Raw genomic sequence first — 144179 nt, 5'->3', positions numbered from 1 at the left:
TCAATAATCATGTGGTCCTTATATGTTTTTGGTACAGTGGTTGCTGGGTCATATGCATATGATCCTTTCGCACCATCTGATCGTACATTTGTTGTGGAGGCTCATAAGTAGGAAAGTTGCGAGGTCATGGTGTGTGATAAGGTTCCTTGTGAACAAGTGCAATAGATAAAGTTGGGCATTTTGGTTAACTCGACTCTCATCTATTATCAGCTATAACTGCTCAATAAGCCTATAAGTCTATTAATTTCATATCAAAAATTGTAAATAAAATTTTAACATCATTATAAATATATGCAAAAATTATAAATTATATAAATACTTATTCCTTTCCAACGTTAAGAAACTTGTCGCATTGCTCTGCTTTAAACTCGTAACCTTCGACGATGCAACATCTCAAGGGATCACATTCGGTTGTTAGGTACCAAACCAAGTGCTCACTAAAACTCTAAATAATTCATATCTTAAGGAATCATGTATCCAAATATTAACAAACAAAAACTTTATAGGGATAGTAATCTATTTTACCTTAAAAACATATGAAAATCCACTAAGGTTGTAAATCAATATTTGAGGTTGTGTATTTTTTTTCTTTCACGAGATGTATATGGTTCTCAACCCTATCGAATATAGTGATTAGTTGGTGGTACCATTTATCACAAATTGTCTCCCCCACGGATATCTATAACATGAAAATTTTCACAATTAATTTCGTAAAAAATATGAGTAATCATAATGATAAAGTAAAGACATGATACATGCTGAATTCATCAAGGTTGGATGCCAATGCAAAAAACAAAAAAAAAAAAAAAAAAAAAAAAAAAAAAAAAAAAAAAAAACTCATCTTCTACAGGCTTACGAACATTGAAACCGCACTCCAACAAACCATTGTAGTTAACTTGGGAGGCTTTCTTGATCCACTATAAGAGGAGGTTCCGTTCAGACGAGAACATGATGGAGTTAAGAGGAGGTTCTACACTCCAACATTCACTTAATTTCTTTTTCTCTCTCTACCTTAATATGAATTTAGCCTCAAATGTTGAATTTTATATGGTACAAAGTATAAAACAATTATTAATAATCAATTTATACAATACAAAACATGTAAATCTTATTTGGTGGCAAAGTCAAAAATCTTTTATCGTTTGAGTGAGCCCGTTTACAAACTTTCAAGATAAATATACAATGCGTCCTTCTTTCTTGGGGGTTTTTGACCCAGTCCTTTGATCCCCAAGTCCTCTTTGAAGCCTTAGATCCTGGCAAAAATCTATTTATAGCAAGGCACTTCTTCTTCGCTGCAATCATTTCCCATTTTCCTCCATCAGTTGAAAAGCATTAAGACCCATCACCAACATAATTCAACACTATCACACCACAACTAAACCACCATCTTTGCCCTTTCCCCTCCTTGTATCTCTAAAAAAGGCCCTAAACCCCATATCTCCCACTTTCTCGACTGGTCCAAATAAACGAGATGTGTCTGCCTCTTTCCGCTTTGGCATCTACCTTGTCAAGCATGTCCAAAAGAGATGTCCTCACTCATTTCACACCCACCCTAACTTTATAAACCACCTTTCTACAATATGTCGTTGAAGTCGAGTATTTGATACCCGAGAAGGTAGGCGAACTTAAAGTCTACAAGCTACGATAATCATATTTTGAAATATTGTGATATTAGCATTAATGTTCGATTATGAGTTTTTAGTTTACGAAACATATCCTCTATTTCCTTTTGCTACTATCAACGATTGTGCGAAGAGATATTGAACAGGTTCTTCGATTTTGAACGATTTTTATGCTTTAATCACCTTGTTTTGATTTTTTGTAACACTAGGCATTTAATTTTGTGATATGCAGGGTTTTTTGAACGACATGCTGGACATTTGCAGGCTTTTTCTGCATCTAGGTACCCTTAAATTTTCATTTTAAGCATTAAATGTTGTGTTCTTATGCACTTACGTATGTCGATGAAATTTCTATTGGTTTAGACTTCAAATCCTTCGTTTGTTCATATTTACAATAATCTATTCAATTTCTTTAACACTTACAAATCGGCTTTATTTTGAAGCTTTTGATATGTCTTTTTCAAGCTAGTCAATCTTGATTTGATGAAGGTGGCTTATATTTTCCATCTTTCTTTGTTGTTGAAATATTATTTGAAGGTGTCTCCCTACAGTTTGTAACTGAGTTTATTTGTATATGAAGAAAAAATGACAATATTTTTAGCCATCTAATTAGGATTATATGGTTTATCCATTGTGTTTTTTTGTTTTGTTTTAAAGCACAAACATATAATCCTGGTTTTGTAGTAATATCATTAAAGATTCTTCACAAGATTAAATCCTAAGAGTGCTATCTATGAAGTATCAGTTTTTGTATTTGAAGTCTTTGCTTGTATTTGACTCTCTTACTTCATATGGAGATTGATTATGAAACTCTCAAGGGGAACATAACAATAGATTTGGTAGACCAACAGTTGATACCCAATATAAGTTTATGGATACAGGCTTGCATAAATTTAAACCGTGAGATAGAGTTCGAAAAAAGGTCGTCGGTCAAGTAATTATCATATATAGTCATCATGATTGTCTAAAATCTAGCACTCTTAAAATGATTCCATGTTCGATATCTTGATAAAGATATATAACTTGAGAAAAGGTTGGACATAAATTAATTGTTATACAACATTTTCTTATAAGTGTTTATTACTCATGTAATGTACTTGAACGACAGGCATATCGTATCACACGCAAACCAACCTAGGTAAATGAATCCATCAAATATTTTACTCCATTCATATGCATCTGTGCTGAGGTTTTTTAGCACAAATATCCACTAAGCATCATCGAGCTGACGCTCTATCAAAAAGCAAATCCATATCATGATGTGATGTCAATCAAAACAAATATACAATAAAGTTAGTAGCCTTACTAAACGTGTACTATGTAATGATCACATACGTATATAAGCGCATCCTAAACTACATCGTCAGTATATAAGTGAGAAAACGATAGGAAACATTAGTGAAGTATCATGTTGTTCATATATGTTTTGCTCGTTATGGAGGCTTAAGAGGTAGCAATGACATTTTGTAATCTTCTCGGGGAAATCACTTTTAGATTTGATGTGTCTACATCGGAAGGCATAGCTACACTGTTGATGCGTATAGAAGATATATTCACATATCAGTTACGACGATAGTAGGGGCGCTGCAAGTCTCATATGTTCCTTTAAAGTAAACGTCATTTGCAGTATCACGGTCCTTTACGATAAGTTGTTTTACGGTTCCATACTATTAAATTATCAATGATTATATAACGAGTATACCATAAATTTATATAACAATATATGTTAGTAAAATAATTATTAACGTATGTCCAACCTAGTAAGGTATCATCCTCATCTCCAGCACCCCTTTGAGATACACGTATGGATATCGCATCTTCAATTTCTAAAATATGCATATCATGCTCCGTCAAGTTCTTGCGACATTGAAGGAGATCCTTTTGCAACTCAATAATCATGCGGTCCTTATAGGTTATCGGTATAGTGGTTGGTGGGTTATATGCGTGTGATCCTTTCGCACCATACGATCCTACCTTGTGTTGTGGAGGCTCATAAGTAGGAAAGTTGCGAGGTCATGGTTTGTGATAAGGTTCCTTGTGAACAATTTCCATAGAAAAAAGTTGAGCATTCAATCTATTTGGAGCTAAAAAGGCCACCGGTCAACTCGACTCTCATCTGTTATCGGCTACAGCTGCTGTATATGCCTATAAGTCTATTAATTTTATATCAAAATTGTAAATAAATTGTTAAAATAATTATCAATATATGTGAAAATTATAAGTTATATAAATACTCATTCCTCACCAACGTTAAGAAACTTGTCGCATTGCTCCGCCTTTAAACTCATAAACTTCGACGCTACAACAACCCAAGGGATCTCATTTGGTTGTCGGGTACCAAACAAAGTGCTCACTATAAAACTCTAAAGAATCCATATCTTAAAGAATCATGTATCCAAATATTAACAAACAAAAACTTTATAGGGATAGAAATGTATTTTACCTTAAAAGCGTATGAAAATCTACTAAGGTTGTATATCAATTTTTGAGGTTGTGTATTTTTTTGTTCTTTCACGAGATGTATATGGTTCTCAACCTTGTCAAATATAGTGATTAATTGGTTGTACCATTAATCCCAAATTGTCCTCCCCCACGGATATCTACGACATAAAAAATTTCACAATCAATTTCATAAAAAACATGAGTAATAATAATGATAAATTAACGACGTGATATATGTTGAATTCGTCAACATTGGATACCAATGCAAAAAAACTCATCTTTTACAGGCTTATGACCTTTGAAACCCCACTCAAAAAAATATAAAAGACATGTACGAACCGCATCCTCTTCCAATAACTGATGAACCATTCATCAAACACAACAATGACATCTTTTGGTTACACTGACTCTATCTTCTTCATCATAGGAAAGACATGTGATCGAAAGGAGCGACACCAAAATATTCACCAAACTGGAAGCTAGTGACAAGACAAATTCTTTCTTATCGATCGTTAGCTCGTACTCCTCGATGTCAAAAAACCAGTTCCTTTACTTTGATTCGAGGGACTGCCATAAATTCTTTGCAAAACAAGTAATATAAAAGAAAAAGATTCTTGTCTACCCTGACGACAATATCCACCCACTACAAAAACTTGTATTTTTGAACATAGCCTCGTATGGCGTTCGTGTTGGATTAGTGTCTAAGTCCATAACTATTTTGGTATGTACTTGACCCGATGGTGCATGGTCCTTTTGGGTTGCCTTCACCAAAGCAACTTGATAGGATGAATTATGGAGAGTAAGGATTAAATATGATTTATTAATATATTATGGGAATATAATATATTAAAGGAGAAATCATATTGTTTAATTAATATTAGTCAATAATTAATTGGTAATTAGTTTTGTGACTAAAAGAGATTAATTAAACTTAAGAGACTGGAATTGTAATTATAGGATAATTGCAATTTGGCCCATGGATTGCCTTGTATTAAGGGATGGACGAATTCTAATGGGAAACCCATAAGGAAATCGTCCATGGGCTTGATAAAAGGAGTCTATGGGTTGCTTAGGGCTTAAGCATCCAAATTAGGGTTTCCTTGTTAGATAACCCTAATAGCCCAACTAAATAAAGACCCCTTAAGGCTCAAAAATGTGGCTAATGTTCTTGTAAGGGTTTACACACGTTTTTTGGCAGCCTCCAACCTCTCTCCTCTTCATCCTCTTGCTTATGGTGTGTGTGAACCATTAGAGGAGTGACACTTGTGACTCTAAGCATTCCAAAGTCAATACAAGGAGATTTGGGATTGTTATTGCTACATAACAATCAAGGTAACACTATAAACTTATTCTCATGTTAATATGATTATATGTATGCTAGAATTAGGGTTTATAGTCTTGGATTCAAAGCATGTACAATAGAGAAACCTAGATCCAAGCATTAGGGTTTGTATGAGAATATAGGATGTCTTATGACCAAAACCCATCAGTTCGGTCGTTGAACCTTGAAAGAATATCCGCAATAATAGTGAGTTTACAAGATAGTGTAATAGAAGCATCAAAAACCTTACCATGCAACAAAAAAAGCCAAAATAATAATAATAAAAATAATAATAATACTTTATACTATTTTGAAGTGTAAAGTGTGCTCCGATACAAAAAAGTGATGAGTATTCCAAAAAATTTATACACATTATTCACGAGTTCTTCATGTTCCAGAATGGTTCTTCGCATTCTGATCATTCCAAAAATGTTCGGGATTGCTTTTGTGTGTATCGAATAGGGATGCAAACAGGAGAATATATTAGTGGGGTCTGTAGTACTCGTCCTCGTACCCGATCTCGGATCGCCAAATCCATCCCCACCCTGCCCTACCAATTCCCTAAAAGGCTCGGGTGAAAAAATATCCTCCTGATATGAAGAATCCGATGGATACTCATTTAATAAATAAAGTATTAAAACAATCCTTTTTATTTTTCAAATTCTAACCAAGTTTTGTGATTTAATTTAATGATGTTATTATATGTATCCATCTCTCGTCTATAATTAGTCATAAATTATAATTCTTAAAGTTTATAATCATAGTTAATATCTATATCTATCTATATCTATATCTATATCATACATACTTATAAAGCTAGCATTTTTTCTTGAATCTCATGCATTTGAAACCCTCTTTTTTAACTTTCTCAAACCACATTCATTTGAAACCTTATTTTTTAACTAATGCAACTCAAAAGTTTTCTTAATTATGATTTAGCACTCAAAAGTTTTATAACTTATATTATGTTTAATTAACATTTAATGAAAAGTTTACTATAAAAAGGCCAATCTTTTGTGTCTTTTGTGTTATATAAAACCTTACATGTAAGAAGGATTTGAAGATATCGTTATTTAAAAGTTTTCATATAGTTGAGACATTCACGATCCAAATATGATTGATTTGAAGAAATGAGTTATGTCGCATCAATGGTAATTGTAATATGATTTTTTCTTTCAACCAACACAAATGAATGTTTTCTATTCTTTCTTTATATTCACTTTCTCAGTTAATCTTTATATGTGATTTGTGTGTATTACTCAATCTTGAATGTGACTCTCCAAACATCAATGTTTTGCTTGGAATATCTTTCTGATTCTTTTGTTTTTTTTTGAAGAAAAATATTTTGATTGCAGGTTAGTGAAGAATTGTCATCAAGTTTCTATGGTTGAATGGTGTTAAATGAAGAAAGAAGATTAAAAAAATGGATATATGTTTTTTTGTTTGAGCAAATTTGACGAATGTTAGTTTTTTCTTATATATATATATATATATATATATATATATATATATATATATATATATATATATATATATATATATATATATATATATATATATTCAACCATCCAATGCTCTTATTTATTTGATTGTAGTTTTTCTATTTTGATTATGTTTATTTTCTATTATTTTTTTATTGGGTTATCCTACACAACATATTTAAAAGACAATATTTAAAAGATAACATAATTTTTAACATTTGATATGTAATTATGATAGGCTTATCATGATATGTTCTTCATATAAAAGTAATTTATCCATATTACTATGACAAGAATTACATATGATATTTACGAAAATATATATATATATTACATGTGATTTGTTTAACATGTATATGCACCTATGTATGTTATAAATTTATAATTAAATATATTTATGTTTAATAATTGAAGGGATTAAAATGATGCATCAAAACCAATTATTTAGACGAATATAATAATAATAATAATAATAATAATAATAATAATAATAATAATAATAACAATAATAATAAATATACATTTCCAAAGTACTGTTAATCATTTGCAACTCACACTACAACTCAAGAGTTTTCTAATTTATGTATATTTATTATTTACAACTCAAGAGTTTTTAACTTATGATTATTAATTAGTAATCACTAATAACTTTCTATTTTCCTTTCTTTTATAAGGTTGTAACGTTTTGCTGATTAAAAACATTATTGTATTTGAAGAGATTTGTGATTTAAATATGAAGAGTTAATATAAATGTTATAATATCTTTTTTAATACAAATGTTATAATAGATGTTTTCTATTTTTATGTAACTAAAAGTTGCAGTTCATATTTTTGTTCATATGTTTTTTTACACGTTATATAATCATTCATTTGATATATAATTTACACAATTTTAAACGGTTTATAAAATTATCAATTAATTGTATATATTATAATGACTTAAAATTAAAGTATAATGTTTAATAAAACTAGTATGTTAACTATATGTTTGTTTTACTACTAATATTTTATTTCAAAGTAAAAATATTAAATAATAATTTGGTAAAAGTTATTATTTTAACTATATAATTCTACTCTCGCGCAACGAGCGGGAATTCGATTAGTATCTTATATAAGAAACATTTTTCCTTGATTCTTATGCATTTGAAACCCCTAAATTAATTTTCTTGATTCTTATGCATTTGAAACCCTCTAATTTGACTAATACCACTCAAAAGACTTTTTAATAATGATTATTAATTGGTTGTTCAATGTAAAAATAACATGAACAACATCAAACACATCAAGACCAAGTATAAATAGGTGAATAATATGCACATATATGTCATATTTTTAAAGGATTAAAGACCTTTAAAGAAGGGAAAAAGACTTTACATCTTTTTCATATAAATTTCAATAATTTTTTTTACCAACTGTTCAATATGTGGTTGCTTCCGATATGTCACATCTTATATTCGGGGTAGAAACTTTTGCTTAACGATGCATCTAATTCCATTCACTACATGTACTACATTAATATTTGCTCATGCATACACAAACAAATCTTGCTGATCATTTTAAATTCTTTGAATAGATTCAGTTTTTATCATCGTTCCTTCAACAATGGAAATTATCTCTACCTTCAATATTTGACACTTCATATGTATCCATGCGTGTAAGAATTTTTATTTTTCTTAAGATTTTTTGTTAAAACCAGTTTAATACTTAAGAATATAAAAAACAAAGAGGAAACTGTGAAATATTCATCATTGGCATCACAAGGTAGATTTATTGAACCCTAGAAGATATCGGAAAATTTGAAGTCATATTAGCAAATGTATTGCTACATATAAATTGTTTTACATGTCAATTAGTCTTAGTTTCTATTAAAGTCATGATTTCCTGTTTGATTCTATAAAATATCACATGTGAGCTAAAGGCAAGCTATGCATATTTTAATGTTGTACTGGTACAACCGATACCAATGAGTTGTCATGCTTATTTTCAAGTCATGAGAAAATAATAATTTTAGCTTTCATTTTATTGTATATATACATTTAGTCTCAGCCAAGCATTTTTGCGATAGGGGTGTTTGTATTAGTCTCTAATAAAAATTAGACGTTGGTATCCAAACTATGCCTATATTGTTTTAGTTTGCCGATATTGGAATATAAAATAATATGATGCATCGATATGCATTTAACAAATAATAAGTACATCACATTTTTTTTGGAAAGAGAACTTCCCTAACGAGGGTTTCCAGACCAGCTTTCACGCACCGACTAATCCCCCGCTGCAAACATAAAGCTTTGCCTCATGCCTTGGAGTCACTGCACACGAACCTCCACGGCCACAAGGGCTGAGTGGTGCTAGGATTTGAACATGGGTCAATAGGTTATCCACCATATCTTCCACATGCCTTACCAAGTCACCACAACCCAAGTGGTTTACATCACATTATTTACTTAGCAAATATTAATGGATATAAATGTCACTTTGTGCATTTGCAGTTGCGTAATCTGGATTGAAGCAGAGCAGTAGAGGTATGTGGTGATAAACAAATATAAGTTTCATAGTATTTGTTCGATGTTTTGGTTTTGATAGAAAAGAACTCATCAAATACAAAAAACAAACATTAGTATATTTCTAAAAATGAAAACGTTGTATTTTAAATAACATGTAATATTAGGGTAAAATATGAAAGATATTATGATATAAATATCAATAACATATATTATTTTTAATATTTATTTGTCAAAAATTCAAGTACATAATTTTACGTTGCGCAACGTGCGGCTATTCGTCTAGTTATTACATAGAGTGTTGGGCACTCTCGTGGTGTCTTGTTTTAAATCTTATTGAATCTAAAATACAAGTTTTCCCTCTTTAAGATCGATGGTTCAAGTCTCGTCGTTAACATAGGTGGAATATGTGTTGTTAGCTTAGGAGTATATTAGATTTATCAGCTCAAAAAAAAAATACTTAGAAGAGCACCACCCTTTTCTCTCTTGTTTGACACCATCAAATTTAAAATGTCAATTAATAAAAAATTAGGAAAATATAGTTTTCTCGTGAGTTTTATCCTACTCAACAACTACATAAGATCATGACTCTTTTCTTTCTTGTTTGACACCATCCGATATAAAATGCGAATTCGTAGAAAATTAGGAAAATAGAATTGTCTCGTTTGTTCTATCCTATTCAACAAAATATCTAATTTCATTATTTGACTTCTTAACGGTCAATCGAGAAAAGTAGAAAACATTTTTTTTGCTATAAGAATTTCCAACCAAAACACGAGTCTGTCTTATACACATCGATGAGATTGCCAATCAAAAAAAAAAAAAAAAAAAAAAAAAAAAAAAAAGTAAAAAAAAAAAGGAAAAAAGAAAAAAAAGAAACGGATAAGAAATGTAATTTTGTTCATATATATATATATATATATATATATATATATATATATATATATATATATATATATATATATATATATATATATATATATATATGGAAAACGGAATATAAGGCTGTAACGGATGTATGCTTGGGTATAGAACCCTTCAAAACTACAAAACGATGACGCTGTCGGATCCCATTCCCTTGTTATACGGTTTCTTTAAAACCACATATTTTGTAATTATAAATACCTTATTTGATTCCATGTTGTTCAATTTCCATAAAAAAACTACCTGCTGAGAATTTGATTACGCTGTTCTTTTCTTTCGTTCTTCCCTACCTGCTAACTTTCCCTCTTTTCTTATACCTTTCGTCAAGGCTTGTTGATTATTGTGTTTTATATGACCTGCTATTCGGTGCCCCTACCTTTTGATTTCAACGAAGTAACCACCTAATTCCATAAATTAGTTTCTGGAGACAATTCATATTATTGAACAATTCAATATAGTTAAAAATATATAATACAAGTTCAAAGCTAAAAATACATAAATTTGATTATAATGTCCCTAGTTTGTAACGGGAGCACATGCAAATTCTTTCAAAGAAAATAATACATATATTTTAAGCATTCAAAGTGTAAGAACGCATGAAATACGATGGCACAGTCAATGTCTAAAGATAATACACATTCCAGGTCACCATATTTGAGTTTACATTTCAACTTTGCAAATCTAGACTTTGAGCCCAATGTCGACCTTTTTGGACATTTTCCATCAGTGGGGTGTAGAAGGTGATGGATTTTAGGACCATCGGCTCCAGGGTGGTGATGGTGATGGACATAGTGATTAGTGGGGTGTAGATCATGGTGGTGGTTGCGGAAGTCTATGATATTGGAGGTGAGTGCTGGTAGTGGAGGTGAGTATAGGGGAGCGTATTTTAGGGTTGTTTTAAGGCGGGTGGTTGAGAGATGGTGAGAGCGAGTGGAAATGCTTTATAACGTGTACATGGTATTAGACGATTCAATTGGATATGATGAATACTTGGTCAAATTTTGATGCGTTCAAAATCTTAACATTTTTATGACTTTTTCAGAAATATTGCCCAGATAAGATTCAATATTAGAGCGACTCAGTTGGATATGATGAATACTTGGTCAAACTTTGATGCATTCAAAATCTTATAATCTTATGACTTTTTTATAAATATTCACCGGATAAGATTTAATATTAAACCGATTCAATTGGATATGATGAATACTTGGTCAAACTTTGACGCATTCAAAATATTATCATCTTATGACTTTTTCATAAATATTGATCGGATAAGATTCTATATTAGATCGTTTTAATTTGATATTATGAATACTTGGTCAAACTTTGACGCGTTCAAAATCTTATCATGTAACTTATAATAACTCAATTAAAAATATTCTAGCTAAGTACGTATATTATATGTGACATACATAAATTATATGTATTATTGAAAAGATAAATAAAAAAATCATAATAAAAAAATTTAATACAACTTTTATAACGGATATCATTGGGTGTGTTCGACACGCAACTTTTGAGAACTTCTAGCTTCTAGCTTTTAAGAAAACGCTAGTTAAAAAGAAAAAGTCACGTTCGGTGACAAGAGCGTTTAGCTTTTAATCTAAAAAACGCTCCAAAATCAAAAACTACATGGAGTAGCTTTCAACTAAACGCTCCAAAATCAAAAGTTACCAGCTACCCGCTACAAATTAGTTTTGCCGAACACGCCCATTGTGTTTTTCTGCAACGACCCAAAATACGACCCAAAATTTTTTGTTTAAATAATACTAAGTTTATCAACGATTTATAATATATCATGAAATCGTACGTCATAAATCCCAAAAAGTTATAATAGATGTGTCATAACAAAAGAACTATAACAACATAACATAGTATCTAAAATAAACTCCCAGGACAAAAGCTGAAGCTGTGGTGTTTGCAATGTCATCATCCCGAGCTCCTCCCTTTGCTTGCGGAAGTACCTGAAACCAAAACTGAAACTGCAAGCACAAAGCTTAATGAGCTCCCCCAAACTACCACATACCATACAATAACATATGAAACGCATACCGAGCCTTGCCCACTGCATCGGACCGAAGTCCAGAAACTGCATCAGACCAATGTCCGGAACTAACTGGGACATTGTCCCCAGCATCGGACCGAAGTCCGGAACTAACTGCATCGGACCGAAGTCCGGAACTAACTGCATCGGACCAAAGTCTGGAACTGACTGATCATGGCATAGCATAAACACATATCAGCTAGCATAAACACATATACTACATACTGCATCGGACCAAATTCCGTAACATATAACATAAAGACATGCTTGAATCACAAAGAAATCAAGCAATCTAACTACTATATTGGACCGAGGTTCGAAACTACTGCTAACTAAACGCATAGACGTTGTGGTTGTAGACCCGTTCTGAAACGACCCAAAAACACGACCCAAAAATTTTCGTTTTTCAATATAATCAAAACCATAATATAAGTATCATAACATAAAACATACGCGATGTATCCCCAAAACATAATAAAATATTGTGCGGAAAACTGTATCATACTACATCAATCCAAAACATCAAGAGACATCCCCAGGATAAAAGCTATGCTGTGGTGTGTGCGATGCTGTCACCCCGAGCTCTTCCCTTTGCTTGCGGAAGTACCTGAAACCAAACTGAAACTGTAAGCACGAAGCTTAGTGACCTCCCCCAACTACCACATACCATACAATAACATATAAACACATATTGGGCCTTGCCCACTGCATCGGGCCGAAGCCCGGAAACTGCATCGGACCGAAGTCCGGAACTGACTGTGACCTTGTCCCCTGCATTGGACCGAAGTCCGGAACTAACTGCATCGGACCGAAGTCCGGAACTGACTGGGACCTTGTCCCCTGCATCGGACCGAAGTCCGGAACTAACTGCATCGGACCGAAGTCCGGAACTGACTGGGACCTTGTCCCCTGCATCGGACCGAAGTCCAGAACTAACTGCATCGGACCGAAGTCCGGAACTGACTGACTGAACATGGCATAGCGTAACACATCAACTAGCATAACACATATACGACATGCTACATCGGGCCGTAGCCCGGAACACATAATACTTAACGCATAAAACATAGCACACAAATCCTGTTCGAGCCACGAAGGCATCGAACATACTAACTACTGCATCGGACCTAAATCCGGAAACTACTGCTAACTGAACGGGCCGGCATTGTGGCCTTAGACCCGTTCCTACTGGAAGGAAACTCACCTCGTAAGCTGGCTGCTGAGTGTGTGGCTCGGGAAGCTAACGGCAGCTGCTCCTGAATCTCCTCGGCTACAAGTCCATAAACACACTCAATCAAATACTAAACACTGCGCTTGGGGTAAAATGACTCTTTTACCCTCGGTCAAAGTCAATTCTCTTTTGGGCTGACTCGCCGAGTTGGGCCACCCAACTCGCCGAGTCCCACGCTCACTTTTCACTCTTACTCACTGCTACTCGTCGAGTCTGGCATCGACTCGACGAGTACCCTCTTGATCCAAGAACTCAGACAATCTTCATCCGACTCGCCGATCCGGATGAACAAACTCGACGAGTTGTTCTTGATCTTTAAGAAGATTGCCTTGGACTCGCCGAGTCGATGAACAACTCGTCGAGTCCCTCCATCACTGAGTTCACCCTCAACTCGCTGAGTCCACTCTCTAGCTCACTGGGTTCACTCGACACTGGTAAAAATGAAGGAATCGGGAACTCGCGACCCAACTCGCCGAGTCGTTCTTCCCGACTCGCCGAGTTGCCGCCATGCAACTGATTTTTACTCGATTTTGTTTGAATCCAACGCATACAATTGATAGATCTGGGTCCAATAAGCTGATTTACCACGTAAAGTTTCCAACTTTACGTGCACAACCTCACGAATAAGGGAAATAAGGCTAAAAGATGTATAAAATGGGTAGATCTATGGTTAACATGCAATTTAACTCCAAAAAGACAGTAGATCCGGGCTCTACAACACCCCAACATTCAGATCCATAGATATTTCGACTCAATAAGACGTTCATGTAAGTGTAAGGCTTGGAACAAGCATCAACTAGCTCTTAGGAGAGCTCTAATGGAAGTTTAAAGCATATAACAAGATGGAACTCCGAAAATACCTCAATTGACTCTGATTTGGCCTTGGATCTTTGCACTACAACACTTCTCCTTGCTTCTTTCTTCTTCTCCTTCTTCACACCTTCACAAAATGGCACCAAAACACATATAAGCTCTTCAAGGGAGGATTAGGGTTCTATCACTACGTTCTCAGGGTGAGGGAGGCGAGAATGGGGGCTATAAGGTGGTTTAAATAGTGGGCAACCCGGGGAATTTAGGGTTTCACCCAGACGGATGGACTCGCCGAGTCAGGGATATGGACTCGCCGAGTCCCCGGCTTACGCGTGCTCGAAGACGCGACCCTACTCGGCGAGTCAGGCTAGAACTCGCCGAGTCCCTCTTGAAAAACTCACTATAATTACCAATAAATCAACATACCGGGAACGGGTCGTTACACGTTCCTACTTGAAGGAGACTCACCTCGTAGTGTTGGCTGCTAAGATGCTAACTTTAAAAGTGGCTGACTACTGTTCCGGAACTATCCGGCTACAAATTCCAAAAATATTAGATCAGTTACTGGTAAATCCTCTTAGGGTAAAATGGCTATTTTACCCCTAGTCAAAGCCAACTCCCTGGTTAAAGTCAACTTCCACTTGACCGGACTTGCCGGGTCAGGGCGCAGACTCGTCGAGTCCCTTCTTTTCTGTGACAACTGTCAAAATTCGATTCGGTTCTAGATTTGACTAGACTTAGTTACACATAAAGGCACTACACATATTAGACTTAGTAACTAGAAGCTAAGTTATAACCTACTAGAAACTTGGAAACAATGGATAATGTGCTTAGATTTCACATTAATATGTGAATTCTACTACTACTTAACTTTAGTGACTATCTATATTAGGGTCACTCTTTGACTTGAACACCATTTCATGAATCATATACACACATCATGCACTTGACCTAGTGGTAGAAATTAGGTCAAAGTCACATAGAAACTTAAGTCAAAGTTGAAGAGTAGGGATAGTATACTTGATTCCTCAATTTCGCTTGAATCTCGGAATCACTACATAGAATGCCAATAAACCGATAAAAAAATATTACAAACATTATTTCTAACTTGAATAAGAGTTATGAAACTCTAAAATAGTTTGAAGTCTCAAAAATTTAATTAATTTTGATATCCAAAGACTTACTAACTCTCAAAAACCCTAAATGCCCTAAAAACTCAAATTTATAAACTTTAACACCTAAAAATCCATAAATTTGGTATGGATTATAAAATATCAATTTAAAATAACTCAATAAACCAAGGGAAAAAAATTTAAGTCATTAGTATTTAACCTTATTTTCTAATCCAAAAATCAAGGTTTTGTGAAGGAAAATTTAGACTAAGGAGCATGTTTTATAAAAACTTGATATTTTTATAAAATAAAGTTATACTTTATAAAATTTAAGAGAGGGAGACTGTCTCTCCACTCCAAACTCGGACTCCCCTCTCCCAATACCCTCCTCCTCTTCCCAATACACCATTTTCCCAAGTCATTAATCAATTTCACTCACCCACTCCATCTATTTCTCTCTCTCACACTCCCTCACTTCATTTTCTCTCTATTCTCTCTTCCTCTCTCCCTCAACCACAAAATTCTCCAGAAAATAGGTCATAGAACACACCATGAACTCTAAATCTTAACCATCTTGAGGTGTTCTTAAAGGAATCAGTAGTGGCACACGTGGAACATAGTCAAGGCACCATTTGCATCATCTCAATGTATTGTGAGTATTCACGCACTCCCCTATTTTCAGTTTTTTTAAATGTTTTGGGGTGGAAAAGCATGTCCTAAACTATTTTTATGTTTGTTGTATATATTTTGACTTATATGAAACTTGGTTGCTATATTTCGTATGTATGTGTATGTTACCTTAATTCATGAGGACTGTATCACGGTTAAGTCCCTGGAATCTCTAGACACAACTCATTAACTCTTTTGAGCCTATGTTACTTTAATTCTCTCTATTCTCTCTTCCTCTCTTCCTCACTCGCACGATTCGCTTGAGTGCATTTTACCATTATATACACTATCTTTGCGATACACATAGTAGTCAATAGGGCACGATTCGGTCATTAGGCTTGGGTTGTGAACTCATGAATGGAAACTTGATGCACATACTATTCTTTATGCACATACGAAACTTGTATTCCCATGTTAGCAACGACACTTATATACTTATTTTAGCAACAAAACTCATTTCTCGTTATAGCAATAAACTTGTACTCATTAATAGCAATCAACTTTGTTTCTCATTATAGCAATAAACTCTATTTCTCATTACAACAACAAACTTTTACTAGTGGAAACTTGTATACATGTTTTAGCAATAAAATTGTTTGCTCCTTGTAGCAACGAAATTGACAGCTCATTTTAGCAATGAAACTTGTTTACTCTTTTGAGTAACCAACTTTATCTTCCATGAGAATATGAATGTTGCATTTTATTCGGGCAATATACTTTATCTCTCATGATGACAAAAGAACTTTGCTTTTACAAACTTATTTACTCATTTTAACAATATACTTGTATTATTGGAAACTTTTATCAAAACTTTGATTTCAACCCATGGAACCAAGATTATTTTGTTTATTTGTGAGTACTCACCAACTATTTTTATAGTTGACGCTCGTTTTACATGCTTTTTCAGGAATTATCGAGTAATTGGCACTTAGGGACACTTCACTTTTAGGAGCATTCGCATGTGTTGTATTTCTATTTTCATTGTAATTTCTTGTAAAAGTTGTTCAAACCCATTGTAAATTTGTAATGATTTTTAATACTATGGTTGGTGTTGTCTTTTAACTTTTGCTATGAAACCCTTTATACTGCCACGCCTCGTGTTTCCGCTTTAGCGGGGTGTGACAGGAAATGGTATCAGAGCCGAAGGTTATAGAGAATACCGGTTTTCCTTTGGAAAACCACAACTATAGCCAAAAAAATTTAAAACGTTTTTAAAATACTGAACATACTAATGATATAACTAATTCGAGTACGCATTATTGGACTTTAATTAAGTATAGCTTGGCCAACTATGCTTAATTAAGGAACGTTAACGCGAGGCTGGAAACGGTTATAGTAGAATTATGTTCTAAACAATTTTCAACTTAAACTTTTGAAAAACAAAAATTTTCAGTGTGCGTATGGGCATTGCATATTATAGGCATTCATCTACGTACACTTAGAAACTAAGTGCACTTTTACCATAATGCCTTTATTTAGAAATATTCCTATCCCTTATCATGTGCTAGGTTAACCACTTAGGTTATATCACTAGCCACTCTAGGAGCAATGCACTTAGTGTTGAGAATGGGTATTCCTTGGTAGCTATTGACTTTAGATGTAAGGTTAGTAGCTAGATATACACTAGTAATAATCATAAGTCAAAACCCATACCAATTATTCCTCAATACCTCTTCATCGTCCTTGTACTAGAGTTACAACTATGAAAAAGTGTTTCGATATCGACACAAATGATAATTGGAGCATCACGTAAGGAGGTAGATGAGTCTCCACTAAATAATCACTTGGATACCATTGGCGGGCATTCCGAATTCAACTCACGAGGAAATACGGAGGTTTAACCCATACGTGAGACCTTATTACTACGCTACGATTTAGCTCTAGGTTGTTTCCACCTTGAGCTTAAAACTTAACATAGGATATCCCTTTGACCTTTATAAATGGTCATAGACTGCATTGGCACCATAAAACGTTTTACTAACAATTTTTCTTGTCCTTTATCTTGGGGAAAAAGACATTGGTACTCGCCTTATACTCGCCTGGTACTCGCCTTAGTATTTAGGTACGATTAGCTACACTAACATACCTATTCATTACCTCTTAATCTTCCATCAAAAAGTTATTTCGCTTCATAGGTTTTATTTATCATTGATAAAATATTTTATAACCACTTCATTCAACTTATTAGATTTTTCCTAACAATGTAAGCCATATTCTCGCTAAAAATCTTTTGACAACTTGCTTTAACTTAAAACTTTTATTCAAAACTCAATTTAACCAATATTGTTTTTAATCATGCTATTACAATCTCATTTCAAATCCATTTCAATGGATAGATGTGCTTTTGAGGGCACATAAACCATTTTAAACATTGCTTACCATTTTGACTTGTTTTCAAAAATCTAGAAACATTTTCTTTTATAATCGTGTTTAAAATCTTTGCTACAAAACATAGACCTATGACATTAAAGTTCATTTTATGTGTAAAAGCTTCATTGAATCTTCAAAACACTTTTGTTTGACATATTTAACAGTTTTCTCATTTGGACATTGTAATTTACTTTAATGTGTTTCTCGAAACCCAACGTGATGTTTATGCAAATTTCTACTTCAAACATATTTATAAGACATCTCTAATGCTTGTATTTCAAAACACACATTATTTGTGTACTTTTCTTCAATATAGTTTTATAATGTATGAAGTTTTTAAAAATTATAGCATTTGAAAACTTAGTGTTCACTTTTAAATTCCCAGTGATGCACTTTCGACAACGCGAAATTATTGTTTTTAATATACTGATTTTTACCTTATCTATTTTAACCATTGTTGGACTCAAGCCTAAAAGGGTCAAGACTGTCAGATTTTCAATTACCAGTTGTAGTGTTTCTTTTTTTTTATATAATTGGAGTTTAACTTAATAGATAACTTGTGAATTTTTAGCAATCCTTAGCAAACACTTTAAAAATCGCATATGTTCATTTAACCATCAATATACATCAAATATTGAAGTTTGAAATATATCTCAACCTGGTTTAAATCTACCTATAGGTATTGTTCTTATAATTTTAACGATAACAATCATTGTCACTACTACCGTCCTTTTTCTTTTCCCTAAACTTGTTTTCTCGCTCTCCTTTTGATTTTAGATATTGCACGCCATAATACTAACATAATACATTGTCTGACTCTGTTTCTCTGTATTTTGCTTCTCTTGGTACCATGTCCGTGCACATATAGACTAGAAGTCTACCCTTTCGTTTTGAGCGATTAATACGTGTAGTCTTGAAAAATAATTTTAATTTAGTCAGCTTTGACATATTCAAATACGTCATTTATCATATACTTTTTATTTATATTTTGAAATCTACTCTTAAACAAGTAATCCTTATTTACATTTGCTCTTTCGTTTTAAAGTCGGAAACTTGATTTAAAATGCAATTTTCATTGAATTTTTCATTATAATTAATGCACAAGATGAATACTCTTATGCTTATCATTTTTCTATATTCGGAAATTATATGTGAAGGATATGTTTCCTTATGATTTTCTTTTCTTTCAATACATCAAAAGTTTTGAATTTTACGATTACCTATTCTCTAAATGATTGTTTTAGAACCACTAAACTAAGAATGCACTATTTCCAAAGATCAACATTTTTACACATTTCTTAAAATAGCATTTTACTTTGCAATTTTCAGTGAGTTCCTAAACTCTCAAACTTGTTTTCATAAGTATTCGGACTCCTCGTAAACTTGAATTTGTCCTGACTTAGACAATTGGATAATTTCTCAAAAGTTTAATCTGAATATTTCTATATAAATTCCATCGTTGATGACTTAAACCTTTAACCTTAATTAATCTTTATAGTATTTCACTACTTTGTTGGATCGCCACACATGTATCTTCATTATCTTAGAATTATTACATATTTTGATAATAGTGAGATTAATTATCATTTCTAAAAACACATTTTGATAATAGTGAAAAATTTTATCACTTCTAAGCATTTAAAATGCTATATACACAATGTGATTAATTTATCATAAACTTTCACCGCCTTCATTAGAAACAGTGACTCACTAGTTATATATACTCTTCGAATATAGTTCTATTATTGTAAGAGTAACCGTAGTAGTAATTACAGCCTCGGAGATCCTCAATGATTTCGTAATTTATTTTGTAGACGACACTTAAATGGCCTTTACATTTGAGATGTACTAAAACTTCGTTGCCTACCTTACTACGTATTTTTAGGAACTTACCCTCGATCGCTTCCCTTTCATTTGTGCTACCCCTTCTTATTTCAAAATATATATTTTCCAGAGGTAATAGCTAACTCATAAGTGAACAAATTGTTCCTAATGTCTTCTTTATTAGGTGGTGAATTTACACTTAGTGCTAATTTAGAATGCGGATTTAACACTCAGTGCAGTTGGTGATTCAGCAAAACTTATACCGCTCTCTTAATTCAGATAATATCTAACTAGATGATCTTTTTCAACTAGGTCACCATGGTTGGATCATGATTTCCATGATCCTAATTTCTCGCAATCTAGACTGTAGAACCCGAATTAGGGAAACATTAATTTGATTATAGCTAAAGAGTTGGGCACTTCCCTAAAGGAATTAACCCAAAATAATCAAAGATCCCTTCAAGTCACCACCTCTCCAATTATACAATTGTATTCGGCTGAGTTCTAATAGAATGTGTCACGAATTGAATTTCGGGATGAAATTCTTTCAATCGGGGGAGACTGTGACAACCGTCAAAATTCGAGTCTGTTCTAGATTTGACTAGACTTAGTTTCACATAAAGGCACTACACATATTAGACTTAGTATCTAGAAGCTAAGTTATAACCTACTAGAAACTTGGAAACAATTAGAAACAATGGATAATGTGCTTAGATTTCACATTGATATGTGAATTCTACTACTACTTAACTTTAGTGACTATCTATATTAGGGTCACTCTTTGACTTGAACACCATTTCATGAATCATATACACACATCATGCACTTGACCTAGTGGTAGAAATTAGGTCAAAGTCACATAGAAACTTAAGTCAAAGTTGAAGAGTAGGGATAGTATACTTGATTCCTCAATTTCGCTTGAATCTCGGAATCACTACATAGAATGCCAATAAACCGATAAAAAAATATTACAAACATTATTTCTAACTTGAATAAGAGTTATGAAACTCTAAAATAGTTTGAAGTCTCAAAAATTTAATTAATTTTGATATCCAAAGACTTACTAACTCTCAAAAACCCTAAATGCCCTAAAAACTCAAATTTATAAACTTTAACACCTAAAAATCCATAAATTTGGTATGGATTATAAAATATCAATTTAAAATAACTCAATTTAGTAAAGTATAACGAAGGAAAAAAAAAATTAAGTCATTAGTATTTAACCTTATTTTCTCAGCCAAAAATCAAGGTTTTGTGAAGGAAAATCTAGAATAAGGAGACTGTTTTATAAAAACTTGATATTTTTATAAAATAAAGTTATATTTTATAAAATTTAAGAGAGGGAGACCCTCTCTCCACTCCAAAGTCGGACTCCCCTCTCCCAATACCCTCCTCCTCTTCCCAATACACCATTTTCCCAAGTCATTAATCAATTTCACTCACCCACTCCATCTATTTCTCTCTCTCACACTCCCTCACTTCATTTTCTCTCTATTCTCTCTTCCTCTCTCCCTCAACCATGAAAATTCTCCTGAAAATAGGTCATAGAACACACCATGAACTCTAAATCTTAACCATCTTAAGGTGTTCTTAAAGGAATCAGTAGTGGTACACGTGGAACAAAGTCAAGGCACCATTTGCATCATCTCAATGTATTGTGAGTATTCACGCACTCCCCTATTTTTTAGTTTTTTTTAAATGTTTTGGGGTGGAAAAGCATGTCCTAATCTATTTTTATGTTTATTGTATATATTTTGACTTGTATGAAACTTGGTTGCTATATTTCGTATGTATGTGTATGTTACTTTAATTCATGAGGACTGTATCGCGGTTAAGTCCCTGTAATCTCTAGACACAACTCATTAACTCTTTTGAGCCTATGGTTATTATGGATAACGCTATCAGGAGGTAGACAACTCCTCACTCGCACGATTCGCTTTAGTGCATTTTACCATTATATACACTATGTTTGCGATACACATAGTAGTCAATAGGGCACGATTCGGTCATTAGGCTTGGGTTGTGAACTCATGAATGGAAACTTGATGCACATACTATTCTTTATGCACATACGAAAATTGTATTCCCATGTTAGCAACGACACTTATATACTTATTTTAGCAACAAAACTCATTTCTCGTTATAGCAATAAACTTGTATTCATTAATAGCAATCAACTTTGTTTCTCATTATAGCAATGAACTCTATTTCTCATTACAACAACGAACTTTTACAGTGGAAACTTGTATACATGTTTTAGCAATGAAATTGTTTGCTCCTTGTAGCAACGAAATTGACAGCTCATTTTAGCAATGAAACTTGTTTACTCATTTGAGTAACGAACTTTATCTTCCATGAGAATATAAATGTTGCATTTTATTCGGGCAATATACTTTATCTCTCTTGATGACAAAAGAACTTTGCTTTTACAAACTTATTTACTCATTTTAACAATATACTTGTATTATTGGAAACTTTTATCAAAACTTTGATTTCAACCCATGGAACCAAGATTATTTTGTTTATTTGTGAGCACTCACCAACTATTTTTATAGTTGACGCTCGTTTTACATGCTTTTTCAGGAATTATCGAGTATGTGGCACTTAGGGACACTTCACTTTTAGTAGCATTCGCATGTGTTGTATTTCTATTTTCATTGTTATTTCTTGTGAAAGTTGTTCAAACCCATTGTAACTTTGTAATGATTTTTAATACTATGGTTGGTGTTGTCTTTTAACTTTTGCTATTAAACCCTTTATACTGCCACGCCTCGTGTTTCCGCTTTAGCGGGGTGTGACATTTTCTAACTCTGACTTTACTTATCGATTCCTCTTTCCCACTAACTGATTCACCTTGAACTCACAAAGCGAAGAAAAACGGGGACTCGCATCTCGACTCGTCGAGTCCGAAGAACAACTCACCGAGTCCTATCGTGCAGATTCCATGCAATCGAATTCTAATCCACTCCAAAGCATCTAACTCGTAGATTTGAGCCCCTAGAACCATCTGAACTTGTAAAGTTTCTAACTTTACGTGTAACTAAGAAGGAATGAAGCTATTTCACTCAAACACTACTTTTCTTGGGAAAACTCATCTGATTCGTCGAGTTGTTCAAACAACTCGTCGAGTCTAAGGTAATATTCATTGGACTCGCCGAGTTGCTCATCCAACTCGTCGAGTCCACGACTATCTTCATATGACTCGTCGAGTCCATTCAGTCTCTTTTCCATATAGACCTGATTTGAACTATGCAACGACTCCAAATCACAGATCCAAGCTTCTAGGGCATGCTTATCACATAAAGTTGCAAACTTTATGTGCATGCATGGCTTTAAAGGCTTCAAATTTCGAAACAAAGCTCTTAATGGGGTTCTAAGCTAAAGAGGGACCTTAATCATGATTTTGACTGAAACTTTACTCTTCTAGAATACAATTAGGGTCCAGATCTGAAGTTTCCATAAAAAGGGGAGTCCATATCTCAAGTTTGAATCATAAGAGGCTCCAAAGAAGGCATAAAAAGCATTTTAATGGAGGAATGCACAAGGTCAAATCTTCATTACCTGAATGAGAAACAGATGGAAGCTAACTCCTAGATCTCCCTTCTCTTCTATGGACATTATTTCCTTCTTTCTCTTCCCAAGGCTTCCAAGCTAGCACAAACACACTCAAACTCAACAATGGGGCTAGGGTTTACAGCGGAAATGTTCTGAGAGTGATAGAGGCGAGGTTGGGGTGTATAAGTGTGTTTAAATAGGGTGCAAACCCTTAAAATTAGGGCTTCATCCAGACAGGTGGACTCGCCGACTCCCAGCGTATGGACTCGTCGAGTAGCCAACTCAATTTGCGTGATCATCCTGTCTCTACTCGATGAGTCGAGCTACAGAATCATCGAGTAACCCCTTAAGAATGAAATTACTTTATTTAAATCACATACCAGAAATGAGGCGTTACAACTCTCCGCCACTTATTTCAGACTTCATCCTCAAAGTCTGCTGCTGATGCCGTATCTGAAAATAATTCTGGATAATGCTCCCTCATCTCCCCCTCGGACTCCCATGTCCACTCTGAACCCTTTCGGTGTTTCCACTGCACCTTTACTAACGGAACCACCTTGTTCCTCAAGGTCTTCGTCTTTCGATCTAAGATCACCACTGGTCTCTCGATATAATTCAGGATGCTATCAACCTGAATATCCTCCAAGGGTACAACTGCGGACTCATCCACCAACACTTTCTCAACTGAGAAACATGGAAAGTGTTGTGGATCTGGCTATGCTCTGCCGGAAGATCCAACCGATAAGCAACCCGACCCACCCGGGCCAAAACCTTAAAAGGACCAATGAACCTGGGGCCCAGCTTGCCCTGCGTGGTCCTGGTAAGCTTAGTGATAAAATCCAGGGTAATTTCCTCCCATTTCCATACGGGAATATCTATCAGCTGCATCTTGCTGTGGGGTCTCTGGTGCTTTGCCTTGACCTTCTTTCAGGTCAGGCATCTCTCTGTTGGATAAGGTGTCTAAGTCCATAACTTATTTGGTATATACTTGACCCGACCGACATGGTCCATTTGGGTTGCATCTCATCCAAACTATTATGGATAATTTTATGAGAGTTATACACATATGTTTATTAATATATTATGAGTTATAATATATTAATATGAAGTTACGTTATTTAATTAGTTTTAGTCTTAAATTAATTATGAATTAATTTAGAGATTAAAAGGAAGACTAATTAAATTATGGGCTATTTGTTTTATATAGTGTGGGCTAATACTCATTTGTTAATGGGCTAGGCTTATGTGGAAGTCCATAGATGATCCATGGAGCTTTTAAGCCATGGATCCTTGGAAAAGGAAAAGACATGGGTTATTAGGGTTTCACCCTAACCATGCACACTATATAGGCATGCTTATGGAGCATGAATTGGAGCCTAAGAGAAAACTAGTGAACTAGTGTGTGTGTGCATGTGTGTGGCCGATTTTATACAAGGTGTATACTCTCTCAAAGTTTTCCAAGAGTTTGTGGTGTTTGTGATTCCATTTGAGGCATTCACACTATTGGTGCTTGGCCCTCAAACTCCTTAGAACCAAACTCACCAAAAGGTATGTAATCTCTTCTAACTCTTTTATGTTGAAATGTTCCCCATGCCATGTTAGATAGGTTATAAACCTTGGAAAATTATTATTTTGCATGTATTTAGACAAACATAGATCCAAGGTTTATTAGGGTTGCATGCACACTTAGGAAGTGTTAGATTGCTCAAAACCCAACAGTGGTATCAGAGCCTAGGCTTGCTTGTTTGATACTTGATGCAAAATAGTGAAAAAAGTCGAAATCGTTGCTGTCTGCATGGTGGACTCACCGAGTCCATTAGGGGGACTCGACGAGTCCAAGGCAAACTTCAACCTACTCGACGAGTCAGTTCATGCACTCGACGAGTAGGATCGAAAGAGTGCAGATTCTCGACTTTTGCTGCTGGAAATGGACTAGAAACATTACCCTAAATTGTTTTTTTGTTATAAAACTTATTTTAGTTGGTGTAATGGTTGTTCTAATCCATTTACAATAGCATATATCAAAATTCCATGATTTTATGTGTTCATATAATTCTTGAATTTTTGTTGATCACGTTCATGTTCTTATGAATTTCGAAAATGATAGGAATTATTTGCTGAATTGTTTAGGATTAATTCTTTATCATTTATGTGTTTTAATGGAGTCCATAATTTGTCCTCAAGCTATGGATTACCAAAGGTCACTTTCATTTAACACACACTTAAAACACATAAGTTACATGAAAATGAAGAGTCTTCATTTTTATGAACATTTAATTCATAAGTTATGAAATGAAGAGTTTTGCAAAGTTACAAAACTTGCCCTCAAGTTTTGGAATTTGTAAAGTTTCACACACTTTAATAAACTTTAATTCCAAACCTTAGAGTTTTAATAGTTAAAATTCAACCCTTATACTATTTATAACATTAATGGTTAATTATTATATATATGTATAAGAATAAGTCGTTTTACCGTTAGTAGGCCTCATTCACGAAGCCGGTCTATAAGGTGGGAATAAGGTTGTTGCCTATAAAATGACGACTTAATGGGTGTATACTCTCACCCACCGCTTGCTTGATCGGTGGAGGGTCGTTAGCCGAACGGGTAGAACAATGACTTTAAATCCTCATTAAAAGTATAATGAATATTATAAAATAACTAAACTCTTTTAATTCCCAATCTTAGTTATTTTAGGAAAATTTGAACATGGTGCTAGTCCATGGAATTCACACTTTGTACCTTACCAAGTCGTTGGTGGAGCGTGTGTGGTTAACCGGCACACTAACTAGGACTAGTAAGGATCACGAAGGGTGACTTAATGTTTGTCATAGATCAATGGAGCGTGTGTGGTTAACTGGCACATTGATTAGGTGATAATATTAAGAGTACCAAGTGAATTAGCAAGGTTATTCACACCTTGTTTTGTGATCCTCGGCATCCCAGTCACAAAACTTGAAGGGCACAATCGAGATTGAAACATGCCATTGAAAAGTTCAATGAATCTCAAAAGAATCTAGGAATTTCAAATCCAATTAAACCTAATAAATCATTTCGTTTTCATGGTGGAAATTGGTGAATCGTCATTCACCTACCTTTCAAATATATTATTACTTAGATTACGGCATCCCTCTTCTAAGTGTAATATATATTGTGATTGGATCCTAGCCTTAATATTACATTTGGGTGTCTTATTAAGGATCCTAAATATCTAATCTAAACTTACTTTCTTCTTTCAGATGTCTTCCAACACTAATGCTTCAGGCTCTAACCCAATTGGTTCTTTCTCTCTCATGAATCTTTGTGGGAGGGTCATCTTTGATGGTTCCAACTTCATGGATTGGATTAGGAACATCAGGATGGTTACTCGTTACGAGGACAAGGAATATGTCCTCGATAAGGAGTTAAAAGAACTTGATGAGTCTACTGCTACTCCTGAGGAGATCGCTGAATTCAGGACTCCTGAGAGAGATGCTACTAAGGTGGCATGTATCATGATGGCCACGATGACAGCCGAGCTCCAAAAGTCGTATGAAGATTTCTACCCTTTTGAGACGCACCAAGACCTGATGGAAAGGTACCATCAGAGTGCTCGTCAGGAGCGGTATGAAATAATCTCCTCCATAATAACTACCCGCATGAAGGATGGTGAATCTGTCACGGGCCACATGCAAAAGATGCAAAGGTATGTGGACCGTTTGCTAAAGCTGAATGTTAACATCCCCGAGGAGTTGGCAATTGACATCATTTTGCACTCCTTGCCTTCTTGTTATGATCATTTTCGAATGACATATCATATGAACAAGGAGGAAGTTACCCTCAGCAAGCTTCAAGGACTCTTGAAGACCGCTGAAACCGGTCTTAAGGGTAAAGTGGTTGTTACCTCTACTACTCCTACTCCAACATCTACCCCTGTTTTAGCTATTGGGCAAGGCAAAGGGAGGAAGAGGAAGCACCCTTCGAAGGGTACCAAGGGAAAGTCTCTTGAAGGCTCCTCATCAGAGACCAAGAACGGTTCTGCCACTCCTTCTGCCATTCCTAAGGATGCTGAATGCTTTTATTTCCATGAAAAGGCACACTGGAAGCGAAACTGCCCTAAGTACTTGCAGGATCTAAAGGATGGGAAAGTGAAACCCACCTATGCAGGTATTTACACTATATTGTCTAATTACTCAACATACTCTAACTCTTGGGTGCTTGATACAGGATGTGGTATTCACATATGTTCTGATTTGCAGGGCCTAAGAAGAAGTGAGGATGTGGAGCACGGGAAGATAAACTTAATCATGGGGAATAGGAAGGCTTCACATGTTTCCAAGATTGGAGTTTATACTTTGTTGCTTAATAATGGGTTAAAATTATATTTGAATAAATGTGTGTACTCGTCTGAAATGGCGAGGAATATTATTTCTTTTCATGCTTTGTACAAACAAGGTTTTACCTTTTCGTTTGATAATGAATGTGGTGGTATTAATGCTTTCTTTAATAATGTGTTTTATTTTAAAGCATTACCTTGTGATGGTGTGTATGAAACTGTGTCGATTGTAGACATCTTAGGAAATAATGTGTTGTATATTGATTCTTCTACTAGCCTAGATAAAGCATCATTGTGGCATTGTCGTCTTGGACATGTAAACAAGAAACGCATAGGCCAACTCCAAAAGAGTGGAGTCTTGGAATCATTTGACCTTAAATCAGATGATAATTGTGAATCTTGTCTACTTGGAAAGATGACAAAATCACCCTTCACTGGAACTTGTGAGAGGGGTGAGGGTTTGTTGGACCTAATACATACTGATGTATGTGGGCCATTCAAAACCGCCACAAGGGATGCTAATCGGTATTATGTGACTTTTATTGATGATTTTAGTAGATATGGGTATGTCTACTTAATCAAACATAAGTCTGAAACCTTTGAAAGGTTTAAGGAATTCAAACAGGAAGTAGAAAATCAATTGGGCAGGAACATTAAGATGCTTCGATCCGATCGAGGTGGTGAGTATCTTAGTACCGAGTTCCTTGACTATCTTAAGGAGTGTGGGATTGTCTCACAATTGACTCCTCCCAGGACACCACAGCTGAATGGTGTAGCTGAGAGGCGTAATCGAACCTTGTTGGACATGGTTCGCTCTATGATGAGTCGAGTTTCGTTACCAATCTCTTTTTGGGGGTATGCCTTAGAGACTGCCGCCCATATCCTTAATCTAGTCCCTACAAAGAAGGTTACCAAAACACCTCATGAGATTTGGACTGGGAAGGTTCCCAATTTGGACCACATCAAAATTTGGGGTTGCGAAGTCTTCGTGAGGCGTGAAACTCATGATAAGCTTGAACCCCGAAGTGAAAGGTGTATTTTCATCGGCTACCCACAGAAATCCTTCGGTTACCTCTTCTACAGACCCAGTGAGAATGTGGTCTTTGTAGCACGAAGAGGGATCTTTCGCGAGAAAGAATTTATAAGCCAAGGAGACAGTGGGAGGCAGATTGATCTTGAAGAAATTCAAGAATCAATTGGTGAAGGAACCTCAGACACTAGCAATCAACCTGAGGAGGAAACTCCTGTTGATCCAGCTGACGAGTCTGTACCTCCGAGGCGTTCCACACGGGTTAGGAACACACCTTCATTTTATTATGGTTTTCATATTACTACGGAAGGTGATACGTTTATTAGTGATAGTACACTAGTAAATTTGGATGAACCTAGCAGTGTTAAGGAAGCCATGGCAGGCCCGGAATCTGCTAAATGGAAGGAGGCTATGGACAGCGAGATACAGTCCATGTATGACAATCAAGTTTGGAACTTGGTTGACCATGTACCAGGATGTAAAACAGTCGGGTGCAAATGGATCTTCAAGAAGAAGACAGACATGGAAGGAAAAGTGCATACTTATAAGGCTCGACTGGTTGCGAAGGGTTTTACTCAAACTCAAGGTATTGATTATGATGAAACCTTCTCGCCGGTAGCAAAGATTAAGTCTATTAGGATTATGATAGCCATTGCAGCATTTCATGATTATGAAATATGGCAAATGGATGTCAAAACCGCTTTCCTTAATGGAAAGTTGGCTGAGGATGTGTACATGAATCAGCCAGAGGGTTTTGTCAATGCAGAGTACCCTAATAGAGTATGCAAGCTTGAGAAATCCATTTATGGATTAAAACAAGCATCTCATAGCTGGAATCTTTGTTTTGATGAGAAGGTAAAAGAGTTTGGCTTCTTGAGAAGCGAAGATGAGTCTTGCGTGTATGTCAGAGCCAGTGGGAGTATAGTTAGCTTCTTGGTACTGTATGTGGATGACATACTACTCATAGGAAATGACATCCCAACCTTGCAGGAGGTTAAGTCCTGGCTTGGGAAGTGCTTTTCTATGAAGGACCTAGGGGAGGCTACCTATATCCTAGGGATAAGGATATTAAGAGAAAGGAGTAGAAGACTAATTGGACTTAGTCAGAGTACCTACTTGGATAAGGTGTTGAAAAGGTTCAACATGGAGAATTCCAAGAAAGGAGATTTACTGATCCAAAGCAATACCAAACTGAGTAAGGCTCAGAGTCCGAGTACAGAAGCAGAGATAGCTGAGATGAGCCAATTACCATATGCTTCCGCAGTTGGCTCAATCATGTATACTATGACTTGTACCCGCCCTGATGTGGAATTTGCTTTGAGCATGGTCAGCAGGTTTCAGGGGAACCCTGGCAAGGCTCATTGGACCGCGGTAAAGAACATTCTCAAGTACCTACGGAGGACTAAGGATTGGATCCTTACCCTTGGTGGCAGTGATGACTTGAAAGTATTAGGGTATAGTGATGCTGGTTTTCAGACTGATAGGGATAATTTCCGCTCTCATTCGGGCTGGATCTTTACCTTAAATGGAGGGGCAATTTCTTGGAAGAGTTCCAAGCAGGAGACAGTGGCTGATTCGACTTGTGAATCAGAGTATATAGCAGCGAGTGAAGCAGCGAAGGAGGCGATATGGCTAAAGAACTTCATCGGAGACCTTGGAGTTGTACCAGCTATTAAGGAACCTATAAAGATTTTCTATGACAACAATGGTGCGGTTATCTTAGCCAAGGAACCAAGAGATCATGGCAGATCCCGACACATTGACAGAAAATATCACTTCATAAGACACAAGATTAAAGAAGGACTCCTTGTGACAAGGAGGATATCGTCGGATGAGAATCCTGCAGATCCCCTTACGAAGGGACTGACGAGGGTTAAGCATTTTCAGCATGCGAGACGCATCGGGCTGAGGGACGATATTAGTTTTACAGATTAGATAGTTTTTCTGAAACTTGTAAAATGTAATTGACGTTTGATGATGAATAAAATTTGTGATTTATTTATGAGTAAAGTGTTACTATCATTGTCAATTATTTACTATTGTTTCAGTTTTGCATGTTTTGACTTCCAGAATAATTAATTTATTCAAACCTCCACAATCGATCATACGTCGGAAGTAGGTATGAATCAAGATTGTCATGAATTGGGTTTGTAGATGCCTTAAAGGTGTTTAGACATGGCAATGGTTGCTGCAACATTCATGAGTACTCATAAGTTATGAGTATTGGTATAAACCCACGCTCACTTGTATCACTTCATGGAATTTATCTCGAGTGATCGTGAGACGATAACATCATATAAATCTTTAAACCTATAGATATGAGTTGTTACCTATGAGTTGGTTGTGCATTGATTGCACGTAAACGCATCAGTAACTTGATGTTATAAAACGTGCCTTTGTGTACAATTCAATAAGTAGTAGAACAAGCATATCAGTCGAAGTTTATCTGTTCCTTCTAGAAATACAAGCGATATCTGGGCCCCTCGATGATTTTGTGTTGACCCATGTACCAGGCCTGGTCAGAACTAAACCGATGTGTTCAGTGAAGTTCTTCATCAAACAAATCAGAAAATCGAGAAACAACTGCTAGACAATAAGCAAGACATAGTTCCATGTGTTTGTCCGGCTGATATCATGAGAACAGAGGATTATGTGATCACTTATCTAAAATGGCGCTTCATAGTTCGACAGAGTCTTCATTGTTCGAGGGAGTTTTCGAGATCTACAATTGTTGGTTGGTTCCTGAAGTTATAGGCAAATATAGTTATTAGACTTATCCAAGTGGGAGTCTGTTGGATAAGGTGTCTAAGTCCATAACTTATTTGGTATATACTTGACCCGACCGGCATGGTCCATTTGGGTTGCATCTCATCCAAACTATTATGGATAATTTTATGAGAGTTATACACATATGTTTATTAATATATTATGAGTTATAATATATTAATATGAAGTTACGTTATTTAATTAGTTTTAGTCTTAAATTAATTATGAATTAATTTAGAGATTAAAAGGAAGACTAATTAAATTATGGGCTATTTGTTTTATATAGTGTGGGCTAATACTCATTTGTTAATGGGCTAGGCTTATGTGGAAGTCCATGGATGATCCATGGAGCTTTTAACCCATGGATCCTTGGAAAAGGAAAAGACATGGGTTATTAGGGTTTCACCCTAACCATGCACACTATATAAGCATGCTTATGGAGCATGAATTGGAGCCTAAGAGAACACTAGTGAGCTAGTGTGTGTGTGTGTGTGAATGTGTGTGGCCGATTTTATACAAGGTGTATACTCTCTCAAAGTTTTCCAAGAGTTTGTGGTGTTTGTGATTCCATTTGAGGCATTCACACTATTGGTGCTTGGCCCTCAAACTCCTTAGAACCAAACTCACCAAAAGGTATGTAATCTCTTCTAACTCTTTTATGTTGAAATGTTCCCCATGCCATGTTAGATAGGTTATAAACCTTGGAAAATTATTATTTTGCATGTATTTAGACAAACATAGATCTAAGGTTTATTAGGGTTGCATGCACACTTAGGAAGTGTTAGATTGCTCAAAACCCAACACTCTCCACATAGCAGGCGACATCCCATTTCATGCATGACCACCAATAGTCGGATCAAAGATCTCTGTACATCTTCGTCGCCCATGAGTGGATGGAAAATTGAGACTTATGGGCCTCGTCCATCAACACCTTCCGTACTCCGCCCCAGTACGGCACCCAAACTCTCCCATGAAGGGTCAACAATCCCCGAATGTCATAATCAAAAGAAGCTACTCGGCCCACAATCCTCTCACACTTCTGCCTCTCCACCTTGAGGCCCTCGACCTGTGCCTCCTTGATCTGCTCCAACAATGGAGTAATAACTGTCATCCTCAGGCATATATCCTTGAGGCCCTCCAACGCGGCTGGAGTGTTGGTGAGCCCAAACAACATCACCACAAACTCATAATGACCATAACGGGTCCTAAAAGCTGTCTTCTTAACATCCTCACTCTTGACCCGCATTTGATGATAACCGGAGCGCAGATCAATCTTGGAAAACCAAGATTCTCCCTGAATCTGATTGAACAAGTCATCTATCCTCAGAAGTGGGTAACGGTTCTTCACCGTTACCTTGTTCAACTCCTGATAGTCTATGCACATATGGTGCGACCCATCCTTCTTTTTCACGAATAGGATCGGGGCTCCCCAAGGTGAACTACTCGGTCGTAGACAACTCTGGAGAAGCCAACCGATACGATGCCTTGGCTATCGGAGCCGCACCAGGAACCATATCAATTCTGAACTCAACCTGTCTCTCCGGAGGTATCCAAGGAAATTCCTCTGGGAATACGTCTGGGTACTCTCGCACCACTGCTACATCAGCTACTGTCGTCTTACCCTTATCCCGGGTGTCCATCATATGCGACATAACCTATGCAACCCTACTGGAAGTAGCACCTCGCTCTCGCTGCTGAACAAAGAATTGGTTCGCGCTGTGGCCTATCGCACTAAATCACTAACTCTCCCCCACTTGGAGTGTGAATCCTCACTAGCTGCAACTCGCAATCAATCACCGCCCCATTGGGGCTCAGCCAATCCATGCCTACTATGACCTTGTTCCCTTGTAAAGGAATAGGGACCAGGTCTACAGAAAACTGCTCATCGAATAACTGCAGCGAGCATTCCTTATGCACTCTCGCGACCCTGACGGTCCTATCATCGGCTATCTCCACCTCGAGTGGACAATCCAGCTCCCCTGAAGCTCTACTAAACCTCTTGTTAAGAGCAAGAGAGACAAACGATCGGGTAGCCCCCGAATCAAATTAAACTGTAGTTGAAATGTCGTTCACTAAGAACGACCCTATACACAAACATATCACATTAGAAACAATCAATAATAAATGCAGAGATAAAAGGAAAATACATACTCGCCACCACGTCAAGAGTCGCTCGCACCTCCTCTGCTGTCATCTGAAAAGCTCTACTCTTCGCCACTTGCGCCTCGACCCGGCCCTGACGACCGTCCGTAATCCTCAATATATATCTTTATAATTTTAAAAAGACATATATGTATATCCTTATAATTTTACAAAGACAAAAACTGAAAATTAAGAAATCAAAGTGTCTTGAAATTTCGACATAAATTAAAAGAGATTAACAAATCAGATCATACTTATATTTGGCATACATGTTTTTATTTACTAAGTTTTATTTTACAACCCTTTTTCTTTGAACTTTTGATTATATCAAGTTTAATTTTCCATATCATTAAATTTATTATACGTAAATTAATATTAAAAAATAATAGAGTAAAGTACATGAATGGTCCCTATGGTTTGGGGTAATTTGCGCGTTTGATCCCTAACTTATTTTTTTAACTCGGAAGGTCCCTACTGTTTGTTTTTGTTACGTACTTGGTCTCTACTGTTTTGTTACGCGTTTGGTCCCTGTTTTACCTAAAAATTGTATTATTTAAATAGATAAAATGATGAGGTATGTAAGATAAGATGAGAGTGGTGGAGTTAGGGGTGTGTTTATTTAAAAAAATAAATACATCAAGGGAAAATAATCTTTTTAGGTAAGATAGGGACCAAGTGTGTAACAAAAACAAAAATTAGGGACCTTCTAAGTTAAAAAAATAAGTTAGGGACCAAACGTGCAAATTACCCTAAACCATAGGGACCATTCGTTTAATTTACTCAAAATAATATAAAGAATACATCAATTACTGTTCATTTGACACATTTCTAGAAAAACCAAAGCAAATGAATTATCATTAAAAAACAACAAAAATAAAAAGAATGATTTTTTTCATAACAGAAAAAGATGTCTACTATACCCATCTATATAACACTAAAGCTCCAAGACACCTAAAGAACACATGTTCAGTCAGTAAATAAGTTTGAATCGTATTCAAAATATTACCATACACCTCGAAAGAAAACGTAATCTTCACACGTGTGTTTTGCTGAAAACAAATGAACTACAATTAGTTACTCACATAAAACGTATTACAAAACATAAAGGATATACAAATGAAGGATCATTAAGATCTTAACATTTCTAGGAAAAAAACAGATATGTTCCATAGGGAGTGAGAAGGAATACGCATTGATGCAGTGAACATTGTTGGCCCATTTCGTTTCTTGTGTCTTTATGTCACTTACCTTCGCATTTTCTCAAAATTTAATGAGACAGAGATGAATGTGATAAGAGAGATGGCTAAGCTTGTTTTGATGATGGTGAAAGTTGTCACACCCCAAACTAGAACGGTGGAATCGTTCGAGGGTGGATGACTTCATGTAGTATCGTAACAGTTGAACACATAGTAAAGAAAGTAAACACAACCATCATATATATAATTTAAGAGTTACATTGTTGGATGATACGTGTTTCAAAAACAAATTACAATATGATGACAAAATAAGTTTAAAACTGACGCCTTAGCATCACTTCTCCAAAAGCTGAAGTTTACCTGTACAACTAAATCCCTGAGAAATACAAGTAGATTTGAAAGAGTAGATCAGCATTTAAGTTGGTGAGTTCATAAGTATTTAAAGTCAATGTTTATATAAATTTAAATGAATTTGTTTGTAGATGTTTGAAAACTCCTAGAAAATCCCATATTTCCTACTAGTATAAAAGTAGTCTTCTACTAAGACCCGACTGTTTCAAATGTTGTTTCTAAAATTTCCAATATTTTTTCATAAGTGTAAAGTAGTTAAAAAGTTCCAAAAATTATTATGCATTAGTGTTTTTCATGCCTAGAGTAGAAGATTTATGTATGTAAAAGAATCTCTAAGGCATTAGATAACCCTGTAAATCAACGTGTTTTTAATACTCCATGTGAGTTTTATAACCATACTATTGACCCTGACTATCTGTAACAACGTTCTTCAAGCGTTGGAATGTTATGATGTTTGTCACCCTAGACCTACCGGTCTAACTGTAGCTAACAGTTTAGGTGCGGGATTGTCAATCCCGTATAGATGTGTACACAAGTATCACGTTCTCCCTACAAGAGATTATCGTATATAATACAGGACTTTAACTACATACTCGAAAGTATGTGAAGCTGAACGTCTCACAAAACTTAGTATCAAATAGATTTACATATGAAAAGTTAATTTGTTCTTGTATATGAAAGTAGTTCCTTGAGATAGTACTTATAGTATGTAAAATCTCTTGAATATTTAGTAAACTATACCTATTATAGTTTTTCTCAAATGTATGATTCATTGTATGATAAACCCTAGTGTAGTACCAGCTTGGTATGTAAGTACAACATTTGTAACAACACTATTGAACATTTATACACCAACATATAAATAAAGTGTTTGATATTTGTATAACGACATGTTTTTACTCTTAAAGGACAAAATGTTATTGAATAGGTGTTGCGTGCGACGTTTTCATATGATAGTTATGAATCACATATGATGTGTTATATAAAGGTTAGTGTAGTAAGAGTTTAATGTTTTCCATACGAGAGTAACTGTGTGTTCACTTGTATTCCCCCCCCCCCCCGCCCCTTGAAAGTGTATAAAAGCATTTATAAAGTATTTGAAAACGTAGTTGTAGGGGTATGAACTCACTTGATAGACAGAAGAAGGTGAAATGAAAACTGAGAAGAACTTCGACTAGGGAAATTTCAATTTCTTGGGATTCTCGGGAATCTCGGGAGTGAAAAACCTTCCTTCGGAACTTGGATATGAAGACCGGGGCACGGGATGGCTTCAGGGGATTTAAACGCAGAGCTGCAGGATGAGAGAGAGAAGAAATGAGCAATGGAACCCAACACCTTCGGCTGCTATTTATAGCCCTATTTTGGGCACCACATCATGGTACACGTCACCACATTATGGTGAGGGATTCTATCCTCTTCCATTGATGAGAAGTTTGCTGATGCACCTGGCACCCATCAATCACAATACAACATCGTGGCTTCTTCACCACGTCGTGGTGGGCCTGCAGACTCGGATTTTGTGCCGAAAACTTTTAAAATTCGTAACTTCTGCGTATGAGCTCCGTTTTTAATGTTTTTATAACCCCGCGTAGGTGAGATTATGATTTACAACTCTCGTTTAGACTCCGTCGGCAAATTTTGATTTTATATTTTATTATTTTTTTATTTTTAACAGGCCGAGACACGAAAAGTCCGTTAAAATCCATAACTTCTTCATGTGATGTCCGTTCTCGTCAGACTTTATACCGTTGTGCTACTATTGTTGAGATCTTCGATTCTCATTTAGGTTGTATCGGCTAAAAATCTCTCGATCTATATTTCAAGTATTTTAGTTGTCTGCTGCTATATTTGGAACTTGGAAAAATCATAACTTTCTCATACGAAGTCAGATTTGGACGTTCTTTTATATGCGCATACGGTCTAATGATATCTACAACTTTCATTTAGATACCTAAGGCTAAATATAATTGTATTGAAACTTTGCGGTTTACGTTTATCAGTATTGCTGGTTTTTACTGTGACTCTTAAATTGGTCATAATTTCTTTGTTATAACTCGGTTTTTAGTGTTCTTTCTATTTCTGAAATCATAGATACAATGTTTATCATTTTATGTAACCCAATAGAGAGTCTTGAACATTCAAAATTTTGATGCAAATTTCATTACATTAAAAGAGATTACAAATCCTTGACTTTTTAGGTCATTACACCGATTCGAAAATATCGGGTTGTCACATTATCCCCCCCGTTGGAGGGAATTTCATTCCGAAATTAAATATAAAGTTAACAATTGTGGATTAGGGAAAGAGATGTCGGTACTTTTGTTTCATTTGATCTTCGCGTTCCCAAGTAAATTCAGGTCCCTGCTTTGCATTCCAGCGGACCTTCACAATGGGTATGCGACTTTGTTTTGTTCTTTTAATTTCCCTATCCATGATCTCAATTGGTTCCTCTACAAAGTGAAGACTCTTGTTGATTTCGATTTTGTCTAGAGGGACGATGAGGGTCTCATCCGACAAACATTTCTTCAAGTTTGACACATGAAAGGTAGGATCTACGTTATTGAGTTCCTGCAGCAGGCGAAGTTTGTATGCTATCGGGCCGATCCTTGCTAGGATCTCGAATGGTCCGATATATCTTGGGTTTAGTTTCCTACATTTTTCGAAACATATTAACCCCTTCAGCCCAACACAGTAGTGATCTGCACTTACGGCTATTGAGGGATTCAAATGGAGCAACTTTAATGCTGGAGTGATAGCTATTGTTGTATGAGAATTCAACTAGTGGTAAATGGGTATCCCAAGCTTTACCAAAATTGATTACACAAGCTCTTAGCATATCTTCCAAGGTTTGTATAGTCCTCTCACTTTGACCGTCGGTTTGTGGATGGTAAGCGGTACTCATGTCTAGTTTCGTTCCAAGAGATTTTTGCAGCGACTGTCAGAATTGCGAGGTGAACCTACTGTCTCTGTCGGAGATAATGGATATTGGTACACCATGTAGTCATACAATCTCTCAGATGTATGTTCGTGCTAGCTCTCCATGTTGTCGGTTTCATTTATGGGTAAGAAGTGCGCGGATTTTGTTAACCTATCGACGATCACCCAGATGGTGTCTAGCCCACCTGCTGTCTTGGGTAATTTGGTTATGAACTCCATGGTTATCCACTCCCACTTCCACTTGGGTATTTCAGGTTGTTGTAGTAATCCTAAGGCTTTGGTACTCTATCTTGACTTTGGCACAAGTCAGATACTTGCCTATATAGGTAGCGATCTCTGTTTTCATGTTCGACCACAAATACAATCTGTTGAGGTCCAGATACATCTTGTCTTAACCTGGGTGCAATGAGTATCGTGTCTTATGAGCCTCATTCATGACCACTCCTCTGAACCCACCAAACTTTAGTGTCCAGATCCGATCCACGAAGTAATGAACTCCGTCACCCTTGAGTTCAAGATTCTTATCCATTCCCCTTAGAGCCTCACCCATCACGTTCTCTGTCTTTAAGGCTTCCCACTAAGCCTCCTTGATTTGTGTGGATAGGTGGGAATGGATCGTTATGGTTAAGGATTTCACTCGGTGGCCCGAGTATTCCTTTCAACTAAGGGCTTCAGCTACCACATTCGCTTTTTCCTGGGTGATAACGAATTTTACATTCGTAGTCATTTGACAGTTCAACCCATCGTCTTTGCCTCATGTTGAGTTCCTTTTGATTGAGGATGTGTTGAAGGCTTTTGTGATCGGTAAAGATTGTGCATTTTGTGCCATAGAGATAGTGTCTCCAAATCTTTAAGGCGAAAATGACTGCTCCCAGTTCTAGTTCGTGTGTAGTCTAGTTGACCTTGTGCGTCTTGAGTTGTTTCGAGGCGTACGCGATGACTTTTTCTCGTTGCATTAGAACACATCCAAGACCTTGATTAGATGCATCATAATAGACCACGAAGTCTTCAGTTCCTTCTGGTAAGGACAATATAAGTGCGTTGCATAGGGTTTTCTTCAGTTTTTGGAATGTAGCATCTTGTCTTTCTTCCCAATTAAAAATTACACCCTTTTGGGTCAAGGTGGTAAGTGGTTTGGCAATCTTCGCGAAGTCCTGAATAAACCTTCGATAGTAGCCAGCAAGGCCAAAGAACTGTCGGATTTCCGTTGGGGTACTTGGGGCTGGCCAATTCTCGATTGCCTTGATTTTGGAAGGGTCCACATCTATCCCGTCCTTGCTAACCACGTGACCCAGGAAATCTACTTTCCGAATCCAAAATTCGCACTTTGAGAACTTTGCGTATAGCTTTTCTTTTCTTAGAGTTTCCAAGATTTGTCGGAGGTGTTGACCATGTTCTTCTTTATTCTTTGAATAAATGAGTATATCGTCTATGAACACGATAACAAATTTGTTCAGGAATGAACGACACACTCAGTTCATTAAGTCCATGAACACAGCCGGTGAATTTGTTAATCCAAAGGGTATCACTACAAACTCGTAGTGACCATAACGAGTTCGAAAGGTTGTTTTGGGAACATCTATTCCCAAGACTCGCAGCTGATGATACCCGGATCTCAAATCGATCTTTGAGAAATAACTCGCTCCTTGGAGTTGGTCGAACAAGTCGTCAATGCGTCGTAAGAGATATCAGTTCTTGATAGTGAGCTTGTTGAGTTCCCGGTAGTTGATGCACATGCGGAAAGATCCATCCTTGTTATTTAGGAACAGAACTGGTGCTCCCCAAGGTGAGAAACTCGGTCTGATGAATCCTTTGTTGAGTAGTTTGTTTAATTGGCTAGATAATTCTTGCATCTCAGCTGGTGCTAAATGATACAGCAACTTAGCTACTGGGGTAACTCCAGGAATTAAATTGATTCTGAACTCGACTTGTCGTGCTGGTGGGACTCCTGGAAGATCTTCAGGGAAGACATCGGGAAAATCACAGATCTCTGGAATGTCTTTGAGGTCTTTCCCTTCTTTTTCCTTATCTACTACGTGGGCTAAGAAGGCATGGTACTCCTTACGCAGGTATTTTTGGGCTTTGACGCAAGAGATGATAGTAAATTGGTACTGGGTTTGTCATCATAAATGACAAGAGTTTCACCGTTTGGCAGATTTAGGCGAGCAACCCTTTCTTGACAGAGTATATTGTCATGGTGTAGGCTTAACCAATCCATACCGATGATGACATCAAATCTCTTTATAGTGATCGACATTAGATCGAGTTAAAATGAATGTTCTTTTAGAGTTACCGTGCAGCCTATGTACATATCGTTTGCACATCTGTTCTACCGTTTTCCATTTCTACTGTAATATCTTATTGAGTGATTACGGATTCTGTTTTAGTATGTGTTTGAATTTATGACTCACGAAACTCCTCTCTGCATCATAATCAAAGACTATGCATGCATAAGCGTTATTGAGGAGAAACGTACCCGTAACCACTATGGGATCAACTATTGCTTCGTTCTTCCCTATTGCCAGCACTCTTCCCATGCCTCCAGCATTCATTGCCTTAGGTCAGCCCCTCTTGTAGTGTTCAGTCTCCCCACACCCATAACACACCTGACCCACACCCAGTGGCGAATCTAGGATTCAAACGTGTGTCCCATAAATGAAATGATAAAATAAATGGGTCAAAAAAATGGTTATCGGGTCGGTTTGTCGGTAATACCATCTTAGGAAAATATTTATTAACTTGAATACCAAATATCAAACTAATTAAAAAAAATCATAAATTTCTTACAATTGTTCACGACGAGTTTTCATATCCCTAAAAAAATCTATAAGTATGTCGTTGCTAATACCATCTAACACATCTTTCTCAATATAAGAAACTAGAAAATCATTCATAAATTGATCACCCATTTTATTACGCAAATCGTTCTTTATCAACTTCATTGCAGAAAAAGCACGTTCCACTGTGGATGTTGCAACGGGCAATATCAATGCTAATTTTAGTAGAAGATACACCATTGGATATATCGTATGTTTGTTCGTTTCAACCATCATTTTTGCCAAGTTTCCAATTCCCTTCAAGTTATTAAACCTTGCATCTCCACGTACATCCACAATATAATTTTGAAGACTTGCTCTAAGTGTTCCAATGTCATGTTCTGGGAACTCGTTTGGATAAAAGGTTGCCATCTGAAGTAGTTCTTCCACATTAAATGCTTGAAAAGACTTACTTGGACAAAAAGAAGCCATAGAAACAAGTAATGATGTGTTTACTTCATTAAATCGATAGTTGAGCTCTTGAGATTGCATATCTATGACCCCAATAAATACATCAATTTTATAGTGATGTAAGTGGTTAATCTGCAAATTAAATAGAACAACGGGTTAATGATTAATTTAGAAAATTGAAGAAATAGATCAACTTTATAGTTGCTAACCTATGAACCTTTACGACGACTTGTTCCATTGTAATATGGATCTTCCATATTCAAAATTTCAATATCACATTTTTCGCAAAACAAAGTAACATCATTTAAGAGTGGTTCCCATCCTTCATCTCGCATTTGTTTAAGTCTGGTCTTAGAGGATCTCACTTGATGCATTGCATTTACAATATCTTGATCTTTTTTTTGCAACGTGATGTTCAAATCATTTGTGACCCCTAAGATATCAACCATCAAGTGTAAGCAAAAAATAAAATCAAACGTTTGTAATGACTTCAAGAGACGACGTGCTTCTGCTCTATGATCTTGACAATAACTATCCACTTTAATGTCTTCAAGTACTTCACAAATTGAAGAATACGTTTTCTTGATATTTAAGAGTGAACCAAAATGAGAACTCCAACGAGTATCACATGGTCGTTTGATACCAACTTCTTGATTCAAACCTGTACCACTTTGAATGTCACCTAAAATTAACATAAAAAATAAATTAGCAAAAATATATATATAAACCACCAAAAAATTATAAGAAAATAAAATAAAAGAAACCTGTGGCCAATGCTTCCACCACTTTTGTTGCTTGTTTCTCTCTTAATTTGTCTCGACGTTTATAAGAAGAACCAATCATGTTTAACAAACGAGAAGTCAAATCAAAAAAGTCATAGATGTCAGGGTGATTCTTTGCAACAAATACAAGTGCTAATTGTAACTGGTGAGCAAAACAATGAATAAAATGTGCAGATTTCACTTCTTTCATAATAAGTGTCTTCAATCCATTAAATGCACCACTCATATTACTAGCTCCATCATAACCTTGTCCTCGGATCCTATGTGGACTTAATCCACATTCTGTCAGAAATGAATAAATAATTGCCTTCAATGACAAAGCTGAAGTGTCACTGACATGCTTTATGCCAATAAAGCTCTCCACAATAACCCCTTGGCTATTCACAAACCGCAAAACCAATGCCATTTGCTCTTTACAAGACACGTCACGTGATTCGTCTACTAAAATGGCAAAGAATTCATCCCCAATACCTTTCACAATAGTCTTAATAGTTTCTTTTGCTGCAGCATGTACAATATCCCTTTGAATTGAACTACATGTCATTTGTGAATTTTTAGGAGCATTCTTTAAAACAACACCACCCACTTTATCATTTCGATCAGCATAGAACTGAAGAAGTTCAAGAAAGTTGCCTCTATTAGTTGAGTCTTCACTTTCATCATGACCCCGAAAAGCTAACCCTTGTCGCAGTAAGAATCTAATACAATCTATATAAGCATTTAATCTGATGCGTTGGTTGGTCTTCATCAAATCAGTTTGCTTATCAAAAGCAATAGCTATGGATTGTCTTTGGTTCATCAGATTTTGACACTTTTGGATTGCCATATTATGTGGACTTCCATCTTCGTGATGATTTAGACTCGTTCTCTTGTTCCAAGTATTAAATCCATTTTTTACAAAATGATCTGAACCACCTTGGTTTTTAATCTCAGATTTAAATAGATAACAACATAAACAAAATGCGGCTTCAAGTTTAATACTGTACTCTAGCCAGTATTTGTGATCATCAAACCAAGAGGGAACAAATCTACGATGTTTTCCTCCAATCTCTCTTTGTTGGAAAGAATGAGTTCGCGGTTGATAAGGCCCTTTTTGTAAGTAGGATCTTCTAATCTCATCTCGTTGATTTACATGATAAATTTCCATGCTTGGCCTTTCTCCGGGATCCGCAGGAAGTGTGTTTAAATCAACTTTCATATATTTTGAAGAAGGTGTTTGATGTTCATCGTTTTGTTGTGAATTGCCATGATCATGAGATAAAGAGCTTGTTTCACCCTTTTTTTTATAATACCTAAACATTATGCCTAAAATGATAAAATAAATAATTACTCATCTAAATAAATAATAATTACAACTGCTACAAATAAATATATAGATCTAATGAAAATATATTAGAGAACATGTTATAGAAATGAAATAAGCTATATAAATATATCTTATGTAAATGACCTTCTTTCATCTTTTTTATAAAACATCAACATTATGCCTAAAATGATAAAATAAATATTTACTCATATAAATAATTAAACAAAACAACCACTACATATGAAATATGTAAAAGTTATATAAATAAAACAAACTATATAAATGAAATATGTAAAAGTAATTTGATATGCCTAGCCTATTAGTCTAATTCTTTATTAAACAAATAAAGACAATTTTCCTGACATACACAATAACAAAAGCAAGAGCAGGTAAAGCAAGAGCAGGTGAACAGACTATAACTTTTCCATAGAGGCATAGACAATGACTTCTCATATATACAATGACCTATACCCACTTTATTGTTTCTAGTTTCTACACCATATATCAATTCTAAATAAAACGAGATATAAAAGAGTAAAGGGTTTACCCAAAAGTAAATGGATTGCTGAGAAGAAGTCGACGGTTGCAGGTTCTTCAATTCCGTCCTTTTCGTTAATTGGCCGGCGACGGAGATCGTATGGATGCAACCGGAGATAATGATTTTAAAGACGATCAGAAGTCCAAACCTTTGACACCAAGAACTGTTCAAGATAGTTTGCGGCCACTAAAGAACAGAGGCGACCAAAACGTGATTATCGGCAACACTAAAGAAGTCGGCGGTCGGTGGCACTCCAAAGTTGAGAAAGACGAAGGAACTTTGACAGCGGATAATCCACAAAATCGTAATTTTTTTTAGGTTTTTTTTGTTTTTCTATTTCTATATTTTTCTACATTTAAATTAGATTAGTTTTGGGTTTGAAAGAATATCTGTTATTATATTTTCGTAAAATATTTTGTTGCTTAATCAATCCCTATTTTTTTGCTCTTAAGTTTTTTAAAAGTTGTAAAGATTGAAAATAGATTATGATTGACAAATATCGTTTATTTTTTTTCTTTGTTACTATCAAGGGTGTCCAATTTGTTTTGTCAACAGGTGTCCCAGAAAAATTATGCTATATCTAGTAAATAAAATTTTGAACTAAGGGGTGTCCTAGGACACCCTTTAGATACATGTAGACTCGCCACTGCCCACACCGACTCCACGGACGTGGGTGATTGGTTGTGCCGGTGCCTTACAGAAACGAGCGGTGTACCCTTTCCTGTTTCAGTTGTTGCAGTGCATCTCCCGACAATTTCCGTTGTGATGGAAATTGCATTTGATGTACTTCGATAGGTTCCCAACGTATTGCCTTGCTGGTGTAGAGGTAACAGGAGTAGCAGTGGGGGTAGTAGCGGCATGGACTGCCACTATTTGTTACTTTTTGGAAGGTTTCTATGAAAACTGACTCTTCCTCTTGTTCCAAAACTTCTTCTTGTTGTTGTTGGTGGTACTCATGTTGTTGTTGTTGTTTCCTATGGTTTGCTCTAGGGCAGCAGTTGCAAAGCCTTGACAGATTCCATTGTCAACAAGGGCTTGTGCCAACTGTTTGGCACTATCGAAAGTGACTGGTTTGGAAGCTAGTACACTTCCTCGAATCTGGGGTGACAGTCCCCAAATGTATCTTTCGATCTTATTGCTCTCTAGAGCAACCATGTCTGGGCAAAGGATTTCCAAATCACTAAACCTATTAGTATAGGTTGTGATGTCCGAGCCTACCATAGTAAGGCCCCAAAGTTCCTGCTCTAGCTTTTTTACTTCGCCCCTTGGACAGTACTCTTGCATTAACATTTGCTTTAGATTATCCCAACCCATAGAATTTGCCACTACCAGAGTTAGTGACTTGATGTGGCCATTCCACCACGTCAGAGCTCTCTCGGAGAATGTACAAGTAACAAATTTTACCTTGCTCACTTCCAAACATGCGCAGATCTCAAAAACCGCTTCTGTTTTCTCTATACATTGTGATAGAGCCATTATCACTCTGAATCCGTTTAAAGTTATGGGCTTGCTATTGGTGAATTCCTTGAATGTGCAATCCCCTGAACGACCCTGGTGTTGGCCATTCATAGAGCCATTCACTCCACTTCCGGACCCATTATTACTCATATGTGCCATTGTTGTTGTTACTGCAGCTGTTATAGCAGCTATCAATGCGTCATTATCCGTTGATGGAGGTGGTGGTGTTGGTGTTGTGTTGTGTTGTTGACATGGCAAGTAGATCTACGGGGCGGCATTGTGCTGCTAAGGAAATAGAATGAAGAACATAAGTTTTTAATGATTTGGAGTTGTGTGTAAATAAATTTTTTATTTTTATCAATTTATAAATTCATCTGACCTACCCAAGGTTTAGAGCTTGACTCATTATAAAAGTTTGCATAGTGATATATAAACTTATGAATCTGAGTGGTAGTCAAAGAATTTACACACAAAGGAATTTCTTCATATATATTAAACACATGTCGAGTTACATTTGAAGTTAAGAAAAGTTCGACCCTTCTAAGGATCTCCGATACAGAAGTTAAAGAAAAGTAAGACTTTTAGCCGAGTTCCTATTCTATAAGAAATTTTTGGTATTCGGCACGTACTACTTGCGACGTAAGTTGCGCTTGGAGCTTGACTCCATGTCTGATTGCTTTGCTTCCATACGACACCTATTGAAGGTGGCTTGTTGGTCCCTTATCTCAGAGAGGGTTGTAATCAGTTGTGCTTGGAATGTGTCGGTTTGGAGTTGTGCATTATCCTGTGCCCTGTCGAGTCGACGGATGTCGGAAGTGTGAACATGTACCTCCACGTTGACTTCACGAATCCGGTCAGCTTGAACCCCGGATTGATTGGACTGATTGGCTTGTTTTTCCACCATGACTGGGAGTTCTCAGTCGGCTGAACCTCCATCCCTGACGTCATAGAAGTCCCGACACATACCGTAGGGAGGACGTAACCATTGTTGTTGGCTCCAATGGTGAAGGTGACTTCCGTAGGTAGGAGTTGGTTCCTGAAAGTTTTTCCTAACTACAAGAGGTTGAGCGAATGGTGGGTTGATTATTTCTGGTTCTGACTCTATCCCAGATTCATCCCCTTCCTCCAAATCTATAGGTTCTTCATCCTCTTCGGGGTCCTCCTCTACCCATCCTCCATTGCCCTTATTCAGGTAGTAGGGATCCCGTGGTGGGTGGAATCCAGCCATTGCGTCTGTGCGAGAATAGAGATATGAGAATTGTCTAGAAATTAGTACATGTAAATCTAGACACGTAAGTTAAACTATTGTATTTACAAATACTCCTATAGTATTTAAGTTTATATGTTTGATACCAGTGTAATTTTGGTAAGTTTTGACTTTTGGTCTCTACGACCATCCCTCAACATACATTAGTTTGATTTCGGATAAATATAGTTGATCAGGCTATACTCGTCCCAAATCAGATTACATATTCCGAGACCTAGTCGTAGTGTCCCACTTGTCTTAATACTTCTTGTATAGTTCTAACTATGAAAATGACTCGTTGTATACATGTATTTGTGCTTATACGACCCAAATAACTTAACCTAAATGAAATGCGGTTTAGGTGTAAAAATGTTTTGTCAGAGAGTTTTAGTCCCTATCCATTTATAGTTTGTATATATTATGTTGTTCGATATACTTAGTTCACTATAAACAACGCTCTAATACCAATCTGTCACACCCCCAAACCAAAACGACAGAATCGTTTGAGGGTGGATGACTTCATGTAGTATCGTAACAGTTGAACACATAGTAAAGAAAGAAAACACAACCATCATATATATAATTTAAGAGTTACATTGTTGGATGATACTTGTTTCAAAAACATATTACAATATGATGACAAAATGAGTTTAAAACTGACGCCTTAGCATCATTTCTCCAAAAGCTGAAGTTTACCTGTATGACTGAATCCCTGAGAAATACAAGTAGATTTGAAAGAGTAAATCAGTATTTAAGCTGGTGAGTTCATAAGTATTTAATGTTAATGTTTGTATATATTTAAATGATTTTTTTGTAGATGTTTAAACACTCCTAGAAAATCCCATATTTTCTACTAGTATAAAAGTAGTCTTCTACTAAGACTCGACTGTTTCGAATGTTGTTTCTAAAATTTCCAATATTTTTCCATAAGTGTAAGGTAGTTAAAAAGTTCCAAAATTTATTATGCAATAGTGTTTTTCATGCCTATAATAGAAGATTTATGTATGTAAAAGAATCTCTAAAGCATTAGATAACCCTGTAAATCAACGTGTTTTTATGACAACCTGAAATTATTCCGTCACTGTAACCCGTTTTTCCGTTAATAGAACTCGTTCTTATTAAACTTTCCCATTAGCATTAGGATCAAAAAAAATTGAACTTTTATTATGAATTCATAAGGATCGGAATATATTAGGAATGCGGGAAACACCCTAAATACCCTTTTAAGAAGCTTTAGTTGCAAACAAGTTAAAATACGACCATTTAATCAGGTACGACCATAAGCCCCGTTTAACGTCGGTATCGAGTAAAATTCCACCTGGCCAAAAACTCAACCCCCATATAAGGGTTGAGTGGTCACCAAGTTAGAACTTTACCACTCTAGTCTCTCTCTCTACTCTCTCTCTCTCTCTCTCTCTCTTCAAGGCCCGATTCTTCCAAAATCCGCAAGTTTCCACTTCCAAACTGTAACTACTCTTACCCTAGATTGTTCTACATGTCATTATAGCTCGAAAATCATTCAAGAAGGTCAAGAGTAAGGAGTTTATGGCCCAAGAACACTCTAGGGCCGTAAACCCCTAAAAGCGTGCCAAAATGCCCCCAAATCTCTTCCTTAGGCTTAGAGGCTAACTTAGAACATACCCTAGAAGTGTTTTAGACATTAAATCTTTTGTTTAGAGGCTTAAAATAGGGTTTACGGCCCAAGAAAATCGTTAGGCCGTAAACTCCCTTAAACTATGCAAATTGAGCCTTTAACCCCCTATTTAGCCTTGGACCTTCAAATAGAAACTTGTAGGAGTAAGCTAAGGACCTCAAAAACGAAGTATAAGGGGTGTCCAAGAGTTCACGGCCATAAAACATGGGGTTCACGATTGTAAACTCCCAAGGAGTGGTCCTAGGACCGCAAAATCCACGGGAGTGTCCCTTTTGAACCCTAAACACCCCTCAAGCATTGGAATTTTCCTTGGAACCCTTCCTAGACACACAAGAGACTTGAAAACACAAAAATACACTCCTCCCATGAGTTTACAACTGTAAACTCATGGGGGTGGTCCCTCAGCTGTAAACTCACCTAAGGTGAGTATGTGAAGAGTAAACTCCATAGTGAGGCCTAAAACTCCTTCCTTGCAACCCAATAGCCTTCTAACACTTACCCATAGAGCTTTTCGTCACATTAGTATGTTTATATGTGTTTAATTAGTGTCTTAATCACTAATTACTTGTAAACATATGTCTTCGTATGTTACTAGGGTCGTAGAGTGTGTGCAAGTCTTTACTTGACACCAAACGCTCATCCGACACTTCCACTCGATCTACTCGCTACATGTGAGTTCATACCCGTTAATCAACCTTTTTAAATGTTCGTACATGTTTTAGGGGGGATAAAAGTAAATGCAACAAGTTCTAGTTCCTAATCATATGTGATTTATAACTTACAACTAAAAAGGATTTTTTATACTTTTAGCTATTTGTCAATAAAACTGTTTCAGATATTTATCAAACGCATTTTCTAAGTTAAATTTTTGTTAAACTATTTTCAAATTGTGTTTAAACTATTTTTATTTTAAACTATGTCGACATCAATATATTTATATAAATAAGAGTTGAAGGACTTAGGACCGCTAGCTCACCTTATTTCATGTTCTTGTTTGATTGTGGTCTTAGGGTATATTGTTATTCGTACGACTGTTGGTGATTTCTTAGTTATATATCATATATATTGTGTTAGATATGAAAGTCTCATCTTATTCAATACCTTTGTATATCAAAGGCATGCGACTCCACACTCTATTTAACTATAATAGGTATAGTTAATACTACTGCTCGTTACCTCTATCACTATGATACCTGCTATAATTACTACTATCACGAGTTAAGACACGCTTAAGAGAATACTCTCTATACTATACTAAAGTTACTATACTATAATACAAGAGAATACACTTATCCAAAATATATCACACTATCCCTCTATACGGCACTCTACTGCGTAAATACCATGTAACCAGGGCTTCCCGGAAGGAAAGCAACACTACATGTATAGATCTATACAGGACAGACACTATTACATCCCGACTGTTAATTACAGTCCGAGCCGACTAGGCCCAGGGGTGGCACTACATCACTACACTACGGATGATCGGGAAGGTCATCGGGCCCTCTATAATCACTTAGTTTGGTTACATGAGAAATCACATCCATATCCAAATTAACACACTAAGACTTAAAGTCTAAGCTAATTTCCCAAATTAATAAATATATATTGAAGAATGCAACACTACTACAGTCAACCAGCAATACTTTTACTCATTTACGTTACTTGTGTGAAATTTAGTACCTTATTTTTAATACTAAAAGTTTCAATGAAAATACTTTTACACACTCAAAGGATTTAACTTACAAATATACAGTTATGGAAAATATAGGATTTTCTAAGGATTTCTACTACTCTCAACACTTATTTCAGCTTTTATATTACATGTTTGTAAACACTTTTATACAAGCAATGACACTAAAATCTTATGAACTCACTAGCTTTATGCTGATACTCGTTTTCAAAATAACTTGTATCCTCAAGTCAAAGATAGATAGGTACTGGTGCAACTTTTGAGAAGTTGGAGCATATACAAGACCCATCTTTTATTTTTGTTATACTTTTGGTGTCTATTAACTGTACAGAACACGTTTGTATTTACAATTACTATATTAATGCAATGGTTGTTGTAGCTTGTTTTTACTATTATGCAATTGTTATCATACTGTACATGACGTCCTCCACCCCATAACGTATTCCACCGTTCATGGTTTTGGGGTGTGATAGTTTTTAATACTCCATGTGAGTTTTATAACCATACTATTGACCCTGACTGCCTATAACAACGTTCTTCAGTGTTGGAATGTTATGATGTTTTTCATCCCAGATCTTCCGGTCAAACTGTAGCTAACAGTTTTGGTGCGGGATTATCAATCATGTATAGATCTATACACAAGTATCACGTTCTCCCTACAAGAGATTATCATATATAATACACGACTTTAACAACATACTCGAAAGTACGTGAAGCTGAACGTCTCACAAAACTTAGTTTCAAATAGATTTACATATGAAAAGTTAATTTGTTCTTGTATATGAAAGTATTTCCTTGATATAGTACTTATAGTATGTAAAATCTCTTGAATATCTTGTAAACTATACCTATTATAGTTTCTCTCAAATGTATGATTCGTTGTATGATAAACCCTAGTGCAGTACCAGCTTGGTATGTAAGTAGAACATTTGTAATAACACTATTGAGCATTTGTACACCAACATATAAATAAAGTGTTTGATATTTGTATAACAACATGTTTTTACTCTTAAAGGAAAAAATGCTATTGAATAGGTTTTCATGCGACGTTTTCATATGATATTTATGAATCACATACGATTTGTTATATAAAGATAAGTGTAATAAGAGTTTAATGTTTTCCACACGAGAGTAGCCGTCTGTTTACTTGTATTCTCCCTTTGAAAGTGTATAAAAGCATTTATAAAGTATTTGAAAACGTAGTTGTAGGGGTATGAACTCACTTGCTAGACAGAAAAAGGTGAAATGAAAACTGAGCAGAACTTCGACTAGGAAAAGTTGAATTTCTCAGGATTCTCGAGAATCTCGGGAGTGAAAAACCTTCCTTCAGAACTTGGATATGAAGACCAGGGCTTCGGGATGGCTTCGAGGGTTTAAACCTAGAGCTTCGGCACGAGAGAGAGAGAGAGAAGAAATGAGTAATGGAACCTAACACCTTCGGCTGCTATTTATAGCCCTATTTTGGGCACCACGTCATGGTGAGGGATTCTATCCTCTTCCGTTGACGAGACGTTTGCTGACGCACCTGACACCCATCAATCACAATACAGCGTCGTGGCTTCTTCACCACGTCATGGTGGGCCTGACAGCCTCGAATTTTGTGCCGAAAATTTGTAACATTCTTTATATCCACGCGTAGGTGAGATTATGCTCTACAACTCTTGTTTAGACTCCGTTGGCAAATTTTGACTTTATTTTTTCTTTTTATTTCTTTTTATTTATTTTTAACGTGCCGAGACACGAAAAGTCCATTAAAAATCCATAATTTCTCTATGTGATATCCGTTCTCGTCAGACTTTTATACCGTTGTGCTACTATTGTTGAGATCTTCAATTCTCATTTAGGTTGTATCGGCTAAAAATCTCTCGAACTCTATTTCAAGTATTTTAGTTGTTTGTTGCTGTTTTCGGAAGTTGGAAAAATCATAACTTTCCCAGACGAAATCAAATTTGGACGTTCTTTTATATGCGCGTACGGTCTAATGATATCGACAACTTTCATTTAGATACCTAAGGCTAAATATAATTGTATTGAAACTTCACGGTTTACGTTTATCAGTATTGCCTGTTTTTACTGTGACTCTTAGATTTGTCATAACTTCTTCGTTATAACTCGGTGTTTAGTGTTTTTATATTTCTGAACCCCTTGATACAATGTTTATCATTTTATGTAACCCAATAGAGACTTTTGAATATTCAAAATTTTGATGCAAATTTCATTACATTAAAAGAGATTACAAATCCTTGACTTTTTAGGTCATTACACTGATTCGAAAATATCGGGTTGTCACAAAAGTCTTCATGTAAACCGATGAACATATCATAAGATGGACCAATAGATCTATATCAAAGTCACATAATGAGATCTAAGAACAAAAAATTATGACCATTAATCTGATTGAGCATCAAAGTGAAGCATTTTATGTATTCTTTTTACCATACATCAAAATAGAAGGTCAATAATCCATTGTGACTTCATGGACAGTCCCTAGGTAAACAACATCAAGACTAGAGGTATTAAGATTTCTATTGGATCAAACTTTTTACAATAAGCTTGGGTGGACTTTAAGAATTTTTTGTTTACATACACAAACTTCGGCTCCTACTTTTAACAACAGTAATTTAAGATTTGTTTAGCTAAAATCTTTGAATAAATAAACAAAAAATATTTACACAAAAACAAAACATAACATCAATTTAAACAACTTGTAGTTGTAGTCTTACCTACAGATCTGAAACTTTACCTGAATTTTTCTCATATACAAAGTCCAAAAAACCTATCCAAATAAAGAACAAACATCAATTTAAATAGAATTAGTGTTTCTAATATATACCAATTGATACTCCACAACTGAAGAGGTAAGCTCTGTTTGATGGGATGACAGTACCAATTTTTGTTATATAATCAAAAATCAGAAGTGGGGATTTTACAAAAAATTGAGTTCGTTGACTACATAGATTTCAGAAATCAGAACAAATTACACTAATATAAGAGTAGAGAATTCAATAAGTCGATCAAAATAAATCAATAGCTGAGATTCAACATCAAGCACCTCGATGGAGGATCAAGTCAAGGGTATCGACCTATTCCTTGCCCATATATTTTTATCTAATGTAATTCTTCAGATGAGAGAGAGAGAGAGAGAGAGAAAGAGAGAGCATGTATAAATTGGAGGGTTTGATCAAGTTTTTTTCCAATCGATACCTATTTCCCCTAAATCGCCATGAATAAATGGTCGTATCCCAACAGCAAGAAAGACCATCCTTTTTCCAATAAATCCTGAAACAAATAAGAAATCTTCATTAGATTATGTATGTAAGTAGAGGAATGAAGGAATTAAGGGTTTAGAGTATTTAAGAGAAAGGGGGAGAGTTGAAGGAGAGAAGAGAAAGTAGTTTCTTGTATATATAGAGAGAGACAAATAAAGATGTTTTAGGGGGGTTGTTTGGCTTAGCTTTTTAGAGGCCAAAAGTCCTTTTCCAAAAAGTTACAAAAAGTCAGGTTTTTCTGACTTTTTCAAAAAGTTGATTTTTTTTCTATCCAAAATCCAAAAGTTGCTTTTAAAAGGCTTTTGTCAAACATCTTTTAGCTTTGATCTTTTCCTAAAAGGACTTTTGGCATATGAAAAGCTAAGCCAAACACCACCTTAATATACATGGTTTTTGATCGATTCAAGTGAGGCTTAATCGATTCAAGTGGCTGAAAAAATGAGGAATACTAATTAAAACTTCAAAGCCCTGCTAATAAACCACGTCAATTCTTATCATTATGTCGATTCTTATCATTTTAGATTGTTTTTTTTTTCGGAAAACGGAAAATATATTAAAAAGAACACCTACATCAAGATGATGCGGACATTAAATTACAAAGAGAAAAAAAAAGGAAGAAAGAAGATTACAAACATAGAAACAGACATAAGTTCCAAATTCGCCAATCAATGTTATTATATGGCCCTCTGTTGCACCAAATGAAAGATAACGATTTCACCCTTTCTACTGTATTTGTCGGAGCAACAGGAAAATTATTGAATACCCTATTGTTCCTATCGATCCATATGTACCACAAAGCTTCACAAAGAATTACGTTCAACAGGCTTCTCCTTTTTTTGCAGTTGCTCCATCTTGAAATAAATAGCAACATGTCTTTTACTGGATTAAAGTTATCACACCTGATTTCACACTAGTTAAGGATTTTATTCATCACGGTCCTCACCGATTGGCATGTGATCAACATATGATCACTAGTCTCCTCCTCTTGCTTACATGAAATACACATAGTAGAGGGGATAGTAATCCCCCTGGATTTAAGTTCAACTGCAGAAGGGATTCTGCCCTGTTTCGCTCTCCATATGAAACATAGAATTTTGAATGGGATCATTTTGTTCCAGTCAAAAGGTCTGTCATATACAATATGTCCCGCCATTTCAAAGCAATCCCTTATCAAACTCACAGAGAATCTATTATCAATCATAAATTCCGATTCCCAACATCTACTATCCGAGTTCCATGATACAATCTCCTTAGGATCAATGTTAACTTTCATCATCAAAGGCCTGATTTTTGTTATATTTTTTCATACTCCTTTACTGGTACTACTAGCAAAGCAAGACCAATGTCTCCCATCTAAATTGTGGACACCTCTAATGACTTCAGCCCACAATACACTACTATCCGATTTTAGTCGCCACAACCATTTTACTAATAAAGAAATGTTTAAGGAATATATCGACCCTAACCCGATACCACCCACTGTTTTTGGTGCAATAATCTTGTCCCAGCCAACCCAACTTATACCTCTTTTGTTGTATTCCTTACTGCAGATGAAAGATCTTCTTATTTTTTCGAGAGTATCAATAACACCTTTCGGGACCCTAAAGATAAACATAAAATAACTTGGCAGATAACCCAAGACCGCCTTTTCTAGAGTTACTCTCCCACCAAAGCTAAGCAATTTCCCTTTCCAAGAAGAAAGCTTGGATTGGAACTTTTCAATTATAGGTCTCCATGCTTTTTTCAAATTCATACTGTCCCCCACTGGGATACCGAGATAAGTGAATAGGAGAGACGATGGTTCACATCCAAGAGGGGCTGACCAATGCAAAACTTCAAGATACGGAGCACCAACACCAAATACCTTGGATTTGTTAAAATTCACCTTCAGTCCGGATACGATACGGAAACACCTCAATATTCGAGCCAGATTAGCGATGTTACGCCTCGACCATTCGCCAATGAAAAGTGCATCATCTGCATAAAACAGATGAGATTAGCAAATGTTAGAGTTAGAGAATCTTATCCCTTCAAAAACCCCTTTTTCAACCGCCGTCTTCATTGCCATATTTAACCCTTCCATCGCAATAATAAAGAGGAAGGGAGAGAGTGGGTCGCTTTGTCGAACCCCTTTCATCATAGGGAATTCGATTATTAGGCTCCCGTTGATTATTACAGAAGCTTTCACTGATTCCAAACATCCCCAAATCCAAAGTCTCCATTTAGTTCCAAATTTCATTTGTTCCATAACTGAGTCTAAGTAGGCCCAATTTACCAAATCAAATGCTTTATTGAAATCTGCCTTAAACAGGAGCATCCTCCTACGTTTTGCTTTTTCCCAAGTACATACTTCGTTTACAATCAACGGACCTTCAAGTATGTTCCTCCCCTCAACATAAGCCGATTGTTCTTCCCATAAACCCCCCCCCCCCCCCCCGATGACTCGCTTTAGTCTTAGGGATAACAGCTTTGTGATAATTTTATACAAAGGTCCAATCAGACTTATAGGTCTAAAGTCACATAAGTGAATTGGATCTTTTGATTTTGCAGCAAGAGAAATAAATGATGAATTACAACCATCCGAGATTTTACCCCCTTCTTCAAAGTGTTTTACAAATCCCATTATATCATCTTTTAGCAGCTCCTAATATTTTTTGATGAATTACAACCATCCGAGATTTTACCACATCATTATTGCTCTCTTTATTATTTGATCTTTCATTATTATTTAAACTTTCAACTTCCCTCTGTGACATACCATGCACCTCCATGCCTATGCTTGACTTTTGGCAATCCCCATGAATGTCGTTTCCATTTCCTTGATCGTCTTCATTTGTTGCATCGACTACCGGCGACGACATCACCTTCGGTGACGGGGAATCTAGAGGAGGGTCTTATTTCGAGCTCCTCATACTGGATTCTTTGACTATATCAACCTCCGGGATTCTGAACTCCCCTTCCTCTAGGCCCACATCATTATCGTCCATCGGGACCGTATCAGATATATATTCTTCATCATTGTCTTCATCCGTGTCTCCGTCGTCTTCATCATATGATGAGAAATTCTCCATCTTGGATTTGAATGGGACCCAATCAAAATCGACTTCAAAAATTCTAATATTTATTATTTTCCATTACTTCCACAAATGATTCTCTGGATATAGGTGAAGGATTTGCAGTTAGAATCCCCACTTTACCAACATATAGGTTCACAACAGATGGGTCAACCACAAACGGGACAATTACCCTACCCAATGACTCCACAATCACTGTGAAGTTTTCTTCTGACCACCATTCCAGAGGGAGTCCCGAAATGTAACGACCAAAAATTTCAACAAAATTTAAACTTTTCAAAACAACCCATTTTAATAATTTTATTACAAAAAGGTTTACAATAAATTTATTATCAGAGTATTCTCATAACCATGTCATAAAACATACACACGAGGAGCGGTACGATCACGCCTTCGCCTTGCCACGGCCTCTTGAAGAACCTAAAAAACATTAAACCACAACTGTAAGCCCGAAAGCTTAGTGAGATACCCCCAAAATACCAACCACATATACCAAACACATATAATATGTCATATCATAACCGATCATAGAAAAAACATTCATATCAGGTCTACTGTGTGACTGGTCCGTCGTATCGGGCCTTCAGTCCACCGGGTCCACCCTCCGAGTCTAGTCATGTCCCTCGAGTCTGCAGTGTGGTTGGTCCGCCTGCACCGGGCCTTCAACCCACCTGGTCTACTCTCTGAGTCTACAATATGAGTGGTCCGCCCGCATCGGGCCTTCAGTCGGCCTGGTCCACTCTCCGAGCCTCGGCACGTCTGGTCCGCCCTCGTGGGGCCTACAGCCTATCCGGACCGCTCGCTGGGCCTTCGGAACAACCGGTCCGCCCTGGGTATCTTGGCCTACAACACAAAGCAGGACCCGCCTCAACCCAACTCCAGTCCAAACAACCATGTGGACATAAACATACAATCATATAATGGTTCACAGTCAACAAGGCGATCAAACAGATCACATAACATATCATCATCCTAACCAGGATACCGACCTAACCGGTCACTAGCATATCATCGCCCTACATATCAGGATACCGATCTTAACCAGATCTCTAACATATACCATCCTAGCTACCAGGATGCAAACATATCAAAGCAATAACATAACAACAAATACGCGGATCTCAATCCGATAAAGGACCGGCCTTGGTGCCTTAGACCCTGTTGATATAGTGAGGATAACTCACCTCGCAATTTCCAATACTCTAAACTGAAGAAGCAGATTCTCGAATTACGAACTCACTGCAAATCCCGAACTAGCCAACATAGCACAAATACACATTAGGCCAAGCATACATCCACTTATCGGTCCAAGGCCAAAGTCCAAATCTTATACAAAGTCCAATATTGGCCCAATTTACCAAATTGGTACCACTTCACCAAATGTGCCTAGATCCAAGGTCCATAACAATAATTGGGCCCAAAATACTCTATCCAAAATTTCTAGTCATGGCCCATAAACCAACAACCCACAATCAGCCCAAACTCTAAGGCCCAACATTAAGGTCCAATCTAGGGGAGTACATTGGGCGTACCCTCCTTGGTACGCGGGGTGTATACGTTGAATCACAGAAGAGGATCGGGGCACTGGCCCGTTACGCGGGGCGTACTCAAGTGCTACGCGGGGCGTAACTTTGCAATTCATTAAGTCCTTATAACCTCTTAATGGCTTAAGCTCTTAAGACCAAACTTCAGATCCCTAGGGAAAATATGCCTAAGATTCATAAAGTCTCAAACTTTATTAGTTGGGATGTCCATAAAGCTCTTAATCCAAGGTCTTAATCCATTAAGACCTATATATCTCACACATGGAACAACCACAACCCTTGGGACCTCATTTTTCTCACTCAAGACCTCTACTAAGGTCTGAAAGGACAGATAATCTCGGCCAACACAAAGCATGAATCAGGATGAGGATGTTTGGGACAAGAATGATGCTAAAACTTCACAACACTTAGATCAATGCAAAATAATTGGCGAGAAAGAAGCTTTATACCTCAAATAAGCTCCAAAGGATGATATCTCTCCAGATCTACAAGCTCCAATCGTTCCTCTCCTTCTTTGACAAATTCTCCTTTCTTCTTCTAGCTTCTCTTTTTCCTAAATGAGCTTTACAAGACCAAACACACCCAACAATGTAAGGAATACGGGTTTCTAGGGTTTCTGAGGTTAAGGGTGAGCTTATGGAGGCTAGGGTATGAACTAACATGTTCCTTATATAGTGGTTGGCCCTAAAATTAGGGTTTGGGGTTTCTGAGAGTACGTCGGGCGTACCTCTAGTACGTTGGGCGTACTCACCCAAACACCCGCGTATTACTCCCCTCACTACGTTGGGCGGACCCAGCCAATTTCAAGCATGCATGTCATGCATGCATGTGACCTTTTCCACTTATCCATCAAGAACTATAATCAATTATTATCTTCAAAACACCGCAACTCTTCTACTCTAAACCCGCTCCTAATAGACTTTACATTCACACGAGGGTGGCGAGAAGCCCTATGCTTCTAACAACATACACCAGTCCGAAGCCTTCTCGGAAAAAACCCATTTCCCATAAAGGGACCTACACTCCCTTTTCTCTTAAATCACTGGGACTCATAATTAAATACTTTAAGAATGGGGCGTTACACAAAATCTTGATCCATGCAATTCTATCAAAATTGGTTGAAGCTATGTCACCACTATCCACTTTACTAAACCATTATGTCCATTCATTCATGCAAGCGTTCCTGCTCGCTTCATTCATGAACCGGACTCCTATATTCAATCTTACGAAGTATTTTATGGCACAATTGGAACCATCATTATTCTTAAAAGAATACAGGGCCTTTTCTAAGTGATCGAAGCTATGGAGTTCTCCAATCAAGGTATGATTACATTTCAACCATCCCCGGAGTGGAGAGGCATCATCAATTTTGATAGGAGCATTTTGATGGGTTTTGGTCATAAGACATCCTATGTGCTCATACAAACCCTAATGCTTGGATCTAGGTTTCTCTATTGTACACGCTTTGAATCCAAGACTATAAACCCTAATTCTAGCATACATATAATCATATTAACATGAGAATAAGTTTATAGTGTTACCTTGATTGTTATGTAGCAATAACAATCCCAATTCCCCTTGTATTGACTTTGGAATGCTTAGAGTCACAAGTGTCACTCCTCTAATGGTTCACAAACACCATAAGCAAGAGGATGAAGAGGAGAGAGGTTGGAGGCTGCCAAAAACGTGTGTAAACCCTTACAAGAAGCTTAGCCACGTTTTTGAGCCTTAAGGGGTCTTTATATAGTTGGGCTATTAGGGTTATCTAACAAGGAAACCCTAATTTGGATGCTTAAGCCCTAAGCAACCCATAGACTCCTTTAATTAAGCCCATGGACGATTTCCTTATGGGCTTCCCCATAGAATTCGTCCAACCCTTGATACAAGGCAATCCATGGCCCAAATTATAATTATCTTATAATTACAATTCCAGTCCCTTAAGTTTAATTAATCTCTTTTAGTCACAAAACTAATTACCAATTAATTATTGACTAATATTAATTAAACAATATGATTTCTCCTTTAATATATTATTCCCATAATATATAAATAAATCATATTTAATCCTTACTCTCCATAATTCATCCTATCAAGTTGCTTTGGTGAAGGCAACCCAAAAGGACCATGCACCATCGGGTCAAGTACATACCAAAATAGTTATGGACTTAAACACTAATCCAACAGTCTCCCACTTGGATAAGTCTAACAACTATTCTGCGTATGACTTCAGATCCTGATCTGCAATCGTAGCTTTCCAAAGCCGCTGTCAACTCTGATCATATCAGTTACGCGTGTCCTTAGATAAGGGATCATATATTCCTCCATTCTAGATATTGTCTGAGATATGATTTCTAATCATTCTCTTTGTACTACTTCTCGATTTCTGATTTATGACGACAGACTAATTGAACAAATCAAATTAGCCCTAGCCCGGCCGAGCATTTACGTATGTCATCACTAAACCATCGAGGGGCCCAAAGATATCGCTTTTATCCTACTTTGGATAAAAGGAACGGATAAACTTTGATACAATGCTCGCTTGCACTCACTAACCAAATCGCACACAACAATATGTTTTATAACACTAAGTTACTAGTGCGTTTACACATTATCAATGTGCAACCGATTAGCAAGATACAACTCACACATCTCGGTTTCAAGAATATAAGATGTTATCGTCTCACTAATCACTCGAGATAGTGATCCAAGTGAGCGTGGGTTTAATCCAATGCTCAAATCATATTCATAAGCACTCATGAACGTTGCAGCAAACATTTGCTTATGTCTAATACTTTTCTAGACAATTCACACACCAATTCATGACAGTCTTCATTCATATCTACTTCCAACATATGAACGACTGTGGCCCATTTGAATAATTCGATTATTCTTAATAAACTCAATTATTCCGGAAGTCAAAACATGCAAGGTGAAACACAAGAATAATACTAATCCCATATGGCCTCAAACCTTTGAGTATAAACAAAACACGTTTTATTTATCACCATACCGATTACTCATTATTTGTCGTTTCGGGTAATCAACTTCTTACTTGAATTCCAACACTTGTCCCATGCTCCTAGCATGCACACAATGTTTACCTATGGTTCTTACTTTTGTGAAATAGACAAATTGAACACATTTCCAATCATTCTCATTTCACAACTCCAAATCCATTTTTCTTAAGTGTAAGAATATCAAATTCTTGTTACTTATAGAATATACTAGATTCTAACACTTTATGCAACGATCCTTTTGTAATGTCACTGCACCAAAGTCTCCAAGACTATTGCCAATGATATTACAAAGTCCTCTAACGGAGATTGTTACAAGACAATTCCTTAGATACGATGTCTCTCACTCAAAGTACATTCCTTTGAACATCCTTTTGCATAAAGGTTTCTAATCTAGTCATAGATTTTAAGTATTTACTTCCCAATATGGACACGCTTCCATATTTTCCATATGACAACTCATTCTTAATAGAATCCTATCTATTCGTAATGATGTCGATATTGTCCATCCAATATGGAAACATTTCCATAATTTCCAATACTATACTTCCAACTACTCACAAGCGACCAATTCTCGTCGAACTTCGAATCGTCCTTTGATAGTTGTTTAATTATTTTAGTCAGAACCAATTCTAGTCCCTTTTCCCTCTAAATGCGCTAGACATTTGGAAAATTTTAGAATGGTCAAACATTAAAGCATTTTCAATCGATCCTATACTCGAAGCGTATGGGACACGACGCACAATGTTTTATTTTCTATGTTCTCAAAATTCAAATTGTGAAGAGGAATGCCGTAATCATAATCGAATTTTTAAGAACACACTATGTACCTTTGACTAAATTTATCAACATTTCTCAACCTAATCCTTTAGATTTGAAATGAAGCATAATATTCTCTCCCTTAATTATAGCAAAACAACCTTTCAACTCTTACAACTTTGCAAATTATGACTCTTGTTTTCTATAATTAATATTTCCAACTATGCAATACTTGCCTTAATAATCATACAATCATAACATTTATGCTCCCACTATCATGATGATTATTATGAAACATAACACTTATGCTCCCACTAGCTTCGACATGTATTCATAAACATCTTAACTTTCAGAAAAAAAAAAAAACAATACTTATTGAATTTCTTAAGTTCATGTTTCTAATACTTAGTGCTTTGATAATCTTTTATCAAGGCTTCTTGAACTTATACACTTTTGCCTTAGATATTTCATATGTGTGTCTTAACAATTAAGACTAATTGCCAAACCTCACAATTCAAATTATGGAAAGGGATGACATAACCATGATTGAATTCGAGAATGCAATTTTTACAATCACTATCTTTTAAAATCTTTCTTAGTGAAAGCATTTCCTCACAATCATTTTCATGAAGGAGGAAATCTTATGACACTTAGATTTAAACGGTGTATGTGTTCCTATCCATGTGAATTTGTTAAAACCAAAGTTTATGACAAATTCAAACTCATATGGATCGAACTTCCTTTAATCTTGATTTCTTGCCTTATGGTAGCACAGCTGCCCACCACGTCTTCCAAGTAGTTAAGCATCTTACCTTTTTCTTATCAATGCACCTTTCATTGATCAAGGTCCTTGCCTTTTACGCATTCAAATGAGAACTCATAGGACTCACATGCATAATTAACTTGATTAGATTGGCACAGAAACAAAATAATGTCTTCACGATAGGTTGTAAACCTCAACTCGTGTGCTAGTGATGATCGATAAGGTTTATTTGATTTGTTCTTGAAACTTTTCGAGACCATTAAGACTCCCACTAACTCCTTGACATATAAGATTCTTTTGTCAATAAACATTTCTTGACAAACAAATTTTCAAGAGTTAGTGTAGCTTGTATCAAAACACTTCATAAATTGGTCTTAGTTGGTCTTTGTCTTATCCAAGACATCACAACTTTCCACAATTGATGAATGTTATAAACCTTCTTAATACTATTCACTCAATGTCACAATCTTGACTTTAAGACTTGTTTTGGAACGAAGTATGATTGACTTCTTGATTTGACCATTTCTTCAATCTTTGATTCCTCTTCTTGGACATACAATTGTATCAAGACTCATTAGAGGATCAATTGAGATATGGTTCTTAATCATTAAGACCTATCATAAAGCATAAAAGCTACTCTCCCTTCTTCTTAGAATGGAGAAACTCTTATCTTTCTGCCTACTTGATTCTTCTTATTCGTTTTGCTATTGATCTAAACCCTTTAATCAATTCAAAATTACACTTAATTTTGTAAGTGTAAATCATGACGAATATCTTTGTTACTCTTATGGTGAACTTGATCAACACACAACTTTGTGTACTCGATCTCCTAGTCCTTCACTTGACATTTCCATAAATAACATAACTAAGAATCATATCCATTCGTTGTAGAAATATGCAAACATCAATTTTCATAATGATTTCATTGCAAGGAAGTAAACAAATAAATAAGTCAAACAAAATTAATTTTATTTATAAAAGCAGCGGAAAAGCATTTGTCCTTACAATGCACAATCTATTGAAAACTATGTAAAAAGAAAATTTCTAACAACTCTATCATAACTATCCAATCTTCAAGTCCATGAGATCGAGATCCATCTCTTGTGATTAGATTCATCCTGTTCTTTTATCAAGCTTCCTTTCTTTTCACCGATCCTTCAAAACATTCAAATGCAATCTTATCACATCATGTATTAAGAATCAATGAATAGGAACTTAATGGAGTTAGATAGTGGATTCTTACCTAAAGCGTAGTCATACTTTTGACTCTCCCATCTCTTAGATCTCTTAGGTAAATAGGGCAACTTCGTTTCCAATGCCCCTTCTCTTGGCAATAAAAGCAAACTGACTACTTTGGAACAACACATGGAACTACCTCAGACATCGCCTTTCTCTTATGATCAAACTTTTCGATCATTGCATGTCTTTCATTGCCATTGTCTATATCCATAGAGGTCTTGAAGGCAGATTCACCAATCAACTTTGCTTTTCTATTGCGCCAAACCATTGCTGATTCAGCAGCAATAAGCATATAGGTGAGATCCATAAGGGTCATGTCGCGGTTCATCATATAGTACTCTCTTACGAACTCACTATATGAGTTAGGAAGTGACAGAAGAACCCAATCAACAGCCATCGCTTCACCGACAACGGATCCCATCATTCTTAATCTATCAATGTGTGACTTCATCCCTAAGACGTGTGCACACACCGACTTGCCCTCTTTATGTTTACTTGACAAAAGGGCTTGAGTGATATTGAACTTTTTTCAATTTTACAATCTTGTGGGTTAGGGAGAATAATTGGAGGAGGAGGAGGAAGTGAAGCATGATTTCTTGTTCCTCGATCGAATCGTGGAATATCATCTTCATGTGGAATGCTTGTTCCACGGGATTGAGAAGACCATAGTTGTCGAACTTTGACATCGGGAGAAAAACGAATTAAAGTTAGTTGATTGATTGAGTCCTTGGTAAATCACCCAAATGAAATTCCAAGGCTAGGACCCAACACAATATCCTACAACTCGGGTGAGGGATGCCGTAACCCAAATGCAGAACATTTGAAGGTAAGTGAATGACGATTCACTAATTTCCACCATGAAAAACGAAAAAGAAATTTAAGTTTTAAATCTATGAAAACTCCTAGATCCTTTGAGATTCATTGAACTTTCAATGGCATGTTTAAATCTCGATATGCCCCTCTTGTTTGTGACTGGGATGCCGAGGATCACAAAGCGGGTGTGAATAACCATGCAAACTACATGGTGCCCTCACATGTTACAATCACCTATTCGATGTGCCGGTAAACCACACACGCTCCACCGAACTATGACAAACATTGAGTCACCCTTTGCTACCTTTGCTTAGAACCATTTAGTGTGCCGGTAAACCACACACGCTCCACTAACGTCTTCGCAAGGGCACAAAGTGTAATTTCATGGAATTGCATCAATTCACTTTTGCCTAAGTAACTAAGATTGGGAATTTGAAAAAAAAAACATTTAGTTACTTTGTATTTCATTATACTTATAATGGAAGGTTTCGTCCTATCCTACCCGTTCGGCTAACGACCCTCCACTAGTCAAGAGTGCGGTGGGTAAGAGTGGATACCCATTCAATCGCCATTTTATAGGCAATTTCCTTAAACACCCCTTATAGACCAGCTTCGTGAATGAGGCCTACTAACGGTAAGACTGACTTTTACTCATACACATATATAATGTTAGACTTTTAATGTTATATATAGTATAGGGTGTATTTTATACTTTTAAAATACTATATGGTTAACTTTAACAATTACACTTTTAATTCAATTAAATGGTTAACCTAAACTTTTATGGATTTATTAAACCTCTTTTAATTATACTCCTTAATTAATTAATAAAACCATAAGGGTGTGATTTGAACTTTTCAAAACATTACTAGAGTTTTAGAATTTAACATTTCTAATTAAACTTTTAATCAACTTTTAAATTCCAAAACTTGAGGGCAAGTTTTGAAACCTTTTTTTCAAAACATTAGGGTTTTAACTATTTAAATTTCAAAACTACAAAACTTTTGGGGTTCAAATTTAAACTATAAAACCTAAAGGGATTAATTTGAAACTATTCCAAACTTTGCCAAGAATATTCTAGATCACATAATTCAAATAAGGCAATTAACTATAATTGGTGGTTATCTAATTAGATCTGGTTCAAATTCTTGCAAGATAATGATCAAATAATTTCCATAACTTCACATATATCAAATAAGGTAACAATTATCTAATTAGATGACCAAAATCTTTTATTTTGACAAGGATAATCATAAGGGATTAATAAAATTCGAATTTTATTAAGTTTAAACAATTATGGTAATTATCCTAAGTCATAATAGGTAAAAATCCCGAAAATCCGCCTGTCTGACGAGTTGACTCGTCGAGTCAGGCATGGACTCGGCGAGTTCAGCCATGGACTCGACGAGTCCAGCCTCCACAATCCAAAAAATCGAATTTTTTTAGTTATACAATGCATCAATACAATTGAAACCAAGCTAGGCTCTGATACCACTGATGGGTTTTGGTCATAAGACATCCTATGTGCTCATACAAACCCTAATGCTTGGATCTAGGTTTCTCTATTGTACATGCTTTGAATCCAAGACTATAAACCCTAATTCTAGCATACATATAATCATATTAACATGAGAATAAGTTTATAGTGTTACCTTGATTGTTATGTAGCAATAACAATCCCAATTCCCCTTGTATTGACTTTGGAATGCTTAGAGTCACAAGTGTCACTCCTCTAATGGTTCACAAACACCATAAGCAAGAGGATGAAGAGGAGAGAGGTTGGAGGCTGCCAAAAACGTGTGTAAACCCTTACAAGAAGCTTAGCCACGTTTTTGAGCCTTAAGGGGTCTTTATATAGTTGGGCTATTAGGGTTATCTAACAAGGAAACCCTAATTTGGATGCTTAAGCCCTACGCAACCCATAGACTCCTTTAATTAAGCCCATGGACGATTTCCTTATGGGCTTCCCCATAGAATTCGTCCAACCCTTGATACAAGGCAATCCATGGCCCAAATTATAATTATCTTATAATTACAATTCCAGTCCCTTAAGTTTAATTAATCTCTTTTAGTCACAAAACTAATTACCAATTAATTATTGACTAATATTAATTAAACAATATGATTTCTCCTTTAATATATTATTCCCATAATATATTAATAAATCATATTTAATCCTTACTCTCCATAATTCATCCTATCAAGTTGCTTTGGTGAAGGCAACCCAAAAGGACCATGCACCATCGGGTCAAGTACATACCAAAATAGTTATGGACTTAGACACTAATCCAACACATTTTTCATATTTGGAGGAGGTGGGGGAGGGATATGAAAGGACTTACTTCCACTCGCTGCAACTTCTGAAAAAGTTCTTTTGTCTTTTTTCGTGACGTTTATCGCCTGGGTGAACCGATTCAGATGTCGATTCAATCTGTTTCCTGTATTAGTCGACTCTTGATTCCTTTCAAATCTCGCAATATTGATATCTAATATTATGTTTCTGATTTTGATACCTTGTAAGGCTCTCTCCAATTCCAGTTCATTATTGTTCGCCTTTTTGAATCTAACAAAAGCAAATGATTTCCTGTTTACATCTTTCTTCTTCACCATGTAGACATCCACCACTTCACCGAACTTGGAGAACACGTTCCTTAAAGCTTCTTTCCTAACCCCCACGGGCAGATTCGATACAAACATCGACATGGCTCCGACATGATTCCATCTTGGGTAATCACTGGACTTCGATAGTTGTTTCCATCTCCTTCTTCTTGCGATTGTTCATTCACCTTCCATCATTGCAGAGCGATGATGAAGACCTACACTTTATCTTTGATTTTTTTAATGTATAAAGTTATTGTATATGATGCTTTAGGGGTTATACCTCTTAAAATTCAGCCTTTGACCAAATATGTATATTAAGGTATAATAGATATATAGTCAAATGGCATCTATAAAAAACGACTAGAAGAATCGCGCTAGAAAATGCATCTGTAAACATGCACATATAAAAGATGTAAATATTTGCATGTATTGATATAGTAGGTTATAACCCATAAAAACCACGATTATAAAATTAATTAAAATTTTATAATAAAAATTGATAATTATTAATCAATTATTTTAAATAAGTCATTTTAAATAAATTAAGCGATATATCAAAATTTTAAAGCTATTATAACTTCAATTTTAACATATAATTAGACAATGTAAATTTGAATTTTAAAATGAGTTTTCTAATATATCTACATGACACATGTCAAAATATTAATGAGGAGTTGTATTAGAGTGACACTCGGTAAAAGGATATTACAATATTCATTTATTAAAATAGGGATTGTTTTCCTTGCCATCCATCTAAATGACACATTTATCTATTGATGTCGTTTTAATTAAAAAATATTATAGGAACAATAAGGTTTTCAAATACACTCAATTTTTTTTCTAGCTTAATAAGCATTTAGCCTCAAATGTTTAATTTTATAAGTAACAAAGTATAAAACAATTTTTTACAATCAATTTATACAATACAGAAAATACAAATCTTATTTGGTGGCAAAGTCAAAAATCTTTTATCGTTTAACTGAGCCCGTTTAAAATCTTTCAAGGTAAAAATACAATGTTTCCTTATTTCTTGGGGTTTTTTGACCCATTCCTTTGATCCCTGAGTCGTCTTTGAAGCCTTTAGATCGTGGAAAAAATCTATCAATTCTGGTTCATCCTCCCTTATATCAACGCTCTTCTTCTTTGCTGCAATCATTTCCCATTTCCTCCATCAATTTAAAATCCCTAAGATCCATCACCAACATCGTTTACCCCTTTCACACCACCACTGAACCACCATCTTTGCCTTTTCCTCTCCGTGCATCTCTAAAAAAAGCCCTAAACCCCATATCTCCCACTTTCTCGGTGGGTCCAAATAAACGAGATGTGTCTGCCTACTTCCGCTTTGGCATCTACCTTGTCAAGCACGTTCAAACGAGATGTCCTCGCTCATTTCACACCCACCCTAATTTTATAATCCACCTTTCTACAATATGTCGTTGAAGTTGAGTATTTGATACCGGAGAAGGTAGGCAAACTTAAAGTCTACAAGCCACCGTACTTATATAGTTATATTTTGAAGTATTGTGATATTAGCATTAATGTTCGATTATGAGTTTTTAGTTTACGAAATAGATCCTCTATTTTGTTTTGCTACTGTCAACGATTGTGCGAAGAGATGTTGAACAGGTTCTTCCATTTTGAATGATTTCTATGTTTTAAACACCTTGTTTTGATTTTTTTTGTAACACTATGCGTTGAATTTTGTCATATGCAGGGTTTTCTAAACGGCATGTTGGACATTTGCAGGCTTTTTTCTGCATCTAGGTACCCTTAATCTTTTGTTTTACGCATTAAATGTTGTGTTCTTATAAAGTTATGTATGTGGATGAAATTTCTATTGGTTTAGACTTCATATCCTTCGTTTGCTCATTTTTACAGTAATATATTCAATTTCTTTAACACTTAGAAATCTGTTTTATTTTGAAGCTTTTGATATGTCTTTTTCAAGATAGTCAATCTTTATCTGATGAAGATGGCTTATATTTTCCATCTTTCTTTGTTGCTCAAATATTATTTGAAGGTGTCTCCCCTGTTCCTCAATTTGTAACTGGGATTATTTGTATATGAAGAAAAAATGACAATATTTTTAGCCATTTAATTAGGATTATATAGTTTCTTCATTGTGCTTTTTTATTTTGTTTTAAAGCACAAACTTATAATCCTGGTTTTGTAGTAATATCATTAAAGATTCTTCACAAGATTAAATCCTAAGAGTGTTATCAGTTAATTATCGTTTTTTTATTTGAAGTCATTGCTTGTATTTAACTCTCTTCTTTCATATGGAGGTTGATTATGAAACTCTCAAGGGGATCATAACAATAGATTTGGTACAGCAACAGTTGATACCCAATATGAGTTTATGGATACAGGCTCGCATAAATTTAAACTGTGAGACAGAGTTCGAAAAAAGGTCGTCGGTCAAGTAACTATCATATATAGTCATCATGATTGTCTAAAAATCTAGAACTCTTAAAACGATTCCATGTTCGATATCTTGATAGAGATATATAACTTGAGAAAAGGTTGGACATAAATTAATTATCATACAACATTTTCTTATAAGTGTTTATTACTCATGTAATGTACTTGAAAGATAGGTATAGTGTATCACACTCAAACCAACCTAGGTAAATGAATCCATCAACCATTTTACTCCATTCATATGCATATGTGCTGAAGTTTTTCGACATAAATATCCACTAAGCATTATCCAGTTGACGCTCTATCAAACAGCAAATTCATATCATGATGTGATGTCAATCAAAACATATATACAATGAACTTAGTAGCCTTACTAAACGTGTACTACGCAATGATCACATATGTATATAACCTAAATCACACTCCAACCAACTTGAGTCAAAGTCCCTATATAAACGCATCCTAAACTACAGTGTCTCTATATGAGTGAGAAAATGATGGGAAAACAATAGTGAAGTATCATGTTGTTCATATATACTGTAAATGTTAGGTCTATACAATTGTCTAACCTTTGGTTATTGGTGTGCATTGTCTTTCTTTTTCACTTGTATCTATGGAGACTTTAACCATATAGACAGATGCTTTGCTCGTTATGGAGGCCTAAGAGGTACCACTGACATTTTGTAATCTTCTCGGTAAAATCACTTTTAGATTTGATGTGTCTACATCGGAAGGCATAGCTACACTGTTGATGCGTATAGAAAACATATGCACATGTCAAGCATTCGGGTTGTAGGGGGGCAGCAAGTCTCATATGTCCGTTTACAGTAAACGTCATTTGTAGTACCAAGGTCTTTTACGATAAGTGGTTTTATGGTTCCATACTATTAAATTATAAATGATTATATAACGAGTATACCATAAATTTATATAGCAATATACATTAGTAAAATAATTATTAATTTTTGTCCAACCTAGTGAGGTATCATCTTCATCTCCAACGCCCCTTTGAGGTACACGTATGGATATTGCATCTTCAATTTCTAAAATATGCATATCATGTTTCGTTAACTTCTTGTGACATTGAAGAAGATCCTTTTGTAACTCAATAATCATGTGGTGCTTATATGTTATTGGTATAGTGTTTGGTGGGTCATATGCATATGATCCTTTCACACCAACTGATCGTATCTTTTGTTGTGGATGCTCATAAGTAGGAAAGTTGCGAGGTCATGGTGTGTGATAAGGTTCCTAGTGAACAAGTGCTATAGATAAATTTGGGCGTTCAATCTAGTATGAGCTAAAAGACCACTGGTCAACTCGACTCTCATCTGTTATCCGCTACAACTGCTCTATAAGCCTAAAAGTCTATTAATTTCATATCAAAATTGTAAATAAATTGATATTATCATTATCAATATATGTGAAAATTGTAAATTATATAAATACTCATTCCCCGCCAACGTTAAGAAACTTGTCGCATTGCTCCGCCTTTAAACTCGTAAACTTCGACGACGCAACAACCTAAGGGATCACAATCGGTTGTCAGGTACCAAACAAAGTACTCATTTAAAACTTTAAAGAATCCATATCTTAAAGAATTATGTATCCAAATAATAGCAAACAAAAACTTTATAGGGATAGTAATGTATTTTACCTTAAAAGCGTATGAAAATCCACCATGGTTGTAAATCAGTTTTTGAGGTTATGTATTTTTTTTGTTCTTTCACGAGATGTATATGGTTCGCAACCTTGTCGAATATAATGATTAGTTGGTGGTACCATTAATCCCAAATTGTCCTCCCCCACGGATATCTATGACATAAAAAATTTCACAATTAATTTCGTAAAAAACATGAGTAATCATAATGATAAATTAACGACGTGATATATGTTGAATTCATCAACGTTTGATATCAATGCAAAAAAAAAAAAAAAAAAAAAAAAAAAAAAAAAAAAAAACTCATCTTTTACAGGCTTACGACCTTTGAAACCTCAATCAAGATAATATAAAAGACATGTACGAACCGCATCCTCTTCCGATCTGATAACTGACGAAGTAATTCATCAAACACAACAATGACATCTTTTAATTTCACTAACTATGTCTTCTTCACCATAGGAAAGATATGTGATTGAAAGGAGAGACACCAAAATATTCACCAAACTGAAAGCTAGTGAAAAGACAAATTCTTTCTTATCGATTGTTAGCTCGTACTCCTCGATGTCAAAAACCAGTTCCTTTACTTCCATTCGAGGGGCTGCCATAAATTCTTTGCAAAACAAGTAATATAAAACTAAAAGATTCTTGTATACGCTGACGACAATATCCATCCACCTACGAAAACATGTACTTTGGAACATAGCCTCATATAACTTTCGGTCCCTGAATCTTGAAAGAATATCCGCAACAAGGGCGAGTTTGCAAGATAATGTGATAGAAGCATCAAAAGCCTTACCATGCTACAAAAAAAAAAGCCAATATATATATATATATATATATATATATATATATATATATATATATATATATATATATATATATATATATATATATATATATATATATATATATATTGAAGTGTATAGCATGCTCCGATACGAAAAAGAGACGAGTATTCCAAAAAATTTATACACATTATTGACGTGTTCTTCATGTTCCAGAATGGTTCTTCGCATTCTGATCATTCCAAAAATGTTCGGGATTGCTTTTGTGTGTATCCGATAGGGATGCAAACAGGAGCAAATATTAGTGGAGTCCGCAGTACTCGTCCTCATACCCAATCTCGGATCGCCACATCCATCCCCACCCTACCCTGCCTATTCCCTAAAGTGCTCGGGTGAAAAAAAACCTCCCGATATGAACAACCCGACGGATACTCATTTAATAAATAAAGTGTTAAAACAGTCATTTTTATGAAGAACCCGATGGATATTCATTTAATAAATAAAGTGTTAAAACCGTCCTTTTTATTTTTCAAAATTTAACCAACAATGTTATTATATGTATCCATCTCTCACCTATAATTAGTCGTAAATTATAATTCTTAAAGTTCATAATCACAGTTAATATTATTAATTAGAGTGTTGGGCACTCTCGTAGTGTCTTGTTTTAAATCTTATTGAATCTAAAATACAACTTAGAAGATCATCACCCTTTTCTCTCTTGTTTGACACCATCAAATTTCAAATGTCAATTAATAAAAAATTAGGAAAATATAGTTTTCTAGTGAGCTTTATCCTACTCGACAACTACATAAGATCATGACTCTTTTCTTTCTTGTTTGACACCATTCAATATAAAATGCCAATTAGTAGAAAAATTATGAAAATAGAGTTGTCTCGTTGGTTCTATCCTATTCAGCAAAATATGTAATTTCATTATTGACTTCTTAACGGTCAATCGAGAAAAGTAGAAAACATTTTTTTGCTATAAAAATTTCCAACCAAAACACCACCAGTCTATCTTATATACATTGTTTATGAGATTGCCAATCAAAATAAAAAAACAAATAACTAAAAATAAATAAAAAATAAAAAAAGAAACCGATATAATATGTGAATTTTGTTCATATATATATTTTTTCAAATGGCATCTATAAACAATGACTAGAAGAATCGTGCCAGAAAAATGCATATATAAATATGCACAGTGTGTGCATATAGACTCCTAAAGGTTTTTGTTCAATTGATTTTTGTGTGCATATAGACTCTTAACGGTTTTTGTTCAATTGATTTTTGTTTCTAATGGTTACCATGTCACGTATATTGAGGTTTTTCTTTTGAATTTTCGAAGGCTTTTGCTTTTGAGTCGAATGCAACCCATGTTTTGATTTTAAAAGCTTTTGTTTGTTATACATTCCAAGGTAAAGTTGAGGTTTTTGTTTGTTTATTCAAATGAGCTTTGTTTGTCTTTTAGTCTCAAAGTGACCTTGAGTATTAATGTTTTACAACTAAGCTCAAACTAATGTTTTAGTAATTGAATGACAAGTTCAAAGTAATTTAAATAACTTTTAATTTTTTGGATTTAAAAGTAATTCAATTCTATTTGGTGGGGTTGGTATATGTTTTGGTAGGACTTTTTTTTTTTTTTTTTTTTTGGTTGAGATTAAAGCTCGCAAAATGACTGGTATAAAGTAAAAATGACATGGGAGTGAAAAAAATATGAATTAGGGGGATTTTATTTACACCCAAAAATTAATAATGATCTTACTGATTTGACGTCTTTCTACTGATTTGACGTCTTTGACTATTTTAAATTGTTTTTAAATCTATTTTACCATGAAAGTCTATTATATTATATATTTACATTTTTTTCCCTTTAGTTTATTGTATTTGTAACGATTTCACTTTCTATTAAAATAAATGAATTCAACAACTTTAAACCCACCATTTTATATTAACATATTAATTTATATAAATGTTTCAAATTATACCCTACTTACATATATAGTTTTAAATTATATATTTTTAGTTTTTTTATTATATAAAAATTCATGCATTAAAATAGTTTCCATATATTCACCAATAAAAATATAAATGAGATTTATTATATTATCGTGCAAAAATTTTATTTTGGTTCGATGCTTCATTTGACCGATTCAACTGAATATAATTTTAATTTTACTATAATTCGCAACATGCCAAAAAAATTGGTAACCAAAAGAACAATATGATCATATTTCTAGTTGTGATGGTTTGGGATGTATGGAGAGAAAGACGATAATGCAGTTTTCTAAGAATTCAACAAAAAATTTGGAATCGTTCAAACTCGATTAATCGTTTGGCAGTCTCGAACCGATTACGATATCGGTATTTGGCGGAAATTGGTTAAAATATGTCATTACCTGTTAAAAGAAAAAAAAATGATTATTTGTAAAAACACGATAATTTGAGACTTTTCTGACAGTTTTCCTACATGTAAACTTAAAATTTTAACGGTTAAACTTATAACTTTCTAAAAACGCTGAAAAATTAAGGGAAATAATTTCAAAGGGTTTGTCCATAAGAACACTCCCCACCCCTTCCATTTATCTTCATCACTGTGTAATTCACCCATCTTCATCACTGTGCAATTGACCCCATCCTTCCATTTTGTATTTAAGTACGATCAAATCAAAATAATATAACTATACTTACATTTATGGTCCTTTAACTTGCCATACATTTACAATAAATACCTTATCTTTATTTTAGTGCGGTGTAAATGAATATCACTACGATCAAATCAAATAATATAACTATACTTACATTTATGGTCCTTTAACTTACCCTACATTTACAATAAATATCTTATCTTTATTTTAGTGTTGTCTAAACGAATACCACTACGACCAAATCAAAATAATATAACTATATTTACATTTATAATCCTTTAACTTACCATACATTTACAATAAATATTCTATCTTTATTTTAGTGTTGTCTAGACGAATACCAGTACGATCAAATCAAATAATATAGCTACATTTATATTTATGGTCCTTTAACTTACCTTACATTTACAATAAATACCCTATCTTTATTTTAGTGTTGTCTAAACGAATACCACTACCATAAAATCAAAATGATATAGCTATATTTACATTTATGGTCCTTTAACTTGCCATGCATTTATAATAAATACCATATCTTTATTTTAGTGCGGTGTAAATGAATACCACTAAGATCAAATCAAAATAATATAACTATACTTACATTTATGGTCCTTTAACTTACCTTACATTTACAATAAATACCCTATCTTTATTTTAGTGTTTTCTAGACGAATACTACGATCAAATCAAAATAATATAGCTATATTTACATTTATAGTCCTTTAACTTGCCATACATTTACAATAAATACCCTATCTTTATTTTAGTGCCGTGTAAATGAATATCACTACGATCAAATCAAAATAATATAGCTATATTTACATTTATGGCCCTTTAACTTGCCATGCATTTATAATAAATACCCTATCAAAATAATATAGCTATATTTACATTTATGGTCCTTTAACTTGCCATGCATTTATAATAAATACCCTATCTTTATTTTAGTGCGGTGTAAATGAATATCACTACGATCAAATCAAAATAATATAACTATACTTACATTTATGGTCCTTTAACTTACCCTACATTTACAATAAATACCCTATCTTTATTTTAGTGTTGTCTAGACGAATACCACTACGATCAAATTAAAATAATATACCTATATTTACATTTATGGTCCTTTAACTTACACTATAATTTATATACTATTCCTTTTCATGCCTAAAGTTTTACTATAAATGAATGTGACCCAAACTTCATTTTCATTGTACGATAGTTTGAAAAACGATAGACTAAGTAAAAGAAAATGAGTTGGCTAGAATATTTGCCATCGTTTGATGAGTTAAATTACGAGGTATGTTTGTTTATTATTATTCATATATTTATGTTTTTATATATCACATATTTATAGTTGTATGTATTGATTAGGCTAATGATATTTACACAAACAATGCATCTCAAGATGACCATGTGCGCACGAACAAGCGGTATTTTTAAAAAATGAAAATCCAATACCACTTAATTTCATTCATAACTTTTGGAAAAAATTTAATTTAGATCCATGCATCCGACTAGAAGATGATGATGTTAATGTTGAAGGCCACACGTCTAACACACAGTTGAAAAAACAATCACGATCTAGTAAATTCAGTTGGGTGCGGAAGTTAAAAGATATATTTTCACCATCAACAACTTCGCTTCGGGAACCTACTTCTCACAAAAAAAAAAGTACCAAGTGGACGTCCGCGGTTGAGTACACAAACAAGACCTACTGTTCCTCCTACTCAAGATCCAACGACTCAATATCCTCGTAGACATAGTTTTGCGACGTCTATGTCAGATTATAATGGGTCTAATTAGTTTGATTCAAATCAGGAACCAGAGACGCACAATACATTTTCGTTTCAACAACGTTCAACATTTTATTCAAATTCACTTATGAGTGAAATTCCAAATGATTTTCATCCATATGTCACAAACATCGAAGATGTGGAGGGAGATGGAAATTGTGGATTTCGGGCAATAGCTGTCTCCCTTGGGTATAGTCAAAATTATTGGCGTCAAATCCACTCAGAATTACACAACGAATTATTAGAAAATTGGGGGCGATATGCAATGATTTTTCAGGATGATATAAACAACGTACATCACTCGTTGAGTTTCACTGGATTAGGTTCTGCACAAAGTGAATATTGGTTGATTATGCCGGATATTGGATTCCTCATTGCTAATAAGTATGGTATAATCGTCTATTTTTTAGACAAACAAGGTTCGTCAGCATGTTTTATGCTTTGGCATGGCCCGCAAGACATCTCACATCATAGATCTATTGTTATCGCCTTTGTTTATAATTGTCATTACATAAAAGTTGATTTACAAGAATCACATCCAATGCCTACACTTTTGTCACTTTGGCGTCACTACAGATCCGAACGTGCCACTGGATGGGAAATATTGTATAATGCTCGACTTAATGCATATATTCCACCGAATGCACTACATAATAATTGTAATATTCATGTAGTTGATGTCCCTGATAATTAATAAAATTAAAATATGACCGTGTTTGACAAAACAGTAGTAATTGAAAATGATAATTTTATTTGTTATAGTTGTGAGAAAATATCATATTATATTTTTTATTGTTCGTTTAATTGTTTGTAATCGTTATTTTTTATTGTTCGAAACGTAAATAAACTCAATCTAAACCGAAAAGTTTATAAAAAACCATGTAAATTAAAAAAAAAAAATAACATAAGAAAATGTTAACCACCTTGAATTATACCAAAAAATATATAAAAATAAACTCTACCGTAGATGTTATTTTTTTCAGTTAATGTCCCTGATAATTAATAAGATTAAAATATGACAGTGTTTGACAAAATGGTGGTAAATAAAAATGCTAATTTTATTTATTATAGTTGTGAAAAAAATATCATATTTTGTTTTTTATTGTTCATTTAATTGTTAATGATCGTTATTTTTTATTGTTCAAAACGTAAACAAACTCAAATTTAAGCCGAAAAGTTTATAAAAAAACCATGTAATTTAAGAAAAATAACAAAAGAAAATTTTAACCACTTTGAATTATACCGAAATTATATAAAATCTATACAAACTCTCTATTAAAATAAAGAACAAATAAAATTGCTATGAAATAATAATAATAATAATAATAAATTGTTAAAAGAAAATAAAAAAGAAAAAGAAAAAATAAGTTAATGTTTTTATATGAAATAAAGACCGTAAACCATTAGGGAGCGAAACTGAAAATCAACCCAAAGCACAAGGACCATTTCTGTATTTTACTCAAAACAAAAAACATTCAAAAAGTGTCACCGGTGATACGTATACACTATCATTCCATTTTAAATAGTTTTTTAATCCTAATTCTAATAAATAAGTAAAATTCGGACACGTGGCATTCTTCCAGCCCCAAAATAGAGTTTTTCCGCTCATTTTTTCTTCTATATTTACGTAAATGCCATTGAATCCGAAAATTGAATAAAAGTTCAAACTGATGCAATATATCAGGAAATTTTAGCTGTCAACTGCATTCAAAATATTCATGCATTAATTTTAAATGAATAAAGATTATGGAAATAATTTGAAAAAATATGTTAATGAATAATCAGATTCGAAAATCACGATTAAATTTGAAAGTTTGTTTATTTTGATTGCAAATTCAATATATTGCAATCATTAAATCCCTAAAAATCTGCAGTATTTTTCAGCAAACGTAAATATCATTTATACGGTTATTTTGTTTTTACCATTCTGCTCCATAACAATTCTGCTCCATAGAAACCACAGCAAACGTATTCTTCTTCATTCTTTGTTATTCTGCAACGCTTCAAGAATTAAATATCAGGTTAGTGTATTCAAAAATCAGAATTACCAATATTTCTATTTCCTCCATGTTCTTATTTATCTGTATCTATCACGTTCTCATTGTATGATTTCTATTCTTCTTCTTTTTTGTAATTCTTCTTAATCGTCTACTTCTTCTACCTTTTCAGTTTAAAAGACGAAAAACTAATGAACATTACAAGTTCATTTTCTTTAAAAAAAATTAAAAATAGTCTTTTTCAGATGTGCACAGTAACTTTTTTTTATGGTATGAAATTTTAAAATTTGTTTGTTTTTATCTAAATACAATCTCAAAAAAATTTAGAATTTTAAAATTTATGAGTACATTAAGTCAGTTGTTATTGTCATGTGTTGATTTTTAATTTTTCTGTTTTACTCATTGTTATGTTATCTGTTAGTGTTAGTATGTTGCAGGGGCATTTTCGGTATAATTGTCGTTTTCATGTTTATTATATATTTGTGTTCCATCTTATTATATAAACTTTTATTCAATCTAAAACATTATTTCATATGAATTATTTGTTTTTGTTTGTATTCCATTTTATTATAAAATGAATTATTCAATTTAAAAATTTATGAGTACATTAAGTCAGTTGTTATTGTCATGTGTTGATTTATAATTTTTCTGTTTTACTTATTGGTTAGGATGTTCTGTACATTTTAAAAGGTTGCTAATTTTCCTTACAATTCTATAATGATTAAATTTATTGCAGAAAATGGAAATAGGAAATAAGGTTTACCTAAATAACATTGACCAGATAGATGAAAAATCGCATATCAAGGTTCGGGTGCTTAAAATTTGGAACTTTGTCAGAAATAATAAAGTTTGTTCCATTGAAATGATCATCATGGATGAGGAGGTTTGTTGTATTTGATATATTTTTTATTCATCATTCAATATTAGACATGTTTCATGAACATAATAATTTTTAATTTTTTTTTAAACAGGGTACACAATACCAAGCTCGTGTCTTCAATCAGAATTTCTCCAGATTTCGTCATCTTTTAAAGGAAGATGAAAGTTATATAGTTATAAAACTCAATATGGCTGCTGTTACTAATGGTTTTAGTTATACAGGTCATAAACAGACCTTAACTTTGGATTGGAAAAGCATCCTAAAAAAATGTGATGATTTCTCGGGTCCGGTCAATGGATTTATGTTTGTTGACTTTAATTCTATCATAGAACAAACATGCCCAAAAGACACATTCTTTGGTTAGTCATAAAATATTAATAAAATCATTTTTTATCATTTGTTTTTTTGGTTATACATTTTATTATTTAAATATTACGAATTTAATCCTAAACTTTTATTTTTTTGTGGTATCTGTTGTGTAGATGTTATTGGACATATCGTGTCATTTAGGCCTTTTGAAACTTCAAATCCAGTACCATCCAAGCATTATATAAAAGTCACTCTTAGCAACCTAGAGTGAGATTATATTGTATTATTTGTTTATTATTTATTATCTTTAATTAATCACAAATTAATATTAATATACTATTTTATGGTTTATTTAGTTCTGTACATCTGAAGGTTACTATTTTTGGAAGTCAAGCATATCAAATTTCAGAATACCTAAAAAATAACCCGACTGTTAATTTTGTTGCTATCGTGATGCAGTTTTTGAAGCTAAACATTTGGAATGGTTTGTATTCAGTCTTTATATATAGATGTTTATAATTACTGTTTTTATATAAATTTTAATAATTGGATATACATTTTTTACAGGTCTTGGTGAAGCTAAAAGTCATTTTGAAGTAACGAAATTGTTCATAAATTCTGACATTTATGAAATAAATGAGTTTAAAAATAAGTTAGTTTTCAATTGTTTTTTATTTTTTTATAATGTATTTTAACTTAAAAAAAACACAAAACCTAATATTCATGAATCTAAATTAAACATTACAGGTTGAAATGTCATGACAATTTCGGTATAACTGAAAAAAGCATAACTACACTTCAAAGCTACTCTTCTTCATATACAGATGACTTTAAGGGCAATTTTCCATTAAAGACAATCTGTGAGATCACCGAACCAATTAAGGTATATTGCATTATTTTATATGTTTTACATTTTATTTTTGCATAATTTATTTTAATAATTTTTACATTTGATATGATACAGGAAATGAAGTTTTTATTAGTTGCTTCCATTGTTAATATAAGACAGAATCTACCATGGTATTATGAAGCATGCAAAAAATGTGGAAAAAAAAATTATCCCTGTTCCCAAAACCAATCATTCGTATACCAACCCTGAGGGAATTTCAGAAACTATGGTTGTCGAGTGTACAAATGCACAATGCAAAAAATCTGAATTTCAGTCAGTTATAAAGTATAGACATATTTATTTCTATTAATTTTGTCAATCTTAAAACAACACTAACAATGACATAATTATTTTTTGTTTTAGGTATATAATTCCAATTAACGTACAAGATTGTACCGGAACCATTGGATTGACTCTTTTTGATAGGGAAGCAAGGAGGTTGTTAAATATAAGTGCCTACGAGTTGAAAAAGATACATGATGCGGTATATTATTCATACCTTTAAAATTAGAAAACATTTACTTAATTTTTTTAATTTATTAAAATATATCTTACAGGCCGGAGACAGTGATGCCCTATTTCCAATGCAACTTAACGTGTTGAAAAACCGCAAGTTTGGTTTTGTTGTAGATATTACAGAATACAATGTCAACAACTATAATAACATCTACACAGTTCTCAGAGTTACAGAAGATATGTCCATTGTTTGTGAATTGGAAAGTAAAATAGAACTTATGGTATGTAATTTTTTATTGTTGAAAATTTACAATTCTTTAATGTTAAAGTACATAACGATTAACATATTTCCATTTTATTTTTTAGAGTATTCAATCTGTCTCCTTAAATCAAGTTGCTTTGGAATCCGATGATGTTGTACAGCCTGTTCAAAAGGTTTTTCATTTTATTTTATAAACTTTTAATTATATTAGTTATTTTTTTAGGAATCAAACATTTTTTTTTTAAATTAGGATGTGATCTCACAAACAGACGAAAGTTTTACACCCTCAACAGTTGATAAGTCAACCGCAACAAGTCCTTGCAAAATATCAGGTGATTTGAAGCGCAACCTCCAAAAAATTTATGATGTTGATTCTGGATATGATTTAAGTTCAACTAAGGCTAAAAGAAAGTCAACCGCAGAGGAAACTCCACTCTTGATTCCAAAAATTGAAAAGTGAGTTTCTATCGGTTATAAGACACATTTAATATATTTTGATCATTTGTTTTGGTTATAAAGATATTTTAATTGCTTGGTATGATTTTTATTTTGGGGTATTTAGGATGTCAAATATTATTGGTTTTGAATATTTTTGGATACTTTTATTGTTTTAAATTGGACAAGTTAGTTGATTTTGGTTATAACTCAAATAAAATATATTGCCCCTAACTTGATAAGTATTTCATATATCGCAATTAACAATTAAGACAAATCAATCAATCAATCAATTTATATAATAAAAATGCGAAATTCTTAGCTTTCTTCCCCAATTCGCATTCTACTGTAAAATTCTCATTCTTCATTCACCCTCTTTCTTCGCATGTTCTAGTCATTTTTTTTAGTTCATTCGCATTTGAGTTGTTTGTCTCACCAAATGCGAAATTAATATTAACCATAATCACCTTCGCATCTTTAACCCCAATCCATACAACCTCATATGCGAAACCCAATTTTGATTTGTATTACCAAATGCGAACATTTTTGCTTTTACACGTGAACTGCATTTGACTCCAATATTGAACAAATCACATTTCACAGTCCTTCTTGACTTCGCATTTTTCTTCACGAATCGTCCCTCAATCAATAACCCAATTAACCCAATTGCGAATCCAAAATCAAAACTTATCTGTTTTCATATGCGAACCCAACTGATTGGCTTTTCAAAATCAAATTCGCAACTCCAAATCGTTCGATTATTCGCCCCAATTCCAAAATCAAATAACAGATCCTTCGTATGATTCATTTAATAACCAAGGCTTCGTTCCAGAAAACATCGAATTTAACAGTTATTCGTTCCCACAATCTTTAACCTCCGTTTAAAATCGATCCCTATATACAAACCCAATAACCAATCGAACACATACCATTCAAAAACAATAATCATTACACCCTTCAACAGATTTGACATCGCATTTCAAAACAATCAATCTTACTTCATCTGCTTGATATATCGCAATTAACAATTAAGACAAATCAATCAATCAATCAATTTGTATAATAAAAATATTGCTATATATGTAAAGACCATATTGCCCCTAACTTGATAAGTATTTGATATATCACAGTTAACAATTAAGACAGATAAATAAATCAATCAATTTGTATAATAAAAATTCGAAATTCTTAGTTTTCTTCCCCAATTCGCATTCTACTGTAAAATTCACATTCTTCATTCACCCTCTTTCTTCGCATGTTCCAGTCATTTTTTTTTTAGTTCATTCGCATTTGAGTTGTTTGTCTCACCAAATACGAAATGAATATTAACCATAATCACCTTCGCATCTTTAACCCCAATCCATACAACCTCATATGCGAAACCCAATTTTGATTTGTATTACCAAATGCGAACATTTTTGCTTTTACACGTGAACTGCATTTGACTCCAATATTGAACAAATCACATTTCACAGTCCTTCTTGACTTCGCATTTTTCTTCACGAATCTGTTCAAAAGGTTTTTCATTTTATTTTATAAACTTTTAATTATATTTGCTTGTAAAATTTTTTTAAATTTTTTCTTAATATTTTAAATTTTTGGCCGATATTGCATATGTGGTTATTATTGTTCAAATGTTAAAGCTATCTTGAGCTTGATACTTTGATACTTTTACAGGTGAAATTATATTGTGATTGAGGGTGCTTAATTTGTACTTTATCTAATTTGTATTAAAAAAAATGAAAACTTTGTTGGTATTCTTCTTAAAGTAAAAAATAACTACTCAATAGTCAATACTACAACATTTTACTTTCATTAGTTTCCCTTTAACCAGTAAAAATCATTATTATGTAATTTTTTAGAATGGAACATTCCCTTTAACGGCTGTTTACTTAATAATTTTTTTCATCATATTGATGAATCCTACTTTTTTTCATTTGTTACCATTTAAATCTTATGGTTATACCATTGTACTTTCAAATGTTTTTTGGTTTAATATTAATGGAACATTCCTTTAATGACAATGTCATTGTTCTTCACGAATCGTCCCTTTAACCCCAATCCATACAACCTCATATGCGAAACCCAATTTTGATTTGTATTACTAAACGCGAACATTTTTGCTTTTACACGTGAACTGCATTTGACTCCAATATTGAACAAATCACATTTCACAGTCCTTCTTGACTTCGCATTTTTCTTCACGAATCTGTTCAAAAGGTTTTTCATTTTATTTTATAAACTTTTAATTATATTTGCTTGTAAAATTTTTTTAAATTTTTTCTTAATATTTTAAATTTTTGGCCGATATTGCATATGTGGCTATTATTGTTCAAATGTTAAAGCTATCTTGAGCTTGATACTTTGATACTTTTACAGGTGAAATTATATTGTGATTGAGGGTGCTTAATTTGTACTTTATCTAATTTGTATTAAAAAAAATGAAAACTTTGTTGGTATTCTTCTTAAAGTAAAAAATAACTACTCAATAGTCAATACTACAACATTTTACTTTCATTAGTTTCCCTTTAACCAGTAAAAATCATTATTATGTAATTTTTTAGAATGGAACATTCCCTTTAACGGCTGTTTACTTAATAATTTTTTTCATCATATTGATGAATCCTATTTTTTTTCATTTGTTACCATTTAAATCTTATGGTTATACCATTGTACTTTCAAATGTTTTTTGGTTTAATATTAATGGAACATTCCTTTAATGACAATGTACTTTCATTGGTTTCTATGTAACCTCTAAATATCATAAACTAGAGAGGGAGCCCCCGCGATGCGGAGGTCGGATGAAACCTTTTTGGTTTGTTGTTTTCTCTATGTTGAGGAGATAAAACAGATGCAAATGTGAATACATACATAATTGGTTTTTCTTATCTATATTTATGTTGAAGAGAGTTGCTAATGTGACAAAATTATCACTTTATGTTGAAAAGCAAAAGGTACGGTTTAGTACCTGACACATAATAGACAATTTCCAGGAGAATAAAACTTCATAAACGTGCTTGACATGTGGTTTATTCTGTGTTTGCATTACGTTTTATATATGGAATGACAAAATAGACCTAAACGATAGATTATATTTTTTAAAGGTGAATACAAGGCTTAACCATGCATCTGTTCATAAGCATAGTATCAAAAGAGAAAACGATTTAAAGAGACCATGGATAATAAGATGACAAAAGAGTTGGAGATTTTTTTGTTTTGTATCACTCCATATATGGCTGATCATCTTCTGGAAGTGTTTTGAGTAGTTTCCTGAGCTCCTGGATGGTCGTTTCAGTTTCCTTCTTTAGACTGTAAATCGCCATGATTCTTTTTGATGCCACGTACGTACTTTTGTTGATGACTTCCTTCATATCTAGGTAGTTGGTGTACTTTGGTCGACAACTCATGTTCTCCAGCACTTCGTTCTTCATCTTTTAGACAAATTCTACCTGTTGTGCCGGGTGGCAGTAGACAGAACATTGTAAATGCTTCTTTGAGTTCTTCATATTTATGGGAACATTGCAAAGTCCATAGATTAACAAAAAACATGAGGCTAACTGTTGGAAGGGATAAATCAGATATAGGAAAAATAAGAGATTTTGCAAATTGGTTGTTGGATATAGGAGAAGGAAAACTTCGTGGTCCGAACGACGGTGAAACGATTATCGATATTCCGGATGATATTCTCATTAATGATTCACATGATCCTATAGGTTCCTTAATTGAGTTTGTATATCCTTCAATTTTAGAGTACTATAGTGATATAAATTATTTCCAAGAAAGAGCGATACTTGCTCCAAAAAATGAAGTTGTCCAGGAAATAAACGACCGTTTACTTAAGAAGTTTCCAGGAGATCAAGTTGAATATTTAAGTTCAGACTGCATATGTGAATCCGAATTTCTCCATGATCAATTTGATGCAAATCTATACTCTCCTGATGTATTAAATGGACTCAAAGTATCCGGTTTACCAAATCATAAATTAGTTTTAAAAATTGGTGTTCCAGTAATGTTACTGAGAAATATTGATCAGAAAAACAGCTTATGTAATGGCACAAGACTACAGGTGTTATCATTGGGCAAACGTGTTATTGAGGCACGTATAATAACTGGAACTAATATTGGAAATCGGACTTTTATTCCAAGAATGTTTTTAACTCCATCAGAAAAAAAGATTCCCTTCAAATTCACAAGAAGACAGTTTCCTTTGGCTGTATGTTTTGCAATGACTATTAACAAAAGTCAAGGACAATCGTTATCAAAGGTTGGTCTGTTTCTGAAAGATCCAGTTTTTTCACATGGACAATTGTATGTTGCCTTATCTAGAGTTCAGAGTAGAGAGGGATTAAAATTATTAATTTTAGATAAAGATGGCAAACTCAGAAATAAAACTTCCAATGTTGTTTATAAGGAAGTTTTTCGAAATTTGTAGCCAACTTTTTTGTAACGTCGTTTTATTCAATTTTAGGAAATCACACTTAATCCATCATATTACTGTATTTTTTTATAATTACGTATTGTTGTATTTTATGTTAATTTCATTACACACATTGGTATTGTATCATCTGCATATGTCCAATTAGAATGATGAATAAAAAAAATAGTTTTCAAAAATCTTCATTCCTAATTAAATACTTCCCATTTAGTTAGTAATTAAATAATTACCAATAAAAAAAATTATTTAAATATTCAATATTACAATTTATAAGTTATCAGAATTATTGATATAATATTTTATTAAATAATTAATTTTTAAATTCAATTCAAAAACAGCATCCGTGGGTTCCACGGGTTTTAACCTAGTTGAATTTATATGTGATGGTTTAAAAACTTATTTATCAATTTGAACTTTATTAAATTGAAAGGGAGGAAAACAAAAATGAAGACATAAGTGAAGGACTAATAATGTATTTTACAGTTTTAACATTTCTTTGTAGGTTATGATTATGTCAGTATATTGACTTTCGCTTTAGGCTGCACGGTGTGGTGCAGTTTGAGACCGCACCTTGGTGCCACCTCAGCAGGGAACACCGCCCCCAAGGTGCGGTTTCCTGCCATTGAGACCGCAGTGCGGTCTTTGAAGACCGCGGAATGTGATTGGTTGGTCAATTTTTTGATCGTTAAATGCAATTTCGTTTGTTTTTTTTTTCCTTTTGTTTTTTCTTTCCTTCCTATATATATATACACATGTCAAACTTAATTTTTTTTCACAACACAATTTTCTCTCTCTCAATTTTTTTTTCAATTACCACTCTCCAAAAAATGTCATCTTCTTTATCTTCTGAAGAATTTCAGATTATTTTTGATACCGTTATTGCGTGTGTTCAAATGGCGGAACAAACATACAAACATTGAACGACTTTATGTAGTTTCCTTTAGTTATTTTATTTATGTTTTTTAAGTTTCTAAGGTTATTTAAATGTCATGTATGTGTTTTTTTTTTTTGGTAACACAATGTACTGTTTTTTTTTAATTTTCAAGTAATGAAGAATTATGTTTTTTTTAATTAAAATAGAAGGTATATTAAATTAAATTAGTTCAAAAAAAAAAGTTTTATTAAATTAAAATACTTAAAAAAAAAATGAAAAGTGTGGCACCACACCCTTGGTGTGGCAAGAAACCATACTTGAGTGGTAAGAAGTGACATAGCGCTGATGTGACGGGGTATAGAGTGCGGTTTCGGTGACACCACTCCCTCCAGCCTTATAGAGTTGCGATTAACAACACCCAGAGATGCATTGCATATTTGCACCCATCATTTCTCCGGTGGGCCATGCATGGGTTTTTGTCACCCAAAGTTATTTCCACAAGACATACATAAGTCAACACTCATTTTTCAAGTAAAATTATAAAATAAAAATAAAGAACAAAAGATTTTACAACGAGATAGTTTTCAAATCAAAGGATCAATTATAAAATTGTCTTTATAATATAGTATTTCAGCAGTCTATTTATTTGGAATACAACGACAACCCAGCAAATATACAACTCATAAATTAATCAAAACCTAGGTGCTCACTTGCTCTATATAAAAAACAATCAACGCAACACCATCTTTAACATCCTAACTTCAACCATCATTACAATTAAGAATCCAACCTGAAAATGGCTCTCGTTAGAACCAACACTAGCAATGGTCGGGAGCCAATTCTCAGCCCCCAACCATTGACGGTCCAACACAGCCAAGAACCGGTTCGCCCTTTGGCTAACTTTCCACCTTCCATGTGGGCTGGTCGCTTTACTTCATTCTCACTTGATAATAATGTAAGAGTTCATTTGTAATAAGGTCTTTTTACTACGTAGTTGCATAATATATAAAGGTAAATGGTTATATAAACAAATACAATACATTTACTTTATTCATTGATTCACATAATTATTTATCATAGTTATAAAAATATAACTTCTTACTTTTAGAAAACTAATAACTATTTCGTATAAATTTTCGTGTATCATTACTTAATCGTATAACTTATAAAAGATATCTTTAAGCTAGCAGTGTGTACGAGATTAAAACTTTGACACTTTGTTATTTCGTAGTTTTATTATTTTAAAAATGGATTAAAGAGACTCAATCTATTAGAGTATTGGGTATGGACAACGGTGTTATGAAGCCAAATATTGTCACCTCACTTTTAACATGTTATAACAAAAAGTGGGGGTGGTGTTTCCATGTTATAACATGGTGTTAAGAGGAAAGAAAAGGAAAAAGAAAAAAAATGATTGGAGGATGAAAGAATACCCAATGAAAGTAAATGTTTTATCTCGTCTTCGTTACCACTAGATACAACATAACATCCCCTTAACGAGGAGGGGTGGTGTTGATTGTGTGAAGCCGGCATTATGGCCGCCACCTTAGCCATAACACGACCAAAATTTGGCCCATACCGTATAGTCTTATGTATGCATATACATAACTAGTTGAATCCAAGCAATCGGTAATACAATCGTTCACGAAAACCAAAACTTAATACAATCCGAAAATTATAAAAAAAAAAAAAAAAAAAACATATCAACAAACCGGAGTAGTTTAAAAAAAATTGTTTTTTTTTAAATCAAATTTTAGGGTTGGGTCAGTTGTTTACTCTAAAACCGAACTGAGTTATGTCATAATCAGTGTTGTAAATATCGGCATAGGCGTTAGGCGGTTTGCAACTGATTACGATTAGGATTTCTAGACGGAAATTGGTCAATATCGGTCAAACTCAGGCTAAGCGGTCATCGGCGGTCCATGGCGGTTTTCGGCGGTCCTTAGCCGGAGTATTTTAAAAAATTCAAAATTTCAAAATTTCAAATATTACATCAAAATTTTCATAACTTCAAATTTTTAAATTTTTAAATATTCAAATTTTCAAATATTATACCAAATATATCAAAAATTCAAATTTAAAAATTTTAAATTTTCAAATACTATTTTTTCTTAGGATATATTAAGTTTTAAAATAGTTTTATTAGTAATTTATGGTCCCCGACTCCGATTAATCCCCGCCAAACCGATTAATCGTTTGACCCCAGTCGACCATCGAGCTACCGCCGAGCGAATTTTACAACCATAGTCATAATACATCGTTTTCTCTCTAATAAATCAAGGATTTTTAAATTTTTTATTATTTTTTTTTGGCTACCTGTCATACTCTTATTCTATTTGTCAAATGTCATTTTGTGGTTATTTTGAATTAATATTTTTTCAACATGTCATTTTGTGAGTTTTTATTTTATTTTATTAAATTATACATAGTATTTTAATGTAATAATTGCAATAAATATAGTAGTAATTAGATATGAATTTCATTAATAACCTTACATTTTAAATTTAAAATTCCAAAAATTAAAACTAATTACTTTCTTTTCTTTATTTAAATTATTTGTTTAAATTTAAAAGATAAAAATATTTTTATTATAATAATTCATTATTTTTCTTATTTTCTTATAAATTTAAATTTCTTAAATATTTTGACTTTTATAATTATTTTTTTTTAAATTAACACATATAATACATATGTCTCACAACTATCTCCACATGTTTATTTTTAATGTTCTATAAAAAGCCAAAAACTAGAAAATCAAACTGGAAAAACTGAATAAATTTATCTTTTTTGGGCTAGAAACTTAAATCCTTTTTATGATTGATTTCATATAAAAATAAAACATAACCATATCACACTCACCCAAACAAGCAATACTGTTTTTGATAATATGAAGTGTCTTATTGTGGCCATAGGAATTGGAAGCTTATGCGAACGCACTGGAGGGCCCGAAAGAAGCGGTGAGGAGTTTAATAACGGACACTACAATGGATGCAACCACAAAACTAAAGTTGATCTACTCGTTACATCGTCTTGGTTTATTGTATCTTTATCCACAAGAGATTGATGCAGAGCTTGATCAATTCTTCAAAAAGATTGATTTACAGTATTACGAACAAGTTGATTTGTACAATATTTCAGTGCAATTTCAAGTATTCAGACACCATGGTTATAATCTATCTTCTGGTAAGTCAACTTTTTGCATGAAAAGAAACTTGACTAAACTTGCCAAATATTTATTAGCTTAAATTTAAAAAGTTCTTACAAGTTAAATCTACTTCCTTATAGTGTACTAAAAAAGTTGTAGATACCAATCTCTTAAAAACCAAACTGGTTCAACCGTTAGGTCAACCGGTTGCTATATTTTTCATGTTTTTTTTTTCTATTTTCTTATATATACATACATATATAAATCATGAATTTGATGTTTACATGTTCAAATATTAAAAATACACACAGAAATAAGTTATTGATGAATCCAAATACATTAAAATAACATACAACCATAACTTTTAGTGTTTACATCAATCCATATACGTCAAAAAGAAAATAAATTATAATATCAAAACAAAATATAGTTTTAAATAAATACAAATACATCAAAAACCTTTCTAACATTTAACACATGTTTTTATTTAGAGCAAAATAAATAGATTTGAAAAAAAAAATCACTAAAGTTTATTATTTAAATGGTTCTTTTTATTTGTTTTTTTTTCGGTTTAACCGGTTCAACCGGTTTATTTTAACTTTTTCTACCGGGTTTATCTAAAAACCAACCGATCCAATTCGCTTGAGAAATCGACGTAAAATCGATGATAGTTAAACCACTCCCTCCACCAGTTCCCCGGGCCAACCGGTGAGTTCAATCCGGTTTTTAAAACATTGGTAGATACAATATTTTTTTAGTAAATTACTGAAATCGTCCATGTGGTTTAGTCAAAATTGCACGTTTGGTCCCTAACTTTTTTTTGCACTCGGATCGTCCCTGTGGTTTGATTTTGTTGCGTTTTTCGTCCCTGTTGTTTGATTTTGTTGCGTTTTTCGTCCCTGTTGTTTGATTTTGTTGCCTTTTTTGTCCCTTACATACATAAATTTAGGGACCAAACATGAAACTTTTACCATACCATAGGGATGAAAAACGCAACAAAATCAAACCACATGGATGATCCGAGTGCAAAAAAAGTTAGGGACCAAACGTGCAATTTTGACCAAACCACATGCACGATTTCAGTAATTTCCTCTTTTTTTTTTTTTTTTTTTTAATCGTTGAATGTTTTAGACAACAAAGTTGTAAAAATGGTCACTATGTTTGTTAATTATATGGTTTGATCCAAAAATGTTTGTTGGTGCATTAGTAGTTTGATTTTAGATATCATGTGTGTTTTTGGTTCAAAAACATTAACTTTAAAAGCTTAGGCCGTGTTTGATAGTCGCTGATTGAGAAAGTGCTGACTGAGAAATGGCTGTTTGAGTAAGAAATTCTGACTGAATAAGAAATCATACTGTTTCATTTTATATCTGACTGAACGTGCTGACCGATGCAAAATGACTATTTTACCCTGATATGCTATTCGTTTCTATGCGATATAATAATAACAATAATAATAATAATAATAATAATAATAATAATAATAATAATAATAATAATAATAATAACAATAAGGATAATAATAATAATAATAATAATAATAATAATAATAATACAAATAATACTACTACTAATAATAACCAGCGTTACACATTATATAAAGTATTTGAGCAAATATAATCCAAAAAACCTTCTAGCATAGTGGAAAAGATATGACTTTGTAAATCTAAGGTCATAGGTTCGATTCCTACTACCTTCCATCTATTTCTCACTCAGACCTTGCTAGCTGACCGAGTCATCCAAAAATGTCTGACTTGACTCGGTCAGATGTATATCAAATAGGGCCTTAGTTATTTACTTTTTTAAAAGACAAAATTGCAAATTTGGTCCTTATCGTTGTGGAATGTCCAAAATGAACAATTTTTTGTGGTTTTGATCCTAAAAATTAAGAAATTCTTATGGTTTTGGTTATTCGATAACTTGAAATGACTGTTTTGCCCTTTTATTTCTTTGTTGTATTTTTTAATAATTTATTAATTAAAAATAAAAAAATTGTCCCACCCACCCCACATGTTCTCTCTCTCTCTCTCTCTCTCTCTCTCTCTCTCTCTCTCTCTCTCTCTCTCTCTCTCTCTCTCTCTCTCTCTCTCTCTCTCTCTCTCTCTCTCTCTCTCCGACCACCTTTATTTTCTCTAACGATTTCCTATAATATTGATCTCTAAATGTAAAATTATCATTTTAAAAAGACAAAATTGCATATATATATATATATATATATATATATATATATATATATATATATATATATATATATGGTCCATATGGTATGTATTTTTTTGGATTTTGTCAAAACTATAAATTTTTTGGATTGATGGTCATTTTAACCATGTTTGTATGTGGATTTGGCCTATCCATAAATTGAAATTACAAAATTGCCTTTATAATATTTAATATTCATTTTTCTTTATATAAATATATATATATATATATATATATATATATATATATATATATATATATATAAAGGTCTATATACCCCATCTTTCTCTCTCTCTCTCTCTCTCTCTCTCTCTATATATATATATATATATATATATATATATATATATATATATATATATATATATATATATATATATATATATTCATCCATCATCTTTGTTCATAACATATTCTTCCTTTTAATAAAACCAAATAAATATTTTATATATAGATATGCACACCCAAAATTTAAATAAACCACACATAATGGAACTACAACTCAAAGCGTACATATATCACACACATACTTTTGTTATTCCATTTCCAAGACCTAATTGACCCTGTTTCAATTTCCACCAACTTCGTATAGACCCATCGATTCTGATAGCTACAAAACCACACAGATACACACACACAAACTTCATTGTTTTCCATCTTCATTAAAATAGGTATAAGCAACAAAGTAACCAAGGCTATATTGGATAATCGCCCTTTAAGGTTGGAACATTTTTAGTCCATTCGCATAAAAAATGCATGGCCTTTAAGGATGTCTATTCGATGAAACAAAAGGAGGATTAACACAAATTGATTACCTTCAAGATCTTGCCAAGAATGAATCCCTTTTTGCACAATATAATCAAATACCTTTCTCAAAGAAACCTAAATCTATATCGATGTTAATGAAGAAGATCAGTTATCACCATCATCCACCATCGAGATCGATCTTTGATGAAGACCAACAACGCGAAACTGAAAATCGAATTTGGACTACGAAATGTTGAAAGTAGGAAGGAATCCACCATTATGAAACTAAAATAAAAAATGGAAGTTGAAATCTTAATAACGGGAGGAATTCACACAGATTGATTAGCTTTAAGAACTTCACGATTTCATGATTACAATAAATGATTGTAATCGATCAATTACATAAATTTATTCTTACTATAAGAAAAGTAGAAACAAAGAACGCAAACTCATTTGTTGGCTCCTCCTTCGATCTATACAATATCAAGCAATAAAGTAACGTGAATATATATATATATATATATATATATATATATATATATATATATATATATATATATATATATATATAGAGAGAGAGAGAGAGAGAGAGAGAGATTGGGTGTGTGCCAAATAATTGAATTTAATAAAACTTTAATTTAATTAGATAAACCATAAAATTAACTTAAGGACAATTTAGTCTTTTCAATTTGGACAAAGACCAAAAACACAAACAAATTAGTTCAAACTAACCATCAATCAAATAGTTTAGTGGTTTGCACAAAAACCCAGAAAAAATGCATAACCGTAGCCACCATTTTTGTAGTTTTGTCTTTCTAAAAGGACAATTTATATTAATAAATATTATTTATATGAGATTATTAATTTATTTTCAATAATTCTTTTTTAATTTATTTTTTTATCACATTGATTTTTTTGTTGGATTATTATATATTAATAAATATTACTTCATTAGAATATTAATTTCTTTTATTTTAAATTTAAATTTTATTTTTATTGAATTAATTCTTTTTATGGACACAACACCACTATCCTAATTTATTGTAAAAAATCTCACTCATCCCACTAATGACGGACTATGTGAAGGTGTGGTGTTTGATAGGTGTCGAATCCATCAAACAATAAATCATATTTGCACATATGATTTAAAAATAATAGTAACAGTGGCAACACAGGATCGATCCTCAAGGATCGGGTTTTAATCCATAAACACACCAAAATAATCATATTTTATTCTAGGGTATAAGAAGTAAATATGGTGAATTTGAAAACAAGTAAACTAATACAGTCAAATAGATACTAGAAGAAGAGTAAAACAATATGGTTCGAGTTCTATTTACCTGATTGATGCAAGCTAATGATGAATTGATATCAAATTGAATTATGTCTATATTGGTACTTGAAGATACTAACAAGCTCAAGCATCTTGCATTCACCAAATTGTGTAATCAAAACACGCTCTTTAAAATAAACCTAACCCTACTTACCTAGTCTACACAAGCTCCTAGAACTAGATTGAAAAATCGTATTAAGATTTGTGTGAATGTTCCAACAACATTCAATACTTCTCACAAGCTCGAAAGCGTAAAAACATGTAATTGTAGTTTATACCGAAGTTAATATCATCACATAACCAACTTGATGTGTGTCACTTAGAATCAATTTATAAAACAATTACAAATTTTACAAATCGAATAACGAGAACAAAGTAGCCTCAATTCAAGCGGCCAACATGAACCGAGTCAAAAATCAAACATTAGGTTATAACAAAACTAAAATGACTACAAAGAATAACAAAGCAATATCAAATCATTTAATTAACTATATAAAAATGGAGTTCTAACTACAGAACCAGATGTGTTCATTCAACTTGAAAAATAATAAACTAAAAATAGCCTAATCAACATTCATCTTATAATTGTGTAACTGTTGGAAAAAAAGTTTGTGATTGTTATAATTGTGTAACTGTTTGGAAAAAAAGTGATCATCAGTTGTGATTGTGTTAAAGTTTGTTAAAAAAAGTTTGGTTGATATTAATAAACTTAACGAATAATAAATTATAGTTGTCCAACACTTGATTATAATCTTTTCAACAATGGCATTAAAATCCACCTTTTTTGGCTGATTTTAAAAACTAATAAAATGATTAATAAAATAAACCAAAATTATTTATAAAAAAATATGTTATCCTCCAAATGATGGATAAATGTGTATTAATATATAAATACTATATATTAAAAGTAATATTTATTATTACATAAATATTTTCTATTAAAAATTATATTTATTATTATATCATAATTCAATGAAAAACAATTAATCGAAATTAAAAGAGAAATAATTAAATGAAATTAATAATCTAATAATTATTATTAATATATAAATATTATATATTAAAAATAATATTTATTAATATTTAATAATCGAATCAAAAAGAATTAATCCATTAAAAAGAATTAAAAAATAAAATTAATTAAAAGAATTAATATAAAATAATTGAATAAAACTAAAAGGAAGAGATGCATAACTTGTCATTTTAGTTTTTTTTTTTTTTTTTTATAAATGATCGTATGATAAAATTGTTAGTTTAATAAAAGTTAACATCAAAATTGTAAAATTTAATAATTTTGGACTAAAAACATAGAAAGTATCGAAAACTAAACCATTAACGCACCACAAAATATTTTGAACTAAAACCGTATAATTTGGATAACCACGAGTACTATTTTTGTAATTTTTTCAATTTAAATTTTAAATTTATAAATATGTATTCAAATTCATTAATTACTTTCGATTTTCTTTTATTAGAATTGCATTTTAACTTAATTATTTATTTAATCTCATCACTAGGAACAAAACCATTAAATGATTGATTTTTATTTTATCCTCATCATTAGGAACCACATCAAAACAAACAGGCCCGTAAGTAGTTTTAGAAGTGTGGAAAGTGTTAAAAAGAGAAGCTATCGTCTTATATCTTACTATGTGCATATCTTTGCACAAAGCATATATATATATATATATATATATATATATATATATATATATATATATATATATATATATATATATATATATATATATATATATATATATATGCATCTCTTTTTGTTAATTTTGCTTAAGTTATAAAATTCACTCTTCATATTTATGCTTTTGTTCATAAATAAACCTTTTACTTTGGTTTTAATTTTTTATAACTCTAGTCTTTTATTACATATTATTAATATTTAATCTTTTGGCAGAAATAATCCCTCATCATTATTATTATTATTGTTAGATAAAATTACACGATTGGTCCCTATGGTTTACCATGTTTAACATTCTCTTTTTGATTTTAAATTAATGTTTTATTTATTAGAAAATACACCCCCAATACCATATACCATAAACCCACCCACCATCTGTCATCACCACCGCCAAAATTACATAAATGGTCAATATGGTTTACCCATGATTACATTAACGGATAAAAAACAACCGTCTATATTTTTTGGATTGGTTTTCCGACCACTATCATACATAGCAATAAAATTCAATTTGTGAGAACATTTATTTATTTTCCTCATTTATTGCAAGAAATAATGATTTAGATTTATTTACTTATGTAATTAGATAATTTTGTTTATCTTCCTTTATTAAATTATCTCAATGCAATTCAACATGCTACTTTACTTTACAAAGCAATATCTTCCGACCCCGACAACGCCGGAGAATCTTTTCTAGTATATAATTAAAATATATATATATATATATATATATATATATATATATATATATATATATATATATATATATAATATAAAAATGACTATCTTAACTTTGATAGTATAATAATTTAATAATTGTTGTACTAAATTGATATAAAACATTGATTTTTTTAAATTATATGATAAAGTCAACATCTATCAAAACTATATAATTTTAATCTTTCAATGTTATATACTCAAATGTTACTTATGAACAAAATTAAATATAGTATATGATTTAATGTTATTTATAATTGTTGTTGTCATTAATTATTTATAAAAAATAGTTGTTTAACATTTAAATTTTTATCATTATAATTATTTAAAATATCAAACATTGGTTTTGTTTATAAACGTAATAATATAATTTTTTTTATATAATATTACTTTTAAGTTTGTCGTATAAAGTTATTTTTAAATTATTTATTTAAGTTAACTTTTTAAACGTTATATTTAAACTAACAATTCAAGTATTTTATATAAATTATTTAAAAATTTTGAGTTTAAATTGACAATGATTTACATGAAAAGCATATCCAAACTAATAAGTTAAATGTAATAAAAAATAAATATAAGTAAAAGTTGGTATTTTAGTATTGATGTTTAGTTGATTTATGATTACAACTTAGATGTTACACTTATTTAATAATATTAATAGAATTTATAATCATTATTCCAAAGAAACTGAAAAATCATTAAATATTTAAATACGGAAAAATGTCTTTTTTATTGTATAGTATAGATTTATATAATTTCCACGTCTAAAATAACATCATTAATGAGACAAAAACCTATAATATTTTGTTTGGTCACCCAAAAATGTGAAAAACATGCAACCATCACTCCATGCGGTTTGTTTAAGAAAAAAGACATAATACCTCTTTATATGCATTATCAAAAATAAATTTAAAAAAAAATTGTCCAATAGAGTTCAATCTAGGTCTGTAATCCAGTTAAATCTAGTTACAAGTACCATTTTTTGTTTAAAACTATGAGCTAAAGACTCGTTGTGGGTCACACCGTAAACACCCTTTCCATCCTCATAATAAAGAAAAAGCATAGAATGTTTGTCCCAACTCAATCACTTTGATTTACTTTAATCTAGTCCAATCTAGTCTAACAACCAGTTACATGTCTTATGCAGACGTATTCAAAAAGTTCAAGGACAACAATACGGGTACATTTACGAACGATGTCACAAAAGACGTGAAGGGCATGTTGAGTTTATATGAATCAGCTCACTTGAGGCTACATGGCGAAGATCTCTTAGATGAAGCTTTGGCATTTACTGAGGCTCAACTTAAAAGAATCGTAAGCATGCTAGATGGTGATCTTGCACGCCAAGTGAATCAAGTCTTGAAGAGATCCTTCCACACTGGGATGCCAATGGTGGAGGCACGACTATATTTTAACACACATGAAGAAGACTTTTCCAACCTTGAGTCAGTTGTAAAGCTAGCTAAAGTCCACTTTAACTATTTGCAATTACAACAAAAGGAAGAACTTCGTATCGTCTCACAGTAGGTTTCATTTAGAACTATGACTTGGCCAATTAATTTGTTTCAAATTGATGAAGATAATTTGATTTGTGCTTTAGGTGGTGGAAAGATATGGACTTTCGGACACATGTCCCTTATGTAAGAGATAGAGTGCCGGAGATATACTTGTGGATTTTGGGGTTATATTTTGAGCCTTATTACTCTCGGGCACGTATCATAGGCACAAAAATCACGTTGTTCTTGGTGGTTTTAGACGACACATATGATGCATACGCTACAATTGACGAGATCCGATCGATCACAGACGCGATTAATAGGTATTTTAAACGTGATTAATAGGTATTTAAATGCAATAAAACCTCAAGTTTTATCTTTAATGTATCAAATAGAGTCATTTTTACCCGATGACATACAACAATTAGGTCTGGGTGGTATCTGATTTACATCTCGCATTATCTCAGCTATATAATTAACGGTTGTGTAGTGATTCACATTTCGCATGATGTTTCTGGGACATTGTTGTATATGCTAGTTGAGTGGCTGTTGAATCCTTTTCATGTACAAATAGATTCATTTTAACATAGTTTTGGCGTGTAGGTGGGAAATTAGTGCTATTGATCAGCTTCCCGGATATATCCAACCGTTCTACAAAATTCTGCTTAACGAGTACGATGATCTCGAGAAAGAATACTCAAAGGAAGAGAGAGTGTTTAGTGTCCACGCATCAAAACAAGCAGTACAATATCAGGATACCTTTTATCTTTATTAATTCGCCAGATATACTAAAATGTATATTGGGACTGAGACTTTTTCTTATGAAACCAGTTTCAAGAAATAGCAAGAGGGTATCTTGAAGAGGCGGAGTGGTTACACAATGGTTATGTGGCGACATTTGCTGAGTATATGAAGAATGGATTGATTACTTCGGCTTATAATGTTATTTCAAAATCAGCTTTGGTGGGAATGGGTGCAATTGCAGATGAAGAGGCTCTTGCTTGGTATGAAACACATCCTAAAATTCTAAAAGCTTCGGAGTTAATTTCAAGGCTCCAAGACGATGTGCAAACTTTCCAGGTACAACCAAATGAACTTGGATAAATAATGTTCTAAAATTTTAACTTGGAGAAATTTGTGAAAAAAATAAGACTAAATGGAGAAAGTTAATATTATTTCTTTAAACCATGTTTCTTAATCAAGCATATATATATATATATATATATATATATATATATATATATATATATATATATATATATATATATATATATATATATATAAACCCTTCTAATAAACTAAACCTAAAAATAACATGTATCAGTTTTATAGAATGCCTAGCTCTTGCACACGTGACATTTTTCTATGATTTTTATTATTTCCTTTTTTGTAAAAAATTAAATTCAATTCAAACTTTGAAAATATACAATCATATCCTAATAACATTATTATGTTTATTATGCTTAACAAATTAATTCATAATTACTTAAAATCGATAATATCTTGTGTTTTTTTTACATTTATTATTTTATATATATATATATATATATATATATATATATATATATATATATATATATATATATATATATATATATATATATATATATGAAACCTAAAAATCACACGTGTCAGTTTTTTAGAATGTCTCTTTGACACGTGATATTTTTCTATGAAATTTATTATTTCCTTTTTTAGTAATAAATTGAATTCAATTCAAAATTTGAAAATACATAATCATATCCTAATAACATTATTATGCTTATTTTGCTTAACAAATTAAATCATAATTACTTACAATCGATAATATCTTAGGTTTTTTTTTTGACATTTATAATTTTAAATGTATTGACCATGGTTTCCACACGCTATAACCTAATGTATGTATGTATGTATGTATATATATATATATATATATATATATATATATATATATATACACACACACACACACATGCTTAGGTTATTGTATTCTTACTAATTATTATATAGATATAAGAATGATTGTGGGCCAATCATTTTACTTATTTTAAGAAATTGATTAATACATATTATTGAATTTAATATAACTGACAAATTCATCTTATTTAACTACAATGGTATTTTAGTCAATTAATATAAATTTATTAAAAGAAAATTGCATATTTTAAGGGATCATAGATTTTATTAAATTTAAAAATCCGATTTAACGAATTATAATTCTTTTAGTTCGTACATTCTGACATAATATGTTTATGAGTATATTCAAAAATAAAAATATTCTTAACTATAAAATAATAAGAATATTGTTGAACCTATTTCTTGATCGTGACTTTAAAAACTTCTTGTAAAATAACAAATTATGGAACCATCAATTGAAGAATAAAAACACAAATTGCATTAATTCCTAAGAATACGGATATCAATTGCTAAGAATTACATTTATTGTTTAAAAATAAGACTAAAAAAACTTTCAAATCGGAAAAAATAACATCCAAATCTAACAAAGATACTAATACATTCTAAAAGAACAATGTTGCTAAGAATCACTTTCAATTTTGTGGTTCATTCTTCAAGCATCAACTTCTGTGGAAACAAATCCAATTGTAGTTTAGAATTTAATAATTCATTAGCAAATGAAAAATAAAAAACTAAATTCATATGAAAAAAATATATGAACTTATGAATTGCACAAAAACCAATAATCAAGTGTAACGACCCAAAATATGACCCAAAATTTTTTGTTTTAATATTACTAAAAATCACATCAACGAATGTCATACATAATAAGAACCATGGAATAAGTAACTCAAAAGTCATAGTAATTGTGTCAAAGCAAAAACTGTATCAATCATATCAAAATATCTGAATAAAACTCTCAGGATAAAAATGAAGCGGTGGTGTGTGTGATGTCATCAACCCGAGCTCTTCCCTTTGCTAGCGGAAGTACCTGAAACCAAAAACTGAAATTGTAAGCACAAAGCTTAGTGAGCTCCCCTAAACTACCACATACCATACAATAACATATAAACAACTATTGGGCCTTGTCCACTGCATCAGGCCGATATCCGGAAACTACATTGAACCAAGTTCCGAAACTAACTATGGCCTTGCCCTCTACATCGGACCGATGTCCGGAAACTGCACCGGACCGAAGTCCGAAACTGACTGGGACCTTGTCCCCTTCATCGGACAGAAGTTTAAAATTGCATCGGACTAAAGTCCGGAACTGATTGGGATCTTGTCCCCTGCATCAGACCGAAGTCCGGAAACTGACTAAACATAGCATAGCATAAACATATCAGCTAGCATGAACACATATACTACACACTGCATCAGACCAGATTCCGGAACACATAACACAAAACATGTGTGAATCACAAAGACGTCAAGCACTCTAACTACTACATCGGACCGAGGTCCGGAACTACTGCTAACTAAACGGACCGACATTGTGACCGTAGACCCGTTCCTACTGGAAGGAAAACTCACCTCGTAACACTGGCTGCTGAGATGCTAAATCTGATACTATCTGACTACCGTTCCGGAATTCCTCGGCTACAAATCCCAAAAATACAAAATCAAATGCTGATAACAAACCTCAGGGTAAAATGACCATTCTACCCCTGCTATAGTGTGGCTCACAAACATGACCCAACCCTCAATTCTTTCTAAGTCCTCTAATAGCCAACTAAAGGCCCACTAATGGCACCCATTTTCTACATTGGGCCCAAATCACTTTATTGGGCCATACTCTAGGCCCAACACCTAAAAAAGGCCTATATTCATTGGCTTCTAATGACTCCTAAGGTCCAAAGATTCTAAGTCCAAAGCACATCCCACACCGAGGCCCAAATGCTCGAAGCCTAAACTACCTGCATACGTGGGGCGTACCCCAAGGTACGCTGAGCGTATTGGCTGCTGGCTTGTACACCGTGCGTACCTCCTTGTACGCCCAACGTACAACCCAGTTAAGCCAACTTCTTATTAAGTGCTTAATCCTTCGATTCAGAAGCTAAATTCAGATCCATGTCTTATTCTCTTTCCTAAGTTGTTATGTTGCTTGCTTGATGGCTTGGGTAACTCAAAAAGGCTCAAACTTCAAAAAGTAATATCCTAATTCCATAGAAATGACTAGATCTCTTGCATGGCCTCATGCAAACTTCCAAGGTTGAAACTTCATTGCTAATGAGGTGCTTTGAGCCTAAACGATGGCAATACTAAGCTAAAAAAACGAAACTCCATGATCAAGATCCAAAACTTCAATAACTCTAGATCTAGCAAATGAGGAAGAATGTTTAGTGCTTTATACCTTCTTTTGGTGAAAAAGAGTGAGTCTAGACCGGATCTCTGAGCTCAAGCTTCTTCTCCAACCTTTGCTTTCCTTCTTCACAACTTCTTTCTCACTAAAACCCTCCCAAGGAGCAAAATAACACAAAAGAGAAAGTAAGGACATATTAGGGTTTCTTTGGGGGTGAGGAGGTTAGTAAGAATCTAGAGGGAGGCTATAATGGGGTTTATATAGGTCTTAAACCCTTAAATTAGGGTTTTCTTATCTGCTCACTTACGTTGCGCATACCTAATGGTACGCTGCGTGTAAGTATGCGCATCCCCAATTCCATCACGGTCCATTACGCCCTACGTACATCCAGGCTACGCCCAGCGTACGTCTTATGGGCTACCCAATACTTGGCCTAAGTGCATAAACCAAAAACGAATATTCTTTTCCTTCCATATTAGGCCCAACTATAATTGAAGAAAAATTAAATAATTAATACCTCAAGAGACGGGAGTTACAATTCACCCCCACTTGAATCAGACTTCTTCCTTGAAGTTTGTTGCTACTTAATCTAAAAACAAATCCGTATAATGCTCCCACATTTCCTCCTCAGACTCCCACGTCCACTCTGAACCCTTCCAGTGCTGCCACTGCACCTTCACTAGCTGAACCACCTTGTTCCTCAAGGCCTTCATCTTCCGATCCAAAATTGCAATGGGTCTCTCGATGTAATTCAGGCTACTATCAACCAGAATATCCTCCAATGGTACAACTGTTGACTCGTCCACCAAACGCTTTCGCAACTAAGAAACATGAAAAGTGTTGTGGATCTGGTTGAGCTCTACTGGAAGATCCAAACAGTAACCAACTCGGCCCACTCGGGCTAAAACCCTAAACGGACTAATGAATATGGGGCCCAGCTTGCCCCGCTTTCGGAATCTGATGACACCCTTCCAGGGTTATACCTTCAAGAGGACCATATCTCCCACCTGAAACTCCAAGTCCGAATGCCTCCTGTTGGCGTAACTCTTCTGCCGACTCTGTGCAATCTGCATTCTACTACGGACCTGCTAGATCAACTATGTAGTCTTGAGCACCACCTCAGTGCTCCCGATGACTCGCTGACCGACCTCGCCCCATCAAATCGGGGTCCTACACTTCCTCCCGTAGAGCATCTCGAAAGGCGGGCGGTAAATGCTAGCGTGGTAACTGTTGTTATACAAAAATTCCGCTAATAGAAGATACGTATCCCAACTGCCACCGAAATCTAGGACACATGCCCAAAGCATGTCCTCAAGAGTCTGAATCGTCCTCACACTCTGCCCACCCGTCTGAGGGTGGAAAACAGTGTTGAAATGAAGACGAGTCCCTATCTCATCATGAAATTGCTTCCAAAACCTGGAATTGAACCGGACGTATCGATCTGATACTACTGATACATGCACTCCATGCCGTGCCACTACCTCGCGCACATAAATATCGGCTAGCTTCTCAGCCAATATACTCTCCTGGATCGGTATGAAATGCACGCTCTTAGTCATCCGATCCACTACGACCCAAATCGAATCAACTTCATGTGCGGTCCTGGGGAGCTTAGTGATGAAGTCCATAGTGATATCCTCCCATTTCCACACGGGAATGTCTAATGGTTGCATCTTGTTGTGGGGCCTCTAGTATTCCGCCTTGACCTTCCTGCAGGTCGGGTATCTCTCTACATACCAAGCTACATCCCGCTTCATGCAAGGCCGCCAATAATCAGGTCGGAGATCTCTATACATCTTCGTCGCCCCTAGGTGGATGGAGAAACGAGACTTATGGGCCTCATCCATCAACACCTGTTGTACTCTACCCCAGTACGGTACCCACACTCTCCCATGAAGGGTCAAAAATCCTCGATTGTCATAGTCAAAGGAAGCCACGTAGCCTACAATCCTCTCACACTTTTGCCTCGCCTCCTTCAGGCCCTCAACCTGTGCCTTTCTAATCTACTCCAACAAGGGAGCAATCTCTGATCGGGGATGCTACCGCCTTACGGCTCAGGGCGTCGGCCACTACATTGGCATTACCTGGGTGATAGAGGATCTCACAATCATAATCCTTTACCACGTCTAACCATCTGCGCTGCCTCATGTTCAAATTCGGCTGATCCATGAGGTACCTCAAACTTTTGTGATCCGTGTAAATGGTACAATGGACCCCATACATGTAATGTCTCCAAATCTTTAGGGCAAACACCACTGCCCCTAGCTCTAAATCGGGCGTTAGATAGTTTGCCTCGTGAGGCTTCAACTGTCTGAAGGCATACCCTATCACATGCCCTCGCTGCATCAACACTACTCCCATTCCTGTGATAGAAGCGTCACAATAGACTACAAAGTCATCCACTCCATCTGGCAGGGTAAGAATAGGTGCCTCACACAATCGCTGTCTGAGGGTCTCAAATGTTGCCTGCTGCTTAGGCCCCCAACGAAACACTACCGACTTCCTAGTCAGTCGGGTGAGTAGAAATGCTATCTTGGAGAAATCTTGAGTGAATCTCCTGTAGTACCCTGCCAAACCTAGGAAGCTTCGAATCTCAGATGGAGACCTCGGGACCTCCCACTGCATTACGGACTCTATCTTGGCCGGATCTACTAGAATACCCTTCTGGTTAACGAGGTGCCCAAGGAACTGCACTTCGTGCAACAAGAACTCACACTTGGAGAACTTCGCGAAAAGCCTCTCCCTGCTCAAAGTCTCTAGCACCTCCCTTAGGTGCTCCTCGTACTGCTCCTGAGTCTTGGAATCGACCAAGATGTTGTCGATAAACACTATCACAGACCGATCCAACATTGGTCTGCATACGCGGTTCATGAGATCCATGAACGCGGTTGGAGCATTGGTGAGCCCAAACGGCATCACCACAAACTCATATTTACCATAGTGGGTCCTAAAAGCAGTCTTTTGCACATCTTCACCTCTGACCCACATCTGATGATACCCGGAGCGCAAATCAATCTTTGAAAACCAAGACGCTCCCTGAAGTTGATTAAATAGGTCGTCTATCCTCAGAAGTGGGTAACGATTCTTCACTGTCCACTTATTCAACTCCCGATAGTCTATACACATACGGTGTGATCCATCCTTCTTCTTCACTAACAGGATCGGGGCTCCACAAGGTGAACTGCTCATCCTGATAAAACCCTTGTCTAGTAGCTCATGCAGCTGCGTAGACAACTCCTGCATCTCTGGAGGAGCCAACCGATATGGTGCCTTGGCTATCGGAGCCGCACCAAGAACTAGATCAATCCTAAACTCAACCTATCTCTCTAGAGGTATCCCAGGAAAATCCTCCTGGTGGGTAGTCTCGCACTACCGGAACATCTTCAACTTTCATCTTACCCTTCTCCCGGGCATCTAAAACATAGGCGACGAACCTCGTGCAACCCTGCTAAAAGTAGCACCTCGCTCCCACTGCTGAACAAAGAGTCGGTCCGCGTTGTGGCCTCTTGCCCTGAATCAATAACTCTCCCCCACTAGGAGTGTGAACCCTCACTAACTGCAGTTCACAATCAATCACTTCCCCATTGGGGCTCAGCCAATCCATACCTACTATAACCTTGTTCCCTCGTAGAAGAATAGGAACCAAGTCTACCGAAAACTGCTCATCAAATAACCGAAGCGAACACCCCTTATGCACTCTCGCGACCCTGATGGTCCTATCATAAGCTATCTCAACCTCAAGTTGGAAATCCAGCTCCCACGGATCTTTGCTAAACCTTTTGCTAAGCGCAAGCGAAACAAATGATCGGGTAGCCCCCGAATCAAACAAGACTATATCTGAAATGCCGATCACTAAGAATGATCCTATATAAAACATATAACCATAAGAAACAATTCATAACAAATAAAGAGATGAAAGGAAGATACATACCCGTCACCACACAGGAGTCACTCGCGCCTCCTCGGCTGTCATCTGAAAAGCTCTACTCTTCGCAACTGGCACCTCACTCCGGCCCTGACGGCCATTTGTAATCCTCAACGTTGCAGGGGCAGGTGCTACCACCTTCCATGCTGCTGTCAAAATCAGACACTGGGAATTTTTATGTCCCCTCTAATTGCAATGGAAGCAAATCAGATCAGATGATATGGTGGTAGTAGTAGCTGTACAATCTCTACTTATATGCCCGATCAGGCTGCACTTGTAGCAACCGGCACTACCTGCCTTGCACGCCTCATCGTGCAATCTCACACACTTGCCACACTGACTATGGCTCTACTGTCCTCTGGATCTATGATCGGATATGTTGAGCTTTTTTCCCGAACTCCCAGTGCCAGATGCCGCCTCTGGCTTCCTCTTCTTCTCCATCTATAAATCAATCTCTCTCTCACGAGCCCTAGCAATCATGTCATCCAACGTTTTACAGCTGGGCCGGCTCACAAACTGGCGGATATCACTCCGCAACATCTCATGATAACGGGCCTTCTTCATTTCCTCATCAGCTTCATACTGAGGAACAAGAAGAGCCCTCTCCCTGAACTTGGCAGTAATCTCTGCCACAGTCTCTGTAGTCTGAGTAAGTTCCTGAAACTCCCTGGCTAAGTGTTTCACCTCAATAACCGATGCAAACTCGGCTCTAAACCTGGTAGTAAAATCAGCCCAAGTCATCGCATCAAGTGCTGCGTCATCCTTGATGATGTGTCCAATTTCCTCCCACCAATCGCGTGCCCTGTCCTTCAGAAGACAGGATGCTAATCTGACCTTATCCCCCTCGGGACATCCGCTGGTGCGGAATGCTTTGGCGACATCTGCCAACCATCTAGTACTCGCAATGGGATCTCGCGCCCCATGGTAATCAGGAGCTCCACAAGCTCTGAACTCCCTGAAAGTGAGTGTGCGCGACCCCATCATGGTCGCCACCTCAGCCCGGAATGTGCTCAACCTCTCATCCATCAGCTCTAAAATACCCACCTTGATCGAACCAAAGATCACAGGAGTATGCTCAAGTATGATACGAGTAATCTATGAGGAGAAAAAACTCCCTCATTTGCTCATCCAAGTGCTCGACCCCCGAGCCTGATCTTGACACCTCACTGGCACCTGAACTACCGCCTACTGGTCTAGGGCGTAAAACCACCATTCTGAAAACACATCACATCAAACGTCAGAAACACAAATATATCTCGAGGGATCACTACTACTACAAGTTTCCTAGTCTCGCCTCAGCCTTCCTTGATTCAAGTACGAATCCTCTGCTCTCAGTAGTACGGGCCCATACTACGTTCCACATCTATCCATACTTTCCTGAAGAGCTGCCTCGACTCACCAAGTCACTTCTACTACTACTGCTCTCTCTTTCTCTCATCCTAGGCTTACCCTAGGGAAATCTCCGACCCAAACCTATCCTCAACTGTTGAGGGCCTCCTTGTAATGCCAATTAGTTATCACCTGAATACCATCACATGTGACGAGGCTCAGATAATCTTTCGAGTAAAAGACTCGTCCCCACAATGGTTAGACTCAAACGAGAGTTGCGCAATATGGCCAAATCCAACACTCTGAGATTATTCAACCCTAATCACATGTGACGTGACGTATTCACCTAATGGCTAACTCTCATCACTCAGATTCCCCCAAAGCACAAAGCAAGCAACATTTGGACACAGAAACTACTCAACAAATCTATTCTCATAACGAGAAACTATACTAGCATACAATGCTAAGCTCATACGATCAAGCATAACCTAAACATGCTATCCTACATTTTTCTACTCAAAACTAGCATGCAATTCTCATAAAGCTGAAACACATAAAGCAAACACATAAGGCATCATTTCTAGATCCTTAGTCCTATTCTAGCATGTTGTTCTACTGAAACTGAAACTGATAATCATAACATAAAATTCTATGGGTAATTTAGAACTACTTACTTGAGCTCGACTTATCACATGCACCACACCCTTTTCTCTTTTTAAAAAAACTCTTTTTCTTTCTAAGTTCTTTTACAAAAATTCTTTTTGAAAATGTTTTTCATTTAAAAATCTATTACCATTTCCTTAGTTTGAGTTTAGACACACCCGAAAGTGTCCCTGAATCCCTCAAACCATGGCTCTGATACCAACTTGTAACGACCCAAAATACGACCCAAAATTTTTTGTTTTAATATTACTAAAATTCACATCAACGAATGTCATATATAATAACAACCATGGAATAACTAACTCAAAAGTCATAGTAATTGTGTCAAAACAAAACCTATATCAATCATATCAAAATATCTGAATAAAACTCCCACGATAAAACTGAAACGGTGGTGTGTGCGATGTCATCAACCCGAGCTCTTCCCTTTGCTAGCGGAAGTACCTGAAACCAAAAATTGAAACTGTAAGCACAAAGCTTAGTGAGCTCCCCAAACAACCACATACCATACAATAACATATAAACAACTATTGGGCCTTACCCACTGCATCGAACGAAAGTCCGGAAACTTCATCGAACCAAAGTCCGAACTAACCAGGGCCTTGCCATTGGACCGAAGTCCGGAAATTGCATTGGACTGAAGTCCAGAACTGACTGGGACCTTGTCCCCTGTATCGGACCGAAGTACGGAAACTGCATCGGACCGAAGTGCGGAATTGACTGGGAGCTTGTCCCCTGCATCGGATCGAAGTCCGAAAACTCACTAAACATAGCATAGCATAAACATATCAACTAGCATGAACACATATACTGCATACTACATCGGACCAGAGTCCGGAACACATAACACAAAACATGCTTGAATCACAAAGACATCAAGCACTCCAACTACTGCATCGGACCGAGGTCTCGAACTACTACTAACTAAATGGGCCGGCATTGTGGTTATAGACCCATTCCTACTAGAAGGAAAAGTCACCTCGTAACGCTGGCTGTTAAGATGCTAAATCTGAAATTGTCTGACTGCTACTGTGGAATTCCTCGGCTACAAATCCCATAAATACAAAATCAAATACTGATAACAAACCTCAGGGTAAAATGACCATTTTACCCCTGCTATGGTGTGGGTCACAAACATGGCCCAAACCCTCAATTCTTTCCAAGTCCTCCAATAGCCCACTAAAGGCCCACTAATGGTACCAATTTTCTATATTGGGCCCAAATCTCTTTATTGGGCCTTACTCTAGGCCCAACACTTAAACAAGGCCCATATTCACTGACTTCTGATGACTCCTAAGGCCCAAAGATTCTAATTCCAAAGCACAACCCACACTGAGGCCCAAATACTTGAAGCCCAAACTGATCAAATACGCGGGGCGTACCCCAAGGTACGCTGAGCGTACTGGCTGCTGGCTTGTTTTCCGTGCGTACCTCCTTGTACGCCCAACGTACAACCCAATTAAGCCAACTTCCTATTAAGTGCTTAATCCTTCGATTCAGAAGCTACAAATTCAGATCCATGTCTTATTTTCTATCCTATGCCATAAAGTTCCTTACTTGATGGCTTGGGTAACTTAAAACGACTGAAACTTCAAAAAGCAATATCCTAATTCCATATAAATGACTAGATCTCTTGCATGGCCTCATGCAAACCTCCAAGATCGAAACTTTATTGCTAATGAGGTGCTTTGAGCCCAAAGGATGGCAATCCAAGCTCAAAAACGAAACTCCATGATCAAGGTCCAACCTTTGGACCTAAAAAGGTTTAAAACTTCAATAACTTTAGATCTAGCATATGAGGAAGAAAGTCCAGTGCTTTATACCTTCTTTTGGTGATAAAGACTGAGTCTAGACCGGATTTCTGAGGTCAAGCTTCTTCTCCAACCTTTGCTTTCCTTCTTCACAACTTCTTTCTCACTAAAACCATCACAAGGAGCAAAATCACACAAAAGAGAAAGTAAGGACGTATTAGGGTTTCTTTGGGGTGAGGAGGCTGGTAAGAATCTAGAGGGAGGCTATAATGGGGTTATATAGGTCTTAAACCCTTAAATTAGGGTTTTCCTATTTGCTCACTTACGTTGCATGTAAGTGTGTGCGTCCCTGATTCGATAGCGGTCCATTTCGCCACGCGTACGTCCAGGCTACGCCCATCATACGTCTTATGGGCTACCCAATACTTGGCCCAAGTGCATAAACCCAAAACCAATATTCTTTTCCTTCCATATTAGGCACAACTATAATTTAAGAAAAATTAAATAACTAATACCTCGAGACGGGAGTTACACCAAGAAGTGTAGAACATGCATAAATCAGTGAGAAAATATTCATATTCCATTCCAATAGAATTGGAATTAATGATTCCATTTCGATAGAATTGGAATTCAAGATTCAATTATCGTATGCATTCTGTTGAAAAAAAAAATATCCAAATAAAAAAAAATGCATAAATAGTAAATACATAGGAAATATCTTGTGCTTGAGGGAATCAAACCTAATCAGGTCAAGAAAGAGTCAAAAATATGCAATGGAGTTCCTCACATGATTAGGTTGGGGCAACCCTTGTAGGAATTGGTAGTCTTTGAATATTAAGCTCCTATAAATCACAACACAATAAGGGTATTAAACATGAAGGATAAGTACGTATCATATATTCCTATATTCCTATTTAGTTTCTCTTTTGGTGTTAACAATCCAGCTACAAGAAAAAAAAGGTCGAAACTAAATATCGAAACCACAAGAAACATTAGACCCTCCAAGGATAAAAAGGTCCAAATAGCTCATCAAATCAACCTCCTCCTACAGCCATTGAAAACCATAACAAGAACTCTACCAAGCTAAAACACAACAACCCTTCCAAAATAACCCTCCACCTAAACTCTAACCATGAAACTAAAGTCAAGAAAGAGTTAAATTGGAATAACTTGGTATCAGAAAGTGTAATTGTAATTTTGTGCCATTTGCCCTGATTGAACAAGATTACTGTGAAATCGCCTTTCCCCACACCTCGAGTGTACCATTAAACAGAATGTGCTTAAGGAGAAAGCATTAAGAAACCCCAATGTCAAATGTCGAACAGAAAATTAAAAACAACTCACCTCTGATAGGCCGACACTGAATATGACTACTGATGTGGTTGTCTTGATGATATTATGGTGGTATTTATTTGCACTTTGATTCAAGAGAGGGGGACAGAATAAGGGCTTGATACTGTTAATGAAACTGGAAGAAAGCAAAGAAAAGAGGGGTGCTGGAAAATTCATTCAAATGATACATACCATCGTCTTGTTGAGTGAGGGTAACAACACATCCGAAATTGGAGGTGACCTTAAGGACGGCGGAAATTTTTTGGATGGCGGCAACGATATTAAGGGTTGATTTTTGACACTCCTTCTCTGACATTGTGGAGGCGGGGAAAGAGAAGACCCAAGGGTTGATTTCCGACACTGCTTCTCCCACACGTATCATCTACTCATCTCGTTCCTTTTAGACTTCCCTTCCTTTTAGACTTCCCGATTATCAGCTTCAATTTCATGAGCCCAGGTCTAGACTTCAATTTCACGAGCACACAATATTCATCTGATAGATAAAGGTGGAAAATTTAAGGTTAGGAAAAGTCAATTATATTATTTTCATAAATAACTACCTAATATAATGTCAAATTAATTAATTTAAAAATATTCATTAAATGTAACATTAGATAAATACTCTTTTAGAATGATCCGTCTATATTTATTCCTATATCTACATAATACTTAGTTAGAATACTTAAACACCCCTTTCTCTCTCTCTCTCTCTCTCTCTCTCTCTATATATATATATATATATATATATATATATATATATATATATATATATATATATATATATATATATATATATATATACACTTTAACCCATTGTCATTGTACTCTATTAAAAGAACAACATCCATATATAACTTACCAAATTAAGTTATGTGCTTGTTAATTCCATTAAAAAATTAGGAAAATCTAATCAAATGTCGATGCATTTGATCCCATTGTATCATTTTTTTAGTCAAATAAGACAAAAAAAACATCAATTATTTGCAATTTGATCTCTTTACCCGGTAAAACCGGTCATGAAAAGAATTTGAGGATTTTTTTTTCAAAATAAATCAAAATATAACGATTTTTTTAAAAATATATTTATTTTTAATTTTTTAATATTATCCTAGTATCCTAATCATTTTTTTTTGTCTAACAAATTTTATTATCCTACGTTAATCTTATGATATTTTTTTGTTTAATTGAGAATATGTATTATGAAAATAGATTTTTTCTTTCAAAAATAGCAATTTTTATAATATTTATGTCTTACGGATTGTTTTATTTTATATTATTCTTATGGTATATTGTTGGGTTATGCACAATCTAAAAGCCACAAAGACACAAACAGCGGATCAAATACAAAACATAAGGATACACCAATAGTTGGATCCATATTCACAGCGGATCAAATACAAAACATAAGGATACACCAATAGTTGGATCCATATTCACAGTCTATCTATTGCAACAAAATAAATCAAAAATAAAAAGATTACAAGTACTTACATTAATATTCTTTAAAACATGAAAGACACATATCTAATATAGATCATTTTACCTAGGTGCTCATATAATTATAGGATCAAGATCATGATTTTAACAGCTTTGTTATCATTTGTTTAATAATTTTTTTTCTAAAGATAACTTTTTTGTAACTTATAGATTTTTATGTTTATTTTATAGAGAATATTATATGATAAGAGTAAAGAAATATAATAAGATAATAGTAAGATAAGACTTTATCTTACAAAAAAAACTAGATAAGGACTAAATCTTTAATGAGATCAAAACATAAATACTTTTCGAAATGCAAAAAAAAGTCATCATATTCTTTTTGTGACCGGTTTACCGGTTAAAAGACTCAAAATGCAAATAATAATCGGTTTTCAAGACTTAATTGACTAAAAAAAGATAAAAGCTAAATCGTAATGGGGTCAAAACATAAAGACTTTTAGGTAGATTTTCCAAAACAATATATCCATCATAACTTCATGTCTTTTAACAATGCAAATTGTAGTTTGAGAGGAAACGGGGACAATCGGCTACAAGTGTTGATGCTTATATCAAGGAATACAATGTATCTGAAGAACTGGCAATCAAAGATCTCATGAAGATGATTGAAAATGCATGGAAAGATATAAATGAAGGGTGTCTAAAGCCTACAGAGGTCTCAATGGCTCTACTAACTCCTATTTTGAATCTTGCAAGAATGATTGATGTTGTATACAAATTCGATGATGGGTTCACCTTTCCTGATAAAACCTTAAAAGACTATATTACCCTTTTGTTCGTTACACCTGCACCAAGTCTCGAAAATTGCTAGGTTGCAATACAAGTATTATATTTACACAAAATGTTGCTTTTTGTATTGTTGGGTATGTTTGCGCTCAATTTGGTTATACTTGTAATTGACATTTTATTATAATACTTTCTTGTCAAATTAAAATTTCTTGCTATGGATTCTTTTGGATGTTTTATTGTGTAACTCAGCTATGTAACTAAGTGTGTAACGGTATGTTTTTCCCCCTTATTAGCGATTGTCAAGTTAAAGTCTTAAATTATGTTTATTAATATATTTAAGAAAATGAAGGCATATTTGGAGAATTGCAAGTTTAACATGAGGCTAAATTTGTAAAATCAGCATGACGAAGAAAATTAAGTTTAAACTAGTTTGATGTGGTCTTTTATGTGCTAAACATACAAAACAAAATCACACCCAAAAGCCTGTATAAAATTAATTTTAAACTAGAAGGGTGTTCCCCGCGTTGCAGTGGTTGGACGGTGTTGCATTTGTGTCAAACTAGTGTATATTGCCTCAATTGGTAATGACAGTAAAGTATGCTATTCTTTGCAATTCTCCCATTTACAAACACGGTAAAAAAATGAATGTATATTTGTATTTTTTAATTGCATTACTATAATTGAAAGAGATTTTCAAAGTATATTGTTCAACCAATTTTGATTCGAAGAAATTTTGAAAGCTTATCCTTTCACATAAACAACATCCACAATTGGTTTCCATACCTCCACTTGTTCTTTTGTTCATATGTCAATTATAAACATGGTGAGAAACAAATTTGTAGCTTACTTGAATTGTGACCAGTTTTATGGAAAGTAGTAGCCTAGTTGAAAAATATAATAATGTGACTCATAAGAGGAAACATGTATACCATGAAACAAACTTGTGTTAAGCTTTGCTATCAATGAACATTGAAAAATAAAAAATAACAAATCAAAAGAATGACAATATAATTCAATAGATATAAATAAAAAGATTACATTACGTTCAGGCATCCTTCTGTTAACAACAATATCCCCACCATTCCTCCCAACGACTCATTATAAAGTGTAATCTATACCAAATAAAAAATAAGGTAAATTGATTACAACATATAAACCATGACCAAATCCTCTTAGAGCTGCAGATGATAAATATATTACAATATTGTCAATACCCCTTTCCATCATAGGCCAACCTTCTACTCTTTACCATTAGAGGATAACCAAATTGCTCACATGCTCTTTTAGCACTTTCGTCATCTTCTATCTGTCCTGCTAAAAAATATAAAATTATCTTTTTTTTTAAGCAAAAAATTACTAAAATAATCCTTAAAATCCATACATGTATGAACTTTGAAAGTTGAATGCCATGTCTAGAAAAATGAATTTTTGAAGAAATCTGTCATGTGACAAAAAACTATCACTATAATCATTGTGTAACCATAATCCAATTAGAAATATACACAAGTTGGTTCTTGTCTACATTTCAGAGAAAAACTTGAATGATTCATAGTCAAACCAGAATATTTCATAGTCAAACGGTACTGATTAGCAAGACAAGGAGTACATGCAGCTCTAACACCCCGTTCTCGAGTTGTAGCAGAGAATAGAAGAAAAGAGAAAAGAAAGTAAGGAGAAAAAAGAAGAGAAGAGAAAGGAAAAGAAATTTGTGTTTTGTGTTCTCGAGTTGGAGAGAAATGGAAGGAAAGTTAAACATTTTGTTCTTTCTCTCCAAATCCTTCCAAATCGGAAGGAAAGTTAGGAGGGAAAGTGATCCCTCCATTTCCTTCCACTTCCCTCCTTTAATGAAACTCGGGAACACCAATTTCTCTTACTTTCCTCCCACTTCCACCCATTTCCTTTCTTTTCTCTCTTTAACTTGAACTCGGGAACGGGGTGTAAATACCTTGGATACAGCGAGTTCATTGTCCAGAACAACATAAAATCAATTTTTCAAGCTTAAAAAACAAGTAGCATCAAGTATAATTGAAAACAAGCCTAGGCTCTGATACCACTAAAGGGTTTTGAGCATTCTAACACTCCTAAGGTGTACATGCAATCCTAAACACGTTGGATCTATGTTTTTCCCTATTATACATGCAAACTTGAACTTTCCAAGGTATTACCCTAACTAGCATACAAAACTTTGATACTTGGGTAATAAAACAAGTTAGATAACATACCTTTTCTTGTAACTTGTTGGAAACCTTGAACCTTTTGCCTTTACGAGCTTAGAACCAGTAGTATGAATGCCTCAAGTGGAATCACAACACATCTACAACAAAGGATAACTTTAGAAGAGATTCCTTATAGACAAAAATCGGCTAGCCCTCTAGTATTCCACTTAAGTGCCAATTTCATGAGCTAGAGGAGTTCTTATATAGTGTGGCAAACTAGGGTTACACCATGTAAACCCTAATGACTTTCCATATCCCTCATGCTCCATGGGTTAAAACATCCATGGAACATCCATGAGTTACCACATGGGTTTAGACGAACGTGAAGAACTATGGATCATAAGCCCACTTTTATAAGAATGAATGATTTACCAAATCAACGCCTTATATTTAATTAGTTTCTTTTGATCACAAAATTAATTCCAAATTAACTATTGATCAATACTAATTAAATAATATGATTTCATATTAATATACTAGAACTTATAATATATTAATAAACTATGAATAACATCTTCTCAAAAGTCCATCCTATCAAATTGTCCTAATGATATGCAACCCAAACGGACCATGCTATTGTTGGGTCAAGTGCATACCAAATATAGTTATGGACTTAGACACTAATCCAACACCCACAAGTACACTTGCATTAGGCACTTTGTTTCTCTTGTTTTGGTGGCCTATATTTACCAACAACAGGTTTAGAAGTAACTAAGTTTGAAGCAACAGATTCAGAGTTCAAGGAGTCATTGGTTTGTTCAGTACTGTCCTCCTTGTTCTCATCTTCCGCTACTTTACCTGCACAAGAAGTAAAATCATCAGAAACGTTCACCTCAATATCCTCTGTTGGCCCAGATTGTTTCGCATTAACTGAAGTTTGTTCAGGAGTTGGCCAAACTGGGCAAGAATTTCTTCCTTATTGGTCTCAAGGGGTGGGTTATAGTTGTCATTGAAGGGAGGTGATACACTGTGATACCCTAGACCCTTAGTTTGTTTATCTTTAAATTCCAGTTGTTTCTCAATCATAGTCTCAACTTTCTCACCTGACACATCAAACTTTTTGAAGTTAAAATCAGCATTTTCAAATTTGGTTTTCAATGTGTCAAGCTCGGCAGTTAGACATGTAAGCTGTCCCTTAACATAATCATAATTCACACATTTATTACTGTATTCTTCTTGAAGTTTTCTAAAGTACTTTGTTAAGGCCTCTAGTTAAGCTTTTAAGGGTTTTTGACTTTTCCTAAGTCTATATCCTTCATATTTAAGGTTCTCATTTTCTCTTTTTAGTAAATCATTTTGTTCACGAAAAAATTTAATTGTAGCTTCACAAGATATAGAACATGAATCTTCATTGACCAGGATGTTTGAGGAACTCATTGTATTAAAAATTTGCCCTTTCACTTAAAACCTCAAAATTCAACCTTAAAAGTAAAGCTTAAAAAGTCAAACTTAGAAGTCAAACCGAAAGCTAAAAGTAAAATTTTGAAGATTTAAACAAGAAAGTCAAAGTTTAAAGTCAAAGGTCAAACTTGAAAATCAAAGTCAAAAGTCAAAAATTAAAAACCAAAATTTTGAGTAAAAAATGGAATTTTAAAATTAAAAAAAAAAATTGATTTTGGGCTAAAATTCTTAAAAATCCGAAAATAGGAGCGAAATTTCGAAGCTATTTGAATTAATCAGGGATGATGTTTAACATCTGGCTTACTAGATCAATTGGTAAGGCGTGGGTTGTGTGTTGGAGAGACCCGGGTTCGAATCTTACTCCCACCAAGATTTTTGAATATTTGCTACTGACTGAACTAGACAACACACGTGAGCTGTTGACTGCACACGTGGGCTAGACACCTGCTGGGATGATAACTCGAGGACCGCAACCGAGTTGGGCCAAAAACTCTTTGGATGCCGAAAGCGCCATAAAACCCTAGTCGTAAACGAGCTTATAGCCCAAGGGTTTACAGCCGTACACACAAGGAGTTTACAACTGAGAACCCGTTTACAGCCGAAAACTGATGAACGGTTTACAGCCAAAAACACGATTTTTCAACTTTTTAGCTCCAAAACTCGATCAAAAAGTCGTTTTTATGAAAAACACAAAGAAAAAACCTCCAATATTTTTTCAAAAACTATCCAAAGACGTAAAATCCTATAAGAAAAAGTTCAAAACTGATCCAGATCTTGCCAAAATGATTGATCTAATCCAAGCTCTGATACCAACTATAAGTCCTAAAAATTAGCTTGATGTATCAATCAGATCCACTTGATGGTGCAGAATCTCAATCAAGTGGATGATGCAAGGTCAAATATGGAAGAAAGAGAAGAAGAAGATGATGAATCTATGATGTATTCAATAATATGAATGATGCTCCATACATATGAGACACACACACACATACACTCTTCTTCTCTCTCACTTTCTGTGTCTATAACACCTTGATTTACACACACTTAACCCCCACCCTTATGACTCTACTAGCTATATATATATACATATATATATATATATATATATATATATATATATATATATATATGTATGTATATATATATATATATATATATATATATGTATATATATATATATATTATTGGGTCTAAAATATTGGTTTATACTTTACTTTTCTAGGAAAATATATTTTTCAGTCTAGGACCAGTAACAGCTTGGTGTTTACGGCTGTATGTATGTTTATGGTTGTGTTTACGGCCATAAACAGGTTTACGACCGTAAACCCATTTACGGTCGTGAACCCATTTACGACCCATGTTTCCCAAGTATATATATAGGTGTTAGGTGGGTGAGGAGTGATTGATGAACATAAGAGAGTGTACGGCCAAGAGAGAGAGAGAAAAGAGCATAAGTGTTTGTTAGTGTGTGAATCTTGTGTAAGGAACTTCATTCTGATCAAATCATACAACATTTATATTATTATTCTTCTTCTTCTCTTCTATTTTGATATAGCATCATATGTTTGATTTGGATTCCGCACCATCAAACGGATCTGATTGATACACAAGCAGATTTAGGACTTACAATTGGTATCAGTGCTTGGATTGTATCAATCAATTTTTGCAGATATGGAGCGCATTTTCTCTTATTTTTAAACGACTTTTGCGTTTTTGGATAGATCTCTGAAAATTTAGGGGGGGGGGGGGGGGTTGTTCTTTGGATTTTTGATAAAAACAAGTTTTTGCTCGAGTTTTGGAGCCAAAAAGTGTGAAAACATTGTTTTTTGAAAGGTTTACGGCCATTGAAGGGTTCTTGGCCATAATCAGTTTGTGGCTAGGGTTTCTCGGCGGCGGCGTTTGCGGCTAGGGTTTCTAGAATTTACAGCCCGATTCATTTACAACCCACGGACGTTTAGGGCCCGCAGTTCACGGCTAAGTGACTTCTTGTCCTCACAGCATCTTATTAAAAAAGGGGGGGAAATTTGAGGTGTCGGAGATCGTACCAGGTACCCTGCCTCTTCAACTGAACGCCTTAACAGTTAAACTAGCAAGGAACACGTTAAAAGCCTTTACATTTTAAATTAAATAGCTTCATTCTCGGACCTGCAGTAAATAATTCAAAAGGGTTTTGGAGTTTGCAAGGATCGAACTCGCAACATCTCCCATCAACAACTAGCACCCCTTCCAACTCATCTAGCTTGCTAGATGTTAATCTCCTTCTGAATTTAATTCAAAAGGACTCCGTTTCTAACCCATTTTTGCAATATTGTCACTTTTAACCCTAAAATCAATTTCTTTTTATTTTTAAATTTCATTTTCAACCAAAAAATTTTGTTTTTAATTTTTGACCTTTGACCTAAAATATTGACTTTGACTTTGAAGTTCGACCTATGACTTTAAACTTTAACTTTCCCGTTTAATTTTCAAAATTTCAAATTTAGCTTTTCAGTTTGACTTTTATATTTGATTTTTTTTACTTTCAAGGTTGACTTTTAAGTTTTAAGTCAAAGGGCATATTTTTAATCAATGAGTTCCTCAATCATTCCGGTCAATGATGTTTCATGCTCTTAAACTTGCATTAAAACTGCTAAAAATTTACATGAACACATCGATTTATTAAAAAGAGAAAATGAGAAACTTAAACATGAGGGTCACCAACTTAGGAAAGGCCTGAAACCATTAAAAGAGCAATTAGAGGCCAAGACTAATGACTTTAAGAAATTACAGTCAGAGTACGGTGACAAATGCGTTCATTATAGATATTTTAAGAAAGATTTTGATGCTGTGAATGCCGAACTTGATGCATTAAAAGCAAGATATATAGATGTTGAATTCAACTTTAACAAATTTTGATGTGTGAAGTGAGGTAGTTGCATCGATTATTGAAAAACAATTAACATTCAAAGATAATCAAACTAACGGGTTAGGGTATCACAGTGTACCACCTCCCTTTAATGACAACTATAACCCACCCCTTAAGACCAATGAGGAAGAGACACCTGCTCAGTTTGGCTCACTCCCTGAACCAACTCCAGCTTCAGTTAAGACTAAACAATCAGGGCCAATTGAGAATGTTGAGGTGAACGTTTCTGATGCTTCTACTTCATGTGCAGGTAAAGTAGTAGATGATGTGGACAAGGAGATCATGACTAATTCTAGTTCTGCAAATTCTATTGAACAAACCAATGTCTCCTTGAACTCTGAATCTGTTGCTTCAAACTCAGTTGCTACTAATCAACCTGCTGTTGGTAAATGTAGGCCACAAATTCAAGCTAAACAGAGTGCTTGTTGCAAGTGTGCATATGGGAACAACCAGAAACAAGGCAAGGGTACGCCACTAGGGGTAGGAAGAAACAACTTCCCAGTGAAGAAAAAGACATGTTTTCACTATGGAACACTTGGACACATTGCCAGAAACTGTCCAAATCGCACATACGTTCCATACTATGCACAAGGATAGCAGAACCAGCCAAGAGGGAGATTCTCCAAAGGAAATCATTTGAGATCACAATCGTGAAATGGCGACTGGAATACCACGAAGGAAAGAGTTTAACCCACAAGGCCAAGAATTCAATTCCCAAGAAAAAGTAGGGAATGCCGGCTAAGAAGTCTAATCCAAGAGATGCTCCTGTGAAGCCAAGACCGGTTAAGTCAATGTCATCTCAAAGATTGACTTCCAGTTCAAAAGCAAGTAGTGAGGCACCCATTGGATCGAACAAGAAATGGGTTAAACCCACCTATAGATGGGTACCAAAGGTTCAATATCCTAAATCTCTTAATGCTTCTAATATCTCTTCATCTTTTGTTTGTGATAAGCAGGATATGTCGTGGGAGAAAGTTCCTTACATAGATTACAAAGGTCAACCCAATTTCAAAATGGACTGGGTTCCGAAGACCAACTAGTCCCGCTCTGTGTCTTAGTATCTATGGAGGCATATCATCAGACTTCGGTTTGTTGGTAGTGGCTGTTCCAGGCACATGATAGGGGACATCTCTCAACTGTACAACACTCAGAACATTATTTGAGAGTATGTGTCCTTTGTAGGAAAGAAAGAAAGGAAGAATCAGACATGGGGTAATTGCTTAATGACATGAAGAATTTTTGGATCTGTTCTGAGATTATGCGTGCTGTTCTCAGACCTTCTGGATGAAAATTCAATCTATGAATTATGGTTCGAGTTCTTTTCTCGATACTCCTGAGTTTATCTTTCATTGATTCATTTTAAAGACAATTTTCTTTATTTTCTTATAGTTTTTTCGTTAGTTTTGTTAATCAGGTGATATCAAGAAAGTGATAATGGGCAGTCTAAAACATGTGTAAAGGACTGAATCTGAATTGTCTAGACTTTGTGTTCAATGTACTGGTAGGCTCGAAGGATTTGACAGTGTGGATTTAGATAGAATTGTTTGGACTAACCATACGACGCTCTGGTACATTGAGCAGTGACATAAACATGGGAACCTATGGGATACACTAAATTAATATGCATCTAGAATTTTGGCTTAACTTTTCCTTGATGTATGGACTTATATCCTTAATTCTTGTTATAATAGTGTGGCTGGGGGGTTCTGAAAAAGTAGGTCTGTAGAAATTATTTTCTTGCTTTCTACCTGTCAGCCATATGTTGCTTCCTCTGTGTGATTGGAATACATCCGACCTGGATTGCAACATATGCAATGCTAACTCTACGCACCTCCTTTTCTATGAAATTCTTTCTATCTGTTAGCCATATGTTGTCCCCTCTGCGTGATCGGAAGATCTAACATGAGACACAACATATGAAACATTCTACCTCTCAATCCCTCTATCTCTGTTTGTCATATGTTGTTTCCTCTGCGTGATTGAAAGAGATCCGGCCTGGGACACAACATATGCATCTAAAGTAAGGATTTCTTTGGAAGTTCTTGATAATCAGGGTATATCGGGAAGTGGGGAACATGTTCTAGTGTAACTATAATTGAACCATTTTGAGGTTGTATTTAGATCTCACTGCTTAATTTAAGTGGACAACAATACATGTGGTCATCATCAGCTAAATGTTTATTTAGAAAAATTTGTCAACATCCTTTGTGTTTAAGTGAACCACAATACCGACAATTGATCAGATCTATTCATGAAGGTGAAGGTACTCGTAAACAAAGTTAAGGCTGTCTCACAAGTTTGATCCCAAATATTTTTGTTTTTATTAAATTTGTTCATATTTTTCCTCTATGCACAAATTTAGGAGGAGAATTAAAATTTTAAAAAATCAAATAAAAATCAGAAAATAAAAAATTCAAAAATGTGTTTGTTTCTGTTTTATTTTTCAGAAACTTTGAAAATTCCAAAAATATTTTTGTTTCTGTTTTATTTTTCAGAAGATATGAAAAAAAATCCAAAATATTGTGTGCTAAGTTTTCTTTTAGTTTTGTCTTGTCTTGTAAAGTGAATTCAGATGCAGATGAGACTCATGTAGATTGTATTGAGATTTCTAAGCCAAGGCTTCATCCGTGATAATCGAAGAATTCTCATTTGAATGAGCAAGAAATGAAGATTATTCTTTCAACGTTCAATCCTTCAACCCCAGAAGCAAGGTGAAGTTGCAATTGAAGATTATGTGATGGATTGTATTGAAGCCTCCTCAACCAGTCTGCTGCTATTTATGAACCTGCTGAAGTGATCAAGAAAATTTGATCTCTTTATTCTCTTTGAAGATTTTCAAGCTGAATGCGTCATCTTTCAAGAATCTATTCAAGAAGCCTCCTCACCCAATGTGCGTTCAATGTCAAATTCTGAAGAAAATCCTAATTGCTCAAGATGAAGTCATTCAAAGAAGATTCATATGTTCATCTTGATGCTGTGAAGAATTTGAAGATTAATGCTGAAGCCAATCTCCCATTGAAGATTAAAAAGAAAATCCAACTACTTTTTAGAGGAGCTTTTTTATTCAATTAGAAAAGAAAGCTATAAACCAAGGGGGATATTGTTGGGTCTAAAATATTGGTTTATACTTTACTTTTCTAGGAAAATATTTTTTTTTGGTCTACAACCGTAAACAACTTGGTGTTTACGGCTGTATGTATGTTTACGGTTGTGTTGACGGCCGTAAACCCATTTACGGTCGTGAACCCATTTACGTGCCATATTCCCCAAGTATATATATATATATATATATATATATATATATATATATATATATATATATATATATATATATATATAGATATATAGGAGTTAGGTGGGTGAGGAGTGATTGATGAACAGAAGAGAGTGTACGGCCATAAGAGAGAGAAAGGAGCATAAGTGTGTGTTAGTGTGTGAATCTTGTGTAAGGAACTTCATTCTAATCAAATCATATACGATTTATATTATTATTCTTATTCTTCTCTTCTATTTTAATCTGGCATCATCCGTTTGATTGAGATTCCGCACCATCAAACGGATCTGATTGATACGCAAGCAGATTTCAGACTTACATATATATAGGGAATAGTGGTTGCAAACACGTTTACAACCGTAAACGTGTTTACAGCCGCAAACACACCCAACCGCAAACACCACAGGAACCGTAAACCCAAGGTAGTTTTTGGTTCTAGATCAAAAACTATTAAAGCCTAGAAAAGTAAAGTATATACCATATTTTTACACCCAACAAATACTTTTAAGAAAAAGTTGTAGAAAAGGTTGCATTAGGTCGAACGGCTCCAAGGGAAGCTGCCAATAACAACACTTTTACAACAGTTTGCAGAAAGGTTGTCTTTGCTCCTGCACACTTCAAAGTTGCAAAAATTACCATTTCGTTTTCAAAAAATGGCTCCATCTTTAATTATTGTAACATTTTTGTACAAATAAATTATTTCTAAAATCTAATCTGCTACTTAAAAATTAAATGAAGAAAACTAATCTATTTAATTATTACACACAATATAAATAAATAGATAGTACAACCATTTTTTCAACAAATGCACACAAACAACAACACAACGGTCATTGGACAATTTATGCACATCATACATATTTATATACTCAAAATTATATAAAACAACTCTTTGTTTTTATAATTCAACTTTTTTTACTAAAAAGGTGCATGTAAACTTTTATTCAAAAATAACGACTATAAACATTTTAAGGTTGTCATATAAAATATGTATGAATTTTTATTGTAAAGAGAAAACCATCCATGTTTTTCGAAAAAAAATATTTCATCAACTTAACAAATAATCTAACTAATCTTACAAAAATGACTCTGATACCAATTGTTGGGTTTTATTCAAAAATTGTTTCATAAACATAAAGATGGCCATAGAAGACTTTGATTTTAAACAAAATAAAACTAGTTTTATTCCCATCAAAATATCATTTTGTAAGACTTAGAAAGATTAAAAAAAAACCATAGAAAGGAAAGCATATTAGCCTTTGAAGTCCTTGGTTCCATTTGGCAATTAATAAGTTGATGAATGTAACAACTCGATATTTCAAGTCAATGTAATAGTCTAGGTCAAATTGTAACTTATTTTGCAATAGTAAAAATAGAAGTTTATTGAGATGAAAATAAGCATCAAAAATAAATTATTCAATAATCTCAATTGGGATGAATAAAGTGGTAGAGATCGTAATACGATTTCCGAAAATATAAAGAACACTAAAATTCAAGTTATAACGAAGAAGTTATGACCAATCGAAGATCCGCGACACAACCGGCAAAACATTGTTTTGCGTAAAAAATGACTTTTCAATAAAATGCATTTTTGCCTTAACTCTCGAAATGATAGTTGTAGTATTCGTTAAACCGAGATTGTTGATAAAAAGAACGTCAAAATCTGACTTCGTATAATGAAGTTATGATATTTATAAAACTCGACATAACAGTACATAGCCCGAAATACGAAATAGAAATATGACGATTTTTAGCCGACACAACCTAAACGAGAATCGAAAATCTCGTCAATAGTAGTACAATGGTAAAAAGACATACGAAAACGGATGTCAGATAAATAAGTTATGAATTTTTAATAGACTTTTCCTGTCCCGGGCTGTTAAAAATATAACTTTAAAGTTTAAGTCTAAATTAGCCAACGGGGTCTAAACAAAAGTTGTAGAGCATGATCTCACCCACAAGTGTACAAAGGAGTAAGCTCAGCGTACTCAAAGACTAGACCTCGGATTGCCCATGTCGCCCTTACCCTCGCATGCGACACGTGTCTGACACATCTGAGACTTCAGATATGATCAAAGGGACTGCGCCCCACGTAAGATGTTGTACGCCTGATAAGAACCCACTTTTTATACGAATGGTGGATGCGGAAGAAAATATCTAGAAATTGTTGTTTATGAAATATTCCCTTCATCCCAAATTAATAGTCCATATTTCCTTTTTGGTTTGTCCCAAAATAATTGTCCACTTCTAAAAATAAATATCATTTTTACCAAAATACCATTCATTAGTAGTAAAACTACAATGGAATTAAATGTAACTGTCATAGAATTAAATGTAACAAAATGGTATATTTTTCGTTTTATTTAAGAAAGTTTATGCTAATTAATGTTTTCTTAATCTGTGTGTTTTTTTTGTCTAAAGACAATAATTTTCGGACGGAGGGAATATAAAAATATGAAGAACATTTGATGAGCAATTTTTAAAAATGACATTTTAAGTTGATTAAAGCTGAAATTTACAATCAATGCACATTTTGTTAAAAGTGACATTTTAGGCCCATTAAAGCCGAAAATTTATAACTAAGACCCAGTTTTGTTAAAAATGGCATTTTAGGCCCAATAAAACCATGTTTTGTCAAATAAAGCCCATTTATATGAAAATTGGCACTTTAGGCCCTTAAAACCTTAAATTATCAAATAAGGCCCATTTTTATGAAAAATGACACTTTTGGCACATAAAACGTGGCTTGTGAAAATAAGGCCCATAAAACTGTGAATTGTCAATTTAAGCCCATTAAAAACCAAAAATAACTCCAAAAGACCATTTTGTTTATCTTTATTGTCAAGTATGACTCTTTTGTATGCTTTCTTTGGTTTTCTAGTAACTTTTACATGTTCAATCTTTCCAACATTATACAAAGTTACATCAAGTAGTTTGTTTACAAATATCACCAAGGCTTGGAAGATTTTCAAATTTTAGGGGTGGTTAACATGTTTTCATGGCATATTAACACAACATAATCATGAAAAATACACATATTCATGCATAATACTAAGATTAACCACAAAACTAGCTTGTATGCTGCCCCAAAAAGGTAGTAAAACTCGAAAACAATGGGGTATGAAGCTCATCTTGAGTTTTCTTGGTTGTGAAGAGGAAGAAGGGAGTGGGTTTTGGCTTTAGCTAGTTTCTTGAGGAAAGCTTTCGAAATCAAGAGAGTTCTAGTGAGTAAACAGGAAATGGTGTGGTTGAAGGGAAAATTTCTTAGCATAAGATTAAATAAAAACATCTTGAGTGTAAAGTAGCTTACCAAGTTATGTTCTGATGAAGAATTCTTGGAACCACACACACACAAACTCACAAAATTTTGACGAGGGAAGATAGTTTTTGGTGTTTTTAGAGAGATAGGGAGTTGAGAGAATTTGTGATTGGAAAATGAATGAAGTGAGGGGGTAGTGAGGCTTCTCGGTCAAAAATAAGGAGGAGAGGGAAGGAGATTAGTGGGTATTGCTTAAGGATCATTGTTACATACATAGATACATATTGTGTATTATGCATGGATTTCCTTTATACAAAAATGAGGTGTCATCTATTTTAAACCAATACACTTATATATATATATATATATATATATATATATATATATATATATATATATATATATATATATATATATATCATGGTTGTAAAAATCGGTGTAGGCGGCCGATTAATCGGCACCTAGGCGCTTATCAACCTCCAACCGCCTACGAATAGGTTTTAGATGGTTAATTAACTAGCCTTGGTCAATATCAGTCAAAACCAGTCCAATTCGGAGCAACTTGAACACTAATAGTGACTCTAGCTCATTCTAAAGTCATCTGACCAATGGAGCCAACAACCCAAAGCACAACAGTTTTACATTTCGAAGGGGATTGTCGCTCCTTTTTATAGAATATCTCTACCTATTATTTACCTCCACCAACGATGTGGGATATGGGATTGGTGGTTGAATATCTCTTCTTCTCTTCTTCTTAGTTTATGTAACAGGTGGTTGAAGGTTTGAGCTTTGGTTTTCAATGGTAGTTTCGACTGGTGGTTTAACTCCTCAATTGCTGCTAGGGTTCCTTTTGATTTTTTGATTCAATCACATTCAATCTAATTCCGACTCCTCCAGCAACGACAATTCTGACTCCTCCCCTGCTAGCCACCGTAGCCATCCTCTCCGACTTCTACCATTGTCTTTGTTGTGTAGTCTTCTACCACAAATTTGTTTCTAGGAACTCTACTTGAATTGGTGGGAGTCTGCTCTTAAGGTAATTATTTATTGAGTTCTCAAATGGTTAGCCATTGTCTCCGACTTTACACCTATTTCGAAATTTGTGTAATTGAATCCGTTTCTCAGGTTCATTGTTAAGGTTGAGTTCACACCTAGTTCACAACGATTTCACACTTTTTATGAGATTACCGTTTCTCAGGTTCATTGTAATTGAATGTCATAGGATGTTTCTACAACTGAATGTCAAAGGATGCTTCCACATCAATTGAATCTGACTTCACACGTATTTCAAAGGATTGATGCACACAAGTTGTTTGATGAAAATCCTCATAGTGTTCATTATCGTTCTTGATGGAACCAGACAGAAATGTTAATGAAGAACTTCAATATGATGAATCTTTTTCTTAAATCCTAACTTTTCTCTTGATTAGTATGCAATTTAAGGCCTTCAACATTTAAAACCCCTCAAACCATGAGCCAGACTATGATGATATAAACCGCAGTTGGAAACACTATTGCTATCAAGATCTTGGTGAATAAAAACCATAAGCTTTTGTATGTTGAATAGAAAGGAAGGAATATGCCTTTGAAAGTAGATGTCGCCTCAATTTCTTTGATAGCTTAATCTATAATTGTGAAATGTAGAATTGTTATTTATTTATTGTTATTGTGAAATGTTGAATTCTTATAAATTTAAATTTATTAATATTATATATAATGTTATATTCTTAGGATTAATGTTATATTTATTAATTTTTTAATATTTTTTTAAATATTTATGGTTTCCTATTAATCCTTCGATTAATCACCGCCTAACCGATTAATCCCTTGACCCCAATCCACCGTCGAGCTACCGCCGAACGATTTCTGCAACCTTGATATATATATATATATATATATATATATATATATATATATATATATATATATATATATATAGGAGGGGCGAAAGGAAAAACAAACTTTTGGGCTTGGGCTTGGGAGGTATCCGTGAACATGATACCCGAATGGATATTTTTTCATCCCATGAGGGTTAAAGCGATGAGTTTTCAGCCCAATAGGCCCAATAAAAAAAATTTAGCCCTAAAATAATGCTAAATGGAGTATTGGGCCCACTTTACCCCAAGAAAGGTATTCACGACCCAATAAGGCCCACTAAGGGTCTCATGGCCCAAAATACTGTTGCTTAATGAATTTTCGGCCCAACTAGGGCCCGATTAAGTTTGTTTGGCTCAAAAGAACCAAGTTGAGGGGTTACTAGCCCATTAGGCCTAATTAGAGAGTCGTAGTCCATTAAGAGTTTTGAACCGAGAAGTTAGGGTTACAAACCCAAGCTGAGTGAATGCAACGTATTGAATTTGGTTGAGAGCTTTCACAAGGGAGTTTTGACTTGAGTTGTCAATTTTTAATGAACAATTTGTATAACATCAAAATTAGGGTTACAAGATACACCAGGAGTTATTTACACATGAACAAAATTTCCTAGCTCTAAAATGCTAGGTGTGACATCATCCCCCCGTTGGAGGGAAATTCATCCTGAAATTCTTTTGAAAGCTATTCTTAGGAGCAAGAGAAAAGGTGAGGTTACTTTTGCATCATTTGATCTTCACGTTCCCATGTGAATTTCGGTTCGCGCTTAGCATTCGATTGAACATTCACAATCAGAATGTGACTTTGTTTTGTACGCTTCACTTCCCTATCCATGATTTCAACTGGTTCTTCGATGAATAGGAGATTCTCGTTCACCTCGATCTCATCCATGCAAACAATAAGAGTTTTATCTGATAGGCACTTTTTTAGATTTGATACGTGGAACACAGGGTGTATGCTGCCGACTTCTGTGGGTAGCTGCAACTTGTAGGACACAAGACCAATTCGGGCAAGAATCTCAAATTGTCTGATGTATCGTGGATTTAGTTTTCCCTGCTTCTCAAACCGCACCGTCTCTTTCTAGGGAGAGACCTTTAATAGAACCTGATCTCCTACTTGAAATTCCAGAGGTTTTGTCCTTCTATCTGCATAGCTCTTTTGTGGGTCTTGCAATGCGTGGAGCTATGCCCTGATCTGAACTATTTTTTTGTTGTTTCCCAAATGACCGCGGGTCTTGTAAGAGTGTTGTTCGGTGTTTTCTATCTTTCCAGCTGAGTGTCTCCTACCTCTGCCCAACAAAGAGGTGATCTGCATTTTCGGCCATACAACACCTCAAAAGGAGTAACCTTAATGCTTGTGTGATAAATGTTGTTGTACGAGAACTCGATTAGGGGCAAGTGGGTATCCCATGCTTTGAAAAAATCTATCACACAAACTCAAAGAATTTCTTCTAACGTTTGAATGGTTCGCTCACTTTGGCCGTCAGTTTAGGGGTGGTAGGTTGTGCTCATATCCGGTGGTGTTCCCAATGCTTTCTGGAGCGACTGCTAAAATCGAGAGGTGAATCTACTATCTCCCTCATAGATAATGGATATCGGCACCCCATGCAACCTTAGCACTTCTTCTATGTAGATTCGCGTTAATCATTCCATCTTATATGCCTCTTTTATTGGCAGGAAATGGGCGGATTTGGTTAACCGATCAACAATCACCCAAATACGATCCAATCTGTCTATTGTCTTAGGTAATTTGGTTATTAAATCTATTGTAATCATTTCCCATTTCCACTCGGGTATTACTTGTTGTTGTAACAATCCCGAGTGCATATGATTTTCTACCTTTACCTTTGCGCAAGTCAGGCACTTGCTCACGTAGGTAGCAATTTCTGCTTTCATGTCCGGCCACCAATATTGTCGTTTGATATCCAGGTACATCTTATCGGATCCCGGATGGACAGAGTATTGTGTCTTGTGTGCTTCGTTCATGATCATGTCTCTGAATCCTCCAAATTTTGCAATCTAGATTCGACTCATGAAATAGTAAGCTCCATCTTCTTTGACTTCAAGATTCTTATACATTCCGCATAGTTCTTCATTCAGTGCATTCTCTGGTTTTAGTGCCTCCAATTGAGCTTCCTTGATTTGTTAATTCAGGTGGAAGTAGATGGTCATTATTAGTGTTTTTACTCGGCGACCCGATTATTCTTTTCTGCTTAAGGCATAGGCCATCATGTTAGCCTTGCCTAGATGGTACTTGATCTCGCATTCATAGTCATTTAACAGCTCGGCCCATCGCTGTTGCCGCATGTTCAGATCTTTTTGTTTTAAAATATATAGGAGGCTTTTATGATCTGTATAGATGGTGTACTTAGTACCATAAAGGTGTTGGATTAATGTCTAAGTCCATAACTATAATTGGTAAGACTTGACCCGACCCGGTATGGTCCATTTGGATTGCATGGCATCGGGACAACTGGATTGACAAGATGAGGAAAAAGGATACTAGTGATTTATATTAATATATTATAAGTTCTCATATATTAATATATAATCATATTATTTAATTAGTATTGATCAAGAATTAATTTATAATTAATTAAATGATCAAAAGGAACTAATTAAGTATGGACTCTTAGGTATATATGTGTAGTGGGCCAAATTCATTTAGGCTGGGCTAAGCTTCATGGATAGTCCATGGAGAGTTTAACCCATTGATCATATGAAATGAAAGGTCATGGGTTTAACCCTAGTCTCCACACTATATAAAGATGTCCTTGGTTGGTGAAATTGGCAATAGTGTGGGTACACTAAGAGGGCTAGCCGATTTCACTAGAGAGAACCAAGTATCTTTATTCTCAATGTTATTCCAAGTGTCCATGGTGTTGTGTGAACCATTTGAGGTGTCACACTTGAGGCATTAGGCACTCAAGCTTCATTAAGACAAGCTACATCAACAAGGTATGTATTCTAACTTGTTTTATTACCCAAGTATCATAAATTGTATGCTAGATAAGGTAATACCTTGGAATATTCATATTTGCATGTATAATAGAGAAAACATAGATCCAAGGTATTTAGGGTTGCATGTACACTTAGGAGTGTTAGAATGCTCAAAACCCAACAGTGGTATCAGAGCCATGAGTTGTTTTTTGTTATATTGATGCAAATGTTTTATTTTCAAAGTTGTAAAAAAGGAAAAAAAAACATGACGTTTGTCAAATCTTAAGATAATTACTTGTTTTTGTGAAAAACTAATTATTTGTAAAATTTGAATCATTTGTTATATGAGTTAGATTAGGTCAAATTTAGTAAAATATACAATGATATGATTATTTTATTAGTTTTAAAAGTTTGATCGAAAGAGTTTTTTTGAAACCTCCATAAGTTATGGATATGAAAACGTTTAAAAAAAATGATTCAAAGTTTTTTTATGGAGTTACAAAAATTGGTCTTAATGTTTTAAAGAATTCCATAACTTGTTCTTAAGTTATGGAACATGAAAAGTTTCATCATTAAACAAACATTAAACTCCATAAGTGATGGAATCTAAATGTTTTTTTTTTGAATTATCTTGATATTATGAGTCAATTTAGATTAATAGAAAATTATGTGATAATATGCTTTTAATCCATTTTAATGTAATAGTTCATTCTAAAATGTGATTTTGTAACTTGTCCTCAAGTTACATGAAAAGTCACATTTAAGTTTTTTAAAACTCATAAAAGTTGTTATAGGTTACAAAATGAAGAGTCTTGTCCTCATTAAACGGTTTTATGACTCCATAACTTGAGGAACTCCATAACTTGTCCTCAATTTATGGTGGTTCAAGAGTCTCTTCAATTAATAATAATAAAAATTGTGTAACCTTAATTAAATCCATAAGTTATGAATATGGAAGAGACATTCTTTAATGGTTTAAAGTCTTCCATAACTTGTCCTCAAGTTATGGAACTTGAAGAGTTTTTAGTTAAAACTACTTTAAACACATAAGTTATGAAATTAAATAGTTTTGAATAGTTTCAAAACTTGCCCTCAAGTTTTGGAATTTGTAAAGTTTTCCATGAATACTTTAATTCCAAGTTAAGCCCTTAGAATTTTAAAAGTTAAAATTCAACCCTTATACTTTATAATATTATAAGTTAATAATATATATATATATATATATATATATATATATATATATATATATATATATATATATGTATAAGAGAAAGTTGTCTTGCTATTAGTAGGCCTCATTCATGCAGCCAGACTATAAGGGGGGTATAAGGTTACTGCCTATAACATGGCACTTTAATGGGTGTCCACTTTCACCCACCGCTTTTTTGAATGATGGAGGGTCATTAGCCAAACGGGTAAGACAAGGACTATAATTCTCGCTTCATTAAAAGTATTAATGATAAACACTAAGTAACTAAACTGTTAGTAATACCCAATCTTAGTTACTTAGGAAAATGTGAATTTGGTGCTAATCCGTGAAATAATTTGTTTAAGTCGGTTAGTGGAGCTATGTGGTTAACCGGCACACTAACTCGTATTTAACAAGGTAGGCAAAGGGTAACTTAATGTTTATCATAGTATCGATGGGGCGTGTGTGGTTAACCGACACATCGATTGAGGGGTAAAAAGTTAAGGGTACCAAGTATATTTGCATGGTTATTCACACCTTCTTTTGTGATCCTCGGCATCCCAGTCACAAAACCTGAAGGGCACACTCGAGATTGAAACATGCCATTGAACAGTTCAATGAATCTCAAAAGTTCTAGGAGTTTCAAATCCAATTTAAAAACCTAATAAATTTATTTCGTTTTTTCATGGTGGAAATTGGTGAATCATCATTCACCTACCTTCAAATATTCTATAGCTTGGATTACGGCATTCCTCTTCCAAGTCATAAAATAGTTTGTTGGGTGCTAGCCTTAATATTTCATATTGGGGGTTATATTAAGTACTTTAAATCAACTATCTTGAATATCTCCCAAAAGATGTCTAGTTCAAACATCTATCATCTTACCAAATCTCTTGGAACTTCACTTCCCCCACCTCCTCCAATTATTTTCCCTAACCCACAAGCTCAAGGTCACTCAAGATCTTATGGTATGCAAGGTCTATGTATGCTCACATCTTGGAGATGAAGTCACATATTGACAAGCTGGGAGAGTTGGGTTTCAAAGTCTTAAGAAAGTTGGATGTTCATTCACTTTCTAAGTCACATAGTGAGTTACCTTTGGGACTACTATGAAATAGATTATGACATGACCCTTAATGATCTTATCTATTTGCTTAGTACTACTGAATCAACAATGATTTGGAGCTTTGGTAAAGAAAATTTGATTAGTAGATCAACTTCCCAAACCTTCAATGGACATTGACAATGGTTGTATTGGATACCCAGTAAAAGCTCTCTTTCCAATTGAAAGAAATTGACCATAGTCAACTCGGTTGACCAAATAGTAAAGAGAAAGGCTAAGTCTCAGATTGTCTCATGTACCATTCACATTGGGTCTATATGGTTCTATTGCCAAAAGGAAAGGGCATTGGTTGCAAAGCTGCCATATTTACTTGAAAGATCATAAGGTTGATCAAGTCAATAAGATTGACTCTACTTCAGGTAAAGTCCACTATCTAACTGTGTTAAGTTCCTATTCTGAGATTCTGTCACATGTTGATGTTGGACGAATCAAAGAAAAGTACTGAAGAAACTTAAAAAAAGAGTATGCTGAATCTGATCGCATAGATGGATTTCTATCGCATAGTTTGAGGATCGGATTCTTGAGCTACTTCTTAGAAGTTATGATATATTGCTTAGGAATAGATAACAACAAAGTTTTCATGTGCTTTTGCACTGTAAGGATAGTTTTTCTGCAAAGTTTTTAAAATAAAAGGAAAACATTTTGATTTTATTTATTTTAAAATATCCTTACAATGGCATTTGTGGAAAAAAATTGTTGCTTATATGATTCCATTAATAGCAAGAGTGGAAATATGAATTTGATTCTTTCATTTGTGGTAGTGTCTAAATTTACCAAATAAGGAAAGTTTCTCTTCACCCAAGTTTCAATTGGACCGAAACTTGCAATCATGCAAGTTGTATAGCATGTTGAATGAGAACTTTCAAGCATTGGAAAATTAATACTAACTACTTGTTCACATGCATGTGTGAGTCAAGTAAAAGACTAAGGGATCGAGTACACATTCTTGTGCACTGGTCAAGTCCACCAAAAAAGATCGATAATACTATTCATCGTAATTTACTAAAGCTCAATAATGGTTATACTTACAAGCTTAAATGTAATTCTGAGATATTGGAAAAGGTTCCAATGTATGGAAGAGTGAATATGAAGAATCAACTTAGGAAGAAAGATAAAAGTTTCTCAAATCTAAAAAGATGGGAGAGTAGTTTAGCATCATGTTTTGTGATCATCTTAATGATTTAAAAATCATGTCACAATTAGTCCTCTAAATTCATCTTAGTGTATTCTTATGACTAAAAAGAGGAATCTTGAATTATTGAAATGATTAAATCAAGAAGATGAGTCATGCTTTGTTCCAAAAACAATTCTTAGAGTTATACTCCAAGATTGTAACTTGAGTGAAACATATTAAAGAAGGTTTATTAACACTAGTCAAATGTAAGAGTAAAAGTTTTTCTACTCTTGTACATTTGAAATTCGTAAGTTGCGATGTTTTGGATAAAACAAAGACCAACTAAGGCCAATTGTGTGAAGTGTTTGTCTCGATAAAGAATCCAAACTATCTCTTGAATATTTGACAAGATAGTTTTATATGTCAAGAGGACAATGGGAGTCTTTAAGATCCTGGAAGAATTTCAAGATCTAGTCAAGAATAAAGACATGTAGTTTAACACTAGCACACGACGTGAGGTTTATAACCTATAGTGTTGACATATTTCTGTTTTTGTGCCCATTCCAGTTAAAGTTGGCTTTACATTTGAGTTCTTAGAGTTCTAAATTGGTTGCATAACAACTTGGAAGCAATGACAGGCCCTTGAGCTGCCAGGCGGCAAGAAATTAAGATTGAGTTCAGTCCATATGAGTTTAGATTTGTCATTATCCTTGTCTTGTGACTATGGTTTTGACAATTCACATGGTTAAGAACACATACACCATAAAATCTAAGGGTCATAAGGTTTCTCACCAATTCATGAAAATGATGGTGAGGAAACACTTCCACCAAGTAGATTTGAAGCAGATAGAAAAGATCTAAACAATTGAGACTATGATTACGACATCCCTTTTCATAGTTGTAAAACTGTTTAGACACACCTGTGAGCAATCTGAGATAAGGTGTATGATTTTGATATAGTTTTATCAAATCAATCTCATCTCAAAAATCTAAACTTTGGTAAGAAAGGTAGTAAAGTATCGACTTTTAGAAGTCTAGCTGATTTCAGAGTACATGTCAAAGCTAGTAGGAGCATATGTGTTATGCTAATAATCATCATGTTAGTGGGAGCATGATAATTATGATAAAGGTTGCAAGTTAGCAATGTTAATTATAGAAAATAAAAGTTTCAATTGGGAAGAAGTTGTTTTGCTATAATTAAGGGAGAGTGAATTATACTTCATTTCAAATCTAAAAGCTTAGATTGAGGTTTTAATCATCTTTAGTTAGTGAGATATATGAATTTTGTGTTGGAACGACTCAACATAAGGAAATTCTATATATGGGTCTATTATTTGTGTTCTAAAATTCGATTATGATTACGGCATCCCTCTTCATATAAAAAATTTTGAGAACTTGGCAAATAAAAAAAAATTGTAGAAAAAGACTAGTTTAGAATCATGTCTTTATGTGAGACATCATGAATCGTGTCCCATTTGTTTTGGGTACAAGATCGATCACATGTGTTATAATATTTTTCCTTTCTAAATTTTCCAAATGCCTGGGGCATTAAGAGGGAAAAGGTCTACAGTTGGGTATGACTAAAATGATTAACCAATTGTCGAGGACAATCTAAGGTTTACCAAAGATTGGTTTCTTAAGGACAGTTGGAAGTACATTGTTAATTTTTGGAATGACCATACTGACATATTCTGAAAAGAGGAAACCCTGTTTAGAAGTGATAGTCAAAATGGGAATATGGGAATGTGGAAGTTATACGTGTAAGATTAGGAAACTTAATGCAACAAGAATGTTCAAAGGCAATGAACTTTGAATATGAGACTTCGGTTCCATGGAGTTGATCTCCATTGGAATACTCTGTAATGTTTATTGACAAGTCTTTGTGACTTTGAGCATAATCGTTACAAGTTGACCAATGCATATAAGTTTAAAATCTAACAGATTTCGATAAATGATAAAGATTTAGAATTCTTACATTTACAATAAGGATTTGGGAGTTTGAAATTAGAATAATGGTTCAATTGGTTTATTTAACAATGTAAAGATCATAGACAAACAGAGTGTGCATACTTGGTGTATGGCATGACTAGTGTTTAGAAAACATAGTGTACATGCTTGGAGCATGGGACAACTATTGTTTTAATTCAAGAATAAAGTTGATAGCTGAAAGAATATGCAATGAATAATGTGTAATCATATGGTGATAAATAAAAGGTGTTTTATTTACATTCATAAGTTCTGAAACCGTAGTGGATTCAATTATTCTTGTGTTTCATTTTGCATGTTTTGACTTCCAGAATAAACTAGGTTATTGTTCCTAAATGAATAGGTTATTCAAACCATCCAAAGTCGGCCATATGTTGGAAGTAGATATGAATCAAGACTGTCATGGGTTGGCTTGTAGAGGTCTAAGATGTTGGACAAAGTGTCGCTACAACACTCATGAGTGCTCATAAGTTCTGAGTATTGGATTCAACGCAAGCTAATTGGAATCACTTCATGGATTTTATCACGAGTGATCATGAGATGATAATATCTTATATTCTTCAAACCTAGAGATATGAGTTGTTACTATGAGTTGGTTATACATTGATTGCATGAAAATGCATTGGTAACTCGATGTCATAAAGCGTACATTTGTGTATGATTCAACAAGTAGTAGAACAAACCATATGAGTGAAGTTTATCCATTCCTTTTACCTTCGGGATAAAAGCGATATCTGTGGGCCCCTCGATGATTTAATGATGATACATGTGAGTGCTTGGCCAAGCCAAGATTGATTTGATTTGTTCAATCAGTCAGTCGTCATGAATCGGAAATTGGGAAACAACAAATGGACAGAGAGAATGATTTATAATCCATGTCTCAGTCCGTATGTTATCTAGAATGGAGGAATATATGATCCCTTATCTAATGGACAAGTCATTGGCAAATTTCAGAGATCATCGGCAAGGTCAGAGTTCGATAGAAGCTTTTGAGAGCTACGATCGCTAGTCGGGTTATGAAGTCATACTTGCAATAATAGTTTTAGACTTATCCAAGTGGGAGACTATTGGATTAATGTCTAAGTCCATAACTATAATTAGTAAGACTTGACCTGGCCCGACATGGTCCATTTGGGTTGCATGGCATCGGGACAATTGGATTGAAAAATGAGGAAGAAGGATACTAGTGATTTATATTAATATATTATAAGGTCTAATATATTAATATATAATCATATTATTTAATTAGTATTTATCAAGAATTAATTTATAATTAATTAAGTGATCAAAAGGAACTAATTAAGTATGGACTCTTAGATATATATGTGTGCTGGGCCAAATTCATTTAGGTTCGGCTAAGCTTCATGGATAGTCCATGGAGTGTTTAACCCATGGATCATATGAAATGAAAGGTCATGGGTTTAACCCTAGTCTCCACACTATATAAAGATGTCCTTGGTTGGTGAAATTGGCAATAGTGTGGGTACACTAAGAGGGATAGCCAATTTCACTAAAGAGAACCAGATATCTTTATTCTCAAGGTTATTCTAAGTGTTCATGGTGTTGTGTGAACCATTTGAGGTGTCACACTTGGGGTACTAGGCACTCAAGCTTCATTAAGACAAGCTACATCAACAAGGTATGTATTCTAACTTGTTTTATTACCCAAGTATCATAGACTGTATGCTAGATAGGGTAATACCTTGGAATATTCATATTTGCATGTATAATAGAGAAAACATAGATCCAAGGTATTTAGGGTTGCATGTACACTTAGGAGTGTTAGAATGCTCAAAACGCAACAAAAGGTAGTGCCTCCAAATTTTTAGGGCGAAGACCACAACTCCCAGCTCGAGATCATGGGTGGTATAGTTTACCTCGTGGGTCTTCAATTGCCTGGCGTGTAGGTTATCAGTTTTCCATGCTGCATAAGAACACAACCTAACCCTTAATTTGAATCGTCACAATATACTACGAAATCTTCCTTTCCCTCTTAGAAAGATAACATTGGAGCACTACAGAGGACTCGCTTCTAGGATTGAAAAGCATCTTCTTGTTTACCATTCCAGTTGAAGGGTACATCTTTGGGGTTAGTGTAGTGAGGGGCTTGGCGATCTTGGAGAAATTCTGAATGAACCTTCTATAATAACCAACAAGACCCAAGAATTGCCTGATATTCGTTAGTATTTTCGAGGTTGCCTATCCTTCAATAGCTTTGATCTTTTAAGGATCTACATGAATCCCTTCTTCACTGACCACATGTCCTAAGAAGTTCACACCACGAATCCAGAACTCGCATTTGGAGAATTTTGCGTATAAATTCTCTGCCCTTAATGTCTCCAAAACCTATCATAGGTTTTGTCCGTGTTCTTCCTTGTTACAAGAGTAAACGAGTATGTCATCAATGTAAACAATTACAAAGTTGTTGAGGAATGGGAGGAAACTCGGTTCATGAGGTCCATAAATGTTGCGGGAGCGTTCATTAGACCGAAGGGCATAACAATGAATTCATAATGACTATATCGAGTTCGGAAAGCAATTTTCGGAATATCTTCTTCCCGGACTCGCAACTGATGATATCCGGACCTTAGATCATTTTGGAAAAGTAATTGGCCCCTTGAAGCTGGTAGAATAGATCATCAATCAGAGGGAGTGGGTATCGGTTCTTGATGGTAAGCTTGTTTAACTCCTGATAGTCAATGCACATTCTGAAGGATCCGTCCTTCTTTTCTACAAACAAGACCGGAGCTCCCCAAGGTGTTGGCCTTATGAATAGCTTTTCTAAAAGTTCACTTAATTGGCTCGATAACTCCTGCATTTCGGTGAGATCTCTCCTGTAGGGTAACTTGGAAATTGGTGTGGCTCCAAGTATAAAGTAAATTCAGAATTCGACCTGCCGCTCGGGAGCTATTCCTAGAAGATATTCTAGAAATACATTGGGAAAGTCTCCCACTTTGGGAATATCACTGATGTTTTTTCCTATTTTTGCTTATCCATGAGAGGAGCAAGAAAGGCGTGATTCTTCATTTGCAGGCATTTTTGTTCCTTGATGCATGAAATAAGGTGAAGATTTGCACGAGGTTTATCATTGTATATGATTAGGGTTTCATTGCTGGGTAGGTGAAGGTGAACGACCTTTTCGTGGTACATAATATCGGCATGGTGGGGGCTTAACCATTCCATACTGATTATCATGTCAAAACTTCGAATATTAACCAGCATTAAGTCGATTAAAAATGAGGGGTTATTCGTTGTTAACATGCATCCTATGTAAATATCTTTGGTTGTTTCAGTCTTCTCATTAGCCATATCCACCGTGAAAAATTTTGTAACGACCCAAAAAGCAATGGTAAAAATTTCATTTTTAATATAACTAAAACATTGTTAGCATTAAATTCAGACGTTCCAAATCGTAGTTAAGTAAATCATCTATCAAAGTTTATCCCAAAATCATTCATTACGGAAATCATAGGTGTGTACATTGTGATCAATCTGAGCTCTTCTTTTCCAAATCGATGATACCTAAAACCAAAACTGAAAACCATAAGCACAAAGCATAGTGAGTTCCTCGGAGCATACCCCATACACAATCCACATAAGACATATCATATCAGTTATAAAAGCTATCTCTACCACATACGCACTATCAATCACATAATCCATGCGTATGAACATATAAGGATGTCGTTGGCTCGTCCTTAGGGTCTTACTATAGGATGCCATGGGCTCCCCACATGGTCTTACACCTAAGTTGCATGGGCTCTCCCATGGTCTTTAATAGGAAAGCCATCTGCTCTCCACATGATCTTACATCCAGGTGCCATGAGCTCTCCCATGGTCTTCCATGCAAGTATCACAAAGACAACTAGCATAACACATACCACATAGTCAACTAGCATACCACATAATCATTAGCATACTCTCTATCACATAACTAGCTAACATGCCACATAACATAACTTCAGCTAGTGTATCACATATCATAAAATGGGTTGACATTGGTGCCTTCCCTCAAACCAAGGCTCTGTAAACTTTTCAAACAATGTTAAAAGATAATATTTTCAAGGAAAATGTTTTCTAATATAAGAAAGGGTGTGGTGTATGCAATCAACCGAGCTCAAGTAGGTTTCCCCAGAATACCCACATATCTTGTCTGTTATGACATGGTTTATAAATCTATGAATTGCATGCTAGTTAGGGCTAGGGTAGATGCATGTATATGTTGTATGAGTTGGTAGACTTGCATGCTAGTGCTGAGTAGTCAGCAATAGGTTGGCCTGATATGTGGTGGTTGTAGCTTTGTGAATATTTGATGCCATGCTAGAATGAGAATGATTATTGGTATTAGTAACTGCTATGTGTATGCTTTTAAAATTGTTTACGACTGGGATCTTATAGCCTTAGAATAATTGATTTGGCCTTATTTCCTGTTCCTTAACTGGTTGTGGTCCTAGGGTAGAGTCGATTATTCGACAGTCTATTAGATCATGTTCTGTATATAATTTGCATGCATAAGGTAGCCGATAGTGAGGATGGATGGATGTGGACAACTTTTATGATAGCTCTTTAGATCGGATTGCTACTGCACGAATGCTACTTGGTTTGTGCTTTGTGGAACTCTTGAGTGATGGGAGTCACCTATTAAGTGGATATGATGATATCCAGGAGGTGAATGAATGGAATTACAGGGAGTTCCTCAGCTGCTGATGGCAGTGCGAAGTTGGGAACCTAGGAAATCCTAGGATATGCTCCAGTGAGTTAGTGGGGTGGTTCAGTGAGGTTGGGAGCCTAGGGGAGCTTAGGAGTGCCCCCAACGAGTATTGTGTTGCTGTTTAGTAGATATTTGGTGCATCAGTGGAGTAGGTGACTTAGAGGATTAAGGAGGATTGCTGAGGAAAGTATGGATACGTGTGGAAGGTAGTATGGGCTGGTACTACTCAAAAGAAAAGGATCCATACTCTAATCGGTGAGAGTCCTGGAGAATCTAAGAAGCATATGGGAAGTCGAATTCTTGGTTATGCTTTGACAGTAAGGGCAGCTGTTGTGCAGAATGCAAATGAGCACACAAGGGAAGGACCGGGTTATGGTCTCGACTCCGATGGTGAGCTAGTTAGTTTAGGATTGTCAGGAGTTTGAGTTCTCCTTGGATCTCTTGTATTAGGCAGTAAGGATTGATTGTATGATCTATTGGACTTTCAGGATTAGAGACTATGTCTTGGGGGTAGTTTGTAGCCCGTTTTAGGGCAGAGATTACTTCAGCTACTATAGTTTGACCATAGACGATTGAGCTGTTGAGTGGGCCCGGGTACGAGACCCTGAATGATGATTTCTAGAGCTCGAGAGCAAGGATTGATTTCGGGCACATTGGAAGAGGAGATCAAATCAGCTACATACATTGGAGGGTCCCGGGAAGGGACCCAAGAGTTCGAGTAAGCTTTTGAGAGGCCAGTGGGACAGGATTCAGTATAGTTCTTTTGGGAAATCGCACGAGGGAGATTTTCATTTCAAGGGTTTTAGTAAGTTCATCTCTGGGTTTGTTTCCCTTCTTGTGTTTGGACTATACGTTCAAGCATTCATCGGATGTTGTTTGCATACCGTGAGTTACAGGGTGGTTAGTGAAGTTCATTTCCCTCTTTGCTGATTTGTAGCGTTCAATGTTATCTGGGTCTAGGGTCGAGATCAGTTCAGGGACATGATGTGGAAGGCCTACGGACAGGATTGGTGACCCAACCATTATTGTCAAGTCAGCTTTTGGAAGCGCTAGGGGAAGTGGGTTACTGTTGAGGCTTGGCCTAGACATCGGTTATTCGAACTTCAAGATATAAGTGTGTCATTATTTCAAGGCATCCAAGATTATTAGTCTCGCTGGGATTCGGGAAATATTTGTCTGATCTTTAGGAGTTACATGGTCCATGGGGAATTGGGCCGTAATAGAAACCTCGCATGGACAAGAAACAAGTTGTCAGCAGTTGGTTATTAATGAGTAAGAAGGATTGGGAATCCTTCAAATATCATATATTGCGAAGCCTTGGTCGAATATAAGTGGAGGAGAATCGCGTAGGTTTTTAGGACAAGGACAAGTATGAGATCGGGATGGATTTCTCGTCCTCATCAAGGGAAAATGGTGTCCCAAGTGGCTACTTAGGTTGAGGGTCGTGCAAGTTTGGAGCTCGGTAAGACTCCCCGTCATGTGAATCACATCTTCTTGGGGGCTTGATAACAGAATTTGGGGAGATAGGTTAGGGCTCCAGTCATGAATGGAGTTCAGTTCAGGTGTTTGGTGGAGTGTGTGGTCGACTCTGTATGGATTTCGAATCAATAGATTAGGGATAAGGAATTGGGCTACGGTTGTGTAGGATGGAAGTGTTGTAACACTACGGGGGAGTCATAGCATTCACTAATAGTAAGTTGGTATGAAAGTGTTGTAAGATTATGGGGGAGCCGTAGCATTCACTAATGGCTAGTGAAGATAAAAGTGTTGTAAGACTATGGGGGAGCTGTAGCATTCACTCATGGTCAGTGGGGTAATAGTGTTGTAAGTCTACGGGAGAGTCGTAACATTCACCGATAGTCAGATAGGATAAAAAGACTACAGGGTAGTCATGACATTTACAGATTCGTATATAGATGA

The 144179-nt window shown here is 34.6% G+C and overlaps 5 protein-coding genes and 1 long non-coding RNA gene across 9 annotated transcripts; 4 read left to right on the top strand and 2 right to left on the bottom strand.

The window, feature by feature from the left end:
- Positions 1-41424: 41424 nt before the first annotated feature.
- On the bottom strand, positions 41425-43950 carry LOC145029741 (uncharacterized). Its single transcript, XM_078978216.1, has 3 exons — positions 42633-43950; positions 42086-42550; positions 41425-41951 (listed from the first exon to the last, which is right to left on the bottom strand). The coding sequence occupies exons 1-3, from the start codon at positions 43948-43950 to the stop codon at positions 41425-41427; spliced, it is 2310 nt and encodes a 769-aa protein (XP_078834342.1).
- A 33075-nt stretch (positions 43951-77025) lies between these two features.
- Positions 77026-77631, top strand: LOC145029740 (uncharacterized). The gene has a single exon (XM_078978215.1). The coding sequence runs from the start codon at positions 77026-77028 to the stop codon at positions 77629-77631; it is 606 nt and encodes a 201-aa protein (XP_078834341.1).
- Positions 77632-80576: 2945 nt separating this feature from the next.
- On the top strand, positions 80577-82190 carry LOC145029738 (uncharacterized). The gene is made up of 8 exons (XM_078978214.1): positions 80577-80618; positions 80691-80719; positions 80871-81006; positions 81088-81143; positions 81376-81496; positions 81570-81749; positions 81835-81903; positions 81981-82190. Exons 1-8 carry the CDS (start codon positions 80577-80579, stop codon positions 82188-82190), a joined length of 843 nt encoding a protein of 280 aa, XP_078834340.1.
- Positions 82191-85712: 3522 nt separating this feature from the next.
- On the top strand, positions 85713-89334 carry LOC145029737 (uncharacterized). The gene is made up of 3 exons (XM_078978213.1): positions 85713-86265; positions 87103-87265; positions 89232-89334. Exons 1-3 carry the CDS (start codon positions 85713-85715, stop codon positions 89332-89334), a joined length of 819 nt encoding a protein of 272 aa, XP_078834339.1.
- Positions 89335-90426: 1092 nt separating this feature from the next.
- LOC145029736 (germacrene A synthase long form-like) lies at positions 90427-122227 on the top strand. Its single transcript, XM_078978212.1, has 8 exons — positions 90427-90657; positions 98459-98834; positions 98912-99130; positions 99411-99549; positions 99639-99887; positions 114050-114338; positions 120839-121275; positions 122210-122227. Exons 1-8 carry the CDS (start codon positions 90459-90461, stop codon positions 122225-122227), a joined length of 1926 nt encoding a protein of 641 aa, XP_078834338.1. The 5' UTR covers positions 90427-90458.
- On the bottom strand, positions 109204-112548 carry LOC145030979 (uncharacterized). Of its 4 annotated transcripts, XR_013676807.1 has the most exons (7): positions 112240-112548; positions 112060-112132; positions 111456-111557; positions 111231-111370; positions 110788-110881; positions 109506-110009; positions 109204-109408 (listed from the first exon to the last, which is right to left on the bottom strand). It is a non-coding gene; the product is annotated as an uncharacterized LOC145030979 (long non-coding RNA). The 4 variants fall into 4 exon arrangements; XR_013676804.1 differs by having other exon boundaries at positions 109205-109408; positions 112060-112548; XR_013676805.1 differs by having other exon boundaries at positions 109206-109408; positions 109506-109727; positions 112060-112548.
- Positions 122228-144179: the final 21952 nt, after the last annotated feature.

This window comes from Lactuca saligna, chromosome 2, assembly GCF_052625555.1.
Source record: "Lactuca saligna cultivar CGN05327 chromosome 2, ASM5262555v1, whole genome shotgun sequence".
NCBI lineage: Eukaryota > Viridiplantae > Streptophyta > Magnoliopsida > Asterales > Asteraceae > Lactuca > Lactuca saligna.
This window is presented reverse-complemented; position numbering and strand designations above follow the sequence as displayed.

Bases quoted from the DNA above. Each gene is read 5' to 3' on its own strand.
- LOC145029741 (XM_078978216.1), bottom strand. From the start codon at position 43,950: ATGTTTAGGTATTATAAAAAAAAGGGTGAAACAAGCTCTTTATCTCAT. The intron at 42,551-42,632 runs GTTTCTTTTATT...TGTTAATTTTAG, and splicing joins GGTGGAAGCATTGGCCACAG to GTGACATTCAAAGTGGTACA. The intron at 41,952-42,085 runs GTTCATAGGTTA...TTGGGGTCATAG, and splicing joins TGGAACAAGTCGTCGTAAAG to ATATGCAATCTCAAGAGCTC.
- LOC145029740 (XM_078978215.1), top strand. From the start codon at position 77,026: ATGAGTGAAATTCCAAATGATTTTCATCCATATGTCACAAACATCGAA.
- LOC145029738 (XM_078978214.1), top strand. From the start codon at position 80,577: ATGCAGTTTTTGAAGCTAAACATTTGGAATGGTTTGTATTCA. The intron at 80,720-80,870 runs GTAACGAAATTG...TAAACATTACAG, and splicing joins AAGCTAAAAGTCATTTTGAA to GTTGAAATGTCATGACAATT. The intron at 81,144-81,375 runs GTATTATGAAGC...TTTTTGTTTTAG, and splicing joins ATAAGACAGAATCTACCATG to GTATATAATTCCAATTAACG.
- LOC145029737 (XM_078978213.1), top strand. From the start codon at position 85,713: ATGAGGCTAACTGTTGGAAGGGATAAATCAGATATAGGAAAAATAAGA. The intron at 86,266-87,102 runs GTATAATAACTG...ATTTCTTTGTAG, and splicing joins CAAACGTGTTATTGAGGCAC to GTTATGATTATGTCAGTATA. The intron at 87,266-89,231 runs GTTGGTCAATTT...ATCAAATTTTAG, and splicing joins AAGACCGCGGAATGTGATTG to GGTTGGGTCAGTTGTTTACT.
- LOC145029736 (XM_078978212.1), top strand. From the start codon at position 90,459: ATGGATGCAACCACAAAACTAAAGTTGATCTACTCGTTACATCGTCTT. The intron at 90,658-98,458 runs GTAAGTCAACTT...TGTCTTATGCAG, and splicing joins TGGTTATAATCTATCTTCTG to ACGTATTCAAAAAGTTCAAG. The intron at 99,131-99,410 runs GTATTTTAAACG...TTTGGCGTGTAG, and splicing joins ATCACAGACGCGATTAATAG to GTGGGAAATTAGTGCTATTG.